Source organism: Chelon labrosus (assembly GCF_963514085.1).
Source record: "Chelon labrosus genome assembly, chromosome: 12".
NCBI lineage: Eukaryota > Metazoa > Chordata > Actinopteri > Mugiliformes > Mugilidae > Chelon > Chelon labrosus.
In genome coordinates, this window is record NC_140345.1 from 29,271,673 (window position 1) to 29,396,772 (window position 125,100).

The 125,100-nt window shown below is 42.1% G+C and overlaps 10 protein-coding genes and 1 long non-coding RNA gene across 18 annotated transcripts in view; 7 read left to right on the forward strand and 4 right to left on the reverse strand.

Moving 5' to 3' along the window:
- Positions 1 to 7,802, forward strand: part of adam15 (ADAM metallopeptidase domain 15) — a 24,377-nt gene extending 16,575 nt beyond the window's left edge. Inside the window, exons 20-23 of one of the 3 annotated variants that reach the window (XM_084557536.1) lie at positions 632 to 740; positions 2,438 to 2,506; positions 3,992 to 4,152; positions 5,854 to 7,802. In XM_084557536.1, coding sequence (XP_084413662.1) covers positions 632 to 740; positions 2,438 to 2,506; positions 3,992 to 4,152; positions 5,854 to 5,920 — 406 coding nt within the window. In that variant the 3' untranslated portion in view covers positions 5,921 to 7,802. Of the gene's footprint in view, positions 1 to 631; positions 741 to 2,437; positions 2,507 to 2,960; positions 3,027 to 3,991; positions 4,153 to 5,853 lie in introns of all 3 variants that reach the window. The other 2 variants (XM_084557537.1, XM_084557538.1) reach the window with 2 other exon arrangements.
- Positions 7,803 to 8,804: 1,002 nt separating this feature from the next.
- Positions 8,805 to 20,231, forward strand: LOC311496577 (semaphorin-4A-like; the record flags this gene model as incomplete). The annotated part of the gene is made up of 14 exons (XM_084556464.1): positions 8,805 to 8,892; positions 10,019 to 10,179; positions 10,365 to 10,427; positions 10,616 to 10,714; positions 11,690 to 11,780; positions 11,878 to 12,000; positions 13,469 to 13,596; positions 13,683 to 13,864; positions 14,210 to 14,348; positions 14,945 to 15,131; positions 15,404 to 15,519; positions 16,617 to 16,780; positions 17,354 to 17,424; positions 17,510 to 20,231. 14 exons carry the CDS (start codon positions 8,805 to 8,807, stop codon positions 18,268 to 18,270), a joined length of 2,373 nt encoding a protein of 790 aa, XP_084412590.1. The 3' UTR covers positions 18,271 to 20,231.
- Positions 20,232 to 21,135: 904 nt separating this feature from the next.
- LOC311497604 (semaphorin-4B-like) lies at positions 21,136 to 32,108 on the forward strand. The gene is made up of 14 exons (XM_084557915.1): positions 21,136 to 21,172; positions 22,588 to 22,760; positions 23,668 to 23,828; positions 24,078 to 24,140; positions 24,329 to 24,427; positions 25,454 to 25,544; positions 25,650 to 25,772; positions 27,076 to 27,203; positions 27,290 to 27,471; positions 27,817 to 27,955; positions 28,558 to 28,744; positions 29,017 to 29,132; positions 30,207 to 30,370; positions 31,266 to 32,108. The coding sequence occupies exons 2-14, from the start codon at positions 22,658 to 22,660 to the stop codon at positions 31,696 to 31,698; spliced, it is 1,989 nt and encodes a 662-aa protein (XP_084414041.1). The 5' UTR covers positions 21,136 to 21,172; positions 22,588 to 22,657; the 3' UTR covers positions 31,699 to 32,108.
- A 2,742-nt stretch (positions 32,109 to 34,850) lies between these two features.
- LOC311496960 (membrane-spanning 4-domains subfamily A member 4A-like) lies at positions 34,851 to 40,933 on the forward strand. The gene is made up of 7 exons (XM_084557027.1): positions 34,851 to 34,911; positions 36,103 to 36,344; positions 36,686 to 36,787; positions 36,894 to 36,950; positions 38,030 to 38,221; positions 38,330 to 38,452; positions 40,252 to 40,933. Exons 2-7 carry the CDS (start codon positions 36,141 to 36,143, stop codon positions 40,288 to 40,290), a joined length of 717 nt encoding a protein of 238 aa, XP_084413153.1. The 5' UTR covers positions 34,851 to 34,911; positions 36,103 to 36,140; the 3' UTR covers positions 40,291 to 40,933.
- A 133-nt stretch (positions 40,934 to 41,066) lies between these two features.
- On the forward strand, positions 41,067 to 44,057 carry nudt17 (nudix (nucleoside diphosphate linked moiety X)-type motif 17). 4 transcript variants are annotated; one of them, XM_084557023.1, is made up of 9 exons: positions 41,067 to 41,135; positions 41,875 to 41,975; positions 42,220 to 42,336; positions 42,425 to 42,608; positions 42,676 to 42,701; positions 42,786 to 42,878; positions 43,128 to 43,226; positions 43,333 to 43,469; positions 43,624 to 44,056. In XM_084557023.1, the coding sequence occupies exons 2-9, from the start codon at positions 41,901 to 41,903 to the stop codon at positions 43,781 to 43,783; spliced, it is 891 nt and encodes a 296-aa protein (XP_084413149.1). In that variant the 5' UTR covers positions 41,067 to 41,135; positions 41,875 to 41,900; the 3' UTR covers positions 43,784 to 44,056. The 4 variants fall into 4 exon arrangements, with proteins under 4 accessions (XP_084413149.1, XP_084413150.1, XP_084413151.1 ...); XM_084557024.1 differs by having other exon boundaries at positions 41,068 to 41,131; XM_084557025.1 differs by having other exon boundaries at positions 41,081 to 41,127.
- Positions 44,058 to 55,274: 11,217 nt separating this feature from the next.
- On the reverse strand, positions 55,275 to 59,442 carry LOC311496983 (uncharacterized protein). Its single transcript, XM_084557051.1, has 5 exons — positions 59,291 to 59,442; positions 58,932 to 59,201; positions 58,755 to 58,836; positions 58,391 to 58,448; positions 55,275 to 55,527 (listed from the first exon to the last, which is right to left on the reverse strand). Exons 1-5 carry the CDS (start codon positions 59,352 to 59,354, stop codon positions 55,471 to 55,473), a joined length of 531 nt encoding a protein of 176 aa, XP_084413177.1. The 5' UTR covers positions 59,355 to 59,442; the 3' UTR covers positions 55,275 to 55,470.
- A 5,142-nt stretch (positions 59,443 to 64,584) lies between these two features.
- Positions 64,585 to 67,220, reverse strand: LOC311496518 (uncharacterized protein). Of its 2 annotated transcripts, none has more exons than XM_084556405.1 (4): positions 66,960 to 67,220; positions 66,711 to 66,810; positions 66,443 to 66,500; positions 64,585 to 64,870 (listed from the first exon to the last, which is right to left on the reverse strand). In XM_084556405.1, exons 1-4 carry the CDS (start codon positions 67,216 to 67,218, stop codon positions 64,844 to 64,846), a joined length of 444 nt encoding a protein of 147 aa, XP_084412531.1. In that variant the 5' UTR covers positions 67,219 to 67,220; the 3' UTR covers positions 64,585 to 64,843. The 2 variants fall into 2 exon arrangements, with proteins under 2 accessions (XP_084412531.1, XP_084412530.1); XM_084556404.1 differs by having other exon boundaries at positions 64,585 to 66,120.
- Positions 67,221 to 73,315: 6,095 nt separating this feature from the next.
- On the reverse strand, positions 73,316 to 78,221 carry LOC311497659 (uncharacterized protein). Of its 2 annotated transcripts, XM_084558006.1 has the most exons (3): positions 76,398 to 78,221; positions 74,936 to 75,055; positions 73,316 to 73,731 (listed from the first exon to the last, which is right to left on the reverse strand). In XM_084558006.1, exons 1-3 carry the CDS (start codon positions 77,064 to 77,066, stop codon positions 73,675 to 73,677), a joined length of 846 nt encoding a protein of 281 aa, XP_084414132.1. In that variant the 5' UTR covers positions 77,067 to 78,221; the 3' UTR covers positions 73,316 to 73,674. The 2 variants fall into 2 exon arrangements, with proteins under 2 accessions (XP_084414132.1, XP_084414131.1); XM_084558005.1 differs by lacking the exon at positions 73,316 to 73,731 and having other exon boundaries at positions 74,702 to 75,055.
- Positions 78,222 to 79,962: 1,741 nt separating this feature from the next.
- On the reverse strand, positions 79,963 to 100,536 carry tg (thyroglobulin; the record flags this gene model as incomplete). Its single annotated transcript, XM_084556942.1, has 48 exons — positions 79,963 to 80,246; positions 81,215 to 81,390; positions 81,486 to 81,626; positions 81,907 to 82,011; positions 82,144 to 82,331; positions 82,405 to 82,542; positions 82,613 to 82,786; positions 83,102 to 83,301; positions 83,382 to 83,532; positions 83,758 to 83,842; positions 84,144 to 84,348; positions 84,428 to 84,589; positions 84,685 to 84,819; positions 85,299 to 85,364; positions 85,448 to 85,594; positions 85,761 to 85,840; positions 86,432 to 86,546; positions 86,730 to 86,906; positions 87,409 to 87,546; positions 87,656 to 87,721; positions 87,803 to 87,889; positions 87,961 to 88,131; positions 88,475 to 88,675; positions 88,790 to 88,895; positions 89,460 to 89,569; positions 90,264 to 90,368; positions 90,453 to 90,836; positions 91,081 to 91,239; positions 92,162 to 92,312; positions 92,402 to 92,529; positions 92,613 to 92,804; positions 93,108 to 93,269; positions 93,346 to 93,457; positions 93,743 to 93,846; positions 94,855 to 94,932; positions 95,042 to 95,146; positions 95,314 to 95,544; positions 95,623 to 95,661; positions 95,746 to 96,130; positions 96,502 to 96,992; positions 97,172 to 97,354; positions 97,441 to 97,584; positions 98,089 to 98,195; positions 98,302 to 98,461; positions 98,542 to 98,697; positions 99,207 to 99,304; positions 100,077 to 100,185; positions 100,467 to 100,536. 48 exons carry the CDS (start codon positions 100,534 to 100,536, stop codon positions 80,146 to 80,148), a joined length of 7,278 nt encoding a protein of 2,425 aa, XP_084413068.1. The 3' UTR covers positions 79,963 to 80,145.
- A 1,877-nt stretch (positions 100,537 to 102,413) lies between these two features.
- On the forward strand, positions 102,414 to 110,366 carry LOC311496911. Its single transcript, XR_014699362.1, has 3 exons — positions 102,414 to 102,678; positions 102,933 to 102,990; positions 110,118 to 110,366. It is a non-coding gene; the product is annotated as an uncharacterized lncRNA (long non-coding RNA).
- Positions 110,367 to 120,383: 10,017 nt separating this feature from the next.
- LOC311496907 (uncharacterized protein) lies at positions 120,384 to 123,383 on the forward strand. The gene is made up of 4 exons (XM_084556940.1): positions 120,384 to 120,671; positions 120,767 to 120,848; positions 121,098 to 121,155; positions 123,097 to 123,383. Exons 1-4 carry the CDS (start codon positions 120,413 to 120,415, stop codon positions 123,151 to 123,153), a joined length of 456 nt encoding a protein of 151 aa, XP_084413066.1. The 5' UTR covers positions 120,384 to 120,412; the 3' UTR covers positions 123,154 to 123,383.
- The last annotated feature ends 1,717 nt before the right edge of the window (positions 123,384 to 125,100 follow it).

Here is a 125,100-nt window from a genome sequence, read left to right on the forward strand (position 1 = left end):
TTATACCAAACCCGATGTTTCCTACTGTCCCTGAAGTCAACGCTCCTGCTGTAACTGTGTCTCTGGTGTTAGATCTGTGTTGGACTCACTGTACAAACATGTGAAGCTAGGGACACTGCAACCCAACATCACAGAACTACCGGCAACGAAGGTTGTTAGTGACTCTTGGATCTGGACTAAGAAGTTGCACTTGAACGCACCACAAAGACTACAGCCAACGGTATCTGTTGGTCCCAGCAGGGGGCAGTAGTCTAGTCTGTATTCATCAGTCAAAATGTGAAACAGGAAGAGCTACTATTAGCTGGGAGGCTAGGAAGAGCTACTGTTAGCTGGGAGGCCAAGAAGAGCTACTGTTAGCTTGGAGGCTAGCAAGAGCTACTGTTAGCTTGGAGGTTAGGATGAGCAACTGTTAGCAGGGAGGCTAGGGGGAGCTACTGTTAGCTTGGAGGCTAGCAAGAGCTACTATTAGCTGGGAGGCTAGGAGGAGCTACTGTTAGCTTGGAGGCTAGGAAGAGCTACTATTAGCTGGCAGGCTAGGAGGAGCTACTGTTAGCTTGGAGGCTAGGAAGAGCATCAGAGCAGTAACTCATTATTAACGTTTTCTTCCACTTATGAATCGTTTTGTCTCCAGGACGCCGGTGACGGAGCGAGTCGACGGCAGGAACGGAGAGCAGGTCCGACCTCTCAGATACCACCTGAACCCGCAGACAGACATCCAACTGACCTCGCCCGACAAAGAGGTAACCATAGCAACCGCACAGACAATGGCAACCCACTAGGAGTCGCCAGAGTCTGAAGTGATTGAATCCTGCTGACAGTCGCTCTGTAGAGGTGGACGTCCCAGTCCCTGGTTGCCAAGGTAACCCTCCTACGTAGGAAATACTGCTAGGGTGTGGACGGATGGAATACCTGCCGGCTAATGTTTACCTGAACTAGCTGACTATCCATTAAGAAGCTAGGAAGAGCTATTGTTAGCTGGTAAGCTAGGAGATAGATCTGGGCTGAGTTTAAAACAATTGATCAACCACTTTATATTTGAAATGATCCAAAATGGACTGAGTGAAGGGCATCTGGTGCGACCTCTCGCATCCTAAGTGAGAAGACAGATGATGGAACATGAGCTAAAATAAACCAGAACTGTCCTTTAACTAACAGACTTTCTCCTCTAACTCTCTTTATTGGCGCCAAACGATGGTGAAATTTCTTCTGATATTCAGCTAAATACAGTTTTTTGGAAGTTAACAGGAAACCAGCTAAAGAGTGACAACATTATTTTTCTTAATGAATGAATTGGGTGACAGGAAGTCACTCAGAGGTCAGAACTCAGGTTTGACCATATATGTCGCTGCTGCAGGATGAGACGTGAAATGACTTCATTTCTGAGTAAATACACATTTCCTGAGTGTAGTAACAAGAAACAGGAGCGGAAGCTTTGCAGAAAGATGAAGTGAAACTAGGGATGGCACATCCTCCAGTGATTATAGAAGTAACTGGAGGAAGTGACACGGCTCCACGGTTCTACGGTTCCACGGTTCCGCTCGTTTCTTTTCTCCTCTCGTTAATCTCACCTTAACACGCCTGCTTGTTTGACCTCTGACCTCCGTTCTTTCCTCCTCGCCTGTGCAAAAGCCTCTGCTTCCTGTTTTCTCTCCTATCAGGTTCATGACAGGCCTGCTCCGCCCACTAAGCCACTCCCCCCCGACCCCGCCCTAAAACCCCCGTCGAAGGTAAAGCTCACCTGAGCTCAACATCACGTCCGTGTGTCTCCCGTGGCGTCTCGTTGTTGGTTACTGTCGTAGCATAATTAGTGTACAAACATGTGTCCATGTTCCTAATGTCCAAAACATTAGGAACAGTTCATCACGTTGAGAAATCCTCTCAGAATATCTGTAGTAGCGTCACGCTCGTGGCTTTTAGGCCCCGTTCAGACCTCTTACTAGCACCCATCCTGGATAATCTGGTCTCTAGAGTCCAGGTTAAACAGGTCCAGGTGTGAACGCTGATCTGGTCTCTGCAATGAAGCAGGACTTAAGGTTAGAAAAGCAGAGCGCTACTGTTAGCTTGGAGGCTAGGAAGCTAAGGGTTGTGTAGAGCTAGCCTCTCCTGATGATCAGCTGGTCTACAGCCTGGAAAACAAACCAGCTTTCCCCGCCCACTAAAGTTCACCTGGAGTCTCTCTGTTGGAACCTGATTCTGCTCCTGCAGCAGTCAGATCATTTGGGGGCGGGGCTTAATGTGGTGATGGACAGAAGATTAACAGTAGTCATACACGTCATCTGATTAGTTTAAACGTCTCTGATTGGTTGGAGGAGGATCCAGATGTTTGAGGATTTCCCAACTTGTTGAACTTTTCCTTCGCGGTCAAAGTTATTTCTCAGACATTGACTCAGTGTTCTTCTTCTTCTTCTTCTTCTGACTTTTATTTCTGCTGCTTCAGTTGGTTAAACAGCGACCAGCCCCCCCCACCAAGCCTCTGCCCCCCGACCCCCCCACCCCCTCCACCCAGGTACAGTCACCGCTACCAGCATCAGTGTGTAGTCGTGTGTCCTGTGTGTCCAGTGTTTGTACGCGGCCGTTAACGGGCTGCAGCTCCACCTGCTGGTCGGAGGCCGTTAACGGGCTGCAGCTCCACCTGCTGGTCGGAGGCCGTTAACGGGCTGCAGCTCCACCTGCTGGTCGGAGGAGTTTGATTCTGTTTCTGAATCACTGACAAAAAATAAATCAGTTGATATTTAGATGTGAGTCTGTGTTTGTTTAGGCCGCACTAATAAAGCATGATCCATGTTATTATTATTTATTAATTTTAAATTTAAACTGCATGCATCTTTATGTTGATATATTTAACTGAGTTTACTCAACTTCCTCAAAGTTAGTTTCAAGGTTTAAAATTGAAACTAAATGTGAGTAAAGATGGCGGCATGCTCTCCTCTTCCTCTCTTCTTCCTCACTAACCTCACCAGCCTCCGGCGAGCCGCCCGGCTCCGCCCAGCAAGCCACTCCCCCCTGATCCTGTCTCACCTGTACAGGTACGCTGCACTTGCACGCCGCTAGCTGTTAGCATGTAGCTCGCATGCGTCCTACCTGGTGAGAAATCAACGAGTGATTCTGACGGATTGATCAGTGACATTATGTTTGTGATTGGGCGCCGATCAATCAGATCAATGAGATAATCATGAGGCGTTCAGGAACACAAATGAGCATGGGCCGTTTGGTTTGATTCAGGTTTAAATTTCCTGAATCAAAAGGTTCCTCAGTGATTAACAGGTAAGGAATCAAACATGTTCATCATGTAATAATCAGGATTATAATTATTAGATTGTTTTTCAGATTTTCTTTGCTTTATATTGATTTTGTTTTGTTTTTAGTGTTAGTCAAACGGTTTGAGGAGTTTTTGGTATTTCAAGTTTGGTTTTAGAATAAATAAATAAGAGTTGATTGAATTTTCAGTTTAAAAAGCAAAAACTAAAAGATGCTAAACACGTAAATTTACCTTTGGTTCTTTAATCTAAGAAACTTGAAAGAGAAGTAAAGGAGAAACCAGTGGTTATTAGATTCATGTAAAACCAGAAGTTTTTGTAGAAGAAGAAGAAGAAGAAGAAGTTTCCATCAGTCAGTGATTTAGACTTTCTGACTCAAGGTATCTGGTCGTCTGAATTTCTCTCTGAATCTGGAGAAGAACCAGGTTTATTTAGAGCTGAACACAATGATCCATGGACCAGAGAGACCTGGACCAGTGGTCACCATGGAGACTGCTTCTTGGACCAGAGAGACCTGGACCAGTGGTCACCATGGAGACTACGTCCTGCTTCATTCAAGGACAATAAATCACCTCAGGAGAAACAACATGAAGACTGAGATTAAACAAACTCCAGTTTTTGTTTCTGGTTTTAAAATCCAACTTGAAATACTAAAAAAAAAAAAAAGAAATAAATCCATGGATCATCTGCAAACGAAATGACAAGGTTTCATTTGTTTTAATTTCTCTCCTCAGGTGTCCGTTCCACTCAAACCTGTGGTGCCCAGAAAGCCCCGCCCCCTGGCCCCGCCCTCACACCCCCACCTGCCGCCTCACCCAGGCTACGCTGCCAGACCAGCACCTCATGGAGCCGTCGCTCCTGCTGCCGCCTCCGCCGGCGCCACCGTCCCCAGCAGGTACGACTGTTAAGACACTTAAGAATAAAATAAAAACTTTATTGATTCATTTTAAATTAATTTGTCTTCAGCTCAATAACACGGAAGACAGACAGAACTAAAATACAAAAGTTGACATAAATTACTTTGCAATTTCCCCATTGTGGGATTAATAAACGTTTTCTTATTCTTATAAATACAGACACACAGCATTACATTGACATAATAATAATGTGATTAAATCTGCAGCGTGCGTCTTCTTATCTCCACAACTTCCTTTATTATGATAAAATGAATGAGCAGAGTCTGTGTCATTTCTTTCTGACGCCATCGTACGACTCATTCGACACATTCAGTCTAACACATATGACAAACAGGAAGTTGCACATTCAGTAAACTGTTGCTCAAGAATCAGAGTGTGAAACGGAGTGTCTCCTGTTTGTGTCACGGCCGATCAGCTCCCAGGAGTCGCTGCTTAATCTCAAGGGTTTACACGACATTATTCAGTCACCACTAAAACACACTTATTATTTGTTAGTATTTCTTTTTTGGGGGGGGGCTGTGTGATAAGATGCACGTCATCTTATAATGTTGTTTTCTTTGTTGGTTAATCTGCAGATTTGTTTGTTGAGTCATTTTTAATGTGATTAATTAAAAGATTAATTCATTAAAAGATTAATTAATCACATTAGCCTCAATATTTACTTGTAAAATAACATGATATGTAAAAGGAGGATGTAGCTCCTCCCATTTATATAAAATAAATAATCGACAGTTCCTCTTAAAGGTTTTTACGTCCTGCATTATTTTCTACGTTTCAGCATAAATATGACTCAAAACATCCTGAAATTAGACGGAGAGAACCTGATCAAACACAAGACAGAAATATTATACTTATAATGAGCTAATGTTACATATCAGAGAGTTGTAACAGTAAGTGAATCCGTCCTGGTTTCTGGTAACTGCTGATCAGTCTCTGCTGTGACCTCCTTGTCACTAAATGTTTCTGGTAACAGCTGATCAGTGGTCTACAGCAGCTTGGAGGAATTTTAGCCCATTCCTCAGAACAGAACCACTTCAGTTCTGAGATGTTGGTGGGTTTCCTCACATCATGCTTGCTTCAGGTCCTTCCACAACATTTCTATTGGATTAAGGTCAGGACTTTGACTTGGCCGTTCCTAAACATTCATCTTGTTCTTCTTTAACCGTTGTTTTGTAGAACCACTTGTGTTCTTGGGCTCAGTTGAGTTCTATTGCACCAGCCCAAAAGAACCAAGTTGATGGGGACATGTTCCTGGTTTCAGAATGAACTAGATGTGAAACGTCAAAGGAAGCTGCCCCTGGAGTTGATTTTCCAATTGAAATTCAGTCTAAATACAAGTTTAAGGGCTCGTCCGAGATTTGAACCCAGGACCTCTCGCACCCGAAGCGAGAATCATACCCCTAGACCAACGAGCCACAACTTCTTTTGTTTCACCTGATTGGTTGGGGGCGGGGGATCTTGCTGACTTTCCTGATAAACTTTCCATGCTGATAGTAGCCCCTCCAACCTTCCTAGCTAACAGTTGCTCTTCCTAGCTTCTTAGCATCCCAGCTCCTCCTAGCTTCCATGCTAACAGTAGCCCCTGCTAGCTTCCATGCTGATAGTAGCCCCTCCTAGCTTCCATGCTAACAGTAGCCCCTGCTAGCTGACCTTTAATAACTGAGTTTCTCTCTCTGCAGACGACCTCCTCTTCCTCCGACTCGACCCACACTCCCTCCCAAGGTCGAGTCCTCGCCTCCTCTGTGACCGAAGGGATTTTATGACGAAGATGAGGATGACTCCGTTCTAATCGTTCTGTGACGAAGCTCAGGATTCAGACGTGTCACATTAACATAGCGCCCCCTGCTGTCAGGAGGTTCAGTGCCTTGCCTTGAGGACGGGTATCAAACCTGCGATCAGAGCCGTGGTCCAGATCTGGTCTTTAGTTTTGTTTTAGCGACGGATGGAGAGAAGACGAAGAACTGAGTCGTCTTCAGGCGGTTTGATGAACTCATGAATCTTCTCGTCTTTAAAAGACTTTGGAGGTTTGAAGGCCTCATTCATTCTCTTTCCTGTTCAGGTTATGAATGAATGAATCAATCCCATAATTCATTGCTGTTTCCCTGAAAAGACTTTATTCTCATAATAGTTTGACTCGTTGCTTCGTTGGGATTTTATTCTTGAGTCATGTTACAGTTTGATTTTTTTGTTGTTGTAACTTTGCAGTTTTGTTTTGTATACACCCATCAGCCATAACATTATGACCACTGTCAGTATGTGGGATCTGTCAGACAGGAAGTTGAACATTTCATCCTCAGAGTTGATGTTAGAAACAGGAAAAATGTTTGAGAGGAACTATTTGACAAAAGAGGTCCAATCAAGATGAAGAACCAGAGTCAGGGTCCTGGACCAAGGATCATTGGTTCTGACCCATGTGGTTCTGGTTCTGATAGAAAGGAGTCAGAACACTCAGTGGATCTCAGACCAGTCAGGGTCTCCATGCTGACCTGACCTCTGATGGAAGCTCAGAACTGGACCACGGAGACCTGGAGGAAGGATGTTCTGGTCTGGTAGATCTAACCTGGTGGTCACATGATGCCAGGGTGCATTATGGGTAGAAGAGGGTGGAGTCAGTGTGATGTTTGGTCCATGTTCTACAGGGAGACCTTGGGTCCTCCATCCATGTTCCTTTGTCTTGTAGCTCCTCCCTCCACCCTCTCATGGAGACAGGACTCCCTGATGGCCTCTTCCAGCAGGATGATGCTCCCTGGAACCAGATCTCAGTCCAGTCCAGCATCTGTGGGACGTCCTGGAAAAAACTGATCCACGGAGGCTCCACCTCTCAACCTGAAGCAGGACTCAAAGGATCTGATGCTGACGTCACAGAACACCTTCAGTCTAGAGGAGTCCAGGACCGGGTGGTCATAATGTTATGGCTGATCAATGCTCCAACGCCTGTGACCAAGAAACCGCTGGAAACCTGAGACCTCGCCCTGACCTTCGCCGGCTGCTTTGACGCCTTACCAGGAGGAACTGGTTCTGACCCAGTGACTCTGTCCTGAATGACCTTTAACCCAGATCAGGTTCATCTTTATTTAATTTTTTCTAAACCCGCCTTGAGATTTCTATCAGGAATGTACGCTAGCGAGTTCGTCAGCGGTTTATAACGCCAAAGAAAAGCTGGATCTAAAAGACGCTGGAAGGCTGTTGTGTTCAAGGAGCAGTTCTTTGGCTTCCTGTTACCTGAGGCCGTTTGAGACGATGGACCAGCCCGCTTTGTGGATTTAAAGGAACAATTTGTAGTTTTTATTTTGTCAGACTTAGAGATTAAACTGTCCAGACATGTTTATAATAAAAGTCCTAAAAATGTCTTTGACTGACTCCTCCTGACTCCCAGCCGATTCAACAAAGGTCAAAGAGGAGGAGCGTGAGTGGAGCTGAGGCTAAAGACAGCTAGCTACCTGTCAGGATACCAACCTGTCAATCAAAGAGGCCACACCCTTTAATTCTGAAGAACTTTAATCTTTGATCTAATTTAGACAGGTGAGTTCAAGAAACGTTCGTCATGATCGAGACCAGAACTGTTTCAGTAGCAGAAACCTTTTAAGGTGGAGGTTTATCTGGTGGAGCCTCTAGTGGACGATAGAGGAACTGCAGCGTTGGCGCCTACAGGTTCTGAGGACATCTAAAAATAATAATGAGCCTCTGCAACGTTAGGTTAAAAAAAAAAAAATCACACAAATATCTATAAATTCCACTAATATGGAATAAATTAATTCCTGTTTTTACTCTAACATAATGTATGAAGTAAAACTTAATTATAGGTTGATGCAGTAAAGTAAATATTCATTAACAAAAAAGAATTATATTTTTAACGTCACATTGTTTAAATTAGCAAAAATTTACTTGAAAAAAGAAAACTAGAAAGTCTATGAAGGCGGCCATTTTGGAAACAGCTGCCAAAAGCTACTGACTGCAGAGCCTGGATAAATCCAGCAGGGGGCAGGTTGTTTACAACAGGTTTTTCATTTATTTCCTTTAACTATTTATTTAATTCATTTCTTAACTGTTTTAGAAGGAGTAGAAGTAGTATCTCCTCCATGTCCTCCTCCTCCATGTCCTCCTCCATGTCCTCCTCCATGTCCTGAATGTGTAGAGTCTTAGAAGACGACCAACATGTCTCCACGTCTCCATCATCTCTGTCCACATTGATTCCATCTTGGTTCATCTTGTGTTTCTACCTCCATGTCTCTGTCCCTCTTGTAAACTCCTCCCCTGACGTTTAGCCCACGTGGAGCAGAGACGTTTATTCCAGCGCTGAAGAAAGACTCCTTTATTGTGAAAATAAGGACAGACTTCCTGTCACCAGCAGATCAGATGGTTTGTTCTTGATTTTACTGAACTTCCTCGTCTTTAACCTCCTTCACACTGACCCAGTAACCAGAGCATTATCTCCACATCACATGTTTGCTGCAGCCTGATGATGAGAGACTTCCTCCCCCCCCTCCCCCAACCCTCCCTTCTCCTCCCCCCCCCCGCCTCAGACCGCTGTGAGGAGGAAGCTGTGGTTTCTCCTCTCAGTTAAACTCTGTCAGTCTAAGAACCGACTCAGAGGAGAATCGTCGTCGTCTTTTAGCCTTCGTCTCCCATCATGACTTCCATCCTCCTCCTCTTCCTCGGCCTCCTCATGAGCACCACCGCCTCTCCTCCTCCTCCTCCTCGGACCTCCTTCCTCCTCGGTGAGTTCAGTGTTTGTGTTTCTGGAGGACAGTGAGAAGATAAATGAACGTTGGATCATCTCGGTCCACGTTGACGTTGGTTCACATGTTTCTTCTCACCAGTTTGTTCCTGATGAATTAAACGTGAACCGGTGAACGTTGAATCCTCCGTTTCGTCTGATCTCTGCAGCTTTTCACTAATTTAACTTTGTCTCATGTTTGTTTTATTTGAAGTTAATGCAAAACCCAAGAGATCTACAGTGAAAAGAGGCTGAACTCACTAATGACTGCAGGAACATTACTGAGGTTTTGATATGGTTTGACTTCCTGTCTCCTTTCACTAATTCATAAAGCCAACCACAAACAACTAGCGAAAAGAACTCTTCATACCAGCGGTAGTCTGTATCTGTATCCATCATTCCAAGGGAAAAACAGGTGGAGCTCCTGTTAGCCGGGATGCTAGGAAGCTAAGAAAAGCTACCATGAGCTGGGATGCAAGGGGGAGCTACCAACTTTAAATGTGCTAAGCTTTCAATAAGAGGCCTCTCTAAGGAGGCTCCACCTGAAATAACACACTTTAATAGTTCAAAATCTTCTTTAGTCTAAAATAAATGTGACGTATTTGTAGAAATGTATTTCAGCATCAAACTGTAATTCATGAATCTTTAAATAGCAGCTTTAACTTCAGACCCAGTACGTTCTACTGTCAGACGACTTCTTATTTTAACTCTTCTCTGAGACCAGATGTTCAGACCGAGACTTTCTCTGCAGCTCAGAACCACATCCTTTCTAACCGAGCCTCGGCCTCAGAAACAGGAAGCAGCGCTGCCTCCGCTCTGGTCAGCTGATTGATGAGATTAGACGTCTTGTTGGTGTTGTTATTTATTCTTCAGTTTTCTCACCTCTTCATTTGGTGTAAAACAGTGAAACCTCCTTCAGGTTCACTGTCAAAAGTGAGAAACCACATGCTAAGAACAGGTACATGAAGCACACCGTACAGATATTAATACAGATGTAGACATGATGAACACGCACAAATGAAAAGGTAAGAGGTCAGTGGGTGACGTTTCCATGGAGACAGGAGGTGACACGTCCTCATCATCTCCTGATTTAAACTGAAGTGTTTTAATCTGCTGTGTTTGTTCAGACTCTGCAGAAAGACCTCTCGTCCACTTCAGCCTCCCAGACGTCCACAACACCAGCACACTGTTGCTAAGCAACGATGGCTCCACCCTGTACGTGGGAGCAAAGGACGCCGTCCTCTCATTGGACGTCAGTCAGAGAGAAGACATCCGGCTGAAGAAGAAGGTGATCTACAGAGACTCGTTAGCTCTTCCTAGCTTCCTAGCCTCTCAGCTAACCGTAGCTCTTCCTAGCTTCCTAGCCTCTCAGCTAACAGTAGCTCTTCCTAGCTTCCTAGCCTCTCAGCTAACAGTAGCTCTTCCTAGCTTCCTAGCCTCTCAGCTAACAGTAGTTGTGTGTCTCTTGTTCAGGTGCAGTGGAGTCCAACTGAGGCTCAGATAAACGACTGTCGAAATAAAGGGAAGAATCCAACGGTAACTATGAACACACCTCCGTCCTAATTAGTCAAGTCACGCTCCACCTCTTTGTTTGAATTAGCCGTGAGCTAGATGGAGTCAGTCACTGGCAAGATGGAGACGAATGGAGACACCACAATAAGCTTAAAAACCTTCTAGTAATGGTTCGTTGTAATGTTTTAATACATGTTTCTGTCCATCTGCAGGTTGACTGTCCAAACTTTGTCCGGGTGTTGCAGCCGTTAAACTCCACCCATCTGTACGCCTGTGGCAGCTACGCCTACAGCCCTCATGATGCTTACATTGTAAGGCCACACAGAATTATTCTCTCTTATTAACGTGACCTTTTGCTTTGGAGTCTATCCACATGATTCTGTACCAACTATGCACCACATGGTGACTTGAATCTGAAATGAGTGACTCAATTTCCTTTGCTTCCATCTAGTGATCTAATAATGGTGGTACTACAGATAACACATACAATAGGGCCACCTTTGCAACAATATGTAACATCCATTCTTCTGGATTGTATAATGATCACAACGGTAGAATGTGATGATGTCCAGGATAAATAAAATGTCCAAAGGTTGAATTGTGTGTACGTTGCCTCCTGTAGTGGAATCAGTAGGATTTTGTAGCCAGATTCACTTTCAAGAGGTAAAAACCCAACGTGGAACACTTTGGGTTCTTTGGTTCTCCACATGTCCAGATGGAGAATGGGCCTGGTTCTATTGTTACTAGAACCTTTGTGGTATTTCTCTAAACTCTTGGTCCAGTTCTAGTCAAGGGGTTGCTGAATGAGTTCAGAATGATATCATTGCTATCAGGGTGTTTTCTACTCTCTGATCTAGAAGATGTTTTAGTTTATCACTAATTAATCAGACACAATGTTACTGACACTGAAGTCTGACCTATCATAGAGACCAGGGTCCATGGAGACCAGGGTCCATAGAGACCAGGGTCATAGAGACCAGGGTCATAGAGACCAGGGTCCATAGAGACCAGGGTCCATAGAGACCAGGGTCCATAGAGACCTGGGTCCATAGAGACCAGGGTCCATGGAGACCAGGGTCATAGAGACCATGGTCTTAGAGACCAGGGTCATAGAGACCAGGGTCCGTAGAGACCAGGGTCCATAGACACAAGGGTCCATAGAGACCAGGGTCATAGAGACCAGGGTCAGGAACATGGACCTGATGGTTCTGGCGAGACTCACCTCCCAGCACCCTAGGGCTTTAAGACACAATCTGTTACAGTTCAGTTTCTCTTCGTCTCTTCAGGACACAGAGAGCTTCTCCATGGTTCAATATAATGAAGCTAAAGGTCGCTGTCCTTTCGACCCCTTCCAGACGAACACCGCCATCACCATGGGTCAGTCTTCTCTCAGCTGTAGAGGTTCAGTCAGTTCACGTAGCAACACAAGTTTTCGTCCTTCGTGCTTTTAAACACAAACTTCTGTTTTCTGCAGACGGCGAGTTGTTCACTGCCACAACCACCGACTTCAGAGGAGTCAAACCACAGCTTTCTCGCTTCTTCAGCAAAGATGGCCGCCCAGACGTCAATCTGGAGACGTCCATGAGCTTACTGGAGGGTAAGTGACCAAAAATTCATCGGCCCACTTAAAATATGACAGATTATTAACGCTTTGATGAATGAACTGCATAAATGTGCTAGCAGAGTGTTGTGGTGAGTGGCAGACAGAGGAGAAGTAAGAAGGGGAAATAAAAATAAGTGTGTCAGAAAACATTGCTGCAGAAAATGAAAACATACTGTTAACAATGTCAGAGTTGCTGGTTCTTCATAAAGGAATCTGCAGACATTTGGTGTTTAGACATTTGTGAAACACTCAAACTGCGTCAGTTTGGACCATTAAAGTCGTGGACGATCTGTCCTTTGACCTGAGTCTGCAAAGATACTTTTCAAATCAAGTTTTGAGCAGAAAAATATTTATTTATGCATATTGCACACGTTAGATATTCCTTCATTTGCAGCAACAGGTGGAGTCTGAAGTTTCCATCCACTTTAACCAAATGAGTCCTGAAAGTAGCCAAAGAGAACCCAACAAACACATGAACCAGAAATATTATACAGCCTTTCAGGAAAATGAGCCAATATTACATATCAGTGAGGTGTACCTCTAGGATTAAATCAGAGTCCCTGTGTTCAGAAGTGTTTCCATCAGTGTAATGAGACTCAGGTGTGGTTCAGTTCCTGGTTTAGTTTAAATCAATCAGGTTTGAACGGTTAAAGAAGAACAAGATGAATGTTTAGGAATGGCCAAGTCAAAGTCCTGACCTTAATCCAATAGAAATGTTGTGGAAGGACCTGAAGCAAGCAGTTGATGTGAGGAAACCCACCAACATCTCAGAACTGAAGTGGTTCTGTTCTGAGGAATGGGCTAAAACTCCTCCAAGCTGCTGTAGACCACTGATCAGCAGTTTACCGTAAACCGGGAAGAGTTCATTTAGGTTTACAGCTGAAAGATTTGAACCAATGATTGATTTTCCTGTTTCATGTGTTTGATTGGGTTCTCTTTGTCTACTTCCAGATGTTTTGAGTCATTTTTATGAAGAAATTTAAGTTTATGGTCGTCCAACCAGCTGTATAGGTTGGAGGACATGCACAACCACATACATGACATTTGTTATCCACAGAATAAGAAAATATTTTGTTGAACATAACTGGCAAAAGGTGAAATATCTGAAGAAGTGACTCTGTCAGCACTTAGAGGTTGGTCATAAACTCTGTTCTCAAAGAAAACCTCATAGTCACATTCTACTCTTTACAGACAGAACCACTCAGCAGTGAGGCTTCAACACTTCCTGATTTCTGTCTGCAATGATTCATTTCCCTTTTGTCTCAGACAGTCCATCAAGTCTTAACGCTGACGTTTGGTGATTGTTTAAAAAAGAAAAGCGGTGGTATGGTTGCAGAAATATAAAACAGATCTCCAGAAACATGATTATGATCCTTTTAAAGAACCGTTTGCTCTCAGATCTCTTTTCTCAACATTCTGACCACATGACACAACACCTCTGTCATCACTTCCTTTATTTCAGACCCAGAGTTTGTCAGCTCGTCACTCGACTCAGAGGAGAAGAAGGTCTACTTCTTCTTTAGTGAAGTTGGTAAAGAGTTCACATTCACAAACAAGCTACAAATACCCAGAGTGGCTCAAGTCTGCAAGGTGACAATAAACACATGGAAGAGTTTCTGATTGCTTGAACGTGATGGTGAATATATAACGACATTAGAGCTGCATGGGTTTTACAGGATGATGTTGGTGGACAGTGGACTCTGCAGAAGAAGTGGACGTCCTTTGCCAAAGCGTCTCTGCTCTGTCAGCCTCCCGGTCAGCTTCCCTTCAACATTCTCCAGGACGTGTTCACCCTCCAGCCACCAGAGGGCAGTGACTCCTCAAATACTCTGTTTTACGGTGTCTTCACCTCACAGTGGTAAGTTAATAACAGACAAGCAGCAAGGATGCATCCAAGGATGAAGTATTAATGTGTCAAAAGCTGCAGTTCCTCCAGCGTCCACAAGAGACAAACACCTTGTTAACATAACATATTAGATTTTTATTGAAGTCGATTGCAGCAGTTGATCAATATCGGTATTAACCTATATGTAATGATGCCAAAACATTAGGTCCAATCTAGAATCTAGATTCTCATTTACGACTGTTCTATTGTTGAGTTAAAGTAGAAACAGCGTCAGAAAGGTTTTAATTCACCTGATGATCATTGTGGAGGATGGAGGCTGTGGAGCTGTTGAACTGACAGCTGTCTGGTTTCTCTCAGGTCCAGCGCTTCAGAGTCTGCAGTCTGCGTCTTTAAGCTGGAGGACGTCAGAAGAGTGTTCGCCGGGAAGTATCGGTCCTTCAATGCGGAGACGACTCAGTGGGATCGAGCGGTGGATAATCACGACAAACTGGGATCGGTGGGGAGGTCACATTCATACCATGATGAAAAGTGCTAGTCCTGAAATCTTAGATGTTAAGACATGTTTTTTTTGATAGGGATGTCCTGATCTTGGTAGCATTGAGTCCTGGATTCAGTCCAATAAATCTTTCAGTCAAAGTTAATGTAGTGTGGAGAGGGTAGCTGGTACCTTGTGTTCTCTACTCCAGAAATGTTCTGGTCATCCAACGCTGCCATAAACTCCCTAACCCTCTCTGGAAGATGTTTCTCCTTGACGCTGTCTCCAGGAAACTTTTCTCTTCTTTTAAACGTTCAGTGTTTGTTGTTGTTGTTTGGGTGCAGCCTTTGACTGGGTGGACTCCATGGATTGGGGCATCAGTAATGTGTTAGTTTATATATTTTGAATGCCTTATTAAACATATACAGAAAAGAACAAATCAAATCAGACTGTGACAAAAAAAACTGGTGAAACGGCATCCCTCAGGGTCTGATTTTAGGTCCACTTTGTTCTCACTAGTTTTCTCAGTGTTCTTGATTCAAACACCATTTAAACTATTTCTCACAGTGATCAGACGTTACTCAATGACTCTCCCACCATCCATGTTCTCCTGACAGTGTGGACTAGGTGCCTCTGCAGATTCTGTACTAGCAGTGGTGAAGAAGACCTTCCTGACCAACAACGATGTGAACCCGGTTGAAAATCGTCCGATTCTTTTGTCAGAGAAACAATACAGTCGTGTGGCCGTGATGAGGACGCAGGCAGCCAATCACAGAGGCTACACCATCCTCTTCCTTCTTATAGGTGAGGTGTGGCACAAAAACATACTTGGTGACACTGATAGTTTTGGAAATAGCTGCTAAAAGCTAGTGACTGCAGAGCATGTATAAATCCACCAGGGGGCAGATGACAAGTCTCAGATCTTGAATTATTGATGATGTGGAGTGTCTCTGAAACTCATGCAGCAAATATGATGAATGTGGCGTTAGAGGGTTGTCATGGAGATGACAGGTCTAAAGTTATTTTTCTCGACTGTATTAAAACTGCTTATTATCCTCTTTGTCTCCGACGACCAGAGTCTGGATTCCTCCACAAGGTGGCTTTGTTGGACCAGGGTCCTCGGGTCATCGAAGAGATCCAGGTCTTCACCAAACCTCAGCCGGTCAAAAACATCATCCTCTCCTCCTCCAAGGTAAACCTGGCTAGGTGTATTGATTATGCTCATAAGAGTGAATTATCAACTGAATGAGTCCTCCAACCAATCAGTAGATGTTTAAACTAATTCAAATAACGTGTATGACTACTGTTACTCTTCTGTCCATCAACACATTAAGCCCCGCCCCCAAATGATCTCAGCAGATCACAGATCACGGCTGTGCTCAGTAGGTAGAGCGGGTTGTCCACCAACCAGAGGGTTAGCGGTTCGATCCCCGGAATGTGCCACATGCCGAAGTGTCCTTGAGCAAGACACTGAACCCCCAGTTGCTCCCAGTGCGTGGCACTGGTGTGTGAATGTGTGTGTGCTTGTGTGAGCGAATGGGTAGATGTGTCTATGACTGTAAAGTGCTTTGAGTACCAATAGGTAGAAAAGCGCTATATAAAAGCAAGGCCATTTACCATCTCAGTTCAGCACAACTTCCCCTACAAACCCATACACTTAAAGGGGAACTCCGGCGCAAAATGAACCTGGGGTTAATAACACATGTGTACCGAGTTCGACTGTTCTCTGGTATTTGTTTTCATGCATTTGTTTTGTTAGTCAAATGTGACCAGTTTTCTTGCAAACCGCTATTTAGCGTATAACGCTAGCCTTCGGTTTACATGTAGAGACCCTAGTTATGCTACCGTGTAAGTGTGGTGATATTGTGAGCCTTGTTAGTGGTATAGAAATAGCGATTTCTTTTTATGTGTAGGTGTGCCCCGAAGAAAGTACAGAAAGTATTCACAATAAAACCATGTTCCCATTTAGACAAGGCCTTATGATATAAGAAAGTGTTCAGTAATCAGTTGAAATGATAAAGAAAAATACCTTCATAGTCTAAAATCATTATGATGTGCAGTATTTAATAATTAGTTTTTTCATTATCCAACTGTAATACTTTTTAATCTAAAGAGAAATATACAACAGTGTATCATCTGCATACTGACAGAGTTTTTTATTTTGTCTTCCTTCTAAAGAAAGAAACAAAATGAAATGTTGATCTGAATGCTTCTCCGTTCGGTGTAAACGTTCTGCTCAGGTTTGCTGTTTATTAAAAACTCTGCTGACTGTGTCTTCTGGTCCTGCAGGGAGTCCTTTATGTGGGGACGTCTGAAGGTGTGACTGCTGTATCTGTGGCAAACTGCTCCATCTACCGAAGCTGCAGCCAGTGTGTTCTGGCCAGAGATCCTCTCTGTGGATGGAGCCGGACCAGGACGGTCTGCGATGGAGTGACAGGCAGTGATGAGACCTTGTGAGTCTGGTAACACAACATCTGAGAAAAGTCCTACAGCCAATCAGAGCAAAGAATTACATGCCTTGATTGTTTTAAAGTTATTTAACGGTCAATATCTTCAACAACAGAGGTGATAGCAGAATATACGCTAGACATTTTATTGTAAACAAAGTCCACAGGGCTCTGATGACGTGTATTTGCGTTGATCAGTACCAAAACTAGTTTGCAAACTACGAACTTGAGTAGTTTCCGGATGACGGGAGACACATTCTGGTATTTAGACTGTTATTGGTAAATTTGAACAGGGACAGAACAAGAGAACAGATTGATGAACGTCCCATGACTACGTCACTGTTACTCTTCTGTCCATCACCGCCTGAACAAGTCAATGTCCAGACATCTGTCTGAATTTACTTTAATTTAATTTACTACTGGCTTGTAAAGGAAACCAGCAGCCCAACACCTTCAATTTCCAAAAATAGAGATAAAGTTCTGAAATGCTAACAAAATTGAATGATAATGATGAATGATGACCTGGATGACTAAGAACCTGCAGAGACATACTGACAGGTTGTTGGTTTTACTCCTCAGGCTTCAAAACCTGGAGGACGACGGCATGGAGACTGAGTGTCAGACTGAAACCAAGAACAGTGTGAGAAAAGGTAACAGACAAAATAATTCTGAGGCTTCTTGGAAATGTATCTCTGAAACACTCTGGGGGTTTAACCGTCATCTTTCTGGCGACAGATTTCAGTCTGAACCAAGCAGTCAGGCTGCCGTGTCGGAAGCCTTCCAACCTGGCCACTCTGACCTGGACCTCCCCTAAATACCAGAGCCTGCCAGAGAGTCTCTTCATCCAATCAGCTGACGGCAGCCTCATGTTCCTTGCCACTGATGACACTTTTGGGACGTACCGCTGCGAGGCCGAGGAGGGCGGGTACAAGGAAGTAGTCGTGAGCTATGACGTCAAACAGACCGCCAATATCTTACAACCGCGAGCTCCCAAGAATGTCCCAAAGGTCGAGGGACAGCCGACGACTGAGAGCGAAGACGAGCCCTACGAGGACATCCTGACTACGGAGCCAATGACTACTGTGGCCCAACCTTCAGAATACCCCGATGTGACCAAGGATAGCGACGATAACGGTGATGTATACACAACCAATCTCAAAGAACCAACTCACTCCAACGAAGGAAACTCCAGGCAGGAAGACGACGTCCTCCTGACCTCCAGAACAGACACCCGGACCTCACTGGAGTCCACACCGGCCGCCCACAAAGAGAAGAGCTACTACAGCGAGCTGGTCGCCGTTTCCATCCTGCTGGTGACCTGCATCTGCATCCTGATCCTGGGATCGCTTCATGTGTGGCGACAAAGAAAAACTGTTTTCAAAGTGGATCCGCTGTTCAGTCCAGAGGAAGACGACGGCAGAATAAATAAATCTATTGAGATTTGTTCTCTGAGCAGCCCAGAAGATGCCAGCCTGGAGCTAAAGGTGCATTCATAGCTCCAACCAGAAGATACCTTAACATAGTTTAGCTCCATAGTTGCTTTGTATCTGCTTAAAAACAAAACTGACTAAAGACATCCACCTTACACCAGAATGACCAGATGATGGGACTAGAAGTTAAGATTAGCAGTGATAACACAATCTGGAAAAATCAGAGCTACTAGCTGGCTAAATCAGAATGAAATGGCTGCTCAATCAGGAATGTTTAACTCAGAGAATTTCATTATAATTCAGCTCTAGGGTTCTAGGAGGTGAGTGTTGCCTAAAAAGACCAAATAAATCAGGACTATCTCCAGAACCATCAGGTCCATGTTCCTGACCCTGGTCTCTATGGACCCTGGTCTCTATGACCCTGGTCTCTATATGACCCTGGTCTCTCTGGACCCTGGTCTCTATGGACCCTGGTCTCTATGGACCCTGGTCTCCATGGACCCTGGTCTCTATGACCCTGGTCTCCATGGACCCTGGTCTCCATGGACCCTGGTCTCTATGGACCCTGGTCTCTATGGACCCTGGTCTCCATGGACCCTGGTCTCCATGGACCCTGGTCTCTATGGACCCTGGTCTCTATGGATAGGTCAGACTTCAGTGTCAGTAACATTGTGTCTGATTAATTAGTGATAAACTAAAACATCTTCTAGATCAGATAGTACACACAATTCATACTGTCAACGTACACACAATTCAACCTTTGGACATTTTATTTATCCTGGACATCATCACATTCTACCATTGTGATCATTATACAATCCAGAAGAAGATTCAGATTTCCTCCATGTTGTTCACACATGGAACTCCCCAGGAAAACCAGTCACCAAGGCATGCTACATATCAATGCTAAGATGCTACATATCAATGCTAAGATGCTACGTATTGTTGTAAAGGCCTCAGTAAAGATGGCTACTATGGCTGTTGGTCATCTGTAGTACCACCATTAACCCACTAGATGGAGATGATTGATTTAGTTTTACAGTTTTATTTCATTGAACAAAACTTTGCTGTGAAAAAGACAGAATTATAATTAATAAATATAATAATAATTATAATCTCAGGATAATAAAAACATTTTAATATGGCAAAGGGCCATGTATTTAAACTTTTTATTTAGAATTAATTTTTCTCAGATGTACAGCAACTCCATCCCTCAGAAGAAATGCTCAGATGTTTTTTTTCCATAACTGTGACTTATTTTCTTGTTATTTCTGGATCTGAATGAAGCTTTTTTGTTTCTGTTTACGTTTAGCCGATTAGATGTGAATTTGTTCTTTTTACTGCTCTGATATGTTGGACGTTTGTTTTAGTTTTACCTCAGTTTTAAATGTCAACAATGTTGAGATAATGTGAGAAATGATCTGAAATGATCTTTTCAGTCTTGTGTTTCATGAACTCAGTTCCTGATCACAGTGTGTTAACGAACGCATGTGTCATCTGCTCTGAATGTAACAATCAGTATAATTATGTTTATGTCAAGTTTACAAGACAAATAGTTTATTTTAATAAATTGAATTAAATTGTGATACTTGCATTACCACTGCCAGGCCAGTGGGGGCGCAACATTATCATTTATAGTTAAAATATTAATATATTTCTGGATTTCTTCACGTGTAGTCATCACTCTGTCGCCTCCTTGTGGCACAGATGAGTCCCACAGAATGTTTATGTGTTGAACTTTGGTTTTATTCAGTTATTAATTATCTTTACTGGTCGTTTTACATTAATATATTTGTTTAACATCATTTGTCGTTGACCTGTGACCTTTTATTGATCCTGATGACGACGAATGTGATGAACTCATTTTTTACAGTAACTGCACTTTCAAGACGATGGTTTTCTCTTTTCTGTTTGTCTCCTAAATAAACTCAGGTAAAGTTTAGACGGCTGATTTCCATGATTTTACTCCTCTTCCTCCTCTCTTTATTCCTTTTCTTCCTCCTCCTCCTCTTCTTCTTAGGAGCCATGAGAACCAGATAATTGGTCATAACTGGTCATAATGTTATGGCTTTATGTGGTCAGTCATTAAGCAATAACCGTGTGACAGAGCTAAGCGGCTAACCTCTTTAGCCACAGGCAGGAACTGGGTTTTTAAACAAAATTTATTTGTTTCTCAGTTTTCAAACAAATGCTGTGGAACCAGTTTGATCAGTAACTGACTGTGAGGAATGTTTAATTATTAATTATAATAAATGTATTAAATTATTTTATGCTAAAATTCATTCATTCGTTCATTCATCTTCTATACCCGTTTAGTCCTGTTAAGGGTCACGGGGGTCTGCTGGAGCCTATCCCAGCTGTCATCGGGCGAGAGGCAGGGGTACACCCTGGACAGGTCTCCAGTCCATCGCAGTTTATGCTAAAATATATCCTTTAAATCTGATTAATCTGACCCGTGACCCTAATCTGACCCCAGTAAAGGTGTTCTGTGTCTTTAAATCAACAAATAAAAAACTTCCTGATGGTGCGTTCAGGTGTCGTCGGAATTATTCCACTCATAATTTCTTAGTAAACATTTACTCCATTTACAGACTAAAATTGTTGTTGTTTTAAATAGATTATTTTTATTTGACACTAAACATTTATTTCACAAAACTTTTCCCACATTTTAGTACTTTTAAAAAATAAGATTTTAAATCTTATAAATAATTATAAATAAGAAGTTGTAGTTTTAACTACAAGCAATATTATAATTATGTTTTTAATTATATTTTTAAATACTCTTTCTCTCTTTTTTAACTTTTTCTCACTGTTTTAATTTCTTTTAAACCAATAAATCCTTTTAAATATTTTAGTTTCGTTTCTGTTTTGCTTCGTTATATTTACGACGTTATAGAGAGCCCCTGAAGGCGTCACAGAACCATAAATCACATCAAGTTCTCGTCAGGTCAAGTTTTCGTGTCTTCAGGTAAAACTCCTCTAAAATCAGCAAACAGTTCAATTATTATTTGTTCAAATATAATAAGAGAATACTACTTTATATTATTTAACTTTATGCTCTGGTTTGAACATTTACTGCGCAACACTGGTTTCTGGGAAGTTTAGCTAGCTGCACTTTGGTCGTTTGTTTTGACGATTTTTATCTTTAATAAAATAAAATTTAAAACGTATATATTTTTTTGTGATAACCCTTGTGTGATACTAAAGCGATGTCATTAACATAAAGATAAAATAAGCCGTCATTCTCTAAGAATTAACACTTCCTCCTGAAGAAATATGTCACACTAAACCAGGGTCCATTTAAAATTCGTAGACATTAAGGTTTATCTGGTTATTAGAGGTTGTAGACGCATGCTGGAGCAACTTTATGGAGGTTTTTCGACTCGTAAGGATTTGTTGATAAATTCGGCCACACTTGAATGAAATTATCATTGGCTATTTATGTTTTAGAGACAAATAAATCTTTTTGATTTGTCATATAAACAAAGATTGATAAGATGAGATGAAACATAAACTTAAACTAACAGAATTACCGTTTAAGAAACGTATTACAGTAATTTTTATTTAGTTTGTTTATTATGAAATATTCATTCATTCATTCATTCATCCATCTTCTATAACCGCTTAGCTTATTCCTGTGAAGTCTGCTGGAGCCTTTCCCAGCTGTCTATTATGGAATATATCTATGAATATTTAGTCGATGTTGTGGAGCAGCAGCAGCATCTCTGGTTGACAACAAAGCACTCTGGGAGTTGTAGTCAACTACTTTCTCTCGGCGTTCTGGACCATTGACTGTACAGTTTATAGAAATGTTTGCTGTCACGTACATCTGCTGAAGTTTTGAAGCTCAGTGTGGTGTCTTCAGGTGTCCATCTTGGCAGTGCCTGACTCCGCCCAACTCTCTCTGATTGGTCAGCTTACCACCAACCAGAGGGCCCCTTCGTCAGGCCATACCCCCAAATATTCTACTGTTACTCGGCTACGTTAGACAAACAAAAGTAAAAGCAACGTAGTTAGCATTAAAAGACGTAATTGTGATTCTCTCTCCGCCTATTAACAGTAACATGTGGAGGGGCGTGGCTAGACAAAGGATAGGCGCTCTCTGGTTGGTGGTCAGCTGACCAATCAGAAGGCAAAGGGTCTGTAGCTGGGAGGTGGGTGGAGTCAGGCACTACCCAGATGGAGGAAACATGGTGAAAGAATGTACGGTGAGGCAGACAGCTAGCAACCTGCCAGGTTAGCTTAGCTTCATTCTGAAGCCCAGGAGGTTGCTGCTTTTTGTTTGTTTTCAGCTCAGTGTGTCATCGGTTCTATTTTAGATTTTCCCAGAATTCTCTCTTAGCTTCTGTGACCTCTGACCTCTGACCTCTGACCTCCTCTCAGTCAAACTCCATCAGTCTAAGAATCGACTCAGAGGAGAATCGTCGTCGTCTTTTAGCCGTCGTCTCCCATCATGACTTCCATCCCCCTCCTCCTCTTCCTCGGCCTCCTCATGGGCACCACCGCCTCTCCTCCTCCTCCTCCTCCTCCTCCTCCTCGGACCTCCTTCCTCCTCGGTGAGTTCAGTGTTTGTGTTTCTGGAGGACAGTGAGAAGATAAATGAACGTTGGATCATCTCGGTCCACGTTGACGTTGGTTCACATGTTTCTTCTCATCAGTTTGTTCCTGATGAATTAAACGTGAACCGGTGAACGTTGAATCCTCCGTTTCTTTCAGTAACCGTCTGATCTCTGCAGCTTTTCACTAATTTAACTTTGTCTCATGTTTGTTTTATTTGAAGTTAATGCAAAACCCAAGAGATCTACAGTGAAAAGAGGCTGAACTCACTAATGACTGCAGGAACATTACTGAGGTTTTAATATGGTTTGACTTCCTGTCTCCTTTCACTAATTCATAAAGCCAACCACGAACAACTAGTGTTAGCATTCATACATGAACGAGAGAAAAGAACTCTCCATTCCAAGGGAAAAACAGGAGGAGCTGCTGTTAGCTGGGATGCTAAGAAGCTAAGAAAAGCTACCATGAGCTAGGATGCTAGGAAGCTAAGAAAAGCTACCATGAGCTGGGATGCTAGGGGGAGCTTCTTATTTTAACTCTTCTCTGAGACCAGATGTTCAGACCGAGACTTTCTCTGCAGCTCAGAACCACATCCTTTCTAAACCTGAGCCTCGGCCTCAGAAACAGGAAGCAGTTGTTATTTATTCTTCAGTTTTCTCACCTCTTCATTTGGTGTAAAACAGTGAAACCTCCTTCAGGTTCACGGTCAAAAGTGAGAAACCACATGCTAAGAACAGGTACATGAAGCACACCGTACAGATATTAATACAGATGTAGACATGATGAACACGCACAAATGCAAAGGTAAGAGGTCAGTGGGTGACGTTTCCATGGAGACAGGAGGTGACACGTCCTCATCATTTCCTGATTTAAACTGAAGTGTTTTAATCTGCTGAGTTTGTTCAGACTCTGCAGAAAGACCTCTCGTCCACTTCAGCCTCCCAGACGTCCACAACACCAGCACACTGTTGCTAAGCAACGATGGCTCCACCCTGTACGTGGGAGCAAAGGACGCCGTCCTCTCATTGGACGTCAGTCAGAGAGAAGACATCCGGCTGAAGAAGAAGGTGATCTACAGAGACTCGTTAGCTCTTCCTAGCTTCCTAGCCTCTCAGCTAACCGTAGCTCTTCCTAGCATCTCAGCTAATCGTAGCTCTTCCTAGCTTCCTAGCCTCTCAGCTAACCGTAGCTCTTCCTAGCTTCCTAGCCTCTCAGCTAACAGTAGCTCTTCCTAGCTTCCTAGCCTCTCAGCTAACAGTAGCTCTTCCTAGCTTCCTAGCCTCTCAGCTGACAGTAGTTTTGTGTCTCTTGTTCAGGTGCAGTGGAGTCCAACTGAGGCCCGGATAAACGACTGTCGAATGAAAGGGAAGAATCCAACGGTAACTATGAACACGCCTCCGTCCTAATTAGTCAAGTCACGCTCCACCTCTTTGTTTGAATTAGCCGTGAGCTAGATGGAGTCAGTCACTGGCAAGATGGAGACGAATGGAGACACCACAATAAGCTTAAAAACCTTCTAGTAATGGTTCATTGTAATGTTTTAATACATGTTTCTGTCCGTCTGCAGGTTGACTGTCCAAACTTTGTCCGGGTGTTGCAGCCGTTAAACTCCACCCATCTGTACGCCTGTGGCAGCTACGCCTACAGCCCTCATGATGCTTACATTGTAAGGCCACACAGAATTATTCTCTCGTATTAACGTGACCTTTTGCTTTGGAGTCTGTCCACATGATTCTGTACCAACTATGCACCACATGGTGACTTGAATCTGAAATGAGTGACTCAATTTCCTTTGCTTCCATCTAGTGATCTAATAATGGTGGTACTACAGATAACACATACAATAGGGCCACCTTTGCAACAATATGTAACATCCATTCTTCTGGATTTAATGTAATGTAAATGTAAATGTCCAAAGGTTGAATTGTGTGTACGTTGCCTCCTGTAGTGGAATCAGTAGGATTTTGTAGCCAGATTCACTTTCAAGAGGTAAAAACCCAACGTGGAACACTTTGGGTTCTTTGGTTCTCCACATGTCCTAATGGAGAGTGGGCCTGGTTCTATTGTTACTAGAACCTTTGTGGTATTTCTCTAAACTCTTGGTCCAGTTCTAGTCAAGGGGTTGCTGAATGAGTTCAGAATGATATCATTGCTATCAGGGTGTTTTCTACTATCTGATCTAGAAGACAGTTTTGTTGATCACTAATTAATCAGACACAGTGTTACTGACACTGTGTCTGACCTATCATAGAGACCAGGGTCCATAGAGACCAGGGTCCATGGAGACCAGGGTCATAGAGACCAGGGTCCATACAGACCAGGGTCCATAGAGACCAGGGTCATAGAGACCAGGGTCCATAGACACAAGGGTCTTAGAGACCAGGGTCCATAGAGACCAGGGTCCATAGACACAAGGGTCCATAGAGACCAGGGTCCATGGAGACCAGGGTCATAGAGACCAGGGTCCATTCAGACCAGGGTCCATAGAGACCAGGGTCCATAGAGACCAGGGTCCATAGACACAAGGGTCTTAGAGACCAGGGTCCATAGAGACCAGGGTCCATAGACACAAGGGTCCATAGAGACCAGGGTCAGGAACATGGACCTGAGGGTTCTGGCGAGACTCACCTCCCAGCACCCTAGGGCTTTAAGACACAATCTGTTACAGTTCAGTTTCTCTTCGTCTCTTCAGGACACAGAGAGCTTCTCCATGGTTCAATATAATGAAGCTAAAGGTCGCTGTCCTTTCAACCCCTTCCAGACGAACACCGCCATCACCATGGGTCAGTCTGCTCTCAGCTGTAGAGGTTCAGTCAGTTCACGTAGCAACACAAGTTTTCGTCCTTCGTGCTTTTAAACACAAACTTCTTCTGTCTGTTATTCTGCAGACGGCGAGTTGTTCACTGCCACAACCACCGACTTCAAAGGAGTCAAACCACAGCTTTCTCGCTTCTTCAGCAAAGATGGCCGCCCAGACGTCAATCTGGAGACGTCCATGAGCTTACTGGAGGGTAAGTGACCAAAAATTCATCAGCCCACTTAAAATATGACAGATTATTAACGCTTTGATGAATGAACTGCATAAATGTGCTAGCAGAGTGTTGTGGTGAGTGTAGGGCTGGACGATATGGCTGAAGCATGTATCACGATATCGGTGATCGGAGGATCTCGTCCCTGCTTTTTGCGGATGCCGTGGTCCTCTTAGCTTCATCGAACAGTGACCTCCAGCTCTTGCTGGGGCGGTTCGCAGCCGAGTGTGAAGCGGCTGGGATGAAGATCAGCACCTCCAAGTCTGAGGCCATGGTCCTCAGTCGGAAAAGTGTGGATTGCCCACTCCGGGTCAGGAAGGAGGTCCTGCCTCAAGTGGAGGAGTTCAAGTATCTCGGGGTCTTGTTCGCGAGTGAGGGTAGGAGGGAGCGGGAGATGGACAGGTGGATCAGAGCGGCATCTGCAGTGATGCTGATGCTTAACCGGTCGGTCGTGGTGAAGAGAGAGCTAAGCCGAAAGGTGAAGCTCTCAATTTACCTGTCGATCTACGTCCCAACCCTCACCTGTGGTCATGAACTTTGGGTAATGACCGAAAGAACAAGATCACGAATACAAGCGGCTGAAATTAGTTTCCTTCGCAGGGTGGCCAGGCTCAGCCTTAGAGATAGGGTAAGGAGCTCAGAGTAGAACCACTGCTCCTCCACGTCGAGAGGAGCCAGTTGAGGTGGCTAGGGCATCTGGTAAGGATGCCTCCTGGTGTTTCGGTCATGTCCCACCGGAAGGAGACCTCGGGGCTGACCCAGGACACGATGGAGGGATTATATCTCTCGTCTGGCCTGGGAACGCCTGGGGATTCCTCCGGAGGAGCTGGCTGAAGTGGCTGGGGGGTGGGCTGTCTGGGCTTCCCTTCTGAAGCTGCTGCCCCCGCGACCCGGACGTAGGGAAGACGTACGAAGAGTAATAAAAAATATTTTGTTGAGCATAAGTGTCAAAAGGTGAAATATCTGAAGAAGTGACTCTGTCAGCACTTAGAGGTTGGTCATAAACGCCGTTCTTAAAGAAAACCTCATAGTCACATTCTACTCTTTACAGACAGAACCACTCAGCAGTGAGGCTTCACTTCCTGATTTCTGTCTGCAATGATTCATTTCCCTTTTCTCTCAGACAGTCCATCAAGTCTTAACACTGACATTTGGTGATCGTTGTAAAACAGATCTCCAGAAACATGATTATGATCCTTTTAAAGAACCGTTTGCTCTCAGATCTCTTTTCTCAACATTCTGACCACATGACACAACACCTCTGTCATCACTTCCTTCATTTCAGACCCAGAGTTTGTCAGCTCGTCACTCGACTCAGAGGAGAAGAAGGTCTACTTATTCTTTAGTGAAGTTGGTAAAGAGTTCACATTCATAAACAAGCTACAAATACCCAGAGTGGCTCAAGTCTGCAAGGTGACAATAAACACATGGAAGAGTTTCTGATTGCTTGAACGTGATGGTGAATGTATAACGACATTAGAGCTGCATGGGTTTTACAGGATGATGTTGGTGGACAGTGGACTCTGCAGAAGAAGTGGACGTCCTTTGCTAAAGCGTCTCTGCTCTGTCAGCGTCCCGGTCAGCTTCCCTTCAACATTCTCCAGGACATGTTCACCCTCCAGCCACTAGAGGGCAGCGACTCCTCAGAGACTCTGTTTTACGGTGTCTTCACCTCACAGTGGTAAGTTAATAACAGACAAGCAGCAAGGATGCATCCAAGGATGAAGTATTAATGTGTCAAAAGCTGCAGTTCCTCCAGCGTCCACAAGAGACAAACACCTTGTTAACATAACATATTAGATTTTTATTGAAGTCGATTGCAGCAGTTGATCAATATCGGTATTAACCTATATGTAATGATGCCAAAACATTAGGTCCAATCTAGAATCTAGATTCTCATTTACGACTGTTCTATTGTTGAGTTAAAGTAGAAACAGCGTCAGAAAGGTTTTAATTCACCTGATGATCATTGTGGAGGATGGAGGCTGTGGAGCTGTTGAACTGACAGCTGTCTGGTTTCTCTCAGGTCCAGCGCTTCAGAGTCTGCAGTCTGCGTCTTTAAGCTGGAGGATGTCAGAAGAGTGTTCGCCGGGACGTATCGGTCCTTCAATGCGGAGACGACTCAGTGGGATCGAGCGGTGGATAATCACGGCAACCTGGGATCGGTGGGGAGGTCACATTCATACCATGATGAAAAGTGCTAGTCCTGAAATCTTAGATGTTAAGACATGTTTTAGTTAGTAGGGATGTCCCGATCTTGGTAGCATTGAGTCCTGGATTCAGTCCAATAAATCTTTCAGTCAAAGTTAATGTAGTGTGGAGAGGGTAGCTGGTACCTTGTGTTCTCTACTCCAGAAATGTTCTGGTCATCCAACGCTGCCATAAACTCCCTAACCCTCTCTGGAAGATGTTTCTCCTTGACGCTGTCTCCAGGAAACTTTTCTCTTCTTTTAAACGTTCAGTGTTTGTTGTTGTTGTTTGGGTGCAGCCTTTGACTGAGTGGACTCCATGGATTGGGACATCAATAATTTGTTAGTTTATAGTTTGAGTGCCTTATTAAACATATACAGAAAAGAACAAATCAAATTCGATTGTGACAAAAAATGACCTAAAACTGGTGAAACGGCATCCCTCAGGGTCTGATTCTAGGTCCACTTTGTTCTCACTAGTTTTCTCAGTGTTCTTGATTCAAACACCATTTAAACTATTTCTCACAGTGATCAGACGTTACTCAATGACTCTCCCACCATCCATGTTCTCCTGACAGTGTGGACTAGGTGCCTCTGCAGATTCTGTACTAGCAGTGGTGAAGAAGACCTTCCTGACCAATAACGATGTGAACCCGGTTGAAAATCATCCGATTCTTTTGTCAGAGAAACAATACAGTCGTGTGGCCGTGATGAGGACGCAGGCAGCCAATCACAGAAGCTATACCATCCTCTTCCTTCTTACAGGTGAGGTGTGGCACAAAAACATACTTGGTGACACTGATAGTTTTGGAAACGGCTGCCAAAAGCTGCTGACTGCAGAGCATGTATAAATCCATCAGGGGGCAGATGACAAGTCTCAGATCTTGAATTATTGATGATGTGGAGTGTCTCTGAAACTCATGCAGCAAATATGATGAATGTGGCGTTAGAGTGTTGTCATGGAGATGACAGGTCTAAAGTTATTTTTCTCGACTGTATTAAAACTGTTTATTATCCTCTTTGTCTCCGACGACCAGAGTCTGGATTCCTCCACAAGGTGGCTTTGTTGGACCAGGGTCCTCGGGTCATCGAAGAGATCCAGGTCTTCACCAAACCTCAGCCGGTCAAAAACATCATCCTCTCCTCCTCCAAGGTAAACCTGGCCAGGTTGTATTGATTATGCTCATAAGAGTCTGGTACAACCAATACAGAGAAAAAAGACTCTCACACATCAACTGAATTAAACTGATTAAAACCAATCAGAGACATTTAAACTAATTCAAATGACGTGTATGACTACTGCTACTCTTCTGTCCCTCACCACATTAAGTCCTGCCCCCAAATGATCTCAGCAGATCTCAGTTCAGAACAACTTCCCCTACAAACCCATACAAGTTTCTGTCATCTGATCTGGAAATACCTGTCTGGTCTGTTTGATGATCATAAGAAGGTGCTTTACAATAAACACAGAAACACAAAAACGTCTGAGGCTCCTTCTACATGATTTGAGTCGACCTTCTGTTGATTGACCAGGATGTTCAATACAACATCCTGCAACAGGAACCTGAACGTCTGTAGCACAATCCTTCAGAAAATGATGAAAAACAACATAATCAGTTCATATTCATGTTTTTATTTTGTCTGTATCTCCAACATAGAAAAATATCAAATTTAACAAAATCAAGAAAATCAAGACAAGTTAGTTACTTTTCTGTCATGGTTCCAAAGTATAGGCTTTGCTTTATTTGTCAAAGAGGGAAGGAGAATTGTCTCTAGTAAAACACGTTATTGAATCTTTAATGCATCTGTCTAAATTTATCTTAGGAAAGAGACCATAGACAGGTGTAAGACAAACATGAATATAGAAAAACAGAAAGTATTCACAATAAAACCATGTTCCCATTTAGACAAGGCCTTATGATATAAGAAAGTGTTCAGTAATCAGTTGAAATGATAAAGAAAAATACCTTCATAGTCTAAAATCATTATGATGTGCAGTATTTAATAATTAGTTTTTTCATTATCCAACTGTAATACTTTTTAATCTAAGGAGAAATATACAACAGTGTATCATCTGCATACTGACAGAGGTTTTTATTTTGTCTTCCTTCTAAAGAAAGAAACAAAATGAAATGTTGATCTGAATGCTTCTCCGTTCGGTGTAAACGTTCTGCTCAGGTTTGCTGTTTATTAAAAACTCTGCTGACTGTGTCTTCTGGTCCTGCAGGGAGTCCTTTATGTGGGGACGTCTGAAGGTGTGACTGCTGTATCTGTGGCAAACTGCTCCATCTACCGAAGCTGCAGCCAGTGTGTTCTGGCCAGAGATCCTCTCTGTGGATGGAGCCGGACCAGGACGGTCTGCGATGGAGTGACAGGCAGTGATGAGGCCTTGTGAGTCTGGTAACACAACATCTGAGAAAAGTCCTACAGCCAATCAGAGCAAAGAATTACATGCCTTGATTGTTTTAAAGTTATTTAACGGTCAATATCTTCAACAACAGAGGTGATAGCAGAACATACGCTAGACATTTTATTGTAAACAAAGTCCACGGGGCTCTGATGACGTGTATTTGCGTTGATCAGTATCAAAACAAGTTTGCAAACTACGAACTTGAGTACTTTCTGGATGACGGGAGACCGCAGGACAGTCATTCTGGAACTGGAGCAGCAGCCAAGTCCACACAAGTTACCTCCTCAATAAAATGGGCAAGAACTCATCCTGGTATTTAGACTGTTATTGGTAAATTTGAACTGGGACAGAACAAGAGAACAGATTGATGAATGTCCCATAACTACGTCACTGTTACTCTTCTGTCCATCACCGCCTGAACAAGTCAATGTCCAGACATCTGTCTGAATTTACTTTAATTTAATTTACTACTGGCTTGTAAAGGAAACCAGCAGCCCAACCTTCAATTTCCAAAAATAGAGATAAAGTTCTGAAATGCTAACGAAATTTAAGTAAAAAAAAAATTGTATGTCACATCGATTATTATAGTCAGAGGCTAAGATATCTCAAGCCCAGTGTTTTGACTGACAGGTTGCTGTATCTGAAAAATTTGAAAACAGCGGCTTGTTTCCTTGTGACATTTCATTCAAGTAACTTCCTCTGTTCTAAATGACCGGTGGGGAGAAGAAGTTACTCAGATGAGTCGTGAAACGTGTTCAAGAAACTCTACAGTTGCTCTTGTTTTCAGCTTTTTTTTTGTATTTGTTAATGAATGATGACCTGGATGACTAAGAACCTGCAGAGACATACTGACAGGTTGTTGGTTTTACTCCTCAGGCTTCAAAACCTGGAGGATGACGGCATGGAGACTGAATGTCAGACTGAAACCAAGAACAGTCTGAGAAAAGGTAAGAGACAAAATAATTCTGAACCAACTCACTCCAACGAAGGAAACTCCAGGCTGAAAGACGACGTCATCCTGACCTTCAGAACAGACACCCGGACCTCGCTGGAGTCCACACCGGCCGCCCACAAAGAGAAGAGCTACTACAGCGAGCTGGTCACCGTTTCCATCCTGCTGGTGATCTGCATCTGCATCCTGATCCTGGGATCGCTTCATGTGTGGCGACAAAGAAAAACTGTTTTCAAAGTGGATCCGCTGGTCAGTCCAGAGGACGACGGCGGCAGAACATATAAATCTCCTGAGATTTGTTCTCTGAGCCCAGAAGACGCCAGCCCAGAGCTAAAGGTGCTGACCAAAACTGACTAAAGACATCCACCTTACACCAGAATGACCAGATGATGGGACTAGAAGTTAAGATTAGCAGTGATAACACAATCTGGAAAAATCAGAGCTACTAGCTGGCTATATCAGAACGAAATGGCTGCTCAATCAGGAATGTTTAACTCATATGTTAATATTTGATAAACAAAAATCCATCCTCTCATTTAACTCAGAGAATTTCATTATAAAGGAGTAAGGTAATCTCTTCAGCTCTAGGGTTCTAGGAGGTGTCGCCTGAAAGACCTAATAAATCAGGACTATCTCCAGAACCATCAGGTCCATGTTCCTGACCCTGGTCTCCATGGACCCTGGTCTCTATGACCCTGGTCTCCATGGACCCTGGTCTCTATGACCCTGGTCTCCACGGATCCTGGTCTCTATGACCCTGGTCTCCATGGACCCTGGTCTCTACGGACCCTGGTCTCTGTGGACCCTGGTCTCTGTGGATCCTGGTCTCTATGACCCTGGTCTCCATGGACCCTGGTCTCTATGACCGTGGTCTGTATGGACCCTGGTCTCTATGGACCCTGGTCTCTATGATAGGTCAGACTTCAGTGTCAGTAACATTGTGTCTGATTAATTAGTGATGAACTAAAACGTCTTCTAGATCAGAGAGTAGAAAACACCCTGATAGCAATGATATCATTCTGAACTCATTCAGCAACCCCTTGACTAGAACTGGACCAAGAGTTTAGAGAAATACCACAAAGGTTCTAGTATCAATAGAACCAGGCCCACTCTCCATTTGGACATGTGGAGAACCAAAGAACCCAAAGTGTTCCACGTTGGGTTTTTACCACTTGAAAGGGAATCTGGCTCCAAAATCCTCCTGATTCCACTACAGGAGGCAACGTACACACAATTCAACCTTTGGACATTTTATTTCTCCTGGACATCATCACATTCTACCATTGTGATCATTATACAGATAGATTGAGATTTCCTCCATGTTGTTCACACATGGAACTCCCCAGGGAAACCAGTCACCAAGATATGCTACATATCAATGCTAAGATGCTACATATCAATGCTAAGAGGCTACATATCAATGCTAAGATGCTACATATCAATTCTAAGATGCTACGTATTGTTGTAAAGGCCTCAGTAAAGATGGCTACTATGGCTGTTGGTCATCTGTAGTACCACCATTAACCCACTAGATGGAGATGATTGATTTAGTTTTACAGTTTTATTTCATTGAACAAAACTTTGCTGTGAAAAAGACAGAATTATAATTAATAAATATAATAATAATTATAATCTCAGGATAATAAAAACATTTTAATATGGCAAAGGGCCATGTATTTAAACTTTTTATTTAGAATTAATTTTTCTCAGATGTACAGCAACTCCATCCCTCAGAAGAAATGCTCAGATGTTTTTTTTCCATAACTGTGACTTATTTTCTTGTTATTTCTGGATCTGAATGAAGCTTTTTTGTTTCTGTTTACGTTTAGCCGATTAGATGTGAATTTGTTCTTTTTACTGCTCTGATATGTTGGACGTTTGTTTTAGTTTTACCTCAGTTTTAAATGTCAACAATGTTGAGATAATGTGAGAAATGATCTGAAATGATCTGAAATGATCTTTTCAGTCTTGTGTTTCATGAACTCAGTTCCTGATCACAGTGTGTTAACGAACGCATGTGTCATCTGCTCTGAATGTAACAATCAGTATAATTATGTTTATGTCAAGTTTACAAGACAAATAGTTTATTTTAATAAATTGAATTAAATTGTGATACTTGCATTACCACTGCCAGGCCAGTGGGGGCGCAACATTATCATTTATAGTTAAAATATTAATATATTTCTGGATTTCTTCACGTGTAGTCATCACTCTGTCGCCTCCTTGTGGCACAGATGAGTCCCACAGAATGTTTATGTGTTGAACTTTGGTTTTATTCAGTTATTAATTATCTTTACTGGTCGTTTTACATTAATATATTTGTTTAACATCATTTGTCGTTGACCTGTGACCTTTTATTGATCCTGATGACGACGAATGTGATGAACTCATTTTTTACAGTAACTGCACTTTCAAGACGATGGTTTTCTCTTTTCTGTTTGTCTCCTAAATAAACTCAGGTAAAGTTTAGACGGCTGATTTCCATGATTTTACTCCTCTTCCTCCTCTTCTTATTCCTTTTCTTCTTCTTCCTCCTCCTCTTAGTCTCCTTCTTCATTTTCTCCTCCTCCTTCCTCCTCTTCTTCTTCTTAGGAGCCATGAGAACCAGATAATTGGTCATAACTGGTCATAATGTTATGGCTGTATGCGGTCAGTCATTAAGCAATAACCGTGTGACGAAGCTAAGCGGCTAACCTCTTTAGCCACAGGCAGGAACTGGGTTTTTAAACAAACAAATGCTGTGAAACCAGTTTGATCAGTAACTGACTCTGAGGAATGTTTAATGATTAATTATAATAAATGTATTCAATTATTTTATGCTAAAATATATCCTTTAAATCTGATTAATCTGACCCGTGACCCTAATCTGACGGTGACCCCATTAAAGGTGTTCTGTGTCTTTAAATCAAAAAATAAAAACGTTGATTCTCGGAAATGATGCTGAGGTGCTTCCTGATGGTGCGTTCAGGGGTCATCGGAATTATTCTACCCATAATTTCTTATTAAACATTTACTCCATTTACAGACTAAAATTGTTGTTGTTTTAAATAGATTATTTTTATTTGACACTAAAACACTTATTTCACAAAAATTCTTCCACATTTTAGTACTTTAAAAAAGTAAGATAATAAATCTTATAAATAATTATAAATAAGAAGTTGTAGTTTTAACTCTGTGTAATCTTAAAAGAAGGCATACGTTTTAAAAAAAGAAAAGACAAACAATTAAACTACTATTATATATTATATTCTATTATAATTATGTTTTTAATTATATATTTTTTGAAAATAGTCTTTTTCTCTTTTTTAACTTTTTCTTACTGTTTACATTTTTTTAAACAATAAATCATTTTGATATATATATATATATATATATATATATATATATATATCTATATATGTATATATTTTGTTTTTTTGTTTTTTTTGTTTGTTTGTTTCTATTTTCGTCGGTCGGGAGCTCGTCAGGTGAAAATGTTTAATTTACGACGTTATAGAGAGCCCCTGAAGGCGTCACAGAACCATAAGAATCACATCAAGTTCTCGTCAGGTCAAGTTTTCGTGTCTTCAGGTAAAACTCCTCTAAAATCAGCAAACTGTTCAATTATTATTTGTTCAAATATAATAAGAGAATACTACTTTATATTATTTAACTTTATGCTCTGGTTTGAACATTTACTGCGCAACACTGGTTTCCGGGAAGTTTAGCTAGCTGCACTTTGCTCGTTTGTTTTGAGGATTTTTATCTTTAGTAAAATAAAATTTAAAACGTATATTTTTTTGTGATAACCCTTGTGTGATACTAAAGCGATGTCATTAACGTAAAGCTAAAATAAGCCGTCATTCTCTAAGAATTAACACTTCCTCATGAAGAAATATGTCGCACTACACCAGGCTCCATTTAAAATTCGTAGACTCGTAAGGATTTGTTGATAAATTCGGCCACACTTTAATGAAATTATCATTGGCTATTTATGTTTTAGAGACAAAGAAATCTTTTTGATTTGTCATATATACAAAGATTGATAAGATGAGATGAAACATAAACTTAAACTAACGGAATTAAGAAACGTATTACAGTATTTTTTTATTTAGTTTGTTTATTTTGAAATATATCTATGAATATTTAGTAGATGTTGTGGAGCAGCAGCAGCATCTCTGGTTGACAACAAAGCACTCTGGGAGTTGTAGTCAACTACTTTCTCTCGGCGTTCTGGACCATTGACTGTACAGTTTATAGAAATGTTTGCTGTCACGTACATCTGCTGAAGTTTTGAAGCTCAGTGTGGTGTCTTCAGGTGTCCATCTTGGCAGTGCCTGACTCCGCCCAACTCTCTCTGATTGGTCAGCTTACCACCAACCAGAGGGCCCCTTCGTCAGGCCATACCCCCAAATATTCTACTGTTACTAGGCTACGTTAGACAAACAAAAGTAAAAGCAACGTAGTTAGCATTAAAAGACGTAATTGTGATTCTCTCTCCGCCTATTAACAGTAACATGTGGAGGGGCGTGGCTAGACAAAGGATAGGCGCTCTCTGGTTGGTGGTCAGCTGACCAATCAGAAGGCAAAGGGTCTGTAGCTGGGAGGTGGGTGGAGTCAGGCACTACCCAGATGGAGGAAACATGGTGAAAGAATGTACGGTGAGGCAGACAGCTAGCAACCTGCCAGGTTAGCTTAGCTTCATTCTGAAGCCCAGGAGGTTGCTGCTTTTTGTTTGTTTTCAGCTCAGTGTGTCATCGGTTCTACTTTTGATTTTCCCAGAATTCCCTGTCAGTTCCTGTGACCTCTGACCTCTCGTCATGACGTCCACGTCCGTCACCACGGTAGGAGGAGTCGTGGTCGTCACTCAAGTCATTCCCAAGAATGAAAATTCCATCCCGCTCCGTGGTTCTGCTGACGCCCCCCTACAGGCCCCGCCTCCCGTGACAAGTACCCCGCCCTCCCCACCCAAGGTGGACGATATGACCGCCACCTTCCTGCGGGGGCAGCCACACGGCCTCGGGGTAAGCTAACCGTCGCTACACGAGTTACTGCATCGTCAATACTTCCACCTGCCCCCGGTGGATTTATCAGTAGCTTTTGACAGCCATTTCCAAAATGGCCGCCTTCATGGATTTTTCTAGTCAATTATTAGTGATTATTGTCTTTAATCATCCTCAGTTAAATGACTATCATAACCTGTATAAGTGTTGATTAACCAGTACAGTTAAATGTTTTCTGTTCCCGATGTTTAAAATATGATTCTGCTCATGAAGATCATTTGAAGCAACCAAAAGCTCCTGAAGAGCCGTCGCTGCTGATAATGACCAGTAACAGTGGAGGCTCTTCTGTGTTTGTTTTTCAGGTTGTTCAGATCATCATCGGTCTGCTCGGGGTTCTGTTCAGTCTGACCGCCGTCTACTCACGGCCCCTGATGCTCTACGCTCCGTTCGGCCTCGCCATCGCTGTACGTGAACACAAATCTGATCGGTAGCTGTCGGTTCTCTGAGGTGGAACCTTCAAACTGTAACCAACAGATTATCTTTTGTTCTTGTGTCTCTGCTGTCCTTCAGTTCGTGGTCTCAGGTTCTCTGACTCTGGCTGCAGGGAGACGGACTTCACTCAGACTGGTGAGTTTTCATTATTCTATCTTCCGTCGACTTCCTTTAGTCTCCAGAACCATGTGGTCATGTGGATGTGGCGACTGTGGAGGACGATTGAGTTTAAGAAACCAGTTTGAGATGATTTTATCTTGATGTGATGTGGAGCGTTACCCTGCAGGAAGTAGCATCAGAAGACAGCTACTCTGTGGTCACGAAGGGATGGACGTGGTCAGCAACGTCAGGGTAGATCTGTACTTTCCACTGATACCAAGCATCACATAGCTGAAGCTAACCAGCTAGCCTCAGCTAACAGAGAAAACACTCAACAAACTTTTTATTTCTCAGTCATCATGTCAGAGTTTCTTCTTCTGTCTCAATATTTCATCAACAAATATAACTGATCTAGTTTTATTATCTTCTGTCCTTTAGAGTCTATCCACATGATTCTACATCAACTATGAACCACATGGTGACGTGACTGATAGAATCTGATAGAATCCTCATACGTCGTTTCCCTCCATCTAGTGGTTTAATGGTGGTAACACAGATAACAAACATAATGCAGCCATCTTGACTGAAAGTTAGCTTAGCATTGGTATGTAGCATGCCTTGGTGACTGGTTTCCCTGGGGAGTTCCATCTGTGAACAACATGGAGGAAATCTCCATCTTCTTCTGGATTGTATAATGATCACAATGGTAGAATGTGATGATGTCCAGGAGAAATAAAATGTCCAAAGGTTGAATTGTGTGTACGTTGCCTCCTGTAGTGGAATCAGGAGGATTTTGTAGCCAGATTCACTTTCAAGAGGTAAAAACCCAACGTGGAACACTTTGGGTTCTTTGGTTCTCCACAAATGGAGAGTGGGCCTGGTTCTATTTCTACTAGAACCTTTGTAGAATATGCGTCTTTGTTTTCTGCTATCTGATCTGGAAGACATTTCAGACCAGGATCAAAATGTCTACTCTGGTTATCTGTCTGCTTCTCATATGGATCAGTGTTGTTTTCAGACATTTATTGGTGATTCTGTGTGGACTCATGCGTTTGTCTTTTGTCATAATAAGTAGTAACCTCTCAGACTGAATGTTTCTGTCGTCGTTGCTGCAGGTCTGGGCGTCTCTGGTGTCCAACGTCCTCAGCGCCTCGTTCGGCCTGGCGGGCGTGACCTACATCTGTTGGATGTTGGTGGTCGTCGTTCCTTCAGATCTGGTGTGTGACATCCCGAAAGACTGGTCTACACCCAACTTGTCTAAACCCGACGGGAGGAGGATGGACTGCCGGAACATCTGGATGCTGGATGTATGTTGATCACAGAATCCTGGTCCATGTCTCAGGACCTAAAACAGACACTCTTGGTGTTTCCTCTAACTCCTTCTTCTTCTTCTCTGACCTCTTTCGTGTCTTCAGGCTCTTCTGTACGGACTCCTTGGCCTCCTCCTGGTTCTCCTCGTCTTGCAGGTTTGCGTCGCCGTCACCGTCTCTGTTTTCTCTGGAAAGGCCATCAGACGCCGCGACCGCTACTACGCCATGGTAAGACCACCTCAAATTAAAGTTCACCCAGAAATAACCAACACCACCTTGATCAACGCCTGTGAGCAGAGATTTAACTGTTACCATGGAGACCAGATCAAAAGATGTGATCAGATACAGATACAGAGTTCACATCAGGACATGGATCAGTGTAGAGGAGCATCACAGCTACTGGAAATAGAACAGAAGAAGAAGAAGGAGGAGGAGGAGGACGAAAAGAAAAGGAGGTGGAAGAAGTAGGAAGAGTATGAGGTGCAGAGGAAGAAGAAGAAGAAGAAGAAGAAGAGGGAGGAGAAGTAGAAGGAGGAATAAGAGTTGGAGAAGAACATGCAGAAAGAGAAGGAGGAGGAGAACTGAAAGAAGAATAAGCAGTAGTGGTAGGAGGAGGAGGAGGAGGAGGAGGAGGAGGAGGAGCAGAGGTGTCAAGTAACGAAGTACAAATACTTCGTTACTGTACTTAAGTAGATTTTTCAGGTATCTGTACTTTACTTGATATTTCTTTTTCTGACGACTTTTTACTTTTACTCCCTACATTTCTACACAAATATCTGTACTTTCTACTCATTATATTTGAAAAACAAGCTCGTTACTTTTTTAACCTCCACGTAAAAGACGTGACATGATCGGACATGACTAGAGCATCGGACTAGAGAAGGAAAGTCGACGATGCGCTTCCTGTGTTCTTCTTCTACTGTTTTGAACAGGCAGCCTGTTGGTTAGTTTGAGCTCTGCTGCCACCTAGTGACTGGAGGCGTGCTTATCGTTCAAGCATCAATAAAGACAGTAATACTGAAAGTCCACCTGACCCCACTATTTGAGAACTACTGGTCTAATGTGAAACAAACAAATTCAGGTATGGTGTGGTTTCTGTTGCTATCATTAGTTTTTTGAGGATTTTTTGGAAGCTAGTTTACAACATTAGCAATGCTATGGAAACACACCGTTTTGATAGTTTATAGCTAACACTAGCTAGCGGTTTAAAAACAACAACCCAATAACCCTCAATTTATTATTAAAAATTATTCAGATGTTCATGCAGGACATCTGGTCAATTCAGTCTAGATTATTCTGCTAGAACTTTTTCATTTTGCAAAATTAACGGATGAATTGTTTCATTAATGGCAAAATCATTTTTACTTTTTACTTAAGTACATTTCAGAGCCTGTACTTTCTTACTTTTACTTGAGTAAAGGAGTTGAATCAGTACTTTTACTTTTACCAGAGTATTTTTTTACACAAGTATCCGTACTTTTACTTAAGTACAGAATGTGAATACTTTTGACACCTCTGAGGAGGAGTAGAAAGTACAGAAGAAGAGGGATGGAAGGAGGAGGACTAAAAGAAAGGAGGGGAGGAAGGAGGAGGAATAGGAGCAGGAATAGAAGGATAAACAAAGGGATGACAGGGAAGAAGAAGATGGAGGAGGAGAAAATGAACAAAGGGAAGTGGTAGTAGTATGTCCTCCTCCATGTCCTCCTCCTCCATGTCCTCCTCCTCCATGTCCTCCTCCAGTCCTGAATGTGTAGAGTCTTAGAAGACGACCAAGATGTCTCCACGTCTCCATCGTCTCTGTCCACATTGATTCCATCTTGGTTCATCTTGTTTTTCTGCCTCCATGTTTCTGTCCCTCACCTGATGATGTTTAGTAAAGGTTACCATGGTTACCACCTCCTCATCCATCAGTTTAACTCCGTGTTGGTGAAGCAGGCGGTTTATTAAATGTCCATAACTTTAAAGTTAATAGAGATGATAAGGAGAACCAGAGACCAGTCAGAGATGATAAAGTCTTTGTCCTGCAGGTGGAGACCGATGATCGCAGCTCTCTGCTGCCGGCGTGAAGACACAGCGAGGACGACCTCCACCATGCTTCACCCTGAGGACGCCTCTGAATACCACTACAAATACTACAGCGACAGTAGAACCACAGCTCTATTCTAGTCTTTATTTTCTCCAGTGATCTGTTCCTGGTCTGCTGCTCTTTGTTCATCAGTTCATCTTTGCTGCTTCTTCATTTTAATTCTGCACGAATCAGAAGGAAACCTTTATTATCTGTGATTGTGTTGAACGACACTAAAAAATAAAGAATGAAGCTTTTTATGCTCGTTTGTTTTCAGAGAAACAATAAAACGACACTATTTGTACTTGACTGGTTTCTGTCAGACATTAAATTCAAAACTGATATTAACATTTGTCCTCTGTCCATCTACCTGGTCTTAATATAAATGTGTCTCCACATGCGTCCCCAGCCAGCACTTGAGATCTGATCTCAGTTTGTGTGTCTGTAAATCAGCAGCGCCATCATGTGGTCAGTAGAATATTGTAGCAGCTGCTGTCTCTAATGGATCTCTACCTACCGCTGGATCAGAACCATCAACAGCTGCTGGTTGACTTGGAGACATGATCCAGATGTTGGAACAAGATGGAAAGACTCTCACATGTTAAGATCTGATTTATTTCTTCATCCCTTTACCCCTATCATTTAATATTTACCCATCTGTCTTTTAATATTTACATTTTAAATTCTCATCACGTGTTGAAGCAAAAGAAAAGAACAAACTTTTGTTTTCCTACCTTCATCAATATTTCCCGTTGGCTTTTATTTTGAAGTGGTGGAACCGGATGTAGAGCCCTAAGGCTAAGATGAGCTAACAGGAGTTAGCCGCTGTCTCTTCTGTGTCAGTAGGTTTGTACCGTTTCTACTGTTTTAATTATAATGTTTAAACGGAGGCAGAGGCCGTAACGTCTCTAAAGGGTCGTGTAGAAAGCTAACTGGTTTGGAGCGTTTTATTTATTTAAATGTAGCCGTTAGCAGCGCTGAATGTTAGCTAAAGTTGGTTAGCTGTTGACAGCTGTTTGACACTTCCGGTTTGAGTCCAACGTCCAGACCAGAGACAGAAGACCAGAGACAGACAGACAGAGTCCAACCAGTCCAACATGTTGTTAAGTTTAATGTTTTATGTTAGCTAGCTAATGATGCTAAGCTGTTAACTAACGGCCCGCTGTGTTAGCATCATGCTAACCGGATATAAACTAAATAACAAGGCTGTCACTGTTACTTTAATAAAGTTATTTATTTATTTACACATTATTTATTACAAACTTATTCACCTTTAAAACAATGTTAGAACCCAGAACTATATAAATTAATTATATTTTACACTTAATGTAACAATAGATGAAATCAAACTATAAAACTAACAGGATGTTGTTTATCTGCCCCCCTGTCTTCAATAACCTATTTTTTTTTTTTTATGGTTTAAGAGAGTTGGGTAAATATTAAAGACACAGGGGTAGTTATTAAGACAGAGGGGTAGTTTCATAACACTGTCGTCATGGAGGATTTTAAAGGTCCACGTTAACCCTAGTCTCTACATGGAGGAGAGGACGTGGCCCTTTAAGAACGTGGACATGTGTCTCCACAGACGTCCTGGACGGAGGAGGCTGCAGCATGGAGACGGTCAGGAGGGTCCTGGTCTACGTCTGTAAGGACGGAGCGTCTCCACGGCGAGCGCAGTTCATCCAGGTCAGCACGGCCATAATATTAGGAACACTGGATCCTCTTCTTCGTGTGTCTCAGAGTTCACAGCGTTTCTTCTTCTTCTTCATGTGTCTCAGAGTTCACAGCGTTTCTTCTTCTTCTTCATGTGTCTCAGAGTTCACAGCGTTTCTTCTTCTTCTTCATGTGTCTCAGAGTTCACAGCGTTTCTTCTTCTTCTTCATGTGTCTCAGAGTTCACAGCGTTTCTTCTTCTTCTTCGTGTGTCTCAGAGTTTAACGAGTCTCTTCTGTGACGGTGGTGGTGACGAGGTGGAGGTGAGCTGTTCTCTGGACAGAGACAAGTTCATCGTTCACAGAGGAGACGGAGACCCTCGAGTCCCTCTGAAGGTTAGACAATAAATTAATCACCCCTCTATCTTTATTAATTACCCCTCTATATTTAATAGTTACCCCTCTCTTTGTGTATGTACCCCAGAGACCGGCCTTCTGTCCCATCAAACACCTGTCAGTCACGGAGGCCGCTGCGATCCCATTGGACATTCAGCAGCGTGGCGTCGATGTGGGCGTGGCCATCCTCCTGCAGACAGCCAATCAGAGAGTGCTGCTGACCCGGCGGGCGAAGGAGCTTCGGATCTTCCCCAACGTCTGGGTTCCTCCAGGTCTGAGTCCCTGACGTCTCTCAGGTCTTCATTTAAGTCCCCATGTTGACGTGTCTTTGTGTTTCAGGCGGCCATGTTGAAGGAGGCGAGACGGTAAATATGTTGGATTGATTTGATTTGATTTGATTTGATTTGATTTGACGTCTGAGGTGAATGACCTCTCCTGCTGCCGTGTAGCTGCTGGAGGCAGGACTCAGGGAGCTAAAGGAGGAGACTGGACTCAGACTGGAGCCGGGGGAAGTTTCTCCAACGATACTGGGACTGTGGGAGGTGAGACGCCGCACACACACCGGCCACTTCATTAGGTACGCGAGTGAATACAACCTCTGGTGTTCAGCATTCGTTTAAGATCTAAGCTCATTGCCACTGCTGTAGTTGACTCTAGTTTAACAGCAACATAAACATCAACTGAACATTAGGCTGTTCACTAGTGTACCTAATGTTTTGGCATGTTTGTATACAGTTCATTCATTCATTCATTAAAGTATCTTGGTATCTTTGTCTCTGTGTCTCCATCAGTCGGTGTTTCCTCCCATGTTGTCCAGAGGACTTCCTGTGAGACATCACATAGTCGTCTACATGCTGCTGCACTCGTCCCTCACCCACCAGCAGCTACAGGTGAGGACTCCGTCTCTGTCTCCTCTCTGTGTCCTCTCTGGACTTGTCCCTGGACTCTGGACCACGTGGACTTCACCACGTCCTCTGTTGTTGCTCCGCCCTGCAGGCCTCTCTGAGCCCGTCCCCCGCTGAGGTCAGTGCCTGTCTGTGGGCCGACAGCCGGCTGGTCAGAGCCATGGTGTCCGCTGTGGACGGAGACGGAGACGTGGACGTCCCAGTGGACGACCTGCCGAGCAGCATCAGGTATCACAGCTGGACCTGGGCCCCCACATGACAACAAACTTTAAACCAGAGCAGTGGAGATGTGCCACTAGCGTCACATTATCTTGTTTCTTTGACATTAGCCTGAGTTAGCTTAGCCAGCAGAGCGACCTTTGACCTCCCGCTGTGCTCCCAGTGTCTCTCAGGTGTCGGCAGACGGCGCTCTGACCGACTCTTCCCTCCCTCTGGCGGTCTTTGTCAGCCGGGCCCCGGCCAGCGGTCCGGACGTGGAGCGGGTCAGCACCGGCACCAAGTTTGCCCTGGAGCTGTGGCTGAGGAGCCTGGAAGGCCCCTGACCCCTGACCCTTGACCCCTGACTCTGTCCTCCACCCCACACTGCAGGACTCAGGGTGAACAGCTCTGGATCAGACTTTCATTTAATCTGCCATGAACCCTGTTGCTGCTGTTTTTTTAATTAAACTCAGATTCAGTTTTCAGGAGTTTCTTCTTCACGTGTTAAAATTATTCTCTCATTTTCAGCCACTGTTACCTCTGCTACCAGCTAGCTAACATGTCAAGCTGCTAGTTGGCAGAAACAAACAAACAAGATGGCCGCAGCAGGACAATAAACATCACGGTTCATCTCTGTGAAGGAACTGACTTTAAATGATTTTAGTTTAAATGTTTATTTAACAGCACAAAATAAAAAGCATCAGTTGGTGAAACAGCGCCCCCATTGGGTTGCCGCTCTACTTGATGTCGGTGCCTGTGGTCAAATGTGGTACTGCAAACAGTGTTGGTGACAAAGCCACGTGGTTTAACGTTTGCTAGCGGCTAGATGTTAGCATTACACATGAATCATTAATCAGTCAATGTGTGGAGAGGGAAGGCTAAAACCCTGACAGCTAATATGACAACGCCACTCTGGGAATTTCACCCAGAGAATATACACCACTTTCACAGGTTCTTATATGTAGAAAGGGAGCAGAGACGTGAGTTTCCAGTTTCAAAAATATGTCATTTATTTAGACACAAGTCAATTAGTGACTATAAACAGGGTCAAGTTAAAATTTAAGGTTTATTGCAGAACCGTAGATAAAATTTACTAAAAAAAAGGACATCCTACACAGCTGATTACCAGTACAAGATGGGAAATGTCAGGGAAGCCTGCAGGAGTGAGAGTGAGGGGAATAGGAGGGGGGCGTCACCACCACCAGGTATGGGGAAGAAAAGGTCACACACACTGCAACACAAAAAAAAACACACAAGTTAGCACACAACAAATTTAAGCATGCAATAAGACCCAGGGAGGAAGAACCCGCCACCCAGTGGCTCACCACCTGCAATCCTGTGACAGCCCACCTGTACTGGCACTAAAAAGGGGCTGAAATGTCACGATCTCAAGAGGTTGGTTTATGAAAGGAAATATAACAAAAAACAAACAAAATAACTAAATTAATGAAACCAATCAAATCAACCATCTAAGATTAATAACCAAAACAATATGACCGTAAAAATGTAAAATAAATTTGTAAAGGGGCAAAAACAGCAGTAACCAGAGCTCCTCCTTTACACATACAGCAACTAGGTCATGCGGGAGCCGACATCATCACTTTCATTCCTGTTATGAAAAGCACATGTTAGAATATCATAACATGGTTGATATGTAATGTTTCAATGGGTAAAATCTGAAGACCACTGAGAAGGATGTCTTTAACAAAACATAAAAACCAAAAAGTTGCATACCTGGGAACTGTGAGCTACATGACCAAACAATTTATCCAAGTCTGATCTGGCACACATACACACCACACTAAGTGCTGCACAGCATAAGGGGGAGCAAGGGGAGCAGTCACCGCCAGTTAGCTCTCATTCCTGAAATCACACCTTAATTGGATATCGGCATTCCGCAACAACGTGGAGTCAGGACAGAGTGAGGCACAACCTGCTGCTGGCTGCTCACAGCTACATTTAACAAGAGGGGACCACGGAAGTGATTAGTCTCACCTGTTAACAATCGGTGATTGTGGGGTGTGGCTGAACTAGAAAGGAGGGAGGGGGAAATGCTACCCATCACAAATGAAAATGTATTTTGACAGCAGCCTTCGGACTGTACACCAATCAGCCATAACATTATGACTACCGACAGGAGAAGAGAATAACACTGATCTATGTATTAATGTTGTGGCTGATCAGTGTGTATCAAAACAGGAAGATGTTCCAAATAGTTTATTTTTATTTGTTTTTCATAGACAGCCTAAAATAAACAGAATTAACTGGAAATGCAATTCTGAAAAGGTCACGTTAAGAATATCATTTATGTTGTTGCTGATATTTCAGTATGAATATTTACCTTATAGAAGTAATTACTTTATACATTGTTAGAATGAAATCAAATATGCAGCATATACAGCAGCTATATATAAATGATCATTTAAAATATATTTTGCTAATTTAATTAAACTGGTTATTTACAAGCTTTAACATGTCATCTTAAAATCTGCATTAATTTATTCCATATTATTGGAATTTGTAGATATTTCTGTGTGATTTTTCTACTCTACAGCATTCAACACGTCATCTCAGTGCTGAGGAGTTTAATTAGTTTAAAATGTCTCTGATTGGTTGGAGGACTATCCAACTGATGCAGAGGGATTTTATTTTGAAACACACCCTGAGTCTGGATACGACAGGTTAGTGACTGTGGATGAAACCACGAACATAATGACGTCACGCTGTGAGGTAACATGTCGTGTAGTTTAAAGAGAATGAAAAGCAAAGACCTGCCGTGTTGTTGTTACGTCGTCTTTGGGACTGACTGTCTCTAACGATGGACGGACCCTCCACATGTTTCCTGAAGGTTTTGAAGCTCAGTTTAACTCCTCTAACTATCAACAAGTCCAGTTAATTATGTATTATACTGTCTGATGTCTGTTGATCAGCTATAGTATGATTATAGGATTAAAGATGGGACAGTTTATTTTACAGGTGATAGAGGTGACGTCAGACAGTCTGGTCTTGTTCTTCTGGGCGTCCCAGCTCCTCTGCAACGTCTGGAGGCTACAACACAAAGTAGAGTTCAAAGTAGTTGAGATGAGATCAGGAAGAGAACTAGAAGGCAGCAGACAGACACAGTGGATCAGTGTTGATTATATAGAGCTGCATCACATGACATGTTGTCAGATGTATGCAGGTGTTACTAGGAGATCTTCTAGTGAGCAGTGTGAATGAGGACTGAACTTCATTTTCTGGTTTTGCTTTGTTTGACCAGCAGGTGTCGACTCAGACGCTGAGTAGGAGGGAGATTCAAATAACCTTCGTGTCCCTTCTTCCCCTTATTATTATAGTATTCCTTTACTGGCCTCATAAATATATTGAGTAATGTAAATTAAATATTTTCATAAGGTGCAATAGAGCTTTGTACTCTTCAGTTCACTAGTTTGAACTCTTTACTTCACCTTCTCTTATCTCCTCACTTCTCCTGATACAACATATACACTCCTGATCAAAATTTTAAGACCGGTTGAAAAATTGCAAGAATTTACATTTTGCACTGTTGGATCTTAAGAAGGTTCTAAGTCGTGATTCAAAATGCAAAAAGAAGAAATGGGAGTGAGACAAGAACAAAGTTTGAGTAAGCAGTTTATTGCAAACAACCATTAAACTGAAACAGGCTGTTCATCAGCTGATCAAAAGTTTAAGACCACATCTCAAAAAAAACCCAAAACCCCCTAAAACAGAAATAAAGTTTTCAGAAAAGGACTCAGTAATGAGCAGCTGCGCCATTCGTGTTAATCACCTCAAAAATTTGTTTCGGCTTGATGCTAGTGTTTCCAGGAGGCTAGTGGGAATGTTGCTCCAGGTGGTGAAGATGGCTTCACGGAGGGCATCCACTGGAACTGGTGTCCATTTTTGTAAACTTCCCTTGCCATCCAACCCCAAATGTTCTCAATTGGTTTAGATCAGGGGAACACGCAGGATGGTTCAAAAGAGTGATGTTATTTCTCTGGAAGAAGTCCTTTGTCAGGCGGGTATTATGACCTGCAGCGTTGTCCTGTTGAAAAACCCAGTCATCACCACACAGACGATGGCCTTCAGTCATGAGGGATGCCCCCTGCAACATCTCCACATAGCCAGCTGCCATTTGACGCCTCTGCACAACCTGAAGCTCCATTGTTCCACTGAAGGAAAAAGACCCCAGGTCATGATGGCGCCCCCTCCACTGTGCCGTGTAGAAAACATCTCAGGTGGGATCTCCTTGTCATGCCAGTAACGTTGGAAGCCATCAGGACTGTCAAGGTTAAATTATTTCTCATCAGAGAATAAAACTTTCTTCCACCTTTCAATGTCCCATGTTTGGTGCTCTCGTGCAAACTCCAAATGGGCAATTTTGTGCCCCTGAAGGAGACGAGGTCTTTGAAGACGTTTTTTGTTCTTAAAACCCTTCTCTCTCACAGATGCCATCTAATGGTTATGGGACTGCAGTTGGCACCAGTGACAAGCTTAATCTGGGCTGAGGATCGTCCCGTGTCTTGACGGACAGCCAATTGGATCCTCCGGCTCAGGGCCGGTGAAATTTTTTTGGGTCTACCACTTGACTTTTTTTCCCCATAACCCTCAGGATCTTTCAAGAAGTTTAAAATGACTGTCTTACTGCGTTCAACCTCAGCAGCAATGGCACGCTGCCAGAGGCCATGCTGATGCAGCTCAACAATCCGACCGCGTTCAAAGAGAGAAAGCTTTCTTGCCTTTGCCATCAGGAGGTCATGACAGTGTGGGTACCTGACAGAAAATGACACTGAATCCACATTTTTGAGAAGATTTGGGCTTTTAAAGGCTGTGGTCTTAAACTTCTGATCAGCTGATGAACAGCCTATTTCAGTTTAATGGTTGTTTGCAATAAATTGCTTACTCAAATTATTTTCTTGTCTCACTCCCATTTCTTCTTTTTGCATTTTGAAGCACTACTTAGAACCTTCTTAAGATCCAACAGTGCAAAATGTAAATTCTTGCAATTTTTCAACTGGTCTTCATTGTTATCATTGTTTTCTAGAATATTCAGATTGCAATGAAATTGTTTTTAGTACCTCCCTCTGTACTTAGTATGTTTCCTCATATATATTTTTATTTTTTACTAGATACATTATTTATCTCCTTTAGTCCAGACCTTCTGAGCTCATGGAAACTGTTTAGGTTTGGGAATATTATGAACAAAGGAGTTCCAACGTCCCTGGCTCTAATACCCTAATGAGCACGAACCAAAGTTAACATTCATGACTTGAATTACAGCCGCAGCTTAAGGTTCTATTGATGTGATGTCCCATTCACAACCTTCTTGTACCCACGGTTTACGGGTATCTGCAGTACACCATTACTCTTTACACACTTTATGGTTTTCTGATCCTCCTCACACAATTCTTGTTACATTTAACTTGGAGCTCCATATTTTCTCTTTAGAGAGTGAAGATGTTCTTAAATTGGTCTTTAGAGCCTGTCACGGGTCAAAGATTGAAGGCTGCTGGACTGGCAACGATCACTTTTTTCTTCTTTCTCAAAAACCTGGTGTAACTCGTCTGTACTTCTCAACGTTTCTCAGCTGCTGACATGGCGTCTTAATAACTGAAATATTTCTTCAGATGAACAGAAGTTTCATTTAAGAGTTGTTTAAGGTTTAAGGTTCTCCTGACCTAAGGTCTTATCCACAACCTTTTTTGTACCCATGGGTTACGGGTAACTGCAGTACTTTGTAATACATTTACACACTTTCACTACTACGCACATTATGGTTCAAATGACAACAGCTGCACTTTCACAAATGCATTGAAAGAAAATTGATTCTGTTAAGTGTAAAGAGCACTCCTAAACACTTCTGTTTGAGTTTTTATATATGTTAAAGGTCCAAATGTTATTCAGTGATCTCAGAGGTGATGGTAGGGTGAGGGGTTCACTTGTTGCTAAGCTACGTCTTGCTAACCATGTTAAAACTCCAACTCCTGAAGACATAGACATTGTTGACCACTTTGAATATCTCACCCACAGAAACCATATTAGTATATCCTCCATTTCCACAGTTCCTTAGATAAACGACATGATTAATGTGTGACTGAGGACTGTCGGACTGAGAACAATCACGTATTTCTTCTTTCTCAAAAAGACACTTCCTCTCAGCCTCTTAAAGACATTATCCACTCTAGCGTTGCTGTAGATTCACAGTTGAACAAAAAACATAACACTCTTCTCTCAGTAGTAAACTGAACATATCAATTCATTTTTAATTCAGTTTGCAGGTGAATGTAAGTGGGACTGTTAAGGTGGTGTTAAGGTGGTGTAGTGTGTTTTAATTCATGTCTATGTGAGTGTGTTACTCACCTGTACTTCCAAATGTCTCTCAGCTGCTGACCTGCTCCTGTCCTTCAAACAACATGTCCTATGAAGACAACCAGAAGAACAGTTAGAGGAGGAAACATGACTTTTAATAACTGAGACATTTCTTTATAAGAACAGAAGTTTGTTTTAAGAGTTATTGTTTGATTCTACTTTACAGCAGAATACGTCAGAGAAATACAGTTTATAGAAAAATATATAGTTTAATTAATGCAGTGCTGACTGTGATGAACAATGGACAGTGAGAATTTACCTTCTGATGATGATGGAAGCTACGATGATAATGAGAACTGTGTGTCCACTGAACAGAACCAGACGGACGACTGTCAGGTTGATTCCTGTGGAGAAGATTTCTGAGACAGGATGTAGACAATAAGATGTTGCTCTGCAGATAATTTAGTGATTCACTTAAAGTAAAGAGAGATTATTCTGATCACAGAGAAACGTCATACAGCTGTTTGACACTGATGAAACTAAAAAATCAAACCAACCTTCCTCTGGTTCCTCCACCTGCAGGCTGTACTGCAGAGACCATGTCTTCATGTTGTTCTTCAGAGCACAGGTGTAGTTCCCAGAATCCTTTGCAGTCAGGTTGCTGAGTTGGAGGGCGGGGCCAGACTCTGAGAGGGCGTGTCCATCTCTGAACCAGGTGACCTCCAGTTGGTTGAAAGTACAGTCTGTAGTACACTGCAGTGTGACTGATTGACCTCTAGTGAATGTGTTGTTGTTACTGCAGCTCTTTATTCTCATTTTAATCCCATCTGAAATAAAAGTGTTCATTAGTTTAATTTAACATTCATTAATATTAATGATTAATATTTGTGTCAGAATCATAATATGATGTTCTTACCAACAACTGTGACTCTCACTCCTGTTGTGTTAGTAAAATGTCCTACATTATCATTAGTTTCCATTCTGAATCTGAAGGTTGCGTCGTCTTTCTTCTGAATGTCTCTGATCTGTAAAGTGCAGTTTCTCATCTTGTCTCCCAGGTATTGATAGCGAGGGTCGTTGTTTGTTGAATTACTGTCGTACACAGACGGAGTGATGCCATGACAGATCTCATGGTTCTGACACCAGACGACTCTGACGATCTCCAGTTGAACTTCTCTTCCATTCATAGTGACAGACGTTGCTGGTGTGAAGGTGCAGGGGAGGGTGACAGTCGATCCTTCTACAGCACACGCTGTTGTAAAATCATAAATCACTGATGGTTGAGGTTTAAAGGTCTGACCCACAGCACCTGAAAGAACACAACACCATCATATAGTGAGAGTACTTTCACCGATCAGCCATAACATTATAACCAATGCAGGTCTCCCTTGTGGTGACTCATCAGAGAATGGGCATGGGCCTTCTGAGGGTGTCCTGTGGTTAGTGGGGGACTTTGAGGGGAGGGGCCTCTGTGGATCATCCCACAGATACTTGATCAGTTTGGGATCTAGTGAATTTGGAGGCCAGGTCAACACCTTGTGCTGTTCTTCATGTTTTTTTTTTTAGTTGTTCCTAAAGTGTTTTTGTGTGTGTGTCTGTGTCAGGCTGCATCCTGCTGGGGATGGCTGCTGCCATCAAGGAGTGTCATTGCTATGGGGTGGGGGTGCCTGGTCTGGTCTAGGTGGGTGCTACATGTCTAAGTAACATCCACACCAATGAATGCCAGGTCCAGAAGTTTCCCAGCAGAACACTGAACTGTCACAAGATGGTTTAAATGTTATTGACTTCTCCTGTCAGTGGTCATAATGTTGTGGCTGATCAGTGTGTGTCACATGGCAGAACATTCCTTTTAGTTGATGTGCTGTGTTCCATTTATTGGATGCAGTGTTTTCAAGTTATATTGAATTGTGTATTTTAACTGAATGTTGTGATTATTTGACTTATTGGGTTTGGTGATTGGTTCTAATCGGTTTAAATAGTATTACTGTATGTTGTAGTTATCTGTCTGCCACAGTATGCAGTCTACTGGATTAAAGGGTTAAGAGACTGGACAATACCCGACTGAGTTACAGGACTGACCACTGAAACACCAAAATCCTCTGTCTGTGGCAGGACACCTGGGAACCAATCAGTGGCCAAGAACGGAGGCTACAGGTGAAGGGAGGGTAACCCAGCAGATACAGTCGACGAAGCTGTCCAGAGACTGGAGCCTTGGCCCAGGCAAGTGAGTAATCACAGTTCTTGGTGATTCAACAGATATACTGGTGTCGGCCTAGCCGGGAGTTCCTGAGCAACCATTGCTTTAGCCAAGAGTAGTTGGTTTATCTGCACTATTCTGTGGGAAAGCTGAAAACAACTCACTGACTAGTTGTTTTCTTTCCACAGAGTTGTAGAGAGCTAGAAGGTGTTAGCATTGCAAAGACGATAGATCATACTGGTAGTGAATACAGCTGCACTGGAGTCAATAGATGTCTCCACATATGATGAGCTGTAGCTTTTGTTTTTATCTTAAATCTTATATCCCTGTTTATGTCAGACATCACAGACAGTGTGATCCTTTTAGTCCAAACCACCTAGTTTAGAGAACTTCAGTTTCAGTTACTTCTAAATGTTTTTATTTGTAAGAGTGTCGATTGTCCAGCTGCAGAAAAAGATTTTTGTTTTTACCACTTTGTTCCAGACCCTTGTTGAGCAACAATGGAAATATAATTATTTAGTCCTAAGTGGGTTGTCAGACGACACTATCTGACCACACTTCAGTTTGAAAACATTGATCTGAAATGTTGTCATAGAAACAGTCCATGACTTACCTGCCAGCAGGAACAGAAGGCACCAAAGAACTGATGTGTCCTGAACCGCCATCGTCCTGTTTTGATCAGTTTGTTTCTACCTTCAGTTTGAATCTTTGATCCAACGGCAGTGGGGGTGGAGACACTGACTGTGAACTGAGGTGATGCATTTCTTGTGTTTGTGGTTGTCATTTCATTTCCTCATTTCCTCCGATTGAAGTGTTATTAACTTGCTGTTATAAACTATCATGTCATGTTTAGTTTATGTTAATTGTAAGTCAAGTTCCCCCTGTGTTTGTTTTGGACTAGTCCTAAGTGTGTGTCTCATTTGTCAGGTAGGTCAGTTTGGTTAGGTTTAGTTGAAGCCTTAGTTTCCTTTTTGCTTAGTTGACCTCATTTTGAGTTTTTGGGCCCTATTTTTCCACATTTGTTTGATCTTTCCTCTGTTGGTTTTATTCCATCAGCCTACAAAACCGGTCACAGCTACATAACATCACAAAAGTCTGTGCTTAAATCATTGGACATCCTGGACTCAAATTAGCGGGGACACTCTTGTGGACACAACAGTCCAGCTCCTGAACTCTGACCTCTCCTTGGTTCAATATCGAACTGATGCTCTGTCTATCGAAGGGCAGATGTTGGTCGTTGTTAATGTGTGAACACTACTCATGGTCATTTGCACTTTAATCTCGTTTGTCTGTTTTTCTTAAATTTTTGTTGCCTGTCATGTATTTTTTTGCTCTCTGTGCCTTTTTAAATTGCCCCTTATGGATAAACAAAGTGCTTGAACTGAATTAAATTGAATTGATCATTATATTAGACCTATTTTTGCATTTTTCTCATATTTTTGAAAATGTATATAATGCATTTTTTGGTCATTTTACACCTTTGTCCTCTGCCTTTCTGCTTGGTCCCTAACACTGCTCAAAAACTTTTGCAGCTAAAGCGAAAGGCTTGTTCTGGAGTCTCTCAGTTGGGAACTGATTCTGCTCCAGCAAAGATCTACTGGGCCAATCAGATTGTTTTGGGGGTGGGGCTCCATGTGGTTATGGACAGAAGAGTAACAGCAGTCATACAAGCCATGTGAATGCCGAGGAGTTGATTTAGTTTAAAATGTCCAGCTGATGCAGAGGGATTTTATTTTGAAACACGCCCTGAGTCTGGATACGACAGGTTAGTGACTCATAGGAAGTGAAGTCACACTGTGAGGCAACATGTTGTGTAGTTTAAAGAAAAAGAAAAGCAAAGACCTGCTGTGTTGTTGTTACGTTTCATGTATTGACTCTGTTCTCTGTGGTCAATTCAATTCAATTTTATTTATATAGCGTCAATAACAATACAAATCGTCTCAAGACGCTTTACAAAAACCCGGCCTGAAACCTCCAGAGAAAGCCTGAAGGCAACGGCGGCAGGAAAAACTCCCTTTTAACAGGAAGAAACTTCGAGCAGAACCCAGCTCATATGGAGGAACCATCTGCCTAAGGCCAGCCGGGTACAGACAGAAGAAAGAGAGAAGAGAACAGCAAAGAGAGAAGAGAAGAGAACAGCAAGATAAACATACATCTGTCATAGATACACATATCTGACTAAAGCGTACATGTGGAATCTTATGATACAAACTGATGATGTTACATGACAGTTTGAAAATGTAAGAGGAATCATAGGCAGGTTGGAGAATTGTTCATTCAGGTAGGAGTGGATAACTGCAGGATTCCATGAAGACTGGGCAGGCTGATGAGACCACGACAACAGATGTAGTATAGAGCTCCACAGGAAACACACCACTCCAGGCCAGAGATACTCACAAGAAGAGGGGGGGAGAGGGGGGAAGGGGGGGGAAGGGGGGTGGGACACACACAGCAGTAAACATTCTACATAGTAATAGCACAGAATAGTATGACTAGTAGTATATAGGAAATTAGAGGGCAAGAGCTCTGTGCCAGAGAAAAGAAAGTGGAGGATGAGAGAGAGGAGAGAGAAGAAAGAAGGAGGACATGTGTTTGGTGCATCGTCCCCCAGCAGCCTAGGCCTATAGCAGCATAACTAAGGGAGGGTTTAGTCCAGCCCTAACTATAAGCCTGATCAAAAAGGAAAGTCTTAAGCCTGACCTTAAAAATAGAGAGAGTGTCTGCCTCCCGAACCCAAACTGGGAGCTGGTTCCACAGGAGAGGAGCCTGATAGCTGAAAGCTCTACCTCCCATTCTACTTTTTGAAATTCTAGGAACCACAAGTAGGCCTGCACTTTCAGACCGAAGTGATCTGTTGGGATGATATGGTACAATGAGGTCTTTAAGATACGATGGAGCTAGGCCTTTAAGGGCCTTGTATGTAAGGAGGAGGATTTTAAATTCTATTCTAGACTTTAAAGGGAGCCAGTGAAGAGAAGCTAAAACTGGAGTAATATGATCTCTCTTGCTAATTCCTGTCAATGCTCTTGCTGCGGCATTTTGAATCAACTGGAGGCTTTTTAAAGAGCTATTTGGAGCCAGACAGTAATGAATTACAGTAATCCAGTCTGGACGACACAAATGCATGAACTAGTTTTTCAGCATCACTCTGAGACAGGATGTTCCTGATGTTGACGATGTTACGCAGGTGAAAGAAGGCAGTCCTGGTCACTTGCTTTATGTGACATTTAAAGGACATATCCTCATCAAATATAACACCAAGGTCAACAACAGTCAACTGAAACAGTCACTTTCAGAAATGACACTGGAATAAAATTATTTTAATGAAGTTACACTGATACAAACAGATGTTTAATTACTTCAAGTCTTACATCATAGAAACTTACTAAAATACACAAATGTAAAAAGAATGAAGACATTCATCACTATATACAAATCTGAGCCATTAACGCTTTTCATATGAAATATTTTGGAGCCTCCATGTTTTCCTGGCTAGGACAGTTTATTTTACAGGTCATAGAGGTGATGTCAGACAGTCTGGTCTCGTTCTTCTGGGCGTCCCAGCTCCTCTGTAACGTCTGGAGGCTACAACACAAAGTAGAGTTCAAATAGTTGAGATGAGACCAGGAAGATATTGATAATATAGAGCTATATGATATCCCCAGAACTCAAAATCAATGTATGCAGGTGTTATTAGGAGATCTTCTAGTCAGCAGTGTGAATGAGTACATAACTTCATTTTCTGGTCTTGCTTTGTTTAACCACCAGGTGTCGTCTCAGACGCTGAGTAGGAGGGAGATTCAAATAACCTTCTTTCCCCTCATTATTATAGTAACTCCTTTATTGGTTAATAGATGCCTTGTTTTATTTTAGTCAAGACCTTCTGAGATCATGGAAACTGTTAAGGTCATCATGACCTTCCCATACCCACGGTTTACGGGTATCTGCAGTACTCCATTGCTCTTTCACAAACTTTAAGGTTTTATGATCTTCCTCACACGATTCTTGTTATTTAACTTAAATCTGAGCTCCTTACTTTACCAAATTAACTCTTTAGAAAGTGAAGGTGTTCTTAGATTGACTGTCACTGGTTAAAGATTGAAGGCTGTAGGACTGACAATGATCACTTTTTTCTTCTTTCTCAAAAACCTGCTGTTACTCGTCTGTACTTCTCAATGTCTCTCAGCTGCTGACATGGCCTTTTAATAATTGAAATATTTCTTCAGAAGAGCAGAAGTTTCTTGTTTGTGTAGTGAACCTCAGTAAAAGATTGTGAACGCAACCCAGATAGCCTCCTCCATTAGCTCCTCCTTCTGACCAGGTGCAGTAAAAGGCTTCAGGTGGTTCAGTTCAGTCTCTTGCTGGTCCCTGGTTGTGGTAATCTGAGAGTGGCTCATCAGCTGATCCGTTTTCTTCTGAGCTGTTCTTTCTGTACCGTTTTGTTTGATTCCTGGTCTTGAGTTGTATGTTTTGGGGATATTGTTTAATTATCAGTTGGGTTGTGGGCTGCTGTTGTGGCTTTTTGTTGTAACCTTTTTTTCAGGGAGTTTTTGTGCTTTTTTTTTTTTTTTTTTCGGTGTCTTCAGGTGGGAGACGAGGCACCGTGGTGAGGACCTCACTCCCGTTGCATGCATGTATGCACTGGGTCATTTAACATGCATATTTTGTAGTGACTATTTTAGTGTTGTATCTCAAGCCACTGTTAAGAGGCACGTAACCAGTAGTCTGCCTCCCACTGAGGCCCCAGCCCACTGATTTTAGCTATTGGTTAGTTATTAGAGTTTTAGCCTTGTTGGAGCTGGCCTCTTATTTTATTTTTAAATAAAAAATGTTTTGCCATACTTGTTTTCTCAGCAGTTCCAGTTTTCTTGGGTTTATCCCTGATGTAAATTCAATAAATTATTTGCTACTGTCTCAGTCATGACCCTGTGCCTAATTCTTGACAATGCATTAGTTTTTCTGCTTTTTATATCCTGGGGTGCAAGTCCCCCGGTGACGTTGTTGGTCTCCCCTTATTTAATGTTGCAAAAACTCCCCCCGCTCCTCGCCACCTGATTTTACTTTACGGAATATGTCAGTGAAATGCATTTTATAGACAAAAATAAACGGAGTCCTAGTATAAAATGACTCCCTTTATACTATGGCTAAAGGACTAATTTCTTTTATGCAGTGTTGACTGTTTATCCTCTTTAGTCCAGACCTAGTGATCATGAACCAGATGTAACATTCATGAGTTTGTTTGCAGCCTCAGTTTAAGTTTCTCCTGACTTAAGGTCTTATCCACAACCTTTTTTGTACCCATGGGTTACAGGTAACTGCAGTACTTTAATACATTTACACACTTTTACGTTTCACAGATGATCATTTCTGAAAAACTTCAACTTCATTAAACGTCATCCATCTCTGTAGTTTGTGTGAACATAAAGACTGTTGTGAGAAGCCACATGAGTCACTTCCCTTTCCTGTGAAGTGTCAAGATCACTCGGATGCTTCTATTTCAAAATTTTAGCAAAGCGTCTCCTTCACTTAACATCTACCTTTATAGTGGTCTGTTAGGTCTTTTTCTAAAAACAACTCACGAGAGCACAACTGTGACACCAGATCAGTTGGAGGTTCAAGAATAGTGTTTTATTTAAACTTAATGAAAGAGCAGGGGAGAAAAACAAACCAAACTCTAAGAACTAAAAAGGACTGTAGGTGTCAGCCAAAAAGAACAAAAGAGGCCAGTCCACATAGGACTGTAGGACCCCAACCTCCTTCCACTAAGTAAACTACTTAAATAAACAAAATCTAAATGAAATGCAAACACTTCATATGAAATTAAATAAATCACCTACTTAAGGGCAAAGAAACATGAGTTTAAAACACATCCTGGCCTTGTCATGATGTGCCCCAGACAAAGAGGGTGAGAGAGGGAGACCTAGACACCGCTCCTCTCCCCTCCTTGTATAGTCTCCTCCTCCTTCCTGAGCACAAATGAGATTCAAGTTCTCAGCAGACCAAGGGAGGAGACTAGCGTGGTCTATGGTGTGAACCTCCAGACTGAGTGTTAAGAACATGAGTTGATGGTGTCACTACCTTCTGTTCAGTTCAATCTTTTAAGGTCAAGGGTTCAAAGTTAACTTTTGTTTTTTAAATCTTTGGAGAGTGAAGGTGGTTTTAAATTGGTCTTTAGAGGCCGTCACAGGTTAAAGATTGTAGACTGTTGGATTCACAACGATTACTTTTTTCTTTTTTTTTTTATCAAACACTTTCTGAATCTTAAAGAAGAAGAAATCTTTAATCTAACATCCTTTAAAACACACAGCTGAAAGATGAATAATGGGACTCCTCATTAGTGAACTGAACATATCAATTCATTTTAATTCAGTTGTAGGTGACACTGTTAAGGTGGTGTTAAGGAGGTGTAGTGTGTTTTAATTCATGTCTATGTGAGTGTGTTACTCACCTGTACTTCCAAATGTCTCTCAGCTGCTGACCTGCTCCTGTCCTTCAAACAACATGTCCTATGAAGACAACCAGAAGAACAGTTAGAGGAGGAAACATGACTTTTAATAACTGAGACATTCTTCTTTACACAAGAGTTTGTCAGATGTTTGTTGCCTGACTAATTTATTGCAGAATTTGTCAGGGGAATCTTTTTTCCAGACAACACTACAGATGAAAGGCAATCAAGATGGAGTCCAAGTATAAGATTACAGGACCCATTTCTTTTAGTTTTATTTATGCAGTGATGGCTGTGATGAACCCTGCAACACAGAGACAGAAAGAAGAAGAAGAAGACAACTGAAGGATGTGTGGAAGGAAATTACCTTTTGATGATGATGGATGACACGATGATGAAGAACACAGTCAACATACTGAACAGAACCAGACGGACCACTCTCACTTTGTCTATTTTGAAGAAGATTTGTTAGATACAGACAATAAAGATGTTGCTCTGCAGATATTACAGTGATTCACTGAAAGATAAATCTGATCAAACCAACCTTCCTCTGGTTCCTCCACCTGCAGGCTGTACTGCAGAGACCGTGTCTCCATGTTTTTCTTCAGAGCACAGGTGTAGTTCCCAGAATCCTTTGAGGTCAGGCAGCTGAGTTGGAGGGCGGGGCCAGACTCTGAGAGGGCGTGTCCATCTCTGAACCAGGTGACCTCCAGTTGGTTGAAAGTACAGACTGTAGTACACTGCAGTGTGACTGATTGACCTCTAGTGAATGTGTTGTTGTTACTGGAGCTCTTTATTCTCATTTTAGTCCCATCTAAAATAAAAGTGTTCATTAGTTTAATTTAACATTCATTAATATTAATGATTAATATTTGTGTCAGAATCATGACATGATGTTCTTACCAACAACTGAGACTCTCACTCCTGTTCTGTTAGTAAAATGTCCTACACCATAATTAGCTTCCATTCTGAATCTGAAGGTTGCCTTGTCTTCCTTCTGAATGTCTCTGATCTGTAAAGTGCAGTTTCTCTTCTTGTCTCCCAGGTATTGATAGCGAGGGTCGTTGTTTGTTGAATTACTGTCGTACACAGACGGGGTGACGCCCTGACAGATCTCATGGTTCTGACACCAGATGCCTCTGACGATCTTCAGTTGAATTTCTCCTGCATATGTATAAAAATACTCTACTGGTGTGAAGGTGCAGGGGAGGGTGACAGTCGATCCTTCTACAGCACAAGTTCTTATAAAATGATAAATCACAGATGGTTGAGGTTTAAAGGTCTGACCCACAGCACCTGAAAGAACACAACACAGTGATGACTGCTGAGTCTTAGAACACAGTAACTGAATGATTCCAGTTATTTCAGTGAAACCAGTGATAGAAAATGTAGACTGATGTGTCAGTTCTGCAGATTCTCAACAATCATGTATGAGATGTTTGAAAAGTTCTGGATTTAACCTTTTAGATTCAAGTATCAAACGTTGTTGTTTCCTAAAACAACAGTAACAGATACAGATCACGTCTTACCTGCCAGGAGTACCAGAAAACACAAAAGAGTGTTTTTGTCCCAAACTGCCATCCTTACGCTTTAATGAGTTGATTTGATTCTTTCTTGTTTAAATGTGAGATCAGTCTACAGCTGTGCTGATAAAGACTCTGACTGAGGGAAACTGAGATGATGTATTTAACTCCTCTGAGGTCAACGTTAAACTTCTTCTTTTTGTCTCAGAATAATTATTCTGCTGTTCAGACTTGTCAAACGTTCCTGTTAGTCTGAACATTTCAGCAACAACACCAAATGTTATTTCTTGTGTCAAAGGGAGAAATGATCTCTTAGTGTTTTCTATAATACCAAGTTAATGCTGTAAATCCTTTCAGCTACAGATTCAGCCCTGGTCAGTATTACAGCAGATACGGTGGTTAGATAAAGACTAAATGTTAAAAACATGTCAAAGATGAATCATGTCCAAACTTTTAATCATTTAAAAAAAATTACAACTAAATGTGAAAACGAACCAGTGAGGAAAAAGATGAAAAACTTAAACTATAGAATAAACTAATTACATGTGAGTACACACCATTAAACCATGTAATTAGCTAGGAAGCTGTTTTCAGAATTAAGTTTTAATCTCAGTAGTTCTTATAGGATTTTTTTTCTGACATCATCTTCTTGAATGATCAAGAGCCCCAAGGATCTTACAAAGAACATAAGAACAGTTTGAAAATGTCACACTTTGAATCAACTCCAGACCTTTTACCTGATGATGTTAAGAGGTGACTTGTCGCCCTCTAGTTGTTTGCTTTTGTGTTTGTTTGGCTGTTTCCTTTGTTTGCTCTGGGTGCAGCCCACGCTCCAGCCTTTTTAACCAACCAGCTCCTCCTGATCTTTTTGTGTCTATTTCGATCTCTGCTCGAGTTTTGTTTTCATTTAAGTTCTGTCCTTAACCCTGAACTCTTGAGTCTCACGCCTGGGTTCTTTCCCTCCAGTTGTCCACACCACAACAGCTGATCTGATGAAGAAATAATGAAGGAACATCCCACATCTGTCCATGACACAGCTTTTTAATAAATCATAGCACTTTTGGTCATATAAAAAGAAGACGCTACACACACTGCCTGGCCAAAAAAGTCAAATCACCACTAAAAATAAAAGGTCCTCCCTCTAATATCTGGTTGGACCTCCTTTATCTCTGATTCCAGCTCATTCTCTGTATCATTGTTTCTATAATCTTCTCCAATGTCTCCAGATTTATTTCCATCCAGTGTTTCATTCATTTTCCACCAAGATCTTGTATTGATGATGGAGAGTCTGACCACTGCACAAAGCCTTCTCCAGCACATCCCAAAGATTCTCAGTGGGGTTCAGGTCTGGACTCTGTGGTGGCCAATCCATGTGTGAACATGATGTCTCATGCTCCCTGAACCACTCTTTCACAATCTGAGCCCCATGAATCCTGACATTGTCATCTTGGAATATGATCCATTGATGGAATAACCTGCACTGTAAGCAATTGCTGTAAATTTACAGCCAATTTTCAACATTAAAATACTGTTTTCGTGTTAAACAGCTTAGTACTGTAGTTAGCAATGCATTGTGGGCTGCTTACCTTGGAGCAACAGGACAGAGGCCCCAAACAGTATGGTGATGTTTTAAATTACAGGACACTACAGTATTTTTCGATTAAGCATGATTTGCACATGCGCATTGTTGAGTTTGAGATCCCGCTCTCTGACCTGTTTACGTCCAAATAAAGGAGTTAAAAAAAAAACGTCCGTCACTGAACAATCAGTGGGCGGCGGTCGGTTCACTCCATCAGACCCTCGATCCAGGCTGCGACACAGAAGAACACAACGAGCAACAATGATACTGGTAAGGTAAAAACATTAAACTTTGTCTACCGTTAACGTTGTTTCCAAGTATACCTGACTGGCCTTGACTCTGGCCGTAATCTCAGCACTCCCGCTTGATAGTTTATAAATGCTAATGTTAAGATAGCGCTAACGTTATCATTCTTCATTCAAACTATAAAGTTAACTTACACTAGCCGTCCTCTGGTCGTGGGTGGGTTATGTTATCACAGTTCTCTAGCTAACTAAGAAATTCAAGCAATAATTTGTAAACGTAATGTTATTTTGTGGCGGCATTGATGGTAGCTACCACGTTTAAGTTAGTTAACGTTACAGCAAATGTTATGTTCGTACCTTAAAATGCGTTTGCTCTGATTAGTGTTTTTAATTGTTAACAGTGGCGCGAAGAGCCGACATTACTGTCTTAAAGTGCTCTGTGTTAAAGCTATTGAACATAGTACCAACCATGACATGCTAGCTTGTCAGGAAGGGGGTTAACCCTCCAAAGTTTGTTGTTGTTGTTGCGTTTTTGACACTTGACATGTGGTAACGTTAGTTAATCCCCAGGTTCAAGCTGCAAACTTGACTGATGGTTATTTCTGCTGTCAATAGCATAAGGACATCTGTGATCTTTTATTCACCCTCCTAATTATCTTGTGTTCAGTATTTATCAGCCATAATATTACAAGGCCCAGCTAGTTCTTGCTGGTAATGTTAATATGCTACACTGTTAACAGAATTTACATGTGGTAGAAAAGTACCTTCCCTAAAATCATAAAAATAAAGTATATCTGTTTATGTTAAAAGTTGGGTAATTTGTGCATCATGTTAGTAGCTAACACACTTGATGGCTAACTTAAAAACTAAATAATGTATTCTCTTTCAACTTAAGGGAAGCAGCCACCAATCAGTCGTGTTTCTGCTGTGCAACCATGTGCATTTGGAAGCTCCTGCCAGTGATCATTGCTTGTGGTAAGTTCTATTTACAATGTCATAAGGATATTATGATCTAACATGAAATCTGGAGACTTCTGAAACAATAACATGTCTTTTTTTTCTTCTTCTTTCTTTTTAATGCAGGAAAATGAGGTTGAAGAGCTGGAGCAAACAATGGCGATCTTTATCACTGAGAAAGAGGATCCTCTCCATCCACACAAAGACATTAAGACTGTCATCGAAGGAACAGAGGTCCTGAATGAGTTGCCCTCAGTTGCAACAGCTTTTGTGTTTAGTTGATAATAAGGCTTACATCTGAATAAGAACATGTATGTCCTGGCATGATGTCTTAGGAGTTGAGCTACTATTGCAGCTCCATGATTTGTCTTCTGATGACATCAATAGTCTCGTTTCTGGTGTTCAGCTGAAGAAGACTGTTTATCTAAATAGTTACATGTTCAGTGTTGTCAATTTATGGAACAATAAATATGAATGTGTTCTTAAGGAAAGTGTTCTGAGTAGTCACTGATCAAAATGTATTGAAAGCAATTTTTTAAAATTTGATTTACTATACATTTCAAATAATGACAACCATTACTTTTTTATTTGAAACAACCTAAAATAGTTATGCTCCAACCTAAAATAATTAGTTTGCTCCAACCTAAAAACAATTAGATTGCTCCAACCTTTAATTAGTGGTTGCATGGAGTTAAACTTTTCAGGTTAAACGAAATAAAATTATTTGCTTTGAGTTAATGTCAGATATTTCGTGTGATCGATTACCTAAATTTTTTTAAGTTGATCCAAGTTTTTTATTTTTTCAGTGGAGAGACACTTGAATCCAGGCTTAGGGTCAGGTTGAAATTGTTTGTTTACTGTAGACAGGCACTGTCTACAAAGTAACAACCTAAACAAAATATTTTAATTTCCAAATAATCACAGAAATATGCAGCATTTATTTTTTACTGTAATAGACTGTATAATAACAGTATGAATACAGAAATATACTGTATGTCTGGTTTACAGACTACTACTGTAAAATTACAGTATATTGCTGGCGTCTTTGCTGCCAGCTCTTTACTGTAAATTATAGAAATACAGGAATATACTGTTTTTATGGTTTACAGACTAATACCGTAAAGTATTTTACTTTTAAATACCGTTAAAATAACGGTATACTGCTGGCGTCTGTGCTGCCAGCTCTTTACTGTTATTTTACAGGAAAATTGTTTACAGTGTGGTCATTCAGTATATTCAGGTAGTCAGCTGACCTCATTCTTTGGACACATAATGTTGCTGAACCTAGACCTGAGCAACTGCAGCAACCCCAGATCATAGCACTGCCCCCACAGGCTTGTACAGTAGACACTAGGCATGATGGGTGCATCACTTCATCTGCCTCTCTTCTTACCCTGATGCTTCTCCACTATCCTTCCAGTTTTTAATAATGCCTTGGACAGTTCTTAACCCAGTTTTAGTAGTTTCTACAATCTCCTTAGATGTTTTCTCTGCTTGATGCATGCCAATGATTTGACCCTTCTCAAACAGACGACCACAGGATGTGTCTTTAGACATGGTTGTTGAAGAAATGAGAAGCTACTCATTGCATCAGTTGGGCTTAAATAACTTGTTGTCAGCTGAAAGATAATCACCCATGCAGTAATTATCCAATAGGAGGTGAATACCTGTTTGATTAGTTAAATCCAGGTGGAGACTTTTATTTTAGGCCTGGCTGTGTATTAAAGAATTGTTTTTCGTGAGCCCATAGTCCATCTGCCCAAATTTTGATCTTTACGAACAGAAAAATTAATCAACAAATTTTAACACTAAATATTTTATTAATGGATAATTAATTCAATTAGAAGACATGGACTAAAACACTCATAGATGTCCTGTGAAGCCAGTGGGAAAGACACAGTCATGAAATCATTCTGATACTTGAACAAAGTTTAAAACACTTCAAATAACCTAAAAATGTTTAAACAACAGATAGAATTTTCAAAGTAAAAGACAAGAATCTGTTCTATTTTCTGTTCTCTACTGAAACATAATAAACCATGACACAAAGCGAACTACGTAACATTCAGCCAATCACGTCAGCTACAGAGTGGTGAGTATTTAACAGGTGATAGAGGTGATGTCAGACAGTCTGGCCTCGTTCTTCTGGGCATCACAGCTGCTCTGTAACGTCTGGAGGCTACAACACAAAGTAGAGTTCAAACAACAGAGATCAGATCAGAAAAAGATGGCAGCAGACAGACAGTTGATCAGTGTTCATTATAAAGAGCTGCACAATCTCAAACCTCAACATCATGACCTGTTGTACATGAAGGTCTTATGTAGAGTTCCCTTTGTTTGGTGAGTTTTCTCACATTTTATTTACTAGACATGTTGTTTATCTTCTTTAGTCCAGACCTTCTGAGCTCATGAAAGTCGTAACTGTTAAGGTTTTATTATATTATGGATGAACCGGTTACATTTATAAACAAACCTGACATAAATACAGTAGTGAGCATCAACCCAAGTTAACATGAAGGAGTTGGTTTGCAGCCTCAGTTTAAGTTTCTCCTGACCTAAAGTCTTATCTACTGATGGTTTACAGGTAACTGCAGTACTCTATCACTCCTTTACTAACATTTAGGTTCTCTTTTCCTTCCTCTCACAATCCCTGTTACATGTAGCTTAACTCTGAGATACTTATTTTCTTCACAAAGAAAAATGTACCCCCCTCCTTGTCACTATATTTAGGGATTCTTTTCTAAGTGAAGGCTTATTATCATTATTTCACGACTGAAGGTTTTGAGCAGTGTAATAATAAATAAAACTGTTAACACTGTTGAGTTCTCTAGTAATTTAACGAACCATGACCCTTGTTATACCTGGGAGACAAGAAGAGAAACTGCACTTTACAGATCAGAGATATTTAGAAGAAAGACAATGCAGCCTTCCACGTCAGTGAAGGGAAGTGACAGTTTCAACACATGTGGCTTCTCACATCATATCAACATATTGTGGACATTGCATAAACTGGTGCCACAATTTTGTGCTGAGATTTGTAACCAGAGTGTTACAACACAACAACTCCCACACCCATTCACTGCTGCACACACTCTGGTTCAAATGACAACAGCTAATCAAAGATGGGCATTTTTGCAAAACTTCTGATTCACTAAACATCATCCATCTTAATAAAGTCTATGGAGTGAACATAACAACTGATGTGAGAAGCCACATGTGAGAGAGACTGATCTGAGAGTCAAGGATCAAATGTTCATTATGATAAAGTTCTAGTACACTTCTCCTTCTGTACACAAGATCCAGCTTCCTGTTCAGTATTCTTTAGAGTTCATGGTAGGTGCTCTTTTGAACTTGACAGTTAAGCTAGCTCTTACCAGTCTTTATGCTAAGCTACATCTATCACATATCGAGCTCCTGGAAAACACGAGGCTGAAATCCAAAGAGAACATCTCACCATTAAAAACCAAGGACATTAGAAAATTCTCCACTTCAACAATTCCTTTTAGTCAGAGCTTCAAAATAAACTCTAGTGTTTAATGCGTGATTGACAACGGTCACTTTTTTCTTCTTTCTCAAAAAACAGCCTCTTGAAGACATCATCCAATTCATCTGGTGATGCACATCGAGCAAAAACTGAACATATTAATTCATTCTGCATTCAGTTTGCAGGTGAATGTAAGTGGGACTGTTAAGGTGGTGTTAAGGTGGTGTAGTGTGTTTTAATTCATGTCTATGTGAGTGTGTTACTCACCCGTACTTCCAAATGTCTCTCAGCTGCTGACCTGCTCCTGTCCTTCAAACAACATGTCCTATGAAGACAACCAGAAGAACATTTAGAGGAGGAAACATGACTTTTAATAACTGAGACATTTCTTTATAAGAACAGAAGTTTGTTTTAAGAGTTATTGTTTGATTCTACTTTACAGCAGAATACGTCAGTGAAATACAGTTTATAGAAAAATATATAGTTTAATTAATGCAGTGCTGACTGTGATGAACAATGGACAGTGAGAATTTACCTTCTGATGATGATGGAAGCTACGATGATAATGAGAACTGTATGTCCACTGAACAGAACCAGACGGACGACTGTAAGGTTGATTCCTGTGGAGAAGATTTCTGAGACAGGATGTAGACAATAAGATGTTGCCCTGCAGATAATGTAGTGATTCACTTAAAGTAAAGAGAGATGGTTTTGATCACAGAGAAACGTCATACAGCTGTTTGATACGGATGAAAATCAAACTTAAAAATCTGATCAAACCAACCTTCCTCTGGTTCCTCCACCTGCAGGCTGTACTGCAGAGACCGTGTCTCCGTGTTGTTCTTCAGAGCACAGGCGTAGTTCCCAGAATCCTTTGCAGTCAGGTAGCTGAGTTGGAGGGCGGGGCCAGACTCTGAGAGGGCGTGTCCATCTCTGAACCAGGTGACCTCCAGTTGGTTGAAAGTACAGACTGTAGTACACTGCAGTGTGACTGATTGACCTCTAGTGAATGTGTTGTTGTTACTGGAGCTCTTTATTCTCATTTTAGTCCCATCTGAAATAAAAGTGTTCATTAGTTTAATTTAACATTCATTAATATTAATGATTAATATTTGTGTCAGAATCATGATATGATGTTCTTACCCTCAACTGAGACTCTCACTCCTGTTCTGTTAATAAAATGTCCAAAATTATGATTAGCTTCCATTCTGAATCTGAAGGTTGCGTCGTCTTCCTTCTGAATGTCTCTGATCTGTAAAGTGCAGTTTCTCTTCTTGTCTCCCAGGTATTGATAGCGAGGGTCATTGTTTGTTGAAACACTGTCGTACACAGACGGGACGTCGGGCTGACAGATCTCATGGTTCTGACACCAGATGACTCTGCCGATCTTCAGTTGAACTTCTCTTTCAAATATAAAAACAGACGTTGCTGGTGTGAAGGTGCAGGGGAGGGTGACAATCGATCCTTCTACAGCACAAGTTCTTATAAAAGGATAAATCACAGATGGTTCAGGTCTCACAGGTGGTTTAGGACTCACAGCACCTGAAAGAACACAACACCATCATATAGTGAGAGTACTCCATCTGTCTTTTAAATGCATCCATTCCAGATCTGACACAGAACAGGACAAACTGGGACGTAATAATAAAAATTAAATAGTACAAAGATTTCTTGATTTCATTCAGCAGTGACACAGATTGAGTCCATGAGTTACCTGCCAACAGGAGCAGAAAGCACCAATGAGTCTGTTTGTCTTGGACCCTCATCGTCCTGTTTCAACCAGTTTGCTTCTTTCTGTAGCTGTGATCAAACTGTAGCAGAGACTGTGAAAGTCTTTCAGGTGTTTCATGTCTGTTGTTGCCACTTCATTATTTCTCATGTTTCCTGTGAAATATTTCCTGTCAAGTATTTCTAACTCGCTGTTGGTAAATATCACGTTATGTCCGGCAGAAAGCAGTTGCAAAAGCTGCCATATTTCGTGATTGACAAATGTCCCTAGCAACCTGTGACGGCAGCCACCTGTCAATGAAAGCAGCCACGCCCTTTAATTCTGTTTCTTAAATCTAATTTAAACAGGTGAGTTCTAGAACAAGCTCGAGAGATTAAACAGTTTTTGTACCAGGCTGTAAACAAAGTCTTTAACATGGAGGTTTAGCGCCTAGGTTAGAGGTTTAGAGGTTTGGCGCCTCTAGTGGACGTTAGAGGAACTGCACCTCCACGTCATCTTTCAGCCCATGAAGCTGCTGCTTGGTCTCCAGCACTAGTATATACAGTCAATGCTCCAGCAGCGTTAATGCTGGCAGCCATGTTTGATTCAGTCTGAAAAACGTTTATTAGTCTGAGTCACATTTAGTCATTTTTATCTTTCATAGTTTTAGTCTAGCTTTAAAACTCATTGCATTTTTGTCGATTTTTAATTATTACATTTAGTCAAACTGCAACTAACAACATTTATTTTATACGTCGTCTTCAGACAAAACATTAATCAGAGTCTTTCTCACTTCAGAGCAGTTTAATGAAACAAACTTCAAATTAAATATAAATAAACACAGACGTTCAGAAGCTGGACACATATTAATGAGATAACTCATCTGTTAGTTCATCCTAGAGGACAGGACTCAGGACTACTGTTACTGTGGTAAATCAGGTACAAACATGATGAGGTGAAACCATTAAGGGTGAACACATTGTGAAACAAAAGAACATTTACATCTTAAACAATAAATTAGTTTCAGGACTAGTATCAGGACTCATACACAAGAAGGATTCATTCCAGGAGCTACAGCTATGGACAGTTTTAGCTCAATGCTAAATGCTAATCTATTCTCCACTCTACTGTCCACTGTTTAAATATGTGTCAGTAAAAAGTCAGAAGGCAAGAACTTCATGTAGTGGAAAACAGAAACTAGTAAAGTACTTAGACGAGACTTCTTTAACTTAGTAACCGTGATGGAGGCTGCATCAGTGTCAGTATTCTATTCATATTAGTTTTAGCTCGTCATCGTCTTGTTGTTGACGAATATTTTTCATCATGGTCTTCGTTAACTAAATTAACACTGGTCTCCAGCGTAGAAAACTCTGTGCTGTTATATTTGTACATAGGGAAGCAATCATTATCTGACAGGTTGTCCAACAGACCACAAGTTAAACTCTATAAAGAGGTGTGACGGATCTCTGCAGTTAATCTGCAGTTTGGGCCTGAAATATATGAACTCATGATTATTTATGATCTGGAAATTTACAGCCATGTTTCACCTAAGTTTTATTTATTGTTTTAGCTTTAAGATGTTTGAATAAAGTTGTGTTTCTTTTCTGTCAGTTCACATCTAACACCTGATCCTTGTGGCCAGCAGGTGGCAGCACAGCCCAGATCACCAGCTCACGTTCACACAGGAAGTTCAGAGGTTCTTGTCTGCTCTCAGATTCAGATCAGCAACCCTCAACGTTAATCGAAGTCAGATTATTCTTTAGTATCTACAGACATTGTTTTGCAGCAGCCTTCACTTTTTCCTTCCTCATTACTCTGAGATGAATCTAAATATCAACGGTCAGTGGTACTACATAATCCTCAACAGGTTTGTCTTCTAAAAATGAGCCTTTCTGAGTCTTATCAGAGTTCAGATCTTTTCCATTGATGTCAGGTAAACACACATTTATTGATAATGATGTTTAACTTGTCCCGTCTGAGCTGGAGTCACTTTGTTCCGTCACACCTTCAACCAACAGAACGACGTAGGTTTGGATCAGAAGCTGCTGACTCACAGCCAACGTCTCAGGGCGGAGGCTGAACTCTGGACGTCCCTGCTTTCTGTGTTTTCATACTTTAATACAATGCCAGAATTTTTCTTTTTATTGTGGACAGCAGGAATCATTGTTACACAGGACATTGTTCTATCATACTGTGTGGTCTGATATCAGTTACTTGGAGGCGCCTGATGGGGATGAAATACATTTGACCTACATTATGTGGCAGTAAAGTGTTCCAGGCGAAATATTCACACAAGTCAAAGCAACACCAGAGTCAGATGTAGTGTCTCTGCTTTGGAAAATATTGTTATCATCATAATTAGAATAATACCTGCTCTCACCTGGTCTCACCTGTCCATCTCTACGTCCCTGTGTCTCCACCTGGTCTTAATATAAATGTGTCTCCACATGCGTCCCCAGCCAGCACTTGAGATCTGATCTCAGTTTGTGTGTCTGTAAATAAGCAGCGCCATCATGTGGTCAGTAGAATATTGTACCAGCTGCTGTCTCTAATGGATCTCTACCTACCGCTGGATCAGAACCATCAACAGCTGCTTGTTGACTTGGAGACATGATCCAGATGTTGGAACAAGACGGAAAGACTCTCACATGTTAAGATCTGACTTATTCTAGAGACAAAGACTCAGATTAGACCTGAACCCTGGAAGCTTCATCCTCAGAGGAACCAGGTCTCTGATGAGCTGTTTGAATAAGAGAAAGAAGTAACTCAGGTCTTTAATGCGACCCAGGACTCATTGTGTGTTCACACTACCAAAGGAAGGAGATCACATGTGTCCCAGTCCACCTCCACATGTGGACTGACACCAGATGAATCACTGGGTGTACAGATTAGTTAGTGGACTGGTCTCAAAAAATGAAAATAAATACAATAATATGTAGTTTGACACAGAACTAACCATCTTGAATGACTGCCCTTTTACTTTTTTAGAAAAAAACAAACAAGATTTTACAATTTAAGACTTGGACAACAGCTTCTCTCAAATGGACAAATGTTGACACCTTAATTTATTCTCCTGTGTTTTGGACTTATTTCATGCAAACGTTCCACATTCTCAGAATCAGCCTCTGTTTATTGGTAAATTCCAAGATTTTCCACCACAGCAGTAATGTTTGAGTTTTTAATAAAAGACGTGGACCATTCCGCGTGAATAACACTAAATAAACTGACGTCAGTTCTAAAGAAAGACGAACCCGCCCAGAGAAAACTCAAGTGCTGCTGAACGGAAAGCTGAATAAAAGTAAAAGTCAACAATGTTGACAGAACGTTGGGCCCTGTCACAAACTGATAGGTGCTCCAACTGATAACAAACCCTCAGGTGAGTCAGTGATTTCCAAACAGTTCTTCAGCCGTCATGAAACGTTGCTTCCGTCGTAAGGCTTTGATTCTGTCTGGGTGTGGTTGTGTTTTAGAGGATTTGAAAGGATGAGGGTCATAAAAAATTCCATTGACAATAAAAACCCGGCACCCCCACCCCATAGGTACTTTGTCTCAAGGTATTTATAGTACTTCAAATTATTATTAGGACTATGTGGGCGAATCTTGGCACCTGTCAATCAAGGTACATTTTCCTGAAACACTGACTTCATATGGCCACGCCTAGTTTCGGTTTGTCCCACTTCCTGTTTTCTTCGCTGATTATACCTGAACAAACATCTGCATTTAGGAGCTGAAAAAAAGACCAGCACTTCCTAAAGCTAGCTAAACGAAGCGTAGCTGCTCATTAGCTCAGCGTTTTCATAATGAATACTAATGAATGCAACAACTTCTGTTCTGATATCAGATTGTTATGAAGACACATTGAACAGCTTCACTAAATGACAGCCACAAGCAGGGTCTGGGAGGCTAGGAAGCTAGGATAAGCTACTGTTAGCTAGGAAGCAAGGATAAGCTACTGTTAGCTAGGAAGCTAGGGTAAGCTACTGTTAACTAGGAAGCTAGGATAAGCTACTGTTAGCTGGGAAGAGCTAGAAAGCATCGTACAAAGTTGGCCTCTCCTGAATCAGTCGATCAGTTGGTCTACACTTGATTAATTCTATATCGCCACGTTGCTGTGGAGGCAAACGTTTGAACGATCAGATGAGATGAAGATGAAAAATGAGCCGAGTGAAGTAGACAACATGATGAAATGTTCAAGATCCAAGATTCAGAGAGTTTATTGTCATGTGTACAGTATGGAAACATGTTTCTCTGTACAATGGAATTCTTTTTCCTTCCACCCAAATGCCTAACTATTTAAAATCTTAGAAGAAGAATATAAACATTTAATACAAAATATAAAATAACTAGTGCAATGCTTCATTATATTTTGCTTTTATTGATTTGCCAACTTTTCTTCTTCAGCCTAAACCTTCTAGAGATGGACCATCATCCATCAGCTTCACCTGCTCTGTCCTGTAGAGGTCCACGTCGTTAATGACACCATCAGTGACATAGAGGCAGCGTAGCTCTACAGCAAACTATTCAACTACAGTAGTAATCCATATGATGACATGATGACTTAAAGACACAAAGGTCAAAGTGTTTTAATGTTCATTCATAGTTAGTTTTTGTGGTGTTTCATAGTCTTAAAATAATAGAAACAAATAAAAGTTGAATGAGTAGAGGTCCTCCAACCTTTGACTGGATCCAGTATATTGAAAATATTCTAAAATGTTTAACTGGGTTCGAGGTAATCTGATAAATAAACCAAATAAAGGAACATAACGTGACAGAAAAGACCACGGAGGTTGAGTTAACGTTTCCAGGTAATGGTCGCGTGATGTTGTTGACTGACTCACTGAACCCAGCCCAGTCTCTTTTATATCAGTATCAGCTCCATCACTCCTCCATCCATCAAACAAAGAAATAACTCGCTCCACGCCTTGGCTACGCTTCCGCCCCTGCCAATAAATTAAACCTGAACTTTGGTTGAATACCAGGAATCTAACACGCAACGCTGAGGAGTATTTTTTTTTTTCAGCTGGAAACACGATGCAGAAAAAAAACGGGACAAGGCTGCAGCATAGAATCATAGAATTATGATTATCAACACAATGCTTAGCTGGGAGGCTAAGAGGCTAGGGAATGCTACTGTTAGCTGGGAGGCTAGGAAGCTAGGAAACAGTTAAAAATGAACATAATTAAATTCAGTAAGTGTGTTTTATATCAGACATGACAAATTATGATTCATAAATAAAATAACACATTAAAAACAAAGCACAAACTGTTTCAGGATTAAAAACAATTTTATTTAAAAACCAGAAATAACTGTTATATCCATCATATTATCAAGCATGTGTCATTTTAAACATTTAAAATATAATTTTTAAAAAATAAAAATAATAATATTTTGTGGATGAAAATAGGATTCTGAATATTAGTAGCAGAGCCAATCGATTAATGTGAATAATTAAAAATAATAATAATTATACATATTTACAGTATTCAAACAGGAATGAGTACTTTAGAATTTACTGAATATTTACAGACAATTTGCAACCAGGTATAACGGTCAACGATCAAATAGACGGATAATGATGATATGATGATACAATGATGCAAAAATATGACAGTTAATTATTAATAATGTTGTTGTTGTTGTTGTTGTTATTATTATTATTATTATTATTATGTTTCTAAATTGTATGTGTCACCATAGGTGTCTTTAAAAATAAAGCACAAACAATAAATAAAAGTTGATCTAAATGAGGACGTGTTGGTCCGGTTTCTGCCGATCGGCCCCGGAGCGTCTCTAAGGGTTGACCGTGTAAAATCCCGTTCGGTTCTTCCTCGGCTTTCCCATGTCATCCTGAAACAGATAAATTAGGGGATTAAACATTGACCTTTTCTTTCTCAGATGTTTAATGAAGTTATAGAACTTAGGTTCAGGAACAAGTCCACACCTCTTCTTCTTCTTTACAATCTCATTGCAGGAACACCGACATGGAGCTGAAGCTCCCAGATGTGCTCCTAAATCTAACTCCCTTGGTTCCTTCATCTGAACATCAGAGGACCACCATCGGTCTCTACATCTGCCTTCATCCCATCCCCCACCTTTCCCTCCCATTACCTGGCCAAAATAAACTTCTTCGTACCTACTGAGGTGTGGTCTTGTTAGTGAAAGCAGATTTATGGACATTCGTAGTCCGTCGTATCCAGAATGAGTTTTTATCAGAACCAGAGGCTGGTAACTGGATGTCATTATCACGTATGGTTCAACCAAAATAGAGCAAAAAAAGCCCTGCTCTCCAAACGATCTGATTGGCCCGGCAGATCTCTGGTGGAGCAGAATCAGTTCCCAGCGGAGAGACTCCAGAACAATGCAAAAGATTTGTGGGTGGGGGAAATTTGGGTTAGCTTCCAAGCTAGCCAGTGGCACCAGCTGGACGTTAAAAACTTCACGTCTAGCCTCGAGATAAATATTTAAACCAATTACAACCTGCAACAGTAAAACTTTTCTGGAGCATGATCAGTTCCCAATGAAAAGACCGATGCACAAAAACATTGAAGGTGGAGAAAATCGGGACCTTGTTTTTTTCATCTAATTTAAAAGCTTAAATCTCAGCCAGAACAAATCACTGGGAAGAATCAGGGAATATACTGTTAGGTAAACTCAGACAATCGTAACTGTTCCAGTTATATTTATCACAGTAACAAACTGACCATTATAAAACCATTATTAGAGCCACTCTGACAGTAATGGTTATTCCAGGTTTGAACTCCCTGACGGCTCTGTTTGTCCCGTTGTCAACGTCACATTAATCACGCTACATGTGTACGTCCCACTGATTTACTCACTGTTCCCTGTTCAAACTGTGACTCAGTAGAAAACAAACATTGCTCCACACGCCCGTTTGGATCCAACTCAGATTAGCTTCTATTAACACGCTGCAGGGAACAAACCTTCCAAGGCGTCACGTTACAAACACAAAGACACAACCAGCACACGCTGCACCGTCCCGACGCCCTGCCGTGTTTGTGAGGACGTGCAGCGTTGTGAGGTCCTGACTTACGGTTAGCGTCCCGTTGGTGGCTCCGAAGCGGCTGTGGGTGGTGTAGAGGGGGACGTCGTCTCGCTGCTCGTAGGGACTGAAGCGACTGTTGCTCCCCTTGTAGCAGCAGCACCACATCAGCTGGAGACACAAAATGGTGGCTTTGTTAGCTTAAAAACTGAAATATGTACGACACCGTGGGCCTAGATTGAAATGTTAAATATACATTAAATAGCCGTAACATTATGACCACTGATTATCTGGTTATCAGACAGGGAGTTGAACATATTGCAGTTGGAAGGACCAGACTGTGAAGCAGAAGAAGAGGAGGAGGGGTGTCGTGTGATCTCAGATTTAGGATCATCCTCGATATATTTATATAAACTGTACCAAAGACACTTGTGTCCAAATGTTCAAAACGTTGTGAACTCACTACAGCTCATGACGGTTGGGTAAAGACCCAAACCCGTTCACAAACTGCAGAATAAAAGTCCAGCAAGTCATTGTTCATGACTCACAAATCTGTTGTTTCATTTGATTTGTTAACGCTCTGGGGTCAGAGACTCTTCATACAGACTGCCTCACAAATTATTAAAAATAAAAAGTCTCCAGGGAGTTTAGCTGCTTAGAAGTTCCCCTGGGTTCCTTTGGGACCTCTCAGACTATTATGGAGTGATCTTTGTTGGTGGACCACTCCTGTGGAGGGGAACAGTCGTCTTCAATCTGTCTGACTGTGGATTATTTGTGGGTTCCAGACTCTTTAGAGATGGTTCTGGAACCTTTTCCAGCCTGATGAGCAACAACAACTCTTTCTCTGAGCTCCTCAGAAAGCTCCTTTGTCCACAAACATGTGTTGTGAAGATCAGACTGAGACAAATCCCTGATTTATTGAAACTAAACCAGGACCTGAACCACACCTGAGTCTCATTACATTGATGGAAACAATTCTGAACACATGGACTCTGATTTAATCCTAGAGGAGCACCTCTCTAAAATGTAATATTGACTCATTTTAGTCTAATATCTCGGTTCCATGTGTTTGATTGGGTTCTCTTTGTCAGCTTTCGAAAAAAGGTAATGTATGAATGCATAAAAGTGAGCTAACATTAACGATAAACTGTGAAAATGGTGACCAACCAGTATGACTGCATTGAGCTCTATGAGGAGAACACTGTTGTAATGTATATTGACTTTTACAGAAAATGATCTACCAGGAACCATTGAACACTTTAAGTCTGAGGTAATTTCTTAAGTTTTAAAATGTGTGGGACAAGCGTCTCCATCAGAAAGTAAGACCTAAAGTACTGCAGAGAAAAAAAGCCTTGACATGCCTTGAGCAAATAACTGACTTATAAATCCTCCAATGTGACTCCACCAATCTGACGCAGATAAACACGACGATGCTGTTTACCTTTGAATCACCGAACGTGAGACCTTGAGGATTAAAGAGGAACTAGGACCGTATAGATCAGTTGATGCTCACCATTGTTATCAGCAGCACAATCACCATCAGCAGAATCAGAGCCGCCAGAACCAGCAGAGCTATTCCCCATCCAGGAACTCTTCCATCACCTCCAACGAGTGGTGCAGGTGGAGCCGCGCTCGCAGCTGTGTCTGGTTTGGTCGTAGAGGTTGCCGTGGCACCAGAGGATAGAGCCACGGTGTTGCCAGGTGACACAGTCGGGGCTGTTGCTGCGCTGTTGTTGTTGGGTTGACTTGTGGTAGAGTTGCTGGGTTGACTTGCGGTGGAGTTGCTGGGTTGAGCTGCGGTGGAGTTGCTGGGTTGAGCTGCGGTGGAGTTGCTGGGTTGACTTGTGGTGGAGTTGTTGGGCTGACTTGTGGTGGAGTTGCTAGGTTGAATTGCAGTGGAGTTGTTGGGTTGCATGGTGGAGTTGATGTTGGGTTGCGTGGTGATGTTGGGGTGCATGGTGGAGTTTGGTTGCATGGTGGAGTTGATGTTGGGTTGGCTAGTAGTGGTGTTGATGTTGGTGATGTTGGGTTGCATGGTGGAGTTGACGTTGGGTTGATTTGTGGTGGAGTTGATGCTGGGTTGCGTAGTGATGTTGGGTTGCATGGTGGAGTTGATGCTGGGTTGCGTAGTGATGTTGGGTTGGCTAGTAGTGGTGTTGATGTTGGTGACGTTGGGTGGCATGGTGGAGTTGGTAGCTAACGTCGTTTGGGACAACACTGACAGAATGACAGGGAGAAAAAAGTCTTATTGCTGCATTCGTACACGGTCAGCTTAGCTAGCTACAATAGCATGCTACGTTAGCCTCGAGTTACTACTGTTACTGGTGGTGACGTGATCCGTGGTGGAATCAACTCATGAACCTTTGATATGTGGGAGAGCTAGCTTAGCTTAGCATAATAAAGCAGGTGGAACAGTTAATCTGGCTGGAATTTTATATAAACTGAATTATATGCTAGCTTCAAATGGAACTCATGAACACAGCTGCTAGGCAACGGTTGGAGTGCTAGCGCTTAAATTAGGACTCGATATGACTAAATTACAACACATTCACTTATCAACCATTAACCTCCACAGTTTCTGTCAACTTCAGCTAACACGTCACAACTCTAGGGCTTTGAGATTAAAGATGTTTCAAACACATCTGATAAACACATCTGCAGGCAGCATGTTTGTCTTTAAAGATTTTACCTGACTCCTGAAAATGTGTTAATATGAACTATACAACAGATATGGATGCAACGGATCAACGGCTCTACGTATTGGAAAGGAATAACTGAAAGAGATAAAAACAAACAGATAAATACGGCAAAAATGGTTTAAAGTGACGTCTGGATGTAATGTTTAGTAATAAATGGTTAAAGAAATCAAATCTACCAAAGTGATCCAGAGCTCAGGTTAGCAGCGTTTACTATATGTGAGGTTCTATCACACAAATAAATCTCTTTATCGATTTGGTATGGAGTTTATAAAATGTGGATGATGTCTCTTCAGACCACAACACACACAACAAGAGAAAAGAACATTTTAAGAAGCTAAAACCATCAGACTGTTGGTGTTTGCTTGTAAAATAACTGCTCATCAGTCAAGTCGATCCTCTGACTGTCAACATTTTGCAGAAAGCCTTCGACTTTGTTGTTGAGAAACATGAGATGGAATCACAGCGAGTGAATCTCTTTGAGTCTGAGACTGTTAGAGGTGAAGACGACAGGGAGACTGCTTTGGTCGTTGCAGTCGATCACGACAATAATCATCAGATTAGTTGTAATGAAAAGAATCAAACAGCTGAACTAATCTGAGGGATACTTCAACACCTTTGACTTTCACATGTACACACATATATATATATATATGTACACATATATATATGTGTACATATATGAAACAAACCCTGAGGAAAGCTGAGGTGAGCTGAGTGGAGATTTCTTACCCGAGGTGGTGAGGCTGAGAGCGACACACAGAGCGAGCAGCGTTTTCATCTTCCTGCAGGAAATCCAAACAGTTTGTGACAAAGATCTCAGTGTGAGCGGCTGCTGGAGTCTGATTCCATCCAGAGAAAGACTCCTTTATACACCTGCCTCACCTGCTCACAGGTGGAGGAGGGGGGAGGAGGAGGAGGAGGAGGAGGAGGAGGAGGGGGGAGGAGGAGGAGGAGGAAGGGTCGGTCCTCCCTTTATTTCCTGAGGTTTCTGAATCAGCAGAGCTCCACGCTGTGGTCACACAGTGATTTAGATTTTAATTTCATTCTAGCAGAATATGAATGTGTGAAAGAAATGCTGTCAGTGGCCAAAACATTAGGTACACCAGTGAACATGTTTTAACTAATAATCTAATCTAAGTCCTCCTTCATGTCTGTCCTGATGTTGAGTTGATGTTACAAAGGTTTTAATCAGATGTGACGAATGAGAGGAGACATCTTCCTTTAATGACAAACTACTGTGTCATTTGGTTTAAAGAGATAATCATTTAAAGGAGAAAAAGAGGTAGGAACAATATGAACAATAAGTGCAAAACAAACGTAAAGATGTGAAGGTCAGTAAAGACAGAGAACCCAGCCTAACCTCCTGACTACCAGCAAACAAAATATTATCTAATCACATTGTTTTAAATTCCCCAATCTTTGTAAGATAATGAGAATGCTGAAAACATTTTCTTTCTCTTCAAGTTTTTATTTTTAAGAGATCATATTATATATCTTACCATTTACATTTGGTATCACTGAATAGCATCAGCCAGCTAACGCCTACTTAACAACAACAGTAAAAGTTAGGGCTGCGTCTAATGACTGGAATGTGTTGGTGCTGAGTGAGAAAGTAAATAGATCTTTGTTTGGTAACTTACATCAGCCACACGCCTCAGGTGTGTCCTCCACGTGGGGGAGGTGGACCAGACCACTGCAATGCAATGGATGTGAACTGGATTGATTCGAGGAGATGATCCATAATTTAGAACCAGTTACAGTTCAGTAGTTCTACAGAATGAAAACACAGTTTAATCAACGTCTCTCTGAGTTCTTAGAAACTAGAGCTGAACACCAGAACCTCCATGGAGACTAGATTTAGAGCAGGACTGTTTCCACTAGTGTACCTAATGTTTCGTCAAATGAGAGTAATATACTGTATATTAATAAATCACAAAATAAATAAAAATGTCTGTGAGCTGCCATAGTTTCTACAATAAGACTAATGTGAAGGAATATTTTGTATTTAATGTTCTTTAAGCCCTAAGATACCAGGACGTTAACGATCTGACACAGATAATGAAAAAAATTGTTTTTTTGTTTTGTTTTTATCATTATTTCTATAATTTTATCAAACTTTTTAATAATTTTAAAACAAACAGACATTTGGGTTTATTTATTATAATATCTGTTTATTATAGAGTTACACAACTAATTTAATATATAACAGAAAAAGTCTCAAATCAAGTGTCTGAATGCTGAACTCTGTCAATTTTAAATTAAAATCTATTAAATTTGAACTGATAATCAACAAAGTACCAACTGATTCAACACATAGCTTGACTTCCTGTGTTTCTGTCTTGATCTGACTTTGTGATTGGATGAGACACCTGTCAATCAAGGAAGCCACTCTCCCAACACACACACAGAGGAAGAATCGAGGAGTCGAGCTCTGGTGGTTTCAGATGCTTTTTATTGATGATTAGGAACAAGATCGATCGACAGAAAAATGATTTGAATCAAACTGAATTATGGGAGATGAAGCGGTGTGATGTCATCAGAGTGGGCGATGATGTCACTAGCTCAGCTGTAGGCGTCTTTCTCAGTCTGTGATTGGCTGGACGGGGCGGCCACGGGGAGCACGGGGGCCAATGCAGGCTGAACAGGCTCCGCCCCCAACTCACCTGGAGACAGGAAACCGAAATCATAGAGTTAAACTGAGTCTGTTTTATTAGTTCAAATACAGAAATGTATTGATTAGTAGATCAGGAAACTATCTGATAATAATTTATGATAAATTGTTCTTAAGCCAATCAAACACTGTTCAGGATTAAGTGACATCTAGTGGTTGGTTTATAGACTGCAACCAACTTTTACTCTGAGGAAACTTACTGAACTTGAGTGGAATACATCAACACTTCACAATAAGGAGCCTGAGTCTCAGAGTAAAGAATAAGTTCCCATAAACTAGTGACAACAAATGGAACTGATATTGTTTTTATGAGCTTTGGAGTCTATCTATGTGATTCTCCATCAATGCCACATGGTGCTTTGCCTGACAGAATCGGTGCCTTGTTGCTCAGTTTCATACATGTCCCTTTCCCTCTATCTAGTGATACAGATAATAAACAGAGTACTGCCATCTTGTAGGTGATTGATCACGGTACCTCAGACTTCAGACTGTGCTACGGAGCTAAAGACAAAGTTCCCATACCGGGAGTTGAACCCGGGCCACCACCAGGAATCCTAACCGCTAGACCATATGGGACCTGAGGGACTGTGGAAATCCTTTCCAGTCAGACCCAGTACATTGGTCATTTAATGACTACTGCTGCTGATAATCAGGTTTTATATTGTTTTGTTCTGAATCCATAAAATAAAAATTAAGATAATCAATATTTTGCTATCTCCCTACAATTTTACATACTGGGTTCTTTAATAAAGTAAAGACTTAATATAATATTTGTAACTTGTTCCCACTTACTATCCCTAGTAACTAATCTAATCTAACCTGATCTAATGTGATCTAATGTCTGCATCACTGAAGGAAAACAGTAGAAAATAAGAGTGAAGAAGTTTTGATCCATTAGAGGTGAACAGCAGCACTGAGTAAAGTAGCTGAAGACAGTGGAGTCAAATAGAACAGACGGACCTTTCACACTGGTCAGTCTGGTTCCCAGTTGGCCCCAGAACGAGCAGGAGCCCTGACTCAGACCCTGCTGATGGCGGAGGGCGGGGCTTAGCTGCAGGTAGGTGGGTGGAGCCTCGGGGGACAGGACTGGCTGCCAGCGGGGCGGAGCTGAGACCAAGCGTGATGGGTTCGGGTTCCTGAGAAAAGACGGGAGAAAAAAAGTCAGCTTTGTTTTCTTAACCAGAACTCGTCAGGTTCAGAGTCCGATCAGATGTTAGAGCGCCGTTCTGACCCGGTCCGCACGAAGCTGGAAACGTAGGTCATGAAGGCCAGAGAGAGGCGGCGGTCGGTCGACGTGAAACGCTGGGAGCTCATTGGTCGATGAGGATCCCCGAAAACAAACTGAACGTCCAGAGGAACAAATACGTCGGCCCTGCACGTATTTGAAAAATAAGATGAGTTAATTTTCTGTTAACAGTTGTACTTTACGTTTTAGTATTTCAATTTGTTTCATATAAAAGTAGGAGTTTCTGCAGCTGAAGAAGATAACGATTAAGAAGAAGTTGTTTCCAACAGTTATCTAGTTTGATTTAAAGTGATTGTATAATGTGCACAACGGTAGAATGTGATGACGTCCAGACTAAATAAAATGTCCAGAAGCCAGATTCCCTTTCAAGAGGTAAAAACCCAACGTGGCATCATGGCGGTGTCACCTGTCGTGAGCACTGGACGCTGGTTGGTGGTACAGGAAGACGTTAGCTTTGCTGCTAGCCCAGTGGCTAGCCATCTGCAGGGTGGGACAGATGATGAACAGATCTCTGCAAAGCAAAATGAATAATTCTATATCTGAGTGTTGGCATCAGATGCTTCCTGTTTGTATTTCATCTTTTATTTTCTTGTTAGAGTTTGTTCATGTGACATTTAGCTCGCTGCCCAGCTGGAGCTCTGACCTGGTGGCGTTGTTGAGCGCTCTAGAGAACAGGTTGTACCCGGCAGCGGACGGACTGTGATCCAGAGAGTAGAACCAACCCGCCGCCTCCTTCAGCAGCTCGTTTCCTGAGGCTCCGCCCAGAGAGCGACTCAGAGCCTCGTAGAACGCCGTCTTACCGTCGGCTCGACCCTGCAGAGCCTCGAAGTCCTGAACACAAGAGATTCCTTCGTTGAATCTGAACTCGTTTATCAGCGACAGAGTTTAGGACGTGACCTCTGACCTTTATCCTGCGAGCCCGGCTGATGAGACCGTCGTGGTCTGAGGTTCCCAGCAGCAGGTCGACTCCGTGGAAGGACGACTGAGAGACGGACTGACGGACCGGGGCCCAGGACTGAAACGGACCGCTGACCGCCAGCAGCTGCAACAAACTCAGATCAGACATGTACCAGCTTTGATCCTCACAGACCGTCCTGGGGTTCAGACTCTACCTTGGTCTGAGCGGCGTTCAGCTTCTGGACGGGGGTCGCTCTGAGGCAGGCGGCCATCTTGTCGTCATCGGCGAGGTCGGAGGTCACACAGCCGAGCTCTTTGGCCAGAGCGAGCGCCTGGCGTCTGGAGGTGGAGAGGGTCTGGACCAGTGACGGAGAAAACACAGAACCACCCTGCAGGAAGAAGAAGAAGAAGAAGAAGAAGAAGAAGAAGAATTTTAAACATGTGTACTCGTTGTAATGTTGAACAAATCTTTTATTTTTTACTTTTTCTGTTATTATTATTTTGTGTCTGCTCTTGTTAACTTCTAGTTTGTTCTTTTCTCTTCTGAACATTTCACAAATTATTTTCAATAAACAGTTAAAGGTTTTTCTTAAACTCCTGAATTTCTTGTTTCTTGTTTGGATCCAGTTTGAGGCTTAAAGTTTAAAGGTTGTAATTAATATCTGATAACTGACTGGACAGAGCGGAGAGCTTCTTCTTCTCACCATCAGAATCATCCTCTGGAACAGAGGAGGAGACGAGGAAGAGGAGAGGAGGTGAAGGCTGGCGATGTCAGCGCCGCGACGCTCCGCCCCCACCGTCACTCTCATGTTGTCTCCGCCCACCAGGGAGATGTGGGCGTGGACCCAACGAAGCACCGCCTCCTGATCCGACAGGCCGTAGTTACCACGGAGACCAGACGCACCTGAACGGACGCGGCAGAGAGGATTAACGAGTCGACTTGTGAGTTTACCTGTGCAGGTGTGAGTGTGTGTTTTTATTCACCTGTACTCAGGAATCCCAGCGCCGCCGTCCGGTAGCTGGCCGTTACCACGACGATATTACCCACAGCAGCCAGGGTGGAGCCATCCAGGAGTCCTGGGTTCTGATTGGCCGAAGGGTTGAAGAAGAAAACGAGGACTGGAGCAGCCGCCCTCTAAGACACACAGAAAAAAAAATAGTAGGACATATAAAATATGAATAAGTATAAGATTATATATGTTTTCTCTGTTAGCTGAGGCTAGCTGGCTAGCAGGCTAGCAGGCTGGCTACAGCTACGTGATGCTTCATAGAAGGGTTAACTAATTATAACTGAAACAAACACAACTTGAAGTGAATGAATAAATGAGTGAGGTCCTTATAGAAGGACAGGACTCACCGGTGCAGCAGGAGTGAAGATGTTGAGGTAGAGACAGTCCTCACTGGACCCTGAAGACTCTTCATCACCGGGCTGGACACAGCTGGGACTGGAGGACAGAATACATACAAAGTGTTTGAGAGACTAAAATCAGTCAAGACGAGCACGTATTAAATATAACACTGTTAGTTAATGAGTGCTATTATTCATGGTCTCGTCCTGTGATGTATCTTAACAACATGAATGTTATCATATATATTATTATTTTCTCTCAATCTAACGACCAGTGTTTCTCATCTCTGTCCTGCTCTCCAGAGGATGAACCTTTTTCATTCCATCTGCTGAGACCAGATCATCAACATGTCCACAGCCTGTAGGGGGCGCTGTTAGACAGGTAGACGGGTGGTTACCGTGGTTTGGTGGCGTCCCAGGTTCCTGTCCAATCAGCTGGCTGAGCTTCTTCAAAGCGGAGCGATCCGGTCGGGGGCCGGGCGTACGGGACCCCGAGGAACTGAACGACCGTCTTCCTGTCTGATCCCAGTGCCGTTTCCACGGCAACGCCCTTCAGGGTCCCATGACCAGGTATGGAGACGGACGTGAGCACCGGCATCCGCTCTGAGGAGACGAAAGCAGACATGTGAGTGACAGGTGGTTGGCTGCAGGTGTCTCTGCTGTGATTGGCTGACCGGCTCACCTGTCCTCAGGTACACTTGTTGGGCGGGCTCTCTGACAACCAGTCGGCAGGAAGGGGCGGAGCTTAGCCCACAGGCTGTGGTGTCAGGGTAGAGGATGCAGCGAGTGGCAGACTCCGCCTCCCTGAGTGACACAGCGACACAAGACTCCGCCTCCTGGCAAGCTAACAGGAAACAGGAAATAGAGGAGCGTCAGCATCCTCTGCCTCTTTGATGTTAATAAAGCCTGAATGATGATGATGTAAACTCTCATGGTTACCGTGGAGACACCAGTCCCTGGTCTTGTCCTGGTCGATGGCGATGTCGCGGCTCACGTGGATGACATCATATGTAGAGAGAGAAGGGTCGATCAGGAACGAAGAGTCGGAGAGGAGACGCCACTCGTCCATCGACACTGAGACACACAACACTCTCCTGTCAGTCTGTTCTGTTTAGCCTGGACATCATCATTCTACTATTGTGCACATTAAAGAATCCATAAAAGTGTCCATCTGATTGTCCTTTGTCGTCCTCTGCAGTGAATGTTTTTGTAGTACATGTAGACTTCTAGCCGCATCCCCTTTAATTTCATTGGACTGGTGTGTCAGGAGCCAATGGGAATCTTTGATTGATTACCTTTTTTTTTGGCCTAAGGCGTTTGTCAGCTCGTTCAATTTTGGACGTGTTTGGAACAAATAGCAAGTAGAGCTCCCCCTGGTGTCTGGCTGCAGTATAGGTCATAAGATCCATGTTAGTGGGCGGGACTTGGGCCAAACTAAAACTCTAAAGATGGTTTCTGTCATTTTAGATAGTTAATATAATTTTGATGTACATTCAAGCTAAGCTAAGCTAAGCTAGTAGCTTGTTGTAGAGTGATCAGTGTTGCAGACCTACCGTTGTTTTTGGTCGGTGGCAGGTTGAATGGAGGACAGAGAGCAGGAGAAGGACTCCACTGATTCACTGAAACACAAATGACACATCACACACAGTGTCTCTTTATGTGTATCAGTGTGTACTTAATGTGTATCATGTGTACTCAGTACCAGGTTTCTGGTACCAGCCGAATGGTTCCGGCGTCGTCTTCACCACAGACGGTCTACAGTCCTGAGTCCTCCAGGTCGTCGAGTCGTCTTCACCGCAGGTCTGAACCCCGAGACTGATCAGAGACAGACACACCACGTCTGAGCTTCCTGCAAATACACAAACACGCAAACACACAAAACAACACAGTAAATGCTTCTATGTGGGTGAAAAGATGTTCCTTTGAGTTTACTTTGTTCTTACTTTCACACTTTGTACCAAATAAACTGTACTTCATACAGTTATGAAGCTGAATGTGACAGTAACCGTGGATACCTGGTGATTTGTTGTCACGGACGAAGCCGATACCACGGCAACAAGGATCCTCATCACAACGCCGCTCACACTCCCTGAAGCTGGAAACAGGAAGTCATGATTAAAAACATCTGTTTTACTTTAAATGGTCTGACTGTAGCTGACTTAATTTAAGAGATCTGGACGCACATTTTCTTATTGTTTTTTTTTATATATGTATATTTATAATTATTCAGAATTTATAGTTTTGTTTTTGTAAAAGACCTTCTCAAGACCTTCTCTGACATCATTACTTTCACAAAGCAACCATTTTGTGCTTATAAAGAGTTTTTATTATCTTCTGTCCTTTAAAGTCTATCCACATGATTCTCCATCAACTATGCACCACGTGGTGACTTGACTGATAGAATCTGAACCCTGTGCCTCAGTTTCTTACATGGTTTTGCCTCCATCTAGTGGTCTAATGTTTACACTGAGTTGCTGAATGAGTTCAGAATGATATCATTGCTATCTGGGTGTTTTCTACTATCTAATCTAGAAGACATTTTAGTTTATCACTAATTAATTCTCCCTGTAACTGAACCAAAGTGTCGTTTGTGAAATCAATACAACTAGTTTCACTTTTTCATATCAGTCTTTATCTAAACTAATTTCACCTGTATAACTTGTGTCTGATGTAGTGTGTGTGTTACCCCTCAGTCAGCGGTGTGTTTCCTCTCAGACTGACTCGGTTGCGAACAGAATAAGAAACCATCTTCTGGAAGGAAACTCTCTGATAGAAACGCTTCACGGGTCCAGACAGATCCACTAAAACACAGAACATCGTTTAATTACCTCACACACTTCCACAACTCTGGTCATTCAAGTATTTCATTTCTTGTTGTATTTTTTAGGCTTAAAAAGCAAAACGGCTGCTTTTTATAAATTTTATAACAGGAAGGAGATCACTGACACATTTCTCCAGTCTCAATGACTGATCCTGATCTTTACCTTTCTTGCTGTAGGTGTTGTTGGGCGTCCTGTCCAGCAGGGGGCGACAGGCTCGTCTCAGAGGTTTGTCGTAGGCGCCACAGACTCTGCTGTCTGGAAACAACGAGCAGCTGAAGAAACCTGCTGAGTTGGCGTCTCTGAGGTCAGCGACCGAACACTGCGCCTCCTCGTCACAACCTGAAACATCAGAATATAACTCCATCACATGTCTCATAAAGACAAGACGTCCATCTACTGTCCTTCTTTCTTTCTTTTTGGACATATTTCAGCCAGTTCAGACGCCATTTTGTTTGTTTACATTCTTGTTTCAAGAAGTATGTCTCTGGCTCCTCCTCCCTCATGATGTCACGCAAGAAAGAAATATGGTCTCAGTTAATCAACAACTCACATCAAATCAAATTAAGGTCATTAAAGTGTTAATGCAAATTCCTCTTACTGCGTGATTAACGGACGCATGCTCTGTTATTCTGACAGTAACGCTGTGGAAAGCAAGCAGAATCTGAAGTGTCGTCGAAATAAATAACTTTATCTGCCCTGAAGCAATGAAACTGGAAACATGTGGTTTCACTCAGCCAATCAGCAAAGATCAAGGCAACGTTCTCAGCTCAAATCAGTCCACCTCTGGACTAAAGTACAATAAACCAACCTAACATCCACCTCCACTGAAAGTGTGACCTACGTGTGAGACACCAGAGCAGTGCCTGCTGGGAGTTGAAGTTGTTCTTGTTGAGCCAGAAGGAGAGAGCGGGGAGCGTCCTCTGAGGATCCACCAGGACGTCGGCGTCGGTTAGAGACTCAAACTTCAGCTCGACTGAAGCTGCAAACACACACACAGTTATGATTCTACTCGGTCCAAACACATTTTATTTATTCATGGAATGATTCTACTTTACATGTGAACAAAATGAAAATGAGATGATACAAACCATCCAGAGGAGGACCGAGCTCTGCTGCAGCACATGAAGAAGGAGCTGAACCTCCAACTGCTGGATCTCCTTCTGACAAAAAAACAGACAATTAATACAAGAGGCTGGAGGCCAGAGGTCAGAGGTCAGAGGTCAGAGGTCAGCTACCTGTGTTCAGGTAGATGGCCTGGAAGCTGATGATGGACGCCTGGTAGTCCTTCTTGTTCTTGCTGTCGGCTGGCAGAGCAGAATCAGCTGCACGGAAACAAATAAGTCAGAGTCGTGTCTAAATGTTAAATGTTTCAGCTCTGACTTTATTTTCTTACTGATCGTAAACTTCTCTCCACCGAAGTCGAACACGAAGCTACGCTGCTGTTCGTTGTACGTAAGCCCCGCCCCACAGATACGATTGGCTGCTCCCTGTCCAGTCACATCCCAGTCCTGGTCTCCACACATCAGGACTGACGGAGCTCTCAGCCAACCACAGAGCAGAGAACCTGAGGAGGGCGGAGCAACTTTATTTCATTCACTCACTCAACACATGTATTCACTTATAGGATAAATCCATCATCTGTCAATCAGTTTATTCATTCACTTCATTCCTTTACACACAAACATCCATTCATCCATTCACCACAACACCATATTAATGTATTTATTAATTCACCCATTCATTCATTTATCTAAATTGTTTTTCATTTATTTCTTATTTCCTTATTTCCATACACTCACTAAATTAATTTGGTTTTTTACGTCATTCTGTTCACCCATTCACGTTTTCCATGTGCCCATTCACACATTCATCCATTCATCCGAGCCCCCGTCTCCATGGTAACCCACCTCCGTCCAGGCTGTTCTGGTTGAGGATGAATCCGTCGCAGCAGGCGTCCCGGCTGCAGCCGTCCTGACAGAAGCGGTGGGCGTCGGACAGGGAGGTCCGCCCGGAGGCGAACACCTGAGTCCTGAACACACCTGAGACGGCCTTCATCATCCTCATCCTCACGAAGCTGCGCTGCTGCTGCCGTGAAGAAAACTCCGCCCCTGACAAGAACAAAAATAAATAAATAAAAATACGTCAAACACTCAGCTGGACCGACACACCAAACAAGCACATATAATCCAGCTGGGATTGACCAGTCGCCATGGTAACTGTACCTTTCTTCCTGATGACCAGCAGGTCTGAAGCCCCGCCCCTCACTCTCACAGAGCAGCTCAGCGAATCAAAGCGCTCGGCCTGAGGATTACCCAGAAAGCCACTGGACTGAAGAGAGAAAAGATAAATAAGATGTTTAACAATTAAAAAACTTTACTTTTTTACTTAATTTTTGGTTTTATTCTGTTCTGCGTCGTCCCTGCAGCAACAAAGACCCAGACATTAGTGACACAGCAATGACAGGAGGAGCTGGGGCGGAGGAGGGTTATAAAGCTCACTGCAGAGGAAACACTACAACGCTTCATTAAGGCGCCATGAGTATGATTTATCAATGAACACATCAGTTTAGCTCTGAGCTGATACAGACGTTATATGGGATTAATAATGATAATAATAAACATTCAATTACACCTTAACAAAAATAGCAACAGAGAAAACACCCTAAAAATAAAACAATGAATATAATCAACATAAAAATAAATCTAGAAGCCGATCTTTACTTGGTGTAATAACATGTATTTGTGTTTCCACATTTAAATAAAGGCTTCCAGCTGGGATGTGATCCAGACCTGACGGCTTCGATCACTCCAGGAACGATTCCATTGATTTTTACCTAATTAATATGAATTAGTTGTAAAGTTTGACCTGTGCAGGTGTGTATGTGGTGTGTACCTGCTGCAAAGCGTTGCAGTGTGTGTTCTGAGTGTTTGTGCTGTACAGTTGACACTGAGTCTGTCTGTTGAACAGCGCCACATGGTGGCAGGACGGCTCTGCTGCACATGCTGGGAGGAATAAACACAGAAACACAGTCAGAGGAATCCATCACATGATGACATGATGACCTGTAATCAGACTGTTGTTGCTGCACATCTGTTTAAAAGTATAAAATGAAATCAATGTTAATATCTGAATTTAATTTAGAGAAGTTTCACTGATCAGATGTTTTAAACGTTGGAGCTTAGACATCAACACCAACAAGTACCTGTGAAATGAACACAGTGACAATGCTGGTGTTCAGCTTTAGAAACGAGAGCTGGACACCAGAACCTTCACGGAGACTAGATTTAGAGCAGGACTGGTTTCACTAGTGTACCTAATGAAGTGGCCAGAAAGAGTAATTCACAAAATAAAATATATGTAAACTTCAGTAGTGGCTCGACATTTCATTTAATTTTAATATCTTTTAAAAATTTTCTTAAATTAACAACTTAGTGGATTCAGAGTTTTTAAGTTTTTAAGTAGAAATTGATAAACTAAGTTTCAAAACAAATATATATGTGAGCATGAAACCTGCAGTATTAGTCCATAATTTGTGTCTGAAACACAAACAAGTTTGTTTCTATTAAAATCTGTAAATGGCCAAACTAAACTTCAATAACGTTCATAAACAGTCTGTAAATAATTCAGCCTCATTAAAGGTCCAGTGTGTGGGACATAGTGACACCTGCTGGTGAGCTCACAGGCTGCATGTTTTACCTTGGACACAGGTGCTGAGGTCAGAGGTCAGGGTCTGGAGGACGTCAGTGTCCTCAGCGCCGACTGTCAGGTCTGATCTAGGAACAGTCTGGAACCTGCGGAGAACTAAAACATAAACACAGCAGACCAATGAGAAACAGCGACACCAGAAAGAAAGAGCTGCTCCCTGATTGGCTGCTGCATCTTCACCTGAGCACTCGTTGTCAGTGAGAGTCTTGTCACTGCTGGTCCACTCAAGCTCCGCCCCCTCACTGCTGAAACACCTCCACCTGCCAGACAGGAAGTCGGGCTGCGCTGGCAGTAAGTCACCTTGCTGTGAGCAGCGCAGGCCCCGCCTCTGACACTCGGTCTCACCTGGAACACGCAGACGAACATTTAATCTACAGTCAGCTGACCGAGGTGAGGATGTCAGGTGTGAAAAGGACTCACATTGATTGACAGATGAAGCTCCGACAGGTGAGGAGCCTGTCGGACACCTGTTGCAGAAGTCCCGCCCCTTTTCGTCCTGATAGGTTCCCTGAGGACACGGGAGACATGTCCCCTCTCTGGAGAAACTGCCAGCAGGACAAATAACTGCAGAGACAGAGGGACACCGAATCACTGAAGCATCATGGGTACTTTCTAAAGCTACATCTGTTTCTGTACTTTTGAAACGAGCTAAACGGTTCTTCCAGGTGACTCTTTGGACCACATATCCCAGAATGCATTTCCAGTCAACCAGAACTGATTAGCAGAGACTCTGAGTCCAATACAAAATAAATTGCATTGGTGCTGCCTGAAGTTAATGTCTGACATGTTCTAACAGAAACCCACTCACCACAACCTGCAGTGTCATGTTCTAGGTGGTAACCACGGGAACAGCCGAAGCTCGGTGTCGTCGTAGAAATCAGTTTGGGCTCCGATGTGAGCATGGACCGAATATTACCCAGAAGCCCCTGAACTCCTTCCAGAAGCCTGGACTCGTTGAGGAAGAGCTCTAATGTTATAGAACAAAATGAGCATAAAACAACTTTAACATCTGCAACGAACTGCAACAGGTTGAAAAGGTACGATTGAAACCTGTAAAGACACCTGTCCAAGTGTAATTTATTCAAAGGGGTTTGTGAAACTAGAGAAGCTTCTCTTTCCATTGATACCAAGCATCACGTAGCTGGAGCTAACCAGCTAGCCTCAGCTAACAGAGAAAACACTCAACAAACTTTTTTATTCTCAGTCATCATGTCAGAGTTTCTTCTTCTGTCTCAATATTTCATCAACAAATGTAACTGATCTAGTTTTATTATCTTCTGTCCTTTAGAGTCTATCCACATGATTCTACATCAACTATCAACCACATGGTGACTGGACTGATAGAATCTGAGCCCTGTGCCACATTTCATTTCATACATGGTCGTTTACCTCCATCTAGTGGTCTAATGATGGTACTACAGATAATAAACAGCCATCTAGTAATAACAGTTAGCTTAGCATTGATATGTAGCATGCCTTGGTGACTGGTTTCCCTGGGGAGTTCCATGTGTGAACAACATGGAGGAAATCTCAATCTTCTTCTGGATTGTATAATGATCACAATGGTAGAATGTGATGATGTCCAGGATAAATAAAATGTCCAAAGGTTGAGTTGTGTGTACGTTGCCTCCTGTAGTGGAATCAGTAGGATTTTGTAGCCAGATTCACTTTCAAGAGGTAAAAACCCAACGTGGAACACTTTGGGTTCTTTGGTTCTCCACATGTCCGGATGGAGAGTGGGCCTGGTTCTATTGTTACTAGAACCTTTGTGGTATTTCTCTTAACTCTTGGACTCCAGGGTCCATAGAGACCATGGTCCATAGAGACCAGGGTCAGGAGCATGGACCTTATGGTTCTGGACTGCTGTTCTTCCTTTTGTCTGAACTCACCGATGTCATGGAGGTCCGGGAGGTCAGAGGTCGGGAGGTCAGACAGGGCGACCGTCCATCTGAGCGTTAACCTCAGCGAGTCGTCGCTGTCACACTGCAGAGTCACTGAGGAGTCGTCACAGAGCGACACCGAGCGCTGAGACACAGGGAGCTACACAAATAAAGGTTCACTGACCAGGTTAATGTTAAAACCATTAACAATAATAACAATAATAATAAAGATGTTTGGTTTGAGTTGACCTGTGCAGAGCAGAGCCCCCTGCTGGTCATCGTGTTGAACAACTGAGACTTTAAGCTGCTGATCTGAGAGCAGGACGACGACAACGACCAGATCTGAGAGGACGACGCCGACTGTGGAGGCTGAGAGACTGAAAACAGACAGGTCAGTTACAGTCGGGTTTAAAGGATGTGGTCCTTTAAGAGGTCAGAGGTCAGAGGTCAGGAGTCTTACTCTGGCAGGCTCCACTCAGCGGTCTGTTGTCTCCGACCCATTGCCGACTTCCCATCTCACACAGGAAGCTGCTGACGGGAAGTGAGTTGTGGTAACCGTGGTGACAGACGAGGTCACAGCTCTGGCGTCCATCAGCGGCGGTGCGGCAGACCAAAGCACCATGGGTAACGACGGGGGCGGGGCAGAGAGGACCTGGAAACACAGGAGTATGTGGACCAATCAACGGCCTTGACTGGAGCTGCAGTTCCTCTGATGACCACCAGAGGCTGTGGTGGTCGATTATATTAAATTATTCTACAATTTGAGGAGGAGATTATTATCATGATGAAGATCAAAGAAAGAAGATGGATAGAAGATGGGGAGGAGGAGGAGGAGGAGGAGGAGGAAGAGGAGGAGGAGGAGGAGGAGGAAGTGCGAACATTACGAGCTGTTCCTAATTTGTCCACTAGGGGTCGCACTGTAACAACAAGTCAACCACAAAACAAAGACGCCTACGGTCACATGATGGCGTGCGTCCTGTCTGTCTTGACGTTCTGGTCCCGCCCACTTCCTGTCCGTCCTCAGACACGCACCAACAGGAAGTGACGTCGCACTGGAGGGGGCTAAAGGAGCCGTCGGGACGACACTGGAGACTCTGCAGCTCACACCAGCTGGGACCTGAACGCACCACACACACAGTTACAGGGGGACAGTGAACGCATCACAGATGGTGAACATGTGTTTATGGTCATACATGTCAGCTGTCCGGCGGCGTCCCGGGCTGCGGTTTGTATGATCTCTCCGGTCAGAGGGTTCACACACCAGCCTGCAGCGCCTCCTGTCTGCAGCACCGAGAAACGACCGTCCTGAAACACAAACACAACATATTCATTCATTTCTTACTTTCCTTGAGCCGGTTGCTGCAAAAATGTAAAAGCTGCATAAAGTTTGGTTTTTGCATCAGCTCCACTTTAAATATCCACTCTCGTGTTTGAATTCTTCTGCCCTGTGGTCAGAAATGACGGAGCACTGCAGCTTGATTGCAGATTTAAAACGGCTGAAGAACGATTCTGATGCTCTAACTGGAAACTACACTCCCTGTCCTGTGAAACCAGTCCTGCTCTGAATCTAGTCTCCATGTGTCTTCCTACCTGCTCACACTTGGGCTGGTAAGATGAGGTGGTGGTGATGTCAGAAGCTTTCGTCCAACCAGAGAGCAGGAAATGAGCCTCAGCTCTCTGACAACGAGTCAGACCTGCACAACAAAACACATGAACGAGTTTTCATTGAGACAAACAAACGAATGATGTCTGAAAGATTTAAAGTCCACATTTAATTATTGACAAAGATCACACAGAAATAAAATCTACTTACTGGTAGAGACGATGCATTTTTTTTTTCAGTGGTTTTTATTCTGAACATTTAACTTGATCTTAGCTGTGACAGGGACTCTGAGTGTGGTAGTTTTTGCAAATTGTCTACATTTCTGCAAGAACATGACTCAAAACATCTGCAGATTCTTCAGAAGAGAACCCAATCAGACACATAGAACAGAAATATTAAACTTCTGTATTTGTTTATCCAGGAAAATGAGCCAATATTACATATCATGTCCTCCTTGTGTCCAGTATCTGCTGTGACCTCCTTGTAACTAGATGTTTCTGGTAACAGCTGATCAGTGGTCTACAGCAGCTTGGAGGAGTTTTAGCCCATTCCTCAGAACAGAACCACTTCAGTTCTGAGATGTTGGTGGGTTTCCTCACATCAACTGCTTGCTTCAGGTCCTTCCACAACATTTCTATTGGATTAAGGTCAGGACTTTGACTTGGCCGTTCCTAAACATTCATCTTGTTCTTCTTTAACCGTTCTTTTGTAGAACCACTTGTGTTCTTGGTTCTCGTTGTCTTGCTGCATGACCCAGTTTCTCTTCACATTCAGCTCATGGACAGATGTCCTGACATTTTCTTTTAGAGTTCACTGGTAGAATTCACAATTCATTGGTCCATCAATGAGGACAAGCCGTCCTGGTCCACAAACCAGGAACTGGACGATACCTGAGTTTCATTACATTGATGGAAAACACTTCTGGACAGATGGACTCTAATTTGGCCCTGAAATTAAGTTGTAATCCTAGAGGAGCATCTCTCTGATATGTAATATTGGCTCATTTTACTGAATAAATACACAGTAAATAAATATTTCTCCACTGTTTGGAGTCATTTTTAAATCCTGATTTCACTTCCAAATATTTGTGTTTTCTTACACTTGGGCAGGATGAGAGATCGGCTCCTCAGAGAGTTGGGGATGTACTCTCCGTCTTCATCGACGCACCAACACTGACCTGAACAAAAACAATCAAACATGAATGAGCAGGTTTCAGTCTTTATGACAGACCTGAGCAGATGTTTGTCTGAAATTAAATGTTTTCAGGTTTGGATTCAGTGTGTGACCTGTGCTGTGGTAACACTGTGTGTGAAGCCAGCGTCCGTCAGCGCCACACTGTGGAGAGAACGGCTGGTACGACCGACGGCCAGGAGGCAGAAACATCTGAAGAGCTGAAGAAGAAGAACAAACAGGAAGCACTCGTGTTATTACTGAGGATCTCACTGCTGTTTAAGAAAAGAAAAGAAACAGAGTGAGAGGATTACGTAGAAATGACATGATGAGAAAAATACCTGAGATGTTTGAGTTGCTAATTAATCAATATGTGACTGTGACTCACTGGAGAAAGCAGCCAATCGTAGAGCAGCTTTGGAACGGCTCAGCAGCCTATCAGAGACGTGCAGCTCCTCCTCTGATTGGCTGACCTGGAGCTCCTCAGGGGTCAAACGCAGACCTTCAGCCAATAGGAATCCAAATCCCAGAGGAAAGTGGGAGGAGTTAGACAGCGTGACGATGCTCTTCACTTCCTGTCTGAACGCCGTGACCTCGGCTAACGCCACCGAGCAGCGGCCTGTAAGATAGCGTCAGGTTAGCTACGATGATTTAATTTATTCTACGTGACATGTTTATGAGTCAGGTTTTCTCCGACCTGCAGACGTCTGAAGCTTCTGTTTCATTTTCTCTGGACCTGAGAAAAATAAAATCCATACCACTTGGATCAATACAAGTTTTTAAAAACTGTAAAATCTGTTAAATTTAAATCATATCTTACAGGCGACAGCGCCCCCTGTTGACCCGGAGGTCGTCCTCTTCCCCTCAGCGTCGACGCAGAAGCAACGAGATCCGACGCACTGCAGCGGCAGGAAGTCTCCGTCCTCTGAACACGCTGGGACGTAGACTTCAGCGCCGGCGGCCATGTTTGATTTCACCTTCAGCGCCGCCGCTCGGTCTTGCTCACAGCGGGACGGACAACGAGGCCGACGCCCGGTGACCCGTGACCCCGACGCTTCTCGACCACGAAAGTCCACGCACCAGCACTCCCCGCCCCGACACTGGACCTCTTGGAACCCGCCGCTGGGCAAACAGCTAGGAACAAAGATGGCCGCCGCTCCATCCTCGCCATCATCAGAGCAGGAACGCAACAGAGGAGTCAGAACCTGGATGAAACATGGTGTTAAAGACTAAAGAAGAGAAACCAACCCACCAGAGAGAAATATTATATCAGTGAGGCCTTTTCTGGTTTCCAGTAACTGCTGATCAGTCATTACAAGTTCATTTTAAAGTCAAATCAGAGTCCATCTGTTCAGAGATGTTTCCAGTCAACATCACGGAGAATTTACAGATATATATTTAGGGATGGTCCTAACATTGTGTATTATTGAAAAAGATTTTAAGCTAAATCCTAAGTTCTGTAAATAACTTAGAAAATCTCCTGAAGAACAGACGGAAAAGGATTTAAAGTATTTCTTGAACGTTCTAACTCTTTCTGCTAGTTCTGCTTGGAAAATAAGATGTGAAGAAGAAGAACCTGGTCCAGGGAGGCCGAGCTCGAGCTGCTGAGACCTGACAGAGTGTTCTGGAGGGCGGACAGGAAGGCCGGGTCCTCCAGGATTCTGCTGACAGACTGAACCCGGTCCCGGTTCTTCTGAGGGCCGATGTGGGAGGAGAGCTGGTCCACGCCCAGAGACCCCCGGGCCCCCACCGCCCCGCTGAAGTTCAACGCCGCAGCGTTCTTCAGGAACTTCCCTCCAAACAGGTTCTCCTGGAGGCGACGGGGCGAGGAGGAGCTGCCCAGGGCCTGAAGAGCTCCGCCCACCGAAGGGAAGAGGCCGTCGAGGACCTCGGTCAGGTCAGACAGGAAGGAGGTGGCGTCCTCCTCCACCGGCAGGAGGTCCCTGAGAGGACGGAGGAGGGAGAGACAGGAGGATCTGACAGAGGAGGTCTGGAGAGGAGGATCAACGGGACCCGAGAGAAGACGAGAAAGAGCCAGACGACGCTGAGAGAGGCAGTCACCTGCACCTGGAGGAGGAGGAGGAGGAAGAGGAGGAGGAAGAGGAGGAGGAGGAGGAGGAAATAAATGTCAACTGAGAGAAGTTTAAAAACATTAAATGAGTTTAAATAAATAATAAAATAAGAGTTTAAGAGAAGAAATAAAAGAGAGAGAGAGAGAAGACAGGAGGAGGAGGAGGAGGACTCACTACAGGGGGCGTCTCCCTGCTGCCGTGTCCCAGGAAGCTCTCTTCCCGTGGGATCGACGCACCAGCACTGCCCTCCACTCTGACACTGTCTGGAGGTGAAGGATCCTCTGGAGTCACAGGACGGGACGAAGACGCTGGACGCCTCCACCGCCGCCCGGCGCTCCTCCTCACAGGGAGACGGACCTGGTTTGAAGACAGGGATCTGATTTAGAGGTCGGTTTAAACTCAGTGTGAACACAAGTCTGATCCAGGTCTCAGACTCTGTTTACATCTGAAGCGTCCCGTCACGGCGAGGCGGACTCCCAGCATCCTCCTCTGCAGGACTCTGTAGATGTTGGTCTGAGAGAAGGAGCGACCCGAGGGAAGACCGGAGAACGCAGAGTCGTACACCTCCGTCAGCAGGAGCTCCACCCCTGGACAGAGGGCACACACCTTCATCATCATTATCATCATCATCATCATCATCGTCATCTTTAATGAGATAGTCATCAGATCTGAGCTTGATGCAGTCGTTCCTACGGATGTTTGATCTCAATGTTTCTACTTTCATTTTGTTTTGTTGTGCAGCTTAAAAATGTTTGCATCCATTTAGATTATCATAAAACTAATTGTCTCTGGGGTGGGACATGATCTATACCAACGTCTCAGAACTGAAGTGGTTCTGTTCTGAGGAATGGGCTAAAACTCCTCCAAGCTGCTGTAGACCACTGATCAGCTGTTACCAGAAACCAGGAAGGATTCAGTTACTTTACAACTCACTCATATGAACAAATGATTAGTTTCTTGAATAAACAAATATAATATTTCTGTTTCATGTGTTTGTCTTGTTTTGAGTTATTCTTATGAAGAGTAAAAAGATTCTCCGGGTGCAAACACTTTTATGCAGCTCTGTAGATGTCGTGTCATGTGTTGTGTACCCGTGTCCTTCATCTCTCGGCCTCTGGTGTCTGAACAGAAACAGTACGAGGAAACCAGCGGGAAAAACGTCCTGAAGCTCGTGAAGGTCTGGAAGGCCTCAGGAAACCTGGGATAAAAACAACAACACACACACATAAACACACACAGCTAGATATACACACAAACTGGACACACACCTGACAGACAGACAGACAGACAGACAGGTGTGATACCTGTTGAAGGCGTGCAGCAGGTCCAGCTCTGATTGGTCGGTGGTGTTGATGAATTTACACTGAACAGGCAGGAAGCCGCCATCGTCGTCACACTGAGGAGGAGACGCAGAGCCGGAGACGTGGAGGAGACGCCTCGTCCTCACCTCACAGCTGCCAGGACCTGGAGGTCAGAGGTCAACCTGTCAGTCAGGACTCAGGGAGTGAAGGACACATTTAGTGAGCAGCGATATTAGGACTCACAGCGCTGGGGCGTCCCGCTCTGTCTGGTCCCGTAGAGCTCCATGCCGTCCTGGTCCACGCACCAACACTGCCCCCTGCTGGAGTCACACTGAACCGACTCAAAGAGGCCTGAAGGAGAACACCGCAGGACGGACTGGAGCTGGCAGGGGGACGGACCTGGAGACGGACACATATTCAGACTGACGGACACCACCCTTCTGCTGCTGCTGCTTCTTCTTTATTTGCCGTCATTTGTTCTTTGCTCCTTAAACTCTGGAGTATCAGTGTCTACTGACGTCTCCTCTTTATTCTTATATATCTGGATTTTGTTTCTGCAAATAAAATAAAACTAAACCAAATAAGAGATAATAATCTAATAATGTGTCAGTTTATTCACATATAGTAATCACATATAGTTTTCACTTTCATCCAGATTTTGTCTTGTTTGTGTTATTCTAATCTTCAGAGTCCATGCAGTCAAATGAAGTAGTTTTAGTTCAGAGTTTAGTTTTCTTTCAAGCTGAACTTTTTCTAAAAATCATAAATCATCACATTTGTTGTCATTTGTTGTCAGTCTTGTCTCTGCTGCTGACGCCTTGCTGGGCTTCGTTTGATAATCTGATAAATAATCAGGATTAAAACAGATGACAGACAGAAACAACACTGATCAATAAACTGTTTCTCACAGTGAGGAGCAGAGCCGTTGGTTCGAGTCCCGACGACCTCCTGACCATCGGCGTCAACGCACCAACACTCGTGACTCCGCCCACTGCACTGCACAGGTCTACACACAAATAAACACAAACAGGAAATGAGTCTGGAAACATCTGGATTTCATTCATAAGTGTGTTTCAAATGATACAGAGAAAAAATGTTTTTGTTTTGAAATGAATTAAAGCCAATAAATACAACAAAAAACAAATTCCACATATTAGGAAATCAGGCATTTATGTCATTTTACTGTTTGGATATCTAACTCTAACATGGAATAAAATCAATGCATATATTAAGATAATATTTTAATAATCCGTTTAATTAAATATGAAAAACTGTCATTGTGTCAGGTATAATGCAGATAACATCATGAAAAGCATTAAATACTGACTGAGATAAATACATGTACCTGCTATAACATGTCTGATTTTAGTCATTTTAACATAATGTATAAAGTTTGAAGTAATTATAGGTTGATTCAATAAAGTAAATATTCATGTTGAAATATCAGTTACAACATACATTATATTCACAACCTTTTCCAAATTAGCAAAGATTTCCATGAAAACAAACCAGAAAGTCCATGAAGGCGGCCATTTTGGGAAACGGCTGCCAAAAGCTACTGGCTGCAGAGCCTGGATGAATCCACCAGGGGGCAGATGACAAGGCTGAGTTTGTATACAGCAGATTTTTCTGGTAAGTTTTGATGATGAGGAGCAGAGGTCTCAGAAATTAATTTATCAAATATGAGACATCTAGAGGTGAAGGGTTAAATACGCTGATTGTCTCCACTGATTCTCAGATTATTGTCTTTAACTCAGTTATATTTAGGTTACACATACCTGAACCTGCCATCTTCAGTACAGTGAGGGATGTTTCCTTGTTGCTTGGCAACAGCAGAGCCTCGTAGCAGCTCACATTGGCTCAGAGCCTCTGACTCCAGCTGATACTCTGAACAACAACGACAGGAAAATGACTGAAAATGTTGGAAAGTGTTTGGAAGAAAGTAAACCCTGAACTCTAACGTCTGTGAAGGTTCTCACTCGTCCAGGTCAGGGATTAAATGATAGAATAAGCTGAAACAAAGACATCTGGACTGGTTGAGCTTCTAGAAGACGTTTCACCAAAGTCTGTGATGGTCGATGTCGCTGTGATGAGGTCCATCTCTGACCCGTAGAGAACTGAAACAGAGAAAGAATAAAACCCAGACAGGTGGGTCCAGGTGTGTTTACCTGAGGCTTTGCCCTGCAGCAGCTCAGGGCAGCAGACCAGGAAGCAGGCGATGCTTAGCAGCCAGGCCATCGTCTCCGTGGTGACAGACTGAGCATCGGTGCCTCCTTTATAAAGCTACAGACCTGCTGAGTCACCGTGACGACGGCCGACCAAACCACGCACCTTCATCCTCCTTCTTCCTCCTTGTCCGTCCATCGCGGTGGAACCAGGCGTCCTCCACCACGACTCAGGAGGCGAGCACGGAGCTGTGAAGGCTTCTGATTGGACGAGAAGATCTCCAAAACACACAAATGTCAGGGCTCAGTGCTCAGTGTGGAGTCTGTGTTGTTGTTACTGCAGAACACTGACGCAGTTTCAACTGAAACAAGTTCACAAGAGGAGAAGCTTTAGGACGTTACAACATTCATTCTCTGTCAGGTGGAAGACGTTTATATTTAGAAAGTAATTTTAGGAAAACATTCATGGATCACCCCTCTCTCTGAAGATAAACTGGTTTAGATTGGTTAGATGACTTTTATTAATATATATTGTGTTTTCTTTCCGTGGATAATTTATCTCAGCTCTGCTTCCAGTTTTAGTCTCCACACTTTACTGAGGAGCCTCTTACTATTCATGCATGTTAACAGCTGTGTGTCCCTCCCTTTGTATTGTTATTGACACTATAAAAATAAAACCAAATGAATTAACTGATGTGTGTGTGTGTGTGTGTGTGTGTGTGTGTGTGTGTGTGTGTGTGTGTGTGCGCGGTACTTTCATGTCATGTATTGTGCAGCTGATGTTGATTGCACAAGATGGAATACTGCAGAGGTTGGTTATTTTGTTCACGAAAACTTTAGACGCACAGGAAATTTGGAAATGTTTCGACAGCAGATTACAAAAGTAACTGTAGGAGTTAAATACATCATGTCTGTTTCATAGAGTCAGAGTCTTTATCAGCACCGCTGTGGACTGATCTCACATTTAAACCAGAAAGAACAGAATCAACACATTGAAACGTAAGGATGGCAGTTTGGCACAAAAATAGTCTTTTGTGTTTTCTGGCACTGCTGGCAGGTAAGACGTGATCTGTACCTGTTTGATACTTGGATTAAAATTGTTAAATCCAGAACATCTCATACATGATTGTTGAGAATCTGCAGAACTGACACATCAGTCTACATTTTCTATCACTGGTGTCAAACTGAAATAACTGGAATCATTCAGTTACTGTGTTCTAAGACTCAGCAGTCATCACTGTGTTGTGTTCTTTCAGGTGCTGTGGGTCAGACTGTGAAACCTGATCGATCTGTGATTTATCCTTTTATAAGAACTTGTGCTGTAGAAGGATCGACTGTCACCCTCCCCTGCACCTTCACACCAGCAACGTCTGTCACTATAAATGGAAGAGAAGTTCAATTGGAGATAGTCAGAGTCGTCTGGTGTAAGAACCATCTGATCTGTCATGGTAACACCCCGTCCGTGTACGACAGTGTTTCAACAAACAATGACCCTCGCTATCAATACCTGGGAGACAAGAAGAGAAACTGCACTTTACAGATCAGAGACATTCATAAGAAAGACAACGCAAGCTTCAGATTCAGAATGGAAGCTAATTATGGTGTAGGACATTTTACTAACAGAACAGGAGTGAGAGTCTCAGTTGTTGGTAAGAACATCATATCATGATTCTGACACAAATATTAATCATTAATATTAATGAATGTTAAATTAAACTAATGAACACTTTTATTTCAGATGGGATTAAAATGAGAATAAAATTATTAATCAAAGGTAAAAGAGTCACACTGCAGTGTACTACAGACTGTACTTTCAACCAACTGGAGGTCACCTGGTTCAGAGATGGACACGCCCTCTCAGAGTCTGGCCCCAGCCTCCAACTCAGCTACCTGACTGCAAAGGATTCTGGGAACTACACCTGTGCTCTGAAGAACAACACAGAGACACGGTCTCTGCAGTACAGCCTGCAGGTGGAGGAACCAGAGGAAGGTTGGTTTGATTTTTAGTTTCATCAGTGTCAAACAGCTGTATGACGTTTATCTGTGATCAGAATCATCTCTCTTTACTTTAAGTGAATCACTACATTATCTGCAGAGCAACATCTTATTGTCTACATCCTGTCTCCACAGGAATCAACCTGACAGTCGTCCATCTGGTTCTGTTCAGTGGACACACAGTTCTCATTATCATCGTAGCTTCCATCATCATCAGAAGGTAAATTCTACCCAGAAATCATCATCATTTCTTCTTCTTCGTTCTCTGTCTCAGTAGATGCATTGCACAATTCACCACAGTCCCAAAAAAGGGGTCCTGTAACTAAAATATTAATATGGATTAATTATAAACTTGGATTTTATTTTGACTGAAAGCAGAAATTTTAAAACAAACTTTTGATCTGCTGAAGAAATTTTTGAGTTATTGAGAAGCCATGTTTCCTCCCCTAACTGTTCTTCTGGTTGTCTTCATAGGACATGTTGTTTGAAGGACAGGAGCAGGTCAGCAGCTGAGAGACATTTGGAAGTACAGGTGAGTAACACACTCACATAGACATGAATTAACACACACTACACCTCTAAACATCACCACAGTTCACCTAAAAACTGAATTTGAAATTATTATGTTTCGTTTTTGCTCACTGTGCATCTACAGAGAAGTGAGATGATGTCTTAAAGAGGCAGATTTTTGAGAAAGAAGAAAAAAGTGACTCAGTTACACATTTAAACAATTTCCTTGACAGATTAAAAGTATTCTGATTCTAAATATGCCCTGTATTTCCAAAAATGTAAAACACGAGAGCTGATTTTGTAGCTCTGACCCTAAAAGTAAGTTTTGAAGTGGAGATTTTTCTAATTTTCGTGGTTTCTAAAGGGTGAGATGTTCAAATTGGAAAACAATTTCATGTTTGTGTTTTCAGGAGTTGGAGTTTAAACATAGTTAGATGGATGTAGGTTAGCAACAGGACTAGAAAAACAGTTAACTGTGAAGTTCAAAATCACACCTACCACCACATCACAAAGGACATGAATAACATGTTGGACATTGTTTAACATATGTACAACCTGAAACAGAAGTGTCTAGGAGTCCTCTTGACACTTAACAGAACAGGAAAGTCACATTTCAACACATTTGACTTCCATCACATTCCACCCTATATAAACATGGAGAACCAACCTGAAATCCCTAAAATAGTGAGGAATACAGAAGATTGGGGCAACTCTGAACCCTGACCCTAATCCTTTTCTTTGTGAGGAAAATAAAGAGCTTAGGGTTAAGTTACAATTGACAGGGATTGTGTGAGGAAGGTCAGCAAACTTAAAAGTGTGTAAAGGAATAACAGAGTACTGCAGTTACCCATAAACTGTGTGTACAAAGACAGTTGTGAATAAGACTGCAGGTCAGGAGAGACTTAAACTCTGGTTGCAAACCAAATCATGAGTGTTAATTGGGCTGATGTTCATTAGGGTACTTAAACATTTTACTTATTCCTCTATAATACACTGCCTCGCCAAAAAAGAAGTCACAACCTGGATTTAACTAGGAAAGTTGATTATCTTTCAGCTGACAAGTTATTTAAGCCCAACTGATGCAATGAGTAGCTTCTCATTTCTTCAACAACCATGTCTAAAGACACATCCTGTGGTCGTCTGTTTGAGAAGGGTCAAATCATTGGCATGCATCAAGCAGAGAAAACATCTAAGGAGATTGTAGAAACTACTAAAACTGGGTTAAGAACTGTCCAAGGCATTATTAAAAACTGGTAGGATAGTGGAGAAGCATCAGGGTAAGAAGAGAGGCAGATGAAGTGATGCACCCATCATGCCTAGTGTCTACTGTACAAGCCTGTGGGGGCAGTGCTATGATTTGGGGTTGCTGCAGTTGCTAAAGTCTAGGTTCAGCAACATTATGTGTCCAAAGAATGAGGTCAGCTGACTACCTGAATATACTGAATGACCAGGTTATTCCATCAATGGATCATATTCCAAGATGACAATGCCAGGATTCATGGGGCTCAGATTGTGAAAGAGTGGTTCAGGGAGCATGAGACATCATGTTCACACATGGATTGGCCACCACAGAGTCCAGACCTGAACCCCACTGAGAATCTTTGGGATGTGCTGGAGAAGGCTTTGTGCAGTGGTCAGACTCTCCATCATCTATACAAGATCTTGGTGAAACATGAATGAAACACTGGATGGAGATAAATCTGGAGACATTGGAGAAGATTATAGAAACAATGATACAGAGAATGAGCTGGAATCAAAGATAAAGGAGGTCTAACAACCTTTTTTTTGGTGGCAACTTTTTTTTTGGCCAGGCAGTGTACATCAAAACCCCTTTCAGAAGGTCTGAATTAAAATAACTTAATATAACCAAGAGGCCAATAAAGGACATACAATAATAAGGGGAAAGAAGGGATACAAAGGTTATTTGAATCTCCCTACTTACTACCTCAGATGACACCTGCTGGTCAAACAAAGCGAGACCAGAAAATGAAGTTCTTTACTCAAGCACACTGCTCATTACAATGTAACAAGGGGGAGGGGGAAGATGAGATGTTGAAATGAAATAATGATGAAGAAAGAGTTATTGTTGTTAAAGGGGGAAACACGGGTACTGGTGAATAATCGGGGGATAGCACGCTGACAGCGACCAGAGGAAAGAGAGGCGGAAAACCAATCGATGCCGGTGGTTTATTTTACACAATGATTTATTGCCAGGGACTTCAAAACAATAAAAAAAAAACACAGGAGCGTTAAAACCTTAAATGGTTTTAAAACCAAAGGTAAAAACACCCGTTAAAAAAAACAGTCCATTCCTAAAAGAGCATAAAAGAGTCTGTCACGGTCGCTAGACCGGGTACGAGGCGGCTCAGAGGGGGGTGACGGAGGCCTGCCGCCGCTCCAGGTGCTGCAGGCGCCTCTTCTGCCCCTTGCATTGTGCTTCCTGGGAGTCACCTGGAAAATAAAAACACAAGGCCAGTACGGGTGTCCACACAACACACGAGTTACTGTGCCGCCGCGCAGCCACACACCAAAGCGTCACTACGGCCCATAGGGAGAAACTTACCCGCCAGGCAGAGCGCTATGCTCTACCCTCCGTGGTTTCTTCTTCTTTGCGGCCGCTACACCCGCTGCCCTGGCTTGTTTCTCGGCCTCCTCCTCGTTCTCGTCCCCTCGTGTCGCCCCGACGTCCCTCTGGTGTCCCTCTCACGTTATCTCTCTCGTCTCACATGTTGCCTCTGTGCCTCGCCGGGCTAGGCTAGCCCGTCGGTCCTCCATGTTGGCTCTCCTTTTTTTTTTTTTTTTTTTTACACGTTACTTCCGGTCCAAGTCCGTGCACTCTCCGCCGCTGCCGATTGGTTAAGCGGCTGTAAAAGGGCGGGACCTCCCAGGTGTAATAAAAAGGTGTGTTCACAGGCAGTAATTAACACTAGAAGTCCCAGAGAGCAGCCATTTGGCTTTTCTACCTATAAAACCCAGAGGGCAGCCGATCGGCTGGAAGGCTTTTAGCTAATATCCTAAATCACCTGTGAACCCTCCTTTGGTTATGTAAACGAGGCAGTCACTGGGGCACCACAGGAGGGGACATGCTGAGCCACTTCAAGGAAACTTGTGGGGAGGGGAGGGGGAGTGGGCCCAGAGAGCTTATGGGGGACGGGGTAAGCACACAGAGCAGTGTTCTCTTCTAACCTGGCAACACCTTGAGACAGAAACTGGTTCATCCCAAAGACAAAACACCTTGACATAAAATGGGGGAGGGGGGGAATCAGAGAGGAGCAGGATTGCTGGGGGTTTGGAGGCCAGAGTGTGTGGGGGAGGGAGGCACACCTGAGGGCTGTGAACTCATTTGCTCTGTCCGGGCTGCTAGTGACTGTCTTTCTTTCACCAGTTTCACCAGGTGGCAGCCTGGGCAGAACAAATGAGCTGAATCAAAATGTAATATATGTAGAAGGATGTAGAAGTTATCAGGACCCTACAACACTGGGCTTCCAACATTCCCACCAGACACATAGGAAAAGTAAAAGAACAGAACCACATAAAAAAAGCACTCAAAATCTGTGGTTATCCCAACTGGGCCTTCATGATATTTACACATATTTACAAATAATAATAAAAAAAATGCATTATCAGGATACAGTGTTAGAGAGTGGAAGTGAGTGAGACTTAGACTTAGACTTAAAACTTTATTGATCCCTTTGGGGTGACTCCCTCAGGGAAATTTGAGTTTTCTGCAGCAGCAAGCACGCAGAGGAGTTTGCAGACAAACAACAGCAGTGGTTTGCAAATAGTTATAGAAAAAGTGATTGAATAATAAAATGGTGAACATTAAATAATGAACGGTGAACTTCCTTTGAGTGGGATTAAAATAAGCTGTAGTAAAACTCTAGTAGGGAAAAATAAACAGTAAGTAACAGTAAGCTCGGGTGGGGACTGACCGGACAGAGACGGGCGAAAGATGGCACAGTGTAGTGTGAAGAACAGGTGGGGACAAGTCTCCATTTCACCCCTCCATCTCCATACGACACAGATGGAGAGCCAACGGCTAAGGCCAGGAGGTCCATCTTGAGTCGTCTTCAGAGCTTCCTGTGTTTTATCACTCTGGAAATGCTTGGTTCCATTCGAGACTGTACTGTTGAACACACACAGCAAACGGAGCATGTGGACTGGTTCATGGCCCTCCTTGAACTAATGGCATTTATTTAGGGCTGCAGCTATCGATTCTAGGGCTGAAACGATTCGTCGAGTTACTCGATTAACTCGATTACAAAAAAATGCTCGAGGCAAAAACTCTGCCTCGAAGCCTCGTTAAATTCCTATGACGCGCACTATATGCGCAGGGATCTGAGTTTTCCACACGGACCGTTGTTTTGGAAGCACGGAAGCATTTATGCGAGGCACACCACTACGTCTGGTTTTTGAGCTCGTTTCTGTCCCTTTTTTTATTAAATACTGGTCCATTTTGTGTTTTACGCTAGCGGAGCTTTCGTCGCCTGCCTGCAAACGTGCGCTGCGGTCAAGTTTTGTAAACAATGCCACATGGCCGCTTTCATTCGCGCTTTCCGTGATTCAGCTGCGTGAAATGTATTATAACTTATGAATGTAATGATCACAAACTTTAGACATTTTCTGCCGTTTATGGGCATCTTTACTCTCCGCCATCGTGCCAAATAAATTCAAAATATATCACGCGCTACTGGTGTGCCTCGCATAAATGCTTCCGTGCTTCCAAAACAACGGTCCGTGTGGAAAACTCAGATCCCTGCGCGTATAGTGCGCGTCATAGGAATTTAACGAGGCTTCGAGGCAGAGTTTTTGCCTCGAGCATTTTTTAGTAATCGAGTTAATCGAGTAACTCGACGAATCGTTTCAGCCCTAGAATCGATAGCTGCAGCCCTACATTTATTGCTATTGTCATCTTGCGGGGGCTGACCAAGGTTCCATCACTGCGTGACTGCTGGTCAGCAAACCTGGGAAACCCCCAGATCATTGCAACTATGTCCCGAAATCGCTTCCAAGACATCATGCGACACCTACGCTTTGATGACAAGGACACCCGCAGTGAGCGAGCAAAGACAGATAAGTTTGCTGCAATTTCCGGTGTGTGGGGATCGTTTGTCACCAACTGCATCACATCCTACAACCCTGGTCGACACATCACCATTGATGAACAGTTTTTCCCGTCAAAGACTTGCGACAAAACCTGACAAGTTTGGGATCAAGTTTTGGGTGGCTTGTGACTTGAAATCCAAATACATCTGCAATGTCCTCCCATATCTTGGCAAGGACCCCAGTCATCCCAGTGGGGAGAGACTGTCCGAGAATGTAGTTATGAGGCTGATGGAACCATTCCTGGACAAGGGCAGAAATGTTACCACGGACAATTTCTTTACATTGCTGTCACTTGCACAACGACTGCTTAGCCGGAAAACCACCATCCTCGGCACAGTCAACAGGATTCGGCGAGAAATTCCACAATCAACAAGACAGAGGGACCGCGATGAATTCACCACTCAGGTATATTCAACCACTGGTGCCACGCTGATGGTGTATGCGCCCAAACGGAAGAAGACAGTCTACATTCTCAGCAGCATACACAGCGTGGTTCAGACTGAGAATACCACCAAAAGGAAGCCAAACACTGTCACCCTTTACAACACCACAAAGTGCGGTGTTGATGTGATGGACCAGATGGTGCGGGAGTACACTGTCCGCACAGGAACACGGCGCTGGCCAGTCGCTGTGTTCTATAACATGATTTATATGGCAGCACTGAATGCATATGTGCTCTATCAAGCATGCACCGGGAGGCATGCAGAAAGGAGATGGCTTGGCAGTGCCAGCATTGTGCGTGATTATTGAAATGTACTCACCTCACTCACTGTTACTTACTGTTTATTTTTCCCTACTAGAGTTTTACTACAGCTTATTTTAATCCCACTCAAAGGAAGTTCACCGTTCATTATTTAATGTTCACCATTTTATTATTCAATCACTTTTTCTATAACTATTTGCAAACCACTGCTGTTGTTTGTCTGCAAACTGCTCTGCGTGCTTGCTGCTGCAGAAAACTCAAATTTCCCTGAGGGAGTCACCCCAAAGGGATCAATAAAGTTTTAAGTCTAAGTCTAAGTCTCACTCACTTCCACTCTCTAACACTGTATCCTGATAATGCATTTTTTTTTATTATTATTTGTAAATATGTGTAAATATCATGAAGGCCCAGTTGGGATAACCACAGATTTTGAGTTTTTTGATGTGGTTCTGTTCTTTTACTTTTCCTATGTGTCTGGTGGGGATGTTGGAAGCCCAGTGTTGTAGGGTCCTGATAACTTCTACATCCTTCTACATATATTACATTTTGATTCAGCTCATTTGTTCTGCCCAGGCTGCCACCTGGTGAAACTGGTGAAAGACAGACAGTTAGTTAGCAGCCCGGACAGAGCAAATGAGTTCAAAGCCCTCAGGTGTGCCTCCCTCCCCCACACACTCTGGCCTCCAAACCCCCAGCAATCCTGCTCCTCTCCGATTCTCCACCTCCCCCATTTTATGTCAAGGTGTTTTGTCTTTGGGATGAACCAGTTTCTGTCTCAAGGTGTTGCCAGGTTAGAAGTGAACAGCCACCCTCTCCCCCATAAGCTCTCTGGGCCCACTCCCCCTCCCCTCCCCACGGGTTTCCTTGAAGTGGCTCAGCATGTCCCCTCCTGTGGTGCCCCAGTGATTGCCTTGTTTACATAACTAAAGGAGGGTTCACAGGTGATTAGGATATTAGCTAAAAGCCTTCCAGCCGATCGGCTGCCCTCTGGGTTTTATAGGTAGAGCAAAAAATGCTGGGACTTCTAGTGTTAAAACCACACGCATGTATTAAAACATAATAAATAAAACAATTAAAAACACAACACTAGTAAAAGCATATAGAAGTAAAAATATAAAAATCAATAAAAATATAAAACCTGAATAAAAAAGTACAATGCTAAAAAAACACTTTTCTGCCCTGTGACAATAAGATCCCATAATAACACCTATGCATTTGATAACATGTCATGATTTGGTGCAGCTCTACATAATCAACACTGATCCACTGTGTCTGTCTGCTGCCATCTTGTTCTATTCCTGATCTCATCTCAACTATTTGAACTCTACTCTCTGTTGTAGCCTCCAGGTTTCACAGAGCAGCTGGGACGCCCAGAAGAACGAGGCCAGGCTGTCTGACATCACCTCTATCACCTGTAAAATACTGTAAAATAAAAACTGGTCCTGCTTTAACTCTACAATCATACTTTAGCTGGTCAGTAGACATCAGGCAGTAACGATGTGGAACACAGAGAGAACAGAACAGATGCAAACTCAAACCAAACTCAGAGCTGCAGAAAGAATACATGAACCATTACACACCAACCTGTATATTGTATACTTTAATATTGTAGTTCACTCTCTGCTTTTCACCTTTTAGACAAATCCTTATATTGCTTCAGTTAGTAGCTTTCTCGTTTATAATCTTTCTATCTGATGAAACCACTGAGCCATGAAAACATGAAGGCTTCAATATATTTTACATAACAAGTGTTAAAGACTAAAATGTTTCATTCCTGCATCCTTTTAACATTTCTGTATATTTTACCAAATTTCTAGAAAGACATGAAATAATGAAACATGTGTTTGTATCTCTGTAACGTCTTAAAACAACGAGACAAATCATATTATTCCAGTAACTGAGGGTGATTGTTTCAGTTCACTGTTGCTCATCACAATAAAAGGGCCAGTGCATGAAACTAAGAGGTTGGTGTTTCAGGAAAGAAAAATGAGTCCAACACGTCGCTTACAAAAATATTGTGGAAAGTTTGAAATCTCCTGCTTTATTTTCATCTTCATTGAGTCTTTTGGACATTTGGTTGGAGACAACACGACGCTGGGCTCTGGAAAACTGTGATTGACAGACTTTTTATTATTTTATCGTCCAAGAAATTACTGAAGAACATAACCACCTCCGTGTATTGTGGTTCATTAAAATAAACTGCAAGAGGAACTTACTACACTCAGGGAGATTTACAGATTTGTTAAGAGTGAAAATTATCGATGCATGGACCAAACATATGATTTACACTCCCAGTGATCCTCTCCATAGGTGTAAGCAATAAAAATAAAATACAGCATTCAGTTTTGTGACGTATTGTGACTCTCTGTTTTCATTTTCTCAAAGAAAAAAAAAATCTAAATGTTGTCCTTATTTTAGGTGTTATCAAAAAGATTCATCTCATTATTAAGTCATATAATGAGATTAGGCTTTAAGTAACTTTACATCCAAATTAGAGGAAGTGTTTAGGAATCACAGCTCTTTCATTTGTAGCCTCCACTTTTTAAGGGACCAAAGGTGATATGAGTTTGGACTCAAAGGCTGTTTCATATTTCCTTATAATTATTTCTTTAACTTGTTTCTAGATGTGTTATTTGTATTTGGAAACAGATGCTGTGATCTCTCAACATGTGTTCAAAGGAGCTCAAAGGACATCCATAGGCTGCAGCAACAAGACAAACGCAGAGTTAGCAGGAACATTTGGAGTAGTCTAAACAATTTGGTTCATTACAAGAACAAGTAAGAACACAGTGAGGAGCTCAGAAAGACCTTGACGTGGTGGATGATATCAGGATCCTTTCCATGGTAATGATGAACTCTTCACCCAGAGAAGAAAAGAACACTCTATGGGAGGTCAGCATTTCATTATCCACATCTACCATCAATAGGAGACTTCAGTATGGCTGAGATCCAGGGTCCAAGCCTACGGCCAGTTTAGAATCAGACACAGGGAGAACATGTAAACTCCACACAGAAAGGAACCAGTCAGCCTGGATAGAACCCAGAACCTTCTGGCTGTGAGGTATCAGTGCTAACCACCTCTCCACTGTGCCGCCCAGAAAACATAACAAAGAAAAGTTTTTATTATTTAGCAGGTCCTCAAGTTCAAAGACAAACCATAGAAGGTGAATAAAGGTTACGCATGATAGTGTATTGGGTTGGTCTTTTTTATGACCATGTCCTGAAGAGTTTTCACACCTGTAGCCCTGGTTTCTCAAAATGATCTTCTCCCGACTCTCTGGGCTGTGGGTGTAATGCAGGTTACAGGGAGAGTGTCACACCCCTAATTGTCCCACTGTAAACAAAGACAGATAGGAACTAAAATTACTCTATAAGGGGACAGATAGATAGACAACAGTAATTATAAATAAAGTGCAGGAGCAGATAAAGAAATTATAATGAAATAAAATTAATGCTGCGATGTCCTAAAATAATATGGCACAAATAAATACACAGCATAAATTCTTATGATGATTATATGATGAAATCATCCAAAAAATAAAAAATAAAAAGTCCAAAACTAATGTAGGCAATAACCATGGTGACACAGCTATTAATACTCTCTTCGTTCAGTGCTTCTCTATGCTCTCAGTGCTTTCTTCCGGCAACAGACAGTTCAGTTTCCCCAAGATGGCGCCCGCCTGGATATGCGAGCCAGACATGAACGGTACTGTATTCCTTTTTTTAATAAACTGCCTGTATACTTGCAAAGTTCTCAATGCTTCGGTTTATATGTAGAGACCCTAGTTATGCTACCGTGTAAGTGTGGTGATATTGTGAGCCTTGTTAGTGGTATAGAAATAGCCATTTCTTTTTATGTGTAGGTGTGCCCCGAAGGCTAGCGTTATACGCTAAATAGCGGTTTGCAAGAAAACTGGTCACATTTGACTAACAAAACAAATGCATGAAAACAAATACCAGAGAACGGTCGAACTTGGTACACATGTGTTATTAACCCCAGGTTCATTTTGCGCCGGAGTTCCCCTTTAAGATTACTGAACAGAAGTTGGAGCTTTTGTATGTCCAGCCTATGGTTCACAAGAGGAAGCACTGGTGCAGAAATAATGACGTTGGTTTGGTGGTGTGGAGACACTTTTGGTCCACAAACATTGTTATGAATAGATATTTTTCTTTGTACTGCTTTTCTTAGTTTAGATTATATATTGATCTTTTATAAATGTTGTGTGTTTTCTGTCTATACAACACATTCAATACCTTGGACAAACTATTAGCACAAGAGAATTTAAATTGTTAGTGAAAAAACATCTTTTAAATGGATACATACAGAAGTTATGAATTATCCTAATCATGAATAATGTAGGCCTGGATGCTTAAAATATATATAATATCTTAAATAAATGGATGTTGGATATAGTGATACTGAGTGAAATTACAATGGAATAATGTGGAATCCATGAATTGCTTATTTTTTTTGCTATTTTTATTTTATTTTTATTTATACATATTTTGTATTTGTTTGTTTGTTTGTCTGTTTGTCTTGTTTTTTTCTTTTAAATTTTTGTCTTGTACTGTATTATATGTCAGACCCCAGGAAGAATAGCTGCAGTTCTGCTGCAGCTGATGGGGATCCAAATAAAACAATAAAACAATCTGATACAAAATCTCAGGGAGCTTAAAGCCTTTGAACTTCCTTCTCTGCTCACTTCCCTCTTCCTCAGTTATACTCAGGACAGAGACCAGGGATTGTGAGAGGAAGGAAAAGAAAACCTAAATGTTAGTAAAGGAGTGACAGAGTACTGCAGTTACCTATAAACCGTCAGTAGATAAGACTTTAGGTCACTTAAACTGAGGCTGCAAACCAACTCATGAATGTTAACTTGGGTTGATGCTAAATGTAACCAGTTCATCCATAATAACAAAACCTTAACAGTTACGACTTTCATGAGCTCAGAAGGTCTGGACTAAAGAAGATAAACAACATGTCTAGTAAATAAAATGTGAGAAAACTCACCAAACAAAGGGAACTCTACATAAGACCTTCATGTACAACAGGTCATGATTTTGAGGTTTGAGATTGTGCAGCTCTTTATAATGAACACTGATCAACTGTCTGTCTGCTGCCATCTTTTTCTGATCTGATCTCTGTTGTTTGAACTCTACTTTGTGTTGTAGCCTCCAGACGTTACAGAGCAGCTGTGATGCCCAGAAGAACGAGGCCAGACTGTCTGACATCACCTCTATCACCTGTTAAATACTCACCACTCTGTAGCTGACGTGATTGGCTGAATGTTATGTAGTTCGCTTTGTGTCATAGTTTATTATGTTTCAGTAGAGAACAGAAAATAGAACAGATTCTTGTCTTTTACTTTGGAAACTTTACACATTCAACATTGTTTTGTTTTAGATGACAAATTAAATTGTGTGATTTCCTAATTGATCATTTAGTAAAAGGCTTTGAGTTTGATCTGTTATTTTAAGTTTTACAGGCTATTTGAAGTACTTTAGACTTTATGTTTAAATTTCAGGTCTTTCTTATTAATATTCATATTCAGAAAACTATATTTGGGGGCAATTTAGAGCACATGTGAGCAGCATGACTTGCACAGACAAGATACTTTTAAGGAACAAAAAAATAGAATAATACACAGTATATACTAAAAAAGAAAAAAATGTTTCAAACTGTCCACAGAGGATGTAAACACAATTATGTTTCACATGAAGTATGCTTTGTTATCTGTGACTGTTTTAGTTCATGTCCTCTCATTGTGTGTAATATCTAAAATAGACTTAGACTTATAAACTTTACTGATCCTCAAGAGAAATTGCTTTGACACAGTAGCTTAGTTGCACATAAACAAATAACATGTTCAGAATTTAAATTGGTTGATTTGTTTTTCAGTTTGTCAAGATGCACATTTTTATTAATAAAACTATTTGAATTTGGATTTAACCCGGACCCAACAAAAATAACCACAGATTCTGTGAAAAAATGGTCAAAACAATGCTCTGTGAAAGTTTCAGGCTTAACCCCATTTTGAACATATGCCAACTGTTTGTGCTTAGCTGTGTTTAGAAGATGTAACTCACTCACTACCGACCACTAGTGGCAACGCGAGGTACTGCCTCAACACACACTTGGACACACACTGAGGTAAACTGAGCGTGTGCAATGTGTGTGTGTGTGTGTGAGTATGAGTGGAAAAGGTTGAGGGCCTTCTTTGGTTTGAAGGGCCACAGGTGAAGCCTAGAGAGTGATAGTCAGTACTTAGCTCTACTGGGGTTTTCTCCAGCCCAGGCAGGTATGGGGTCCAGGTATTCAGGGGCAGAGCACACAGACAACCTTGTCCTCCTACAGACTCCAGGGATCCTCACCACTCCTCAGGCCATGGGTTTCCAGAGTCCTCCAGTGAATCCAACTGGTTCACTTTTTTCCGTTGTTGTTTTTTTCTCTTTTTAAAATATTTATTTCACTCTTTTTCTTCAAATAGCAGTCAGATTTAAATGAACTTGAATTACTTTTCTTTGTTCCTCTCCCTCCTCTCTGTTCTCCTCCTTACTGCTTGTGTCAGTAGCTTCCTCCTTCACGGCTCACAGGTGTCACTCCTTTGTTAATTCACCTTTTTTTTCTCTCACTCCTTCCACCCCTTCTTTTCCTGTCAGGAGGTAAAGGGCTGTTCTGTTTTTTACCTTTCTGCCACATGTTTTGAAACTGTTCTTATGTTCTTTTTAAGATCCTTGTGGCTCGTGATCATTCAATGAAGAAGCATTAACTTGGTATTATAGAAAAGACTAAGAGATCATTTCTCCCTTTGACACAGTCTTTTGAGTGCCTTGTGCTTTCTCACCTTAAGGATTTAACAGACCCATTCCTGGACCCCCTGCAGTTCACCTACAGGTCAAACAGATCTGTGGATGACGCCATCAACCTGTCCCTCCACCTCATCCTCCAGCACCTGGACTCCCCCAGATCATATGCCAGGGTCCTGGACTTCAGAGTCGTTGCGTCTCTACTACAGGACAAACTCTCCCAGCTGACCGTGCCTGACTCCATCTGCAGGTGGATCACAGACTTCCTGTCTGACAGGAGGCAGCATGTGAGGCTGGGAAACACATCTCAGACTCCCGTACCATCAGCACGGGTTCCCCTCACGGCTGTGTCCTTTCTCCTCTGCTCTTCTCCCTGTACACCAACAGCTGCACCTCCAGTCACGAGTCTGTCAAGCTCCTGAAGTTTGTGGATGACACCACCCTCATCGGGCTCATCTCAGGTGGAGATGAGAGCGCCTACAGATTGGAGATTGACCGCTTGGTGACTTGGTGCAGCCGCCACAACCTGGAGCTGAACGGCTCCAAGACAGTGGAGATGATCGTGGACTACAGGAAGAACACAGCCCCACTCCTCCCCATCATCCTGTCTGACTCTACAGTCAACACTGTGGACTCCTTCCATTTCCTGGACACCATCATGTCCCAGGACCTCAAATGGGAGCTGAACATCAGCGCCCTAATTAAAAAAGCTCAGCAGAGGATGTACTTCCTGCAGCAGCTGAAGAAATTCAACCTGCCAAAGACAATGATGGTTGACTTGTCCACTGCCATCATTGAGTCCATCAGCACCTGGTATGCTGCAGCCTCTGCTGAGGACAAGAGCAGACTGCAGCGTGTCATTGTCTCTGCAGAGAAGGTGATTGGCTGCAGTCTGACGTCTCTAGACCAGCTGGACGCTTCCAGGACTCTGAAGCAGCTAAGATTGTGTCTGATCCCTCTCACCCCAAACATGCTTGGCCATAGTCTTTTCTGATTCTGTTACATGCTGCTGTTCTTCCCGTCTCCTCCTGGTGACTCCTCCCCTGTCCTGCTGAGCACTTGATTCTCATTTGTGCTCAGGTAGTGGAGGAGACTATATGGCGTCCAGGTTATGTCCATGTTTCTTTGTGTTCAAGCAGGTGGATTATTTGTTTAACGTATGAAGTATTAAAGACTTTATTATTTTAGTTTGGATTGTAGGTGACCGGTAGTCCTGTTTTCGTTTTTTGTTCATTTTGTTTCTGTAACCCACCTGGTGTGTGTTTCACCAAACCTGCAGGTATATCTAATATCTAGGCTCTAAGAGGAGACTGGTGTAAAAATAGTGCAGTAAAGTACATGAACACTTTAAATCCTTCCCGTAACAATTCACACCAACAGCAGAATAGTTTGAGTTCACTGTATTATTTCTTTCAAATTGGTTAACTGAATTTTCCAACCATTTTTGCAGTGAATTGTAACTAAGAAATGGTGTACAAATATAGTGTACTCAGTTACACAAATGAAAAGTTGGGACCCAACCAATATAAAAATAATCAACATAAAAAATAAATAAAATGAGATCTCAATAAAAAAAAAAAAAAATACAGACTCTGTGCAGACTCAACAAGCTGAGTATAGATCAGTCTTTGATTTCTCAACCCTGTTTATAATATCAACCGGATATGAGTTTATCAGTTTTTTTTAAACATACGTACACAACCTACAAACCTCAAAGTTATAACTTATTTAAAGCTACCAACAACCAGAGTGCTAATTCAACATGTTAGCTAGCAGCTAACTCAGCGGAATATTCAACAACCACGTCGTTCGGACCGGTCTGACGACTTATATCTTCTAATGATCAGAAAAAACCTCTTCTAATGTAGCCGTGCTACTTTATTTAGCGACAAGTAATAACTGTCTCTTTTCCAGCAACAACTTTTTTGCGTACGCTGCTACGCTCCGATCTCCCTGTTCGTCTCTTTTTCGAGTGGAAAAGTCAAGTGCATTATATTACCTATTGCTCAATTACACCACTAGGCGGCAGTGGCGGACACCGGGAACATAGATATTGAAATCATAGAGTGGCTGTTCAGACTACCAGGCTACATTTAGATAGATAGATAGATAGATAGATAGATAGATAGATGGATGGATGGATGGATGGATGGATGGATGGATGGATGGATGGATGGATAGATAGATAGATAGATAGATAGATAGATAGATACTTTATTAATCCCGAGGGAAATTCAAGCATCCAGTAGCAGTAACATACACTGAACATACAATACAAAAACTATATAAAAAATAGAAAGTGACCTGTAGAGGTAGAAGTTTTTTTTTATATATATATATATAAATATGAGAACTAATTTCCCCACAGGGATGAATAAAGTCTTATCTTATCTTAACTACAAATGGGGAGGTCTGTGTGCAGTTAAATTAGTTTGTAAACAGATGAATGAAATGAATAAATGAATGAAAATCCCACTCACCAGATGTAGCAGAGGTAGACAGAAATGGCAATGACAGAGTGTCCAGTAAGTAGTGTAAAAAGATTTGTCCATTGTCCATTGTGTCTCCTGCCATCACTGAGAGCTGTTGGACAGCCTGATGTCCAGGGGGACGAAAGAGTTCTTCAGTCTGTTGGTGGAGCAGGATTGAGACAGCAGCCTGCCACTGAACACACTCCTCTGCCTGATGAAGGTGTTGTGCAGAGAGTGGTGGGTGTTGTCCAGTATGGACAGCAGTTTGTTTAAAACTAAGTTTAGGTTTAGTTTAAGTAATTTAATCTAGCTGGAATGAGGTGGGGGTCCTACGGCCCTATGTGGGCTGGCCCCATTTCCAACTTCCTCTTTTTTTCTTTTTGGCCGGCACCTACAGTCCTTTATAGTTCTTAGAGTTTGCTTGTTGTTTTTCTCCCTGTTGTTGTTTTGAGTTTAAATAAAACACACTTTATGTAGAACCTCTGACTGTTGTCTGGCGTTCCTTCGATATGTTATGTGTCTATTGAGCTTTTTAAAAGAAGAGACCATAACAGACACAAAACACAACATTTGGTGTTGTTGCTGAAATGTTCAGACTAACAGGAAGTTCTGACAAGTTTCAACAGCAGAATAATTATTCTGAGACAAAAAGAAGAAGTTTAACGTTGACCTCAGAGGAGTTAAATACATCATCTCAGTTTCCCTCAGTCAGAGTCTTTATCAGCACAGCTGTAGACTGATCTCACATTTAAACAAGAAAGAATCAAATCAACTCATTAAAGCGTAAGGATGGCAGTTTGGGACAAAAACACTCTTCTGTGTTTTCTGGTACTTCTGGCAGGTAAGACATGATCTGTATCTGTTACTGTTGTTTTAGGAAACAACAACGTTTGATACTTGAATCTAAAAGGTTAAATCCAGAACTTTTCAAACATCTCATACATGATCGTTGAGAATCTGCAGAACTGACACACAGTGTTGGGTATAGTTACTTTGGAAAGTAGTTAGTTAGGTTACAACGTTACCATCAATTAAAAGTAATCCGTTACGTTACAGCGTTACCTATGAATATAAGTAACACGTTAGAGTACTCATGCGTTACCAAAAATTAAAAGCCGTTTGCAGCGTCTCACACATGCTGCAACTCAGCGACACACAGCCTCCTTTAAATGCACCGAGAAGTCCTGACAATGAATAACGTCATTCATCCAACCAAATTAACTCTTTTTTTTTTGCGGTCGACAGAAGCTTTTCACCAACGCAGAGTGAGCATTTTACCGTTATGTTGTTCTTGTCCTTTTCACTGGCGAATTGAAAATAATGTGCGTACTTCCACGATTCAAAAGCTGTCCTCTCTGCCATCAACACACACACACACACACACGCACACACACACACACACACACACACACACACACACACACACACACGCACACACACACACACACACACATACATACAGGTAACGTAGGTCAGCAGGGGACAGACGCATCATCACAGCGCTGCGCCTCCGCTGACACATCCACAGGTGGAACAGTACTGTCTGACAAAAAGCAGCTGTAGTCTGATTTTTTCTTTCCTTATCCGGAGAAATTCTTAAAGTAACGGATTACTTTTAAAAAAAAAAAGAACGAAGTTACTGATTACTTAACGCACAAAACTAACGCGTTACGTTACAAGTTACACGGAAAAAGTAATTAGAGTACTCTAACGCGTTACTTTGTTACTTTGTAACGTGTTACCCACAACACTGCACTGACACATCAGTCTACATTTTCTATCACTGGTTTAACTGAAATAACTGGAATCATTCAGTTACTGTGTTCTAAGACTCAGCAGTCATCACTGTGTTGTGTTCTTTCAGGTGCTGTGGGTCAGACTGTGAAACCTGATCGATCTGTGATTTATCCTTTTATAAGAACTTGTGCTGTAGAAGGATCAACTGTCACCCTCCCCTGCACCTTCACACCAGCAACGTCTGCTTATATAAATGGAAGAGAAGTTCAACTGGAGATCATCAGAGTCATCTGGTGTCAGAACCATGAGATCTGTCATGGCATCACCCCGTCTGTGTACGACAGTGATTCAACAAACAACGACCCTCGCTATCAATACCTGGGAGACAAGAAGAGAAACTGCACTTTACAGATCAGAGACATTCAGAAGGAAGACGACGCAACCTTCAGATTCAGAATGGAAGCTAATTATGGTGTAGGACATTTTACTAACAGAACAGGAGTGAGAGTCTCAGTTGAGGGTAAGAACATCATGTCATGATTCTGACACAAATATTAATCATTAATATTAATGAATGTTAAATTAAACTAATGAACACTTTTATTTTAGATGGGACTAAAATGAGAATAAAGAGCTCCAGTAACAACAACACATTCACTAGAGGTCAATCAGTCACACTGCAGTGTACTACAGTCTGTACTTTCAACCAACTGGAGGTCACCTGGTTCAGAGATGGACACGCCCTCTCAGAGTCTGGCCCCGCCCTCCAACTCAGCTACCTGACCTCAAAGGATTCTGGGAACTACGCCTGTGCTCTGAAGAACAACACGGAGACACGGTCTCTGCAGTACAGCCTGCAGGTGGAGGAACCAGAGGAAGGTTGGTTTGATCAGATTTATCTTTCAGTGAATCACTGTAATATCTGCAGAGCAACATCTTTATTGTCTGTATCTAACAAATCTTCTTCAAAATAGACAAAGTGAGAGTGGTCCGTCTGGTTCTGTTCAGTGTGTTGACTGTGTTCTTCATCATCGTGTCATCCATCATCATCAAAAGGTAATTTCCTTCCACACATCATTCAGTTTCTCTGTCTGTCTCAATACAAGTGTTATAGAGTTCATCACAGTCAGCACTGCATTAATTAAACTATATATTTTTCTATAAACTGTATTTCACTGACATATTCTGTTATAAAGTAGAATCAAACAATAACTCTTAAAACAAACTTCTGTTCTTATAAAGAAATGTCTCAGTTATTAAAAGTCATGTTTCCTCCTCTAACTGTTCTTCTGGTTGTCTTCATAGGACATGTTGTCTGAAGGACAGGAGCAGGTCAGCAGCTGAGAGACATTTGGAAGTACAGGTGAGTAACACACTCACATAGACATGAATTAAAAAACACTACACCACCTTAACACCACCTTATTTGGTGGTGTTAAGGTGGAGGTTTTCACTCAGCCAATCAGAGAAGATCAATGAAACGTTCTCATGTGATCTGCATGGTCCACCTCTGCATCACAGCTTTATTAGGTACCACGGACAATTGTTCTAATGCTGTCTAATGTGATATTGTATATGTTGACAAGTGTATGAATCAGCACTTATACATGTTTACATTTGTTTGTTTGTTAAAGACAAGAAACCATATATGGTAAATTCATTAATCTTGATTTTCTCTGTGAAAATTAAACATTTACAAACATTTCACAAAAGTAAAAAAGTCTTCTGCCCAACAATAACACTCTAGGGTTGAAATTTAGCATTTCCAAGTATTTCAATGAGTGTCATATAAAGGGATAACACCACCTTAACAGTCTACTTACATTCACCTGCAAACTGAATTAAAAATGAATTGATATGTTCAGTTCACTACTGAGAGGAGAGCCACATCATTTTATTGTTCAACCATAATTATTTAGGGAAGTTAGAGTGGACGACGTCTTTAAGAGGCTGAGAGGAAGTGTCTTTTTGAGAAAGAAGAAATACGTGATCGTTCTCAGTCCGACAGTCTTCAGTCACATATTAAATATGTCCTCTATCTATAAATATGTTCAAAGGAATTGTTGAAATGGAGGATATACTAATAGGCATATGGTTTCTGTGGGTGAGATATTCAGAGTGGACAACAATGTCTATGTTTTCAGGAGTTGGAGTTTGAACATGGTTAGCAAGACGTAGCTTAGCAGCAAGACTTGAAAAAGAGAGAAACAGCTAAGTTATCTAAGATCACTGAATAACGTTTGGACCTTTAACATATAAAACTCAAACAGAAGTGTCTAGGAGTGCTCTTTACACTTAACAGAACAGAGAAGTGACTCTTTCAACACATGTGGCTTCTTACACATCAGTCTTTATGGTCACACCATCAACTAGAGAGATGGATGACGTTTAATGAAGCAGAAGTTTTGAAAATTAATACCATCTTTGTGAAGCTGTTGTCATTTGAACCATAATGTGTTTAGCCATGAAAGTGTATAAATGTATTACAAAGTACTGCAGTTACCTGTAAACCGTGGGTATAAAAAAGGTTGTGGATAAGACCTTAGGTCAGGAGAACCTTAAACTGAGGCTACAAACCAACTCATGAATATTACCTCTGGTTCATGATCACTAGGGTATTTGAGTCAGGTGTGTTCATAAAAGTATAAACTATTAAGTAAACCTTAACAGCTTCCATGAGCTCAGAAGAAGATAAACAATACATCCAATAAATGAAACACATGTGAGGAAACTCAAAGGGAAAGCTAAACAAGACCTAAATAAATTTGACAACATCATGCTTTTGAGTTTTGTGTTTTTATGAATGATCCAATTTGTGTCATGGTTTCCAGTAAGGTGGGACCCAAACACAGGACACAGGGAGACGAGGCAGGAGGACTAAACAAAATGTATTTAATAGAAACTTAGAAAAGGCGCTGCACATGAGGCAGGGTAAGAACGCAAACTCAAATCTGGTAAGAACTAAAACAAAATCTAAGAAACACAAAGAAGAACAAGTACAAGACACACAGGGTCATAGCAGGACAAGGGAAAGAAAGCAGAGAACAGGACAGGGGAAGGATTACAAGTCAGAGGGGTAAGATTACAGACGACATGACAGAGAACAATATACATGTGGCCAGACACAGGTGAGACTAATGAGGGCGGAGCCACAAGGAGAAACCAATGAAATGATCAAAGGGGGAAAACACAGGAAGTAACACTCGACAGGAAACACCAAAGAAGAACTTTACAAAATAAAACAGGAAAGTCAAAACAGAACCATGACAGAATGCTTCCATCTTTTCATCTGTTTGTGTTGTAGCCTCCAGACGTTACAGAGGAGCTGAGACGTCCAGAAGAACGAGACCAGACTGTCTGACATCACGTCTGTCATCCCTAATATATCAGCTGTATAACTCAGCAGTGAGTAGGTCGTAGTTCAAACATTAACCTCTCTGATGTCCTGATTGTTCAATAAGAAAAACACATTGACTTAAAACAGTTTTAGGTTATTTTAAGTCTTTTAACCTTTATTCAAAGTATAAGAATTATTTCAGTTATATTTCATACTTACTGGCTTCATGTGACTTTTACTTTATTTATGATTGTTTTAGTTAATGTAATGAATTTATTGATAAGTAAAATGTTCAATATTAAAATGAGTTGATCTTCCTTTTACTTTGTAAAGATATTTTGTTTCTTATACATATTTAGATTTGATCAAAATAAAATGTGACAAAAAACATAAATGCAGTTGGGTCCATATATATTTGTTCTCGTCCCGTTAACATGTTAGAGTAGTTATATAATGAATATTGACTTTAAGAGAAGACTCAGCTATAATGAAGTTCAGTATGATAATATCATTTAAATACAAGATTAATATGAGACGTCATGTTAAGACATTTATTAAACTTTCTGTTACACAATGGATATAAAAAGTCTAAACTCCCTTAAATCAGCAGGTTTGTCAAAAATCAAAGAATAATCATAACAGAAGTTTTGCAATTTTATTTTAAAAAAATACATCACGTAATTAAACAGAAAACAGACACATCAGAGAAAACACACAAAAAAGATTTGAGTAATTTTAGCCCATTCCTCAGAACAGAACCACTTCAGTTCTGAGATGTTGTTGGGTTTCCTCACATCAACTGCTTGCTTCAGGTCCTTCCACAACATTTCTATTGGATTAAGGTCAGGACTTTGACTTGGCCATTCCTAAACATTCATCTTGTTCTTCTTTAACCGTTCTTTTGTAGAACCACTTGTGTTCTTGGTTCTCGTTGTCTTGCTGCATGACCCAGTTTCTCTTCACATTCAGCTCATGGACAGATGTCCTGACATTTTCTTTTAGAGTTCACTGGTAGAATTCAGAATTCATTGGTCCATCAATGAGGACAAGCCGTCCTGGTCCAGATGCAGCAGAACAGGCCCAAACCAGGACATTAGCACCCCCATGTTTGATGGAGGGATGAGGTTCTGATGCTGGAATGATGCAGTGTTGTTTCATCTCATTTAAACCAAACTATTCTACCTTGGTCTCATCTGTCCACTAAACATTGTCCCAATAGTCTTCTGTCTTGTCCACGTGATGTTTAGAAATGTTCTTCTTGGAGAGCAGTGTCTTTGTCCATCACACCATGGTTGTTCAGTGGATTCATCAACATTAACATCAGCCAATGAGAGAGAGGCCTTTAGCTGCTTAGAAGTTCCCCTGGGTTCCTCTGGGACCTCTCAGACTATTATGGAGTGATCTTTGTTGGTGGACCACTCCTGTGGAGGGGAACAGTCGTCTTCAATCTGTCTGACTGTGGATTATTTGTGGGTTCCAAACTCTTTAGAGATGGTTCTGGAACCTTTTCCAGCCTGATGAGCAACAACAACTCTTTCTCTGAGCTCCTCAGAAAGCTCCTTTGTCCACAAACATGTGTTGTGAAGATCAGACTGAGACAAATCCCTGATTTATTGAAACTAAACCAGGACCTGAACCACACCTGAGTCTCATTACATTGATGGAAACACTTCTGAACACATGGACTCTGATTGGATCCTAGAGGAGCTCCTCTCTGATATGTAATATTGGCTCATTTTAGTGTAATGTATTGGTTGGGTTCTCTGTCAACTTTCAGGACTAGTGTGAAATCTGTGAAAATCTGTTGATGTTTTGAGTCTTTCTATGTAAAAAATGTCTGAGGCCACAAGTACACAGCTTTAACCCTACAATCAAACTATAGTGGATCAATTAACATTGGTCAGTAACTGGGAGTACTGATATTTAACTGATAAAGAGAAAAAAAAATGCATCATCTGGAGTTCAGAGACA

Bases quoted from the DNA above. Each gene is read 5' to 3' on its own strand.
- LOC311497604 (XM_084557915.1), top strand. From the start codon at position 22,658: ATGACTTCCATCCCCCTCCTCCTCTTCCTCGGCCTCCTCATGGGCACC. The intron at 24,141-24,328 runs GTAACTATGAAC...GTCCGTCTGCAG, and splicing joins TGAAAGGGAAGAATCCAACG to GTTGACTGTCCAAACTTTGT. The intron at 25,773-27,075 runs GTAAGTGACCAA...CCTTCATTTCAG, and splicing joins GTCCATGAGCTTACTGGAGG to ACCCAGAGTTTGTCAGCTCG.
- LOC311496960 (XM_084557027.1), top strand. From the start codon at position 36,141: ATGACGTCCACGTCCGTCACCACGGTAGGAGGAGTCGTGGTCGTCACT. The intron at 36,788-36,893 runs GTACGTGAACAC...GCTGTCCTTCAG, and splicing joins CGTTCGGCCTCGCCATCGCT to TTCGTGGTCTCAGGTTCTCT. The intron at 36,951-38,029 runs GTGAGTTTTCAT...TCGTTGCTGCAG, and splicing joins GACGGACTTCACTCAGACTG to GTCTGGGCGTCTCTGGTGTC.
- nudt17 (XM_084557023.1), top strand. From the start codon at position 41,901: ATGGAGACGGTCAGGAGGGTCCTGGTCTACGTCTGTAAGGACGGAGCG. The intron at 42,337-42,424 runs GTTAGACAATAA...TATGTACCCCAG, and splicing joins ACCCTCGAGTCCCTCTGAAG to AGACCGGCCTTCTGTCCCAT. The intron at 42,702-42,785 runs GTAAATATGTTG...GCTGCCGTGTAG, and splicing joins ATGTTGAAGGAGGCGAGACG to CTGCTGGAGGCAGGACTCAG.
- LOC311496983 (XM_084557051.1), bottom strand. From the start codon at position 59,354: ATGGAAGCTAATTATGGTGTAGGACATTTTACTAACAGAACAGGAGTG. The intron at 58,837-58,931 runs GTTGGTTTGATC...TCTTCAAAATAG, and splicing joins GGTGGAGGAACCAGAGGAAG to ACAAAGTGAGAGTGGTCCGT. The intron at 58,449-58,754 runs GTAATTTCCTTC...TTGTCTTCATAG, and splicing joins TCATCCATCATCATCAAAAG to GACATGTTGTTTGAAGGACA.
- LOC311496518 (XM_084556404.1), bottom strand. From the start codon at position 67,218: ATGAGAATAAAGAGCTCCAGTAACAACAACACATTCACTAGAGGTCAA. The intron at 66,811-66,959 runs GTTGGTTTGATC...ATCCTGTCTCAG, and splicing joins GGTGGAGGAACCAGAGGAAG to AAATCTTCTCCACAGGAATC. The intron at 66,501-66,710 runs GTAAATTCTCAC...TTGTCTTCATAG, and splicing joins GCTTCCATCATCATCAGAAG to GACATGTTGTTTGAAGGACA.
- LOC311497659 (XM_084558005.1), bottom strand. From the start codon at position 77,066: ATGCCACCCAACGTCACCAACATCAACACCACTACTAGCCAACCCAAC. The intron at 75,056-76,397 runs GTGAGCATCAAC...TTGTGTCTCCAG, and splicing joins TTGTGCTGCTGATAACAATG to CTGATGTGGTGCTGCTGCTA.
- LOC311496907 (XM_084556940.1), top strand. From the start codon at position 120,413: ATGAGAATAAAGAGCTCCAGTAACAACAACACATTCACTAGAGGTCAA. The intron at 120,849-121,097 runs GTAATTTCCTTC...TTGTCTTCATAG, and splicing joins TCATCCATCATCATCAAAAG to GACATGTTGTCTGAAGGACA. The intron at 121,156-123,096 runs GTGAGTAACACA...TTTGTGTTGTAG, and splicing joins AGAGACATTTGGAAGTACAG to CCTCCAGACGTTACAGAGGA.